Source organism: Mytilus trossulus, chromosome 11 (genome assembly GCF_036588685.1).
Source record: "Mytilus trossulus isolate FHL-02 chromosome 11, PNRI_Mtr1.1.1.hap1, whole genome shotgun sequence".
In the NCBI taxonomy this organism is placed as follows: domain Eukaryota; kingdom Metazoa; phylum Mollusca; class Bivalvia; order Mytilida; family Mytilidae; genus Mytilus; species Mytilus trossulus.
In genome coordinates this window covers 39,148,267-39,267,116 of record NC_086383.1, presented here as the reverse complement: position 1 = coordinate 39,267,116, position 118,850 = coordinate 39,148,267, and the positions used below count along the sequence as shown (strand labels likewise).

The 118,850-nt window shown below is 31.4% G+C and overlaps 3 protein-coding genes and 1 long non-coding RNA gene across 9 annotated transcripts; 1 reads left to right on the top strand and 3 right to left on the bottom strand.

Moving 5' to 3' along the window:
- Window positions 1-18,288: 18,288 nt before the first annotated feature.
- On the bottom strand, window positions 18,289-40,530 carry LOC134691083 (uncharacterized). Of its 4 annotated transcripts, none has more exons than XM_063551290.1 (14): window positions 40,342-40,530; window positions 32,932-33,166; window positions 30,923-31,045; window positions 30,434-30,553; window positions 29,667-29,789; window positions 28,876-28,998; window positions 27,992-28,200; window positions 27,614-27,659; window positions 24,169-24,308; window positions 22,959-23,084; window positions 22,405-22,519; window positions 20,825-20,959; window positions 19,628-19,753; window positions 18,289-19,268 (listed from the first exon to the last, which is right to left on the bottom strand). In XM_063551290.1, the coding sequence occupies exons 1-14, from the start codon at window positions 40,372-40,374 to the stop codon at window positions 19,111-19,113; spliced, it is 1,812 nt and encodes a 603-aa protein (XP_063407360.1). In that variant the 5' UTR covers window positions 40,375-40,530; the 3' UTR covers window positions 18,289-19,110. The 4 variants fall into 4 exon arrangements, with proteins under 4 accessions (XP_063407360.1, XP_063407362.1, XP_063407361.1 ...); XM_063551292.1 differs by lacking the exon at window positions 40,342-40,530 and adding an exon at window positions 35,059-35,130; XM_063551291.1 differs by lacking the exon at window positions 40,342-40,530 and adding an exon at window positions 34,842-34,958.
- A 10,639-nt stretch (window positions 40,531-51,169) lies between these two features.
- LOC134690356 (uncharacterized) lies at window positions 51,170-57,237 on the bottom strand. Its single transcript, XR_010101916.1, has 5 exons — window positions 57,152-57,237; window positions 55,753-55,928; window positions 52,945-53,065; window positions 51,951-51,973; window positions 51,170-51,300 (listed from the first exon to the last, which is right to left on the bottom strand). It is a non-coding gene; the product is annotated as an uncharacterized LOC134690356 (long non-coding RNA).
- A 1,427-nt stretch (window positions 57,238-58,664) lies between these two features.
- LOC134690038 (furin-1-like) lies at window positions 58,665-76,116 on the bottom strand. The gene is made up of 11 exons (XM_063550009.1): window positions 76,054-76,116; window positions 73,142-73,258; window positions 72,149-72,229; window positions 67,928-68,056; window positions 66,255-66,328; window positions 64,786-64,874; window positions 63,139-63,389; window positions 62,542-62,745; window positions 61,327-61,430; window positions 60,135-60,244; window positions 58,665-58,786 (listed from the first exon to the last, which is right to left on the bottom strand). The coding sequence occupies exons 1-11, from the start codon at window positions 76,114-76,116 to the stop codon at window positions 58,665-58,667; spliced, it is 1,344 nt and encodes a 447-aa protein (XP_063406079.1).
- A 7,679-nt stretch (window positions 76,117-83,795) lies between these two features.
- Window positions 83,796-95,197, top strand: LOC134691082 (cholecystokinin receptor type A-like). Of its 3 annotated transcripts, none has more exons than XM_063551286.1 (2): window positions 83,796-83,834; window positions 92,508-95,197. In XM_063551286.1, the coding sequence occupies exons 1-2, from the start codon at window positions 83,811-83,813 to the stop codon at window positions 93,762-93,764; spliced, it is 1,281 nt and encodes a 426-aa protein (XP_063407356.1). In that variant the 5' UTR covers window positions 83,796-83,810; the 3' UTR covers window positions 93,765-95,197. The 3 variants fall into 3 exon arrangements, with proteins under 3 accessions (XP_063407356.1, XP_063407357.1, XP_063407358.1); XM_063551287.1 differs by lacking the exon at window positions 83,796-83,834 and adding an exon at window positions 90,372-90,487; XM_063551288.1 differs by lacking the exon at window positions 83,796-83,834 and adding an exon at window positions 91,745-91,837.
- The last annotated feature ends 23,653 nt before the right edge of the window (window positions 95,198-118,850 follow it).

Sequence of the window (118,850 nt, the reverse complement as noted above, 5' to 3'; positions counted from 1 at the left end):
TACAAGGTCCAGCTAAGACAATGTAAAACAATTCAAACGAGAAAACTAACGGCCTTAATTATATAAAAAAAAAATGAACGAAACACAAATATGTAACACATAAACAAACGACAACCATTGAGTTACAGGCTCATGACTTGGGACAGGCACATACATAAATAATGTGGCGGGGTTAAACATATAAGGGGGATTCAACCCTTGGATAGTGGTATACTGTTGTGTGATATGTGCATTGATTCTACGTGATACTGTACAGGAACACAGTCCGGCAAAGTCCGAATGTTGATAGACAGTTTTCTAGTGTCTTACATTTGGCTTTCATAAAGCTTTAAATGCGTCCAAAATTACATATGTGAAAATTATAAAATTTTGCTTATGGTAAATACTTGCTATTAAATCGGTCAATGGTCATAAAACTATACTGCTAATAAGATTAACGGTACCAATTTTCTTGCACCAGATGCGCATTTCGACAATACATGTCTCTTCAGTGATGCTCGTTGCCAAAATATTTGAAACCCAAAGCTTATATAAAAGATGAAGAGCTATAATCCAAAAGGTCCAAAAAGTATAGCCAAATCCGTGAAAGGAATCAGAGCTTTGCACGAGGGAGATACATTCCTTAATTTATAATAATTTCTATCATTTTGTAACAGCAAATTTAAATAACACAAAAAATCCGTATTTTCATGCCAGTACCGAAGTACTGGCTACTGGGCTGGTGATACCCTCGGGGACTAATAGTCCACCAGCAGAGGCATCGACCCAGTGGTAGTAATAAGATTAACGGTACCAATTTTCTTGCACCAGATGCGCATTTCGACAATACATGTCTCTTCAGTGATGCTCGTTGCCAAAATATTTGAAACCCAAAGCTTATATAAAAGATGAAGAGCTATAATCCAAAAGGTCCAAAAAGTATAGCCAAATCCGTGAAAGGAATCAGAGCTTTGCACGAGGGAGATACATTCCTTAATTTATAATAATTTCTATCATTTTGTAACAGCAAATTTTAATAACACAAAAAATCCGTATTTTCATGCCAGTACCGAAGTACTGGCTACTGGGCTGGTGATACCCTCGGGGACTAATAGTCCACCAGTAGAGGCATCGACCCAGTGATAGTAATAAGATTAACGGTACCAATTTTCTTGCACCAGATGCGCATTTCGACAATACATGTCTCTTCAGTGATGCTAAGTTATTCACGCAGGTAACATTACTTATCCCATTATTGCCGAGATTTGACACACTTGCCATCAGATGTTCAAATTTGTTCAGTTGTTATCGGTTTGACTACCATATTTACTTGTTTTTGGTCCGTTTAGAAGTGATTTTCATGCCATGTCTACTGCATATTTTACTTTTTGGATTGTAGAAAGGATAGTACAAGATGGAACACGGCACCTTATGAAAACACAGAACGTAAAAAGACTCTTTTTGGTGATATGTGTTTTTTTTGGTTATTTTTCCTTGAATTAATGACAAAACATAAAAGCGAAAATCTTTAGGTGATTCAAAGTTGTTGTGAAACTGCATATTTAAGAGGTGGCGTGAATCAGATGTGGAAACTAAAAAAAAATACGATCTATTAGAGTTTATACAATATAAGACTCATTCATCTTGCAATAGTATTAACCATTTGACTTTTCTACACTTTACACAAGTATTACCCATTCAAAACTATAAGACAAATTGAAAGAGTTGGAAATGGTTCTTTTATATAAAAAAAAGGCCAACGTAAAACAATTATCTTATCTATTGCAGGGATACATAATATTTTGAAAACATCACTCTGATTCAAACAAAAAATTATCTACAACTGATATAATCAAGATGCTTGATTTCTTGATTAATAATATACTTTAGTTCAGTCACGGACCCGCGGTATCACGGGTGTGTTCTGGTATCTGTCAAATTGACGTAGGTCTGTTACCAATTCTTTTCAAATAAAAATGTAGCCTCCATTGTCAAACACCTAAGGCATATCAGTATTGTTGCAACGATATCCCAGTTTAAAAGAGAGACGAAAGATACCAGAGGAACAGTCAAACTCATAAATCGATAATAAACTGACAACGCCATGGCTGCAAATGAAAAAGACAAAAAGACAAACAATAGTACACATGACACAACATAGAAAGTTTATTTGCTATCTATGAATTTGATTGTCCTCTGGTATCTTTCGTCCCTCTTTTTTGAAATACTTGCTTTTGTTTCTTATTCTCCACATTATGTTTTATTTTTAGAACACTTAAGGGTTCTTCTTTTCTCATATAGTTAAATAGTCATCCTTGAAATGTCATCACTAGTTAAGGTAGATACATCGTATACCAGCATATACCGCCATCTTGGATTGTATAATCACAGTAAAAAAACGGTCTAGTTATTTGACGAAATCTGCGAATTTGGACATAGATTTGCAATTTAAAGGTTAGACTGTTTGATAATATAAAGAAAAGTTGGTAATTTATTTTATAATTCAAAATATTTAAACAAATATATTTGTTTTTGCTTTTAGAATCACTTTTTTAAATGAGTCATTAAAGGGAAGATAACTCTTTTAGTAAAAAAAATTATACTAGACTGATAGGGAATTTTTTTTCTTTTTACTTGTAGCAAGAAAACATGTTCGGTGACACCATTTTTTCTTTTTCTTTTCTTAAACTATACTACAAAACCTATCTTTTCACAATTTATTTAAAAATTCTATCTCATAGTTTTTTTTTTATGCACACAAATGTGTTTTTTCATTAACAATCTAACCAAATTTAGGCAATTTTCAACGACACATAGCTTGAAAAATAGCACGGTGACCCATACTTTTTATTACATTTCTGAAAAGAGCATACTAAAATCTTCATTTTGGCTAAGTATAAGAAAATTCTGTCTCAAAAAACATTTACTTATGATCTACCTTAAGAAGGCCAGGTAGCAATAAGTTCAGCGACAGAACTAACATTACAACATGGCCGTGTTCAAATGTTAGCAAAAGTGTGGTATTCGTGTTCACAACACAACAACTGCACTTTATTACGTTTCACATTAAAATAAATATTAACATGTTGTTAAAACCAGGTTTTGAGTAAATGAGATTGGTAGTTCATGTATCTTTGTATAGGTCACTTAATGTTAAACTAAATAATCATAATACAAAAAAAAACATTAAGATACGATTATGACATAAAATATAATCTAAGCATTAAGTTACAGTTCTAAAAATTGGTCACTTAATAAAAACCTGGTGAATAGTCTAACTCAAGTATTTTCAGCCTCAACTAAATTATCAAACACTTGATATTGTGCTCCCGAAATGAGTGGACACACACATTAACTTTGACACTGGTAATTCTTAGGTTGGTTGACTGATTGATTTTTGTTTGCTTTATATCCAAAAATAAAAAGGTCATGCATGGATGTGAAATTTGGGTTGCCACATTGCTTGTGCTTTTTCTATTTGTATGTTATTTTAATGCGTCAAATCTTTTGAGCAAATACATTTGCCTTCAAGTGTAAATAAGAAGTATCGAATAGCAGACCATCAACTAAATAGATCTCATTTCTTTACAGCGGAAGGTATGAATCACACTTTTTGTTACATGTTTAACATGATTGCAAAAAGATATAAATTCAAGTACTGCTATCGAGTATTCCAAACAGTGCAAACATATTGATCTTATAAAGAAGAAGATTCAAATAATAAGGAAATGGCGGGAAAACTAAAAAACTAAACAACTTGTTGAATTTAAGAATAATTATGTAAATACATTTAAATATTAAATAATTTACAATTATTTCACACGTTCCCCTTATCATTATGGAAAACACTTAAACTATAAATATTATTTGTTTATGTAATTTGTTTCAATTTTAATTTAAACATATATATATATATACATGTAAAACTCAATCAGGTTTACCCTAACAATATCGGCAACTTGTTGTTCTTTCCTCAGCCTGATCCTAGCCTGATCCTAGCCATTTTTTTTAGACACCGTAGTACGACCTCATATACTGTGTCTAGCTTAATAATTCGACTAACTAGACTTTAAAAATAAATCAAACCGCCCTTCTTTACCCGCCTGCCTTGGTTGATATACACCTCTAGGAATGTACTTACTCCATATTTCCCCCACGAATGATATCGACAATTAAAAGATTGTTTACGAGATTAGATCAGTGGAACACATCTGCATTACAACTTTCTTCCAGACGTCGAGTTTATTAACACTATCAAGATGTGGATATACGACCAGTTTAGCACGAAGAGGCATACCATGATTGATGATTGGGATAATAATCTACTAACTTTTTATTGTCAACGCATTTTTAAATGCAAGGTTACTTTTGCAGAAGAGGCGGATAAAAATTCAAGGAAGATTACGTAACTTACATTGCATTTACCAATTGCCAAGGCGTGAAATAAATTTCAAATCACCTTAATCTCTATAGGTTTGAAAACCAAAGACATCATATTCTTATTTTATACATGACGTGGTGTCATGTGATCTAGATAAGATTACGGGTATTTAAGCTTTCCATTGAATAAATTGTATGCATATGTATTACTGAGACAAATCCCAGGATGGCATCATACAATAATGGTAGGTTTTTAGTTTTTACTAGTAATTACTACAGGCATTACTCAAAGTATACCTTTGCTCTGAATAACATTAACGAGGTAAACAATGATGCTGTAAAAGGTGTTGTCTTATAACAAATACCTTTCTATTAATGGAATTTGAATATGCATTTATTTATGAGTAGTCATTGTTCTTGATATTTTTTTAATCGTCAAATGTTTGGTTGTAGTTCAATATTATAATTCAAATGCAAGTTTTAAAATTAATAATTGCTCAAACAATCAATGATAGAAAAAAAACATAAGTAATTAACATATTAAGTAATTAAAAAAGTCTTAGAAGACGAGGGTTTGCTTTATGATTATAATGTTTTCCTTTTTGGCCATCATTCATATGTTGTTGGTACTGTTTAATCGTGTTTATTTTTAAAGTTATCATCAAAGTTAATGATATTTAACCAAAGCAATGATTGTCCATCACATATTATTGTATTTCTTTAATCCACCTATCCGGATCGCAATTGAATCCTTGGTCGTGTTGATCGTTCAGGTACACACATTTCTTATGACTGTTCATTGTATTCAACTGGGACCTTGTATTACAAAGTTCGAATTTTTAGCACACATAGGAGTCATAAACGAACATTAAGAAATAAAATAGTTGCAACACATATTTTTTAGTGACGGATTATGTGTGTACAGAATTGTTTTTAATACAGAAATACAGAAATAGTTTGTAAAGTAGTCTTCCTACATGATGTGTATATCAACTTAAAGTAAAGTTAGTTTTCAATGTTTTCGTTCCAACGGGAGGATTGCCAAGCAACGAAAAGAGGACAATTATGATGATCATTATTGTAGGGCACTGCAAATATGTTCTAAATTATTGTGCAATGTCTCTATAAACACATGTGTAAATTCTGCACAAGTGCGTACAAATCAATTATTTTTCTGTAACTGTTCTTCAACGCAAAAAACAAACTTCCAGAAATCACCCTAATATTGTTTAATATTTTCTATATATCCTTTTTCCGCAACCTTGGATCCCATTTTACTTTCAAAAACTTAATGAAAATATTAATTTGGCTTTCAATGAATATTTTATGACAGCACAACACATGTACAAATAACTTAACGAATTGCACTTCCAAGCAACAGCTTCCTTCGGGTAGTAAGGATATCCATTGAAACTATATGTTGGCACGGATATTGAGTAGAGACTTCTACATGTACTAAGATAACATTAATTTAACATTAAATTTCTTGTTAAAATTCATATTATTTTTGTCAACTTCGTACAAATGCAACAGAATATTTAGGAAAAATTATGGTTCCAGATGTTATTCCCAAAGCATTTGTTGAACGGTTACCGCATGTGGTGTAAAAATGCCCATTGGAGTGAACAATACCTCTACTGATTTGTATGCTATGTTTAAAGTTAAAACAGTTGCTAAACTGAAATCGGGACAAATATTTAGATACTCTGTTATCTTATTTAATATTTCTTCATCATTGGTCAAATTCAAGAAACATATATATACATGCTGATATGAGCTAGACCTTGCTTTATGCTTGTCGTAATTTTATTTAATTAGTTCATGATAACCTAAAAAGACTCAAATTTGTACTATGATTTCGTTCGTTTAATCTAACTTTGGAACAGCAATAAAAGAAGTATAAAACTGCAGGTCTCTATATGTTCTACAATAATGAGCATTATAACTTTAGCGTTTGATTATCACTTTCGTATTATCGTTCACAACACAACAACTGCACTTTATTACGTTTCACATAAATGAATATTAGCATGTTGTTAAAACAAGGTTTTGAGTGAATGAGGTTAGTAGTCCATGAATCTTTGTATAGGTCACTTAATGTTAAACTAAATAATCATAATACAAAAAAACATTAAGATACGATTATGACATAAAATATAATCTAAGAATAAAGTTACAGTTCTAAAAATTGCTCACTTAATAAAAACCTGGTGAATAGTCTAACTCAAGTATTTTCATCCTCAACTAAATAATCAAACACTTGATATTGTGCTAATGAGTGGACACACACATTAACATTGACACTGGTAATTCTTAGGTTGGTTGACTGATTGATTGTTGTTTGCTTTATATCCAGAAGTAAATAGGTCATGCATGGATGTGAAATTTGGGTTGCCCCATTGCTTGTGCTATTTCTATTTGTATGTTATAAATGCGTCAAATCTATTGAGCAAATACATTTGCCTCCAAGTGTAAATAAGAAGTATCGAATATCAGACCGTCAACTAAATAGATCTCATTTCTTTACAGCGGAAGGTATGAATCACACGTTTTGTAACATGTTTAACATGATTGCAAAAAGATATAAATTAAAGTACTGCTATCGAGTATTCCAAACAGTGCAAACATATTGATCTTATAAAGTTGAAGATTCAAATAATTAGGAAATGGCGGGAAACTATAAAACTAAACAATTTGGTGAATATAAGAATAGTTATGTGAAGACATTTCAATATTAAATAATTTACAACTATTTCACACGTTCCCCTTATCATTATGGTTTCAAACAGTTTGTTCAGTGTACTGTATTAGCAATTGTTATGACACCAATGCCCTACGAAAGTGACACAATTTCCACTGTTTTAATCATTATCCCGGTCAACAGAAGATAACTTTATCCCATTATGATACGACAGAACATCGTCTACAAACAAGGGTACGTTTTGTTAAGGCTTGAACGAAAATATAAGATCTGTTTTACAGTTACATAATATGTGAGATATATACAGTATGATTCCGACAAAAAGAGTTGCAAAATGTGTTGTGCTATTGTCTGCTCTATTGTCGGGTTATTGTCGCTTTGACACATTCCCCATTTCCTTTCTCAATTTTATTTTAAGTATCTACTATGAAACAATATCGGCAATTAGCAATTCGTATTGGCAATATTCATTGAAGTGCCTCAATATTAATCGTCGATTTTTGTTTTCTTTTTGAAACCCTACCCGAAAGCAACCACGAACATTACAGAACGTAAAACAAATGGATCACTTAAAACCATCAGCATATGTTTGCATTGTCAAATGAACAACAGAAAGAGATAACACTTAAACTATAAATATTATTTGTTTATGTAAGTTGTTTCAATTTTAATATAAACATATATATTTACATGTAAAACTTAATCAGGTTTACCCTAACAGTATTGGTAATTTGGTTTTCTTTCCTCAGCCTGATCCTTACCAATTTTTCTGAGACATCGTAGTACGACCTCATATACTGTGTCTAGCTAAATAATTCGACTAACTAGGCTATAAAAATAAATCAAACCGCCTTTCTTTGCCCATCTGCCTTGGTTGATATACACCTCTAGGAATGTACTTACTCCAAATTTCCCCACGAATGATATCGACAATTGAAAGATTGTTTACGAGATCAGATCAGTGGAACTGATCTGCATTACAATTTTCTTCCAGACGTCGAGTTTATTAACACTATCAAGATGACAAAAGTGGATATACGACCAGTTTAACATGAAGAGGCATACAAAGATTGACGATTGGGATAACTATCTACTAACTTTTTATTGTCAACGCATTTTTAAATGCAAGGTTACTTTTGCTTAAGAGGCGGATAAAAATTCAAGGAAGATTACGTAACTTACGCACTAACCGATTGCCAAGGCGTGAAATAAATTTCGAATCGCCTTAATCTCTATACGTTTGAAAACCAAAGACATCATATTCTTATTTTATACATGAAGTGGTGTCATGTGATCTGGATAAGATAACGGGTATTTAAGCAGTCCATTGAATAAATTGTATGCATACGTATTACTGAGACAAATCCAAGGATGGCATCATACAATAATGGTAGGTTTTTTGTTTATACTAGTTACTACTGTAGGCATTAACTCAATTTATATTTATGCTATGAATACCATTAACGAGGTAAACAATGATGATGTAAAATGTGTTGTCATTATAACCAATTCCTTTCTATTTATGGAATTTGAGTGTGCATTTATGAGTAGTTATTGTTCTTGATTTATTTTTCAATCGATGATACTCCAAATGATTGGTTGTGATTCAATATTATAATTCAAATGCAAGTTTTAAAGCTATTAATTTCTTAAACAATTAATGATAGAAAGAGAAAAAAAATCTTAGCACTTCTTTTGCATGTCTTTTAATAATGTTTATACATTCTCATTTTCATTTTGATCTGAACCGTATTTAAAAGTCATATTAAGATGTACAGAGCTTTTGGACCATAAAAAACATTAAACCGTAAATAAATATGTTTTTTTTTTAAAAGTTGGTCAGAGAATAAGTACTGTACCACATTTCAGTTTCTACCCATAGGGAGGACAGTTTGCTTGGATATTATTTGCAAACTATTGGTCAATTTGATATAATTGTAGTGTTTGATTTTGAAATCAGAGGACCAAAAATATGTTCCGCCAACCTCTCCTTTAGTTTTCAAAAAGCAAATAATGTATTTTTCAACTCGGATATAGGTTAACAAGCACGAATACCCACATTAACAGAATCATCTATGTTCCTTCGTATTGCTTTTTTTTGTTCTGTGACTTGCCCGTATGCATATTAATTTTTACTTTTAAACACAAGTTTTCAGCATTTTGTGTTGCATAGTATACAACATCGTTCTGATTTCTGCAGGGTTAATTATTTGTATCTCCTACAATGCTAGGATATTCATATAATCATCTTGCCAACTGAAAAATAAAAATCTTCGCCTCCTTAACCATAGCATTACATCAACTATACTTTGTTACAGGATGTATAAAACATAAAAATGAAAGAAAAAAAATTGTTTGAAGTTGCTCTGTTACAATTTGTAAAAGAAATTATCAGTATTGATATAAAGATGCAAATATGTTACAAGAATCAAAATGAAAATATGAAAAATTTTGATAAATGTATCTCCGTCGTGCATTAAGATTGTTTGCAGATGATAGTATTATTTATAGGGAAATTAAAAAAACAGATGACGCATATAAATTACAGTCTGACTTGGAAGCGGCTGGCAGGTGGGACACGGACTGGCTCATGCATTTTCATCCTGATAAGTGCAACATTCTCAGTGTAACTCAAAAACGCAAACCTTTAGACTTCACTTATAAATTACACAATCACTCTCTACAAAAAGTTGACTCTACAAAATATTTAGGCCTAACTCTTCAATCAAATTTAAAATGGGACAAACATATAGATAACATGAAATCAAAAGCAAATCAGTCCCTTGGATTTATACGTAGAAACCTAAAAATAGCCTCTCCAAAAGTTAAAGCACATGCATATAAAGCTCTTTTCCGACCAAAATTAGAGTACTGCTCAACAATCTGGGATCCACATCAAAAACAGCAAATTACACAAATTGAAAAAGTTCAGGGAAGAGCAGCACGCTCCTCATGCAATCGCTTCCATAACACCAGCTCAGTTACTGAAATGATGACAGACCTAAATTGGTACCCACTCGAAACTAGGCGCTTACGTTACAGACTTGTTTTCTTCTACAAAATTAATCATGAAATTGCTGCAGTCCCTACACATAACCTTTTGATCCCACTAGACAATAGAACCAGACATAGCAATCCGCACTCATTTAGGCAAATACAAACATCAAAAGACAGTTATAAATATTCTTTTTATCCACGAACAATTATAGATTGGAACTATCTGCCACAACAAATAGTATCATGCAGTACAGTAGAGGGATTTAAGAGTATGATCACAGAATCTGCTCTCATCCCCATATTCTATCCCTAACTATTCTGTTATCAAATGTATATAGTTTTATCAAAATTTATTTTTTGAATGTACATACGTTATTTTGTTTTTTCTTGATTTTGTTATTTTTTATTTTTTCCTGCTAAAATGTAAATTATGAATTTTATAGTCGACGCCCGGCGAATAATCTTCAATAATTGAAGGATCGCTAGAAACATAAAGAAGAAGAAGAAGCTCTTATTCTTTGTTCGGGCGTGTTATAAGATCAGGAAGTAAAGTGTTGTTTTCACGTCAACGTTTCAGTTAAATCTGTATCGCCCTACCAGTTGCATGTATTCTAAGGTTATTCAGTTTTATATATGCATATTATATTTGTCCCTGATTGTTAATCAATTTATAAATCATTGTATTTTTGAATCTGATTGTGCCCAACATAAAATTACTACAAACGGGATCAAAGTGTATAATATTATTCTCGTGTGAATGAATATGTTTTATCATCTTTTCTGCAATCGTTTGTACACTTATTCATCATTTTTATTTTCTTTAAATTTTAGTAACATCAATATTTTGGATTGATTTAACATTTAATGCATTACCGAACCATTTGTTTAACGACAGGTGTGCGTCAATGGGGACAATTAATCGATTTCTGTAAGTTTGGGGTTGTTTCTTCCAACAATATTAACCTATTTTACCTTTGCTGAAAGAAAGTGCGACTCCATCAATAGCTTAATAAAATCAAAACACCAGTTGAAATATATATCTAACAGCAGTTTAATCAAGATAGGTATCTGCCACGGCCAGCATACACGATTTTGTTTTCGGTTCTACTAAGGAGGTTAATATTAAGTTCATAAATTGGCTTTGGTGAGAGTAGAGTATCAATATGTATACATGTTATTTGTATGAATGTTGTTAGAACGAACTAACTAGATCGTTATGTCAACTATCCAGATTATCAAGTCATATAAAGAACAAAGACTACGTCTTCTTAAAAGTAAACAAATAGATAAGGGAAATGGATTGGTAAGGAAAAGATGAGGTCACTTACTGAAAGAAATGATGCGCCTACTATAATGTTTTGTTAAACGAAATCAATTTGACCCCATACCTAGACTTTAAACCGTTTATGATACATCACGTATATACCCTTCGACATGTGTGATTCATGGATTTCATGTGTCTGTCTCACTATTGGAGCATCTTGCTTTTTGTTCGTCTTGTATTCTTTTTAATTTATACTAGAACACACCCGTGATATCGCGGGTCCGTGACTGAATTAAAATACATAACTATGCGTATGCCTTATTTAAGTAATGGTATTGTCATCTGATATAGTCATGCCAATTATAAGATGCACAGTTTTCTCTACTTTCAAAATCTTTCTGTTTGAACCCGTCGACCTGGAACCTATCAGTTATTGGTAATATTAATAATTTGGAAAACAAAAGGGCTTGGAATGGAGTATCTTTTACTCAACAGTATACAGCAAAATTCTTAATACACCGTTTGGTGGTGCGCCTGTCAGATGCGGAACGTACAGATAAGGTAATAGGTAACAGGTGAATATACTATTTGTATCGGTGTCGGATTCGATCCGGTACTTCTTAATTATTGGCAATATTAATTACGAGGAACACAAAGGAGCCTGGAGTGGTGTAATTTTTAATCAACACCATTTTGCTATATTAGTTATATGTAAAGTTGAATTCTTTGATTCATCGTTTTTACGTGATGACGGCTGACAAATTAGACCTCGTAATTTTAGTATTATAGATATGTAGTTCATTTACATATTTTGGATATTAGTATGACGTCCATTATCACTCAACTATTAAACATTTTTGTAAATGAGCCAGCTGAAACCCGCCTCTAGAATACCAATGGTGTCCTTCAACTTCTGCTCTTTCAGCGTGTCCCTATTTTCACTTATTATTTAAAGTCACAAGAACAACAATTAACTCTTGCCTAAGTTGGGCAAATGCGTGTTCTAGATGTTTTAATCACATCCCGATTTGGTCGAAATGAGAAAGTTCTAGTCGATGCCCCTGAATGATTGTGATTGTGCGTTAAACGTTAAAACGGAAATATGGCATGCATATTTAGAACGAGGAGAAAGTAGTTTATTCAAGCACAGTTCAGCTTTCTTTGACAGAAGGCTCAGTGCAGAAAAGTTCCATAATATTTGAAAATGAACACCAAGATATTTGTAATACAATGGGAATCAAATACATTCAAGTTGTATAATTCTTATTGTGAGTAGAGAGAAGATACTGTCTACTAAGTCTGTTTCCCGGCTGTTATTGAAATTCTTGACAATTGTATATTCCAAAGGCACACTGAATGTTTTACGGAGAGGACCAACCTACTGTCTACTAAACATAAATCATGGGCATAGGTCTCCTTTTGTTTAGGGGTTGAGACAGGAAAGATGATCATATATTGTCTCTCGATGCTTTTCTTATATCATTTCAGCCTGCTTAGCTTGCTTCAGAACATTATGGCGGTCACCTCACTCGATCTTTAGCGTTTTATATGGTGTTTGTGTACTTGTTTGTCTTTTGTGGTCCTTTTGATTTTGTCCAGACATTGTCAGTTTTCAAAACTATGAGTTTTAGATGACCACATGGTATCTGCTACCTTAATTCGTATTATCCTCGCCCAATGTAAAGATGATATATTACTTGCTTTCATTTGGTCGTACAAATAAGCTTTTTTTTTAATTGTATGAATTTTAATACTAAATTCAGCATTCAAGGAACTAAAAATAACTTGTACATGTAATAAAGTAGGAATGTATAGTATGAAACATGACACAATTTGCACATAAATAAAGTATAAAAGTAAAGCATAAAACATGACATTACTTGCACATGTATTACAGTAGAAATGTATAGCATTAAATATCACACAACTTGTTCTTGTATTACAGTAGGAATGTATAGCATGTATAGTGTCAAATGTAACACAACTTGCATATGTAATAAAGTATAAAAGTGTAGCATTAAAAAGACACAACTTGCACATTTAATTCAGTAGGATTGTATATGGTAAACATCATAACCTGCAAAGGTAATCACGTCATATAAAGGTAAAAGCATTCACCTTTACATAAATTGTGAACTTAATTGGGAATTATAAAGATTGTAATCAAGTAGAAATGTATAATAATGCCAATACTTGTACATGAACAGAAGAACACAACCAAATCTTACACATGTCATTATGATAATGTTGATATAAATGAGAGTATTTGGCTGAAATAATAGAGATATATTCGATATAACTCAGTACAACACATTAATAGATAATTGGGCATTACAATTTGATTTGAAATCTAGAAAAGCTTATAAAAATCCAGTTTATAATCAAATATTACTACCATACTACAACTGATTAAGTATGATTGGCATGACCATGTGACTGATATCAGTTCCATTTTGAAAAACGTAAATAGGGATTGTTACAAAAGTTATCATGGTTGAAGGGATGAGCCGAACACAAATTAAATTAATTATGGGTGGTTGCATTTTTCTTTGAATTTCTTTTTTTATATAAGTTTAACAAAAATATTAGTTTATGGCTGGTGTGGGTCTTAAAATTTAATTCATAATCAACAACAACAGCCATCCCTCTTTCAATACATTAAATTCAAAAAGTGCCCTTTGTGGTTCAGTGGGGGATCTAGAGAGGGGGGTTTTGTGGGTTTTGACCCCTTTTTCGACAAACAATGCTTTCGAACGGAAATAAATTGTTTTATGTTGGAACCATTCCCCCCACTTTCAAAAATGACTGGAATCATTCCTGGTGATAATTAATTGAACTTATATCAAGGCTTGTAAGCAGACTATGAATTTTCACTGAACTCATACATATTTTTGATATTGGCCCAGCTAATGCCCAGCCCTTGTAGATGATTTTCTTGCTACGCTTAAGACTCATTGGTGGACTTGGTGTGTTTTCTGCTCTTTGTTTATGGGTGATTTCTCTATGACAAATTCCCCATTTCGATTCTCAATTTTATATGACAAAAGCCAAGATGTCAAACGTAAATGACAATGCAATTTCAATTCAGGAAAATTGGTACCCCCAAATTAAATAAATCCACCATACCAGATATCAAATATTGATGTGTTGTATTAAACAGATAAAGTTTGCAGATAATTTTTTTGTCAACATTGTTAAATGTAAACTTTTTTGTATTTCAAATAATCACATGTTTAATGAAAAATTCAGAAAATTAATTTACAATTTTGCAAATGATTAATACATGTAACTAATAATTGACTTAGAAAGATCAGAAAACTAGACAAAGTTGGGCAAGAACACACATTGAACAAATAAATAAATTGTGGTAAATATGGTAAAGATGGCAAACAAATTCAGGTTAATAGCTGTCAGGATCGTAAGGATTAAGAACTGTAAATTAACAAAATTTGATAACAAATGGAAAATTCAATGATTTCCAAATTCATCAAATTAAAATAAATATAAAACATTTTAATGAAGACATAGTTATTCAACATGGTTAAAGGTTATTATGAATTGATAAGCTTAGACAAAATTTCAACTTACATATAACAATTCCTTGATAGTCGAATGTAAAAGGGTCAGAACCTGGTAGTCATTTTAACTATATAAAGGTTTCCATGTTTATGAATGGCTTTTATACATAATGTATACATATTTGTGCATTGAAATAAATACATATAAATGACTAGTACTTTAGCATTGTATATCTTTACAATGCTTAATTATGTATTGTAATATTGTTTTTAAATAATGCAAACAAAAATTAAATATTATTACATTATACGAGTATCTGAATTATTTGATTAAAACAATATTTCTTTGAACATCTATTGGCTATGGTATACATTGTCATATGATTTTTTAATTGAGCATCTACTGGCCATGGATAAAAATGTTATAATCATAAATTTGGAAACAGTGGTCTGGCTTACTTTATCCATATATTGATCTATGAGAAAATCCTTATGAATTCATAAATTTCATAGGAAATTAATAACCTATTTACATATGTATTTCACAGCTAGCACGACATCTTACTCAGAAGTTAACCACATGCAATCATTCATATCATGAGATCTGCACACTTTAACAATTGAAATTCTACCAATTGTAATATGAAATTGTACATATGTATAATTCCAAAATGTGACCTATAACAGTTGCAACTCTGTGTATATCTTTATATAGGAAGCAACCTCCACTTTAGGTAACCATACATCTTTCAACAATAAGAAATACCCATTACATATAGTAAGCCAAACAGAAAAACCCCTGCAGACAATTTGAAACGTTTCAATCAAAACCACCAACTGCATTTTCTATGCAAAGACAATTAAGAGAAAAAGCAAATATTGCAAAATACAACCACTGATTTACAGGCTTCTGATTGGATTATTTATTAGCTGTTGTTTTTATATTTTGTTTTTTTTATTAAATATTTTTTTAAAAGTCCGCCTTTTCTTGTACAGGATTTGATGACAAGAAAATGAAAAGAATGAGGGTTGAGAACTATAAATAAATTAGTTTCCCCTATTAAATTTGCAGGTGCTATTCTCTAATCAAGAGCTTCTTCAGTAGTTGTTTTTGACATTTCTTTAAAATTTTCCCTTTTTTGAAGAGTTGTTGATTCATAAAGAAATTAGAATATTTCATTTTGGGCAGGAATATCAAATCAAAGTGCTCACAAGCACTGGGGGAAAAGATTGTTTCAATTTATCTGTGGGAAGTAAAATTAAATAATACATTGGTTGTAGTGGATTTAACAGCAATTCAGTTATTATAGATAAAGGAAGATAACTCCAATTTATAAAGACTATCTTAACAATGACATGATTTATATTTTTACAACAGATATTAGATTATTGCACCTTGCAAAATTTTATGATCAATGCACTATATTTGTGTATCAAAACGGTAGTCATCAGCCTCGGAAGATTTAGATATCAAATCAGTCCCATAAGGTTTTGATTGCATTTCATGCAATCTTTACCTAAAAGCAAAACTACAGGAGCTCATTTAATTTGTAATCAGTTAATCATACATGTAATCAGTTAATCATACATGTAATCAGTTAATCATACATGTAATCAGTTAATCATACATGTAATCAGTTAATCATATATGTACTTTGTCAGGCATGTCTAAATCTGTACCTTCTTGAGATCAGTAGCACAACAAAAAATATAATAAATATTACAAAAATAATACATGAATGATATAAACTAAAGCTTATATAAGATAAGTAGAAAACAGGTAGGAAAATAAATTATTCAGATCATTTTTTATTAAGAAAGACAAAATATTATATAGTTATCTCTAAATCAAACTTTTGACTCATGATAAAAAAAAATACCTCATTAATATACACAAATTATTTAAATGTAAAATTTGAAAATAATTTTACAGCTTGTCATATAAAATTTCCGCCTCAAACGAGGGAACAAATTATTATGAATAACAGAAATAAAACATGCTTTCTGGGAAAATATTTTCTCTACATAAAATCTCATTTTTAAAATACTGTAAAAAGTAAAATATGAAGGAATGTTATGAAAATCAGAGAAGAAAAATTAACAGAAAAAATCAGAAAACATCTTGGGCTAAAACTTAACCAGAACTGTCAAATTAAGTTAGAAGTAATACTTATAGACTGAAAGAATGACTTATTTCATAGCATAAATATATATCATGAGCATGTATATATAAATGTTTTATTTTTGTTAGGTTTGAAATCGATTTTTTTATCTATTCTAAAAATGAATCCCCCATTATTATTCTCAAAGTGATTATATTCATATCTTAAATTTAATTTCTAAAACTTTTCTTAAGTACAAAAATTAATAATCAAAAGATTTTCTATTCAGTATAAAAAAGATGTAAAATAAATAAGAAAATTGATTAAAAAAATCATCATAAACATTCTAATTTTCAACACATTTACATGTAAGAAAATTGCCAAATTTTAAATTGCTCAAAGATTTACTATTCAGTATAAAAAAGAAGTAAAATAAGTAGGATACATAAAAAAAAGTTGACATATACATTTCAATTAGTAAGGCATTTTAAAAGTATAAAAGTTGCTAAATCAATGCTCAAAGATTCACCATTCCGTATAAAAAAGAAGTAAAATAAATATGATAAATAAAACCATCATATAAGATTGAAAAAGTTGTTAAAGCCTTTATGACATATTAAACAAAAAGGTGGTCCATAAAAAATCTATGAAAGATATTGTCATAATACTTCTACATTTCCCACAATGAACTTGCCAAATCCTTATGGCCATTAAACAGATAAAAAAATCATTGCCTTCACATCCCGCAACACGTATTGAGCCAATTATATCTACAAAATAACCATATTAAGGTGGCTCGTGGGTACAAAAAATTTATCAAAAAATTAAACCATATATTTTTCATTACAAATTTTATTTGTTACACTATTAGTTGTTACTTTATGATATGGTACAAAAAACAACCCCAAAAAAATATTTGGTTTGGCCCCAGATGACTTTGAAAATTGAAAAAGCTCCAAATTATCTCCCTTTGGTGCAAAAATGCCATTTTTTTGCCTTAAATTTGAAATATCTTATTTAACTCATCGGTGACCTATATTTTTTATTATTGTTTTCAAATAAGCTGTACATAAACTAAATAATTGTAAAATTTAAGCGATTTCTTATATTAGTTTTTTTTTTTATTTCGATAGTTCCTCTTTTTCTCATATTAGTTCAACAGAAAAAAAGCACATTAACAAAAATGTATGCTTCTTCCAGATGCAAATTTTAGCTTAATTGAACGGTGAACCCATTTTTTTATTTCATTTTTCTTTTAAGTATATGATAATGTTCATTTATGAAAAAATATAGGGAAATCCTATATTAGAAAAAAAAAATCATTTATACCCAGGAGCCCCCTTAAATGTTTAGGATACAAATTTTCATGATTTCATAAATAAAGGAAATTTTAAGGTATGTAGACTCTGGCCTAACCATGGAATCATATATCCACAAATAAACAATCTGTCTTCAGCCCACAAATATAAATAAATCCACTTTATATATGTGACCTATTGTGAATTCATTATTATTTGCAGGATACCAATTTTCATGGATTTGGTGAGTATGGTTCAACCAAGAATTCAAACAATGTATGAAATGCAATATTAGAAAGGGATTTATACAGAAATAAGTAAAACCAAAATATTTCTTAAAAATATTTGTTTTCCTCAATCCACGAAAATTGGCACCTAAGAAAATAAATCCCACAGTATACAACATACAAAGTGATATTTCATAGTGACTCTCCCACTATCACAATAATGCAAAGTGACAACTAGAAGCACTATGTGTGTACCCTCTTCCACATAACATTTCCTTTAAAATTTCACTTAACTTTACATTTTATGGAAAAATGACATCTCTTCTCAATGAAAATGTTTTTTTTTTTTTCCAGTTACAATTAATACCCTCATGGTTATTGATAAAAAGGAATCAAGTAATTAAAATAAAAATATATGGAAAATTTAATTTCCATGGCAAGTTGAATCATCAGCATAAAATGGCTGTGCATCTATAAATAGTGTCACTCATTATTAGTAAATATGATGGCAAGGCTGCATGATCTCCAAAAAATCATCTTGTACTTTCTACCATGAAGTACTAGCACTTTGTTAATAATTCTATTAACAGTTCATGATCATTGTTATTCAAATATCACATGATACTATATATGACTGTGGTTGGTCAATCATCACTGGAAGTTGGACTTCCTTCTCCTCTGAGCATGCTCAGAGCTGTTTCAGCAAGTTCATCAATGGTTGTTGGCTGGGATGAGATCTGATGAATTTTTGTTATAACTTGTTCTATATCATGTTCCCTGAAAGCTTGTAGAAAAAATGGATCTGAAATAAAATATTAAAAAATGTAACCAAATACAAGATGAAAATGCAATTAATCAAAAAAATTAATATATTCATAATTTTTTTTGTTATAACTTAGACTGTTAGTTTTCTAATTGTATACTTTAATATTCTTAATGTCTTGGCCTTTTATAGTTGACAATACAGTAAATTCTTTTTCTCAATCTTGAAGTCCATACAGCTGCCTATATTGCTCAAATCCACTGCACTTGAACTTTGTTGGATAGCTGTATCATTGGCAATCATAACACATCTCCTTATTTTTAAATCCTTCTAATCCTCAAATTTGGATGGGTATCCTGACAAGACTTTTAAAATTAGTAAAATATTACAAAACCAACCTTTAAGTAATTGCACCAACGTCCACAGGGCCACGTGTATAAAGTTTGGATCTGGTGATTTAAGGAACATGTCTATATACAATAGAATACCTTTCCTGTTTTCTATCTTGAGAGATTCTGGTAGGGCTGAAATATAAAAGCTCAGTCATATATATGAAAATTAGATCATTGTCACATACCTTAAGGAATTTGATAAAATAGTTTCCCCAATATTCTAACTTTTATTTTTGCCATTTTTCAACCAACTGTAAAAAGATTGTTCTTTTCACTAGAAAAATAACTATTATTGGTTAAGGCCAAAAAAAAATATATGTCTGTTTCCTGCTGCCAAGGCAAATAATTTTTTTTTTTAAATTTTTGCACTCTCAGTCAGATTTGCAGTCGGTTAAATGTCATGTTTGGTTAAGGTCCAGTACCCCAAAATGATTTTATTCTTTAAAGAAGCTTTCATTGAATAATCCTCCCCTTGCCGATATTTTTTAAACCTTAATTGTAGCACATTTGTGCAGAGAGCAGCCTTTTTATTGTTTAGGCATAGTAAAATACGGATCTGGATCGGACCAGAAACGACATAAGTTGATGCAAATATCATCTGTCCAAGGGCAATAACTCCAATATCTTATTCACATTCAGTTACTCTATCCATATGATTATCCATTGCAAAACTGTTTGCTGATCTCTAGATTTTGTGTGTTTGATGTTGTTTGAATTTAAATGTGCGTATTGTTATGCGTTTACTTTTCTGCATTGGCTAGAGGTATAGGGGGAGGGTTGACATCTCACAAACATGTTTAACCCCACCGCATTTTTGCAAGTCAGGAACCTATGGCCTTTGTTAGTCTTGTATTATTTTAATTTTTAGTTACTTTTGTACAGTTTGAAGTTTAGTATGGCGTTCATTATCACTGATACAGTTTATATTTGTTTAGGGGCCAGCTGAAGGACCCCTCCGGGTGCTGGAATTTCTCCTTACATTGAAGACCTGTTGGTGACCTTCTGCTGTTGTCTGTTCTATGGTTGGGTTGTTGTCTCTTTGGCACATTCCCTATTTCCATTTTCAATTTTCTTTGTTTGTCATCTTATTAATATATAACCCGCATATAGTGAGATATATAAACGCATTTAGTGGAATCCTATTGGTCAATTCATTGTTGCGATGTAATAACAATAATTAGAAAAAAAGTAAACCATACATACCGACAAGAGAGAGTTGACCAAGGATACCAACACTATTATATTGCACATCTGAATGACTTGATAAGGTTGCCATGGTAACAAGCTTTGTAAAACATTTTCCATTGTGTAGTTGTAATATTTTTAACTTCACATCATCTGAAATAGTAAAAGATTACTTGTATTCAATACAATCAGTGTGTCTAGAATATGTCTGTAAATTCAGAAACTTATGGATTCATCTTTTATTGCATTTGTTGAATGAAAGACACATTTGTTAGATAAATTATTAAGATTTTTAAAGTTCAGCCTAAAAATAATGTTAACAAAATTAGGAACTCAAATTTTGTTATGTTAAAAATATTTTGCAACAATAAAAACATCAACAAATTTCTAATAATTTTTACAGTGTTTGTATATTTTGAAGAAATACGAGAAAACAAACTAAACTTCTATATAAAGTAAATTCAAAAGTTAATGCATGTAGTTATTATTGTAAAATCTTGAGCACAAGTATAATTGTAAAATCTTATAAATGGGATTTAATAAATTCTATGCAGAAAACATGACTGCAAGTTTTTCTTGCATAACTGATACTATTGCATTTTTCTAATTAATTGACACATTGCATTCTTAATTAACAGTACTGTATTCTTAGTGTTGTCCCACATATAACGTACATAGAACATGGTTCAAACTGGATTATCTCCCATATACCAGAATAAATCTCTATTAAAAAGTAACTTTAAATTACAAATGTATTATATGTATGTTAGAAATGTTCTATTCTTTGGTAAGGTATACATGTGGTATGCAGTTTGTGTATTTTTCTTTTATAGTTTGTTGAATTTGTTGACTACTTTTGCATTTGGTTGATGCAAATAGGTTCTGTTGTTAAACATTCTTTGTAAAATTCCCATACTATCAAATCAGGAGACTGCAGAATTTACATTTGTTAGCACTGAAATTGATATAATCGGGGAGATAATCTTGCCTTCATTTATGAATATAGCTAATGTGACTGTTTATTTCTGCTAGCACTATCAGATTTTTTGTAAATCAGGGGAGATAATCTAGCATTCATCTGCTAGGATAGCTTGTGTAGTTGTTATAACTGCTAGCACGGTGAGTATTGGTATAGTTCATGGAAATAATCCTTCCCTTGTGAGGATAGCTAATACATTCTGCTAGCACTAAGTTTTGCATTAAATCAAGGGAGACAATCAAATCTTTGTGGGGATAACTAATGCAGCAGTAAGTTCTGCTGAAACTAAGTTTTGTTACAAATCAGGGAAGATAGTCTAATCTTTATCAGTGAGAAAAACTTACGCAGCAGTTATTTTTGTTAGCATGGAAAGTTTCGTTATAAATCGGGGGAGATAATCCCACTTTCATTATTTAGGAAAGGAAAAACAGCTGTTATTTAAAAATGGTGTTATATATCGGGGGAGATAATCCTACTAAAAGATTTGTTATAAATCAGGAAAGATTATCCTATCTTGATCATTTAAGATAGGAAATACAGCAGCTAATCTTAAGTGTTGTTATAAATCAGGGGAGATAATCCTAGAAGTTTTTTTATAAATAAGGGGAGATAATCTTACCTTCATCTGTGAGTATTGCTAATGCAGCTGTAATTTCTGCTAGCACTGTAAGTTTTGTGTCTATGTCCATCAGAACAAATGTCATGGCTTCTATACAATCATTGTCTATTATGATCTGTAAAATACATAAACAAGTCAAAACTTCAGCACTCACAAGTTGTAATTTATGTGTTGATTGAAACAACAAATAAATCTAAATTGTATATTCAGCTCTGAAATTCACTATAGATTGTATTTTGGCATCTAATTAAAATGGAAGTTTCTTGTCACAATTTTCTTAATAATTTTTTTTGAATTTACAGAATTTATATTCATGTTTACCAGTTTTCAATGATTGCATATCATATAACATATAGGGTTTATTTTTCATTTGAACCTATAGAATAATTTGTTCAAAATCCTGTATTTTGATGGGTTGATTTTTAAGTCTAAGTACTATACTGCAAAATTTTATAACCACATCAACCTGGTCAGAAGTTATCAGAAAATAAATTGAAATAAACGCAGATTGACAGTTTCGTATAAATAGAAAGTCTAATATGCATATTTATTACCCTGTGGTGATCCCCAACAGCTAGATTCCTGAGTGTCCCTGCAGCATGCCTCTGAGCTTCTGAGTTTGAACTATCACATAATATAGGACGTAAATCTGGGATTATCTTTTCTGAAATCAGTGGTATCTGAAAAAAATAATTATTTTACAAGGATTACATATATAAATTGATTGATATTTGATTCATTAAGGTCCAGTGGCAAATATTTCATGTATGTTCAGGACAGCATATAATTCGAAGTCTTACTCTATACATTTTAATTCCACCTCTTTCATTTAAAAAAAAAATGTGTCCCCAGTACATGAATGCCCCACTCACTTTCTATGTTCATTGGACCGTGATATTGGGACAAAAACTCTAATTTTGGCATTAAAATTAGAAAGATCATATCATAGGGAACATGTGTACTAAGTTTGATGTAGATTGGACTTCAACTTCATCAAAATCTACCTTGACCAAAAACTTTAACCTGAAGCGGGACAGACAGACGGACAAACAGACAGACGGACAGACAAACAGATGGAAGGACCAACAAACAAACGGATGCACAGACCAGAAAACATAATGCCCCTCTACTATCATAGGTGGGGCATAAAAATTAAGTATACAAGATATGCAAATTTTACAAAGCGAGGCAAAGCATTTAAAAAGACAATATAGTGTATAATTTAGGCAACCTTGTCTTCTTTGGAGTTATCAATATCAAATTTTTTTTTAACCTATTTTAAGTCTTTGTCATATTGTTTGAGGGGGGGGGGGTGGAAGGCAGTTTTTGTCAGCACCTGCCACCCAGACAATTGTAATTGAGAATTATAGTGCATTATAGTGTGAAAAGTTGCTCTGATACCCATCACCCAAGTATTACTAATACAATGTGCCTTCCAACCCCCCCCCCCCATATATTTTTTTCTGGAATAGCCCTGATCTTGTTTATCTTAATGCCTGAAAATATTAACATTTTCAGAAGTTTGTTAACCATTTGACACAGAAATGATATCCTATTTTTATGATGCATTTATCAAATAAATATATTATATTTTCTACAGTCTAATTGTATCGTAATTATGTATGTAAATCATATATATCTATGCCAATCAATGTTCTTTTTCCTTACACTTGTATTCACTATATGCCCCTTGTGGGACCTTAATTGGAAATAAATTATATCTTATCTGATCTTATCTATATTTCAATTGGTTCCCTGTTTTACCTCATTAGCTCTATGTATGGACAGGTTCCTGAGACAGGCCACAGCAGCACCAAGTGTGTCTTTATGTGAGGCTTTAGACTTGATTATATTGTGTAGGTGTGGTAAAGCTCCAAACTGTACTATAATTATCTGATTCTCATCTGAAAAACATTAAATTAACATAAATATATATGTGAAATTATTTAATATTACTTAGTTCATGCACTTATGTGGTAAATACATATTTTGCATAGTAAAACTCAAATTTGTGTCCTAAGTTTTTTGTGACATCAAATGCTAATAGTAATATAATAGTCATTCAACGTGTTCAATTCTCAGATGAAATTTGGCAATTAAAAATTTCAGGAAACACACAACTTTTCTGTTAGGCCAGGATTTTTTAATTTGTTGGTTTACGGATCCGCCGACCCAATTTTGCTGATTTCCAAAATAAAAATAAAATCGAAATTTCAGGCTTTTTTTTATTCTCGCCGACCCTATCAAATACATTATTCCTGAAAAATAATTAAAATATCCTTTTTTATGAAATGAAATGCATTAATCACTAACAGAAGTGATGACACTTTCTGTTGTGAAAAATTAAACTTTCAGTTTACGTTTCTAAAAATAGACAAATCAATTATTAATGACCTTGAAATGTCGTTTGCGCAAATAATTTTGCGGAACGAAACCTGTGTTTAAAAGCAATTACACTATAAGTTCGTTTCCCTTATTTGTCATCAGTCCGTAAGATGCATGTTCTCATATAAATAGACTTGTCCAAATGTGGACAGGTGGAAGTTCAAGACATCAAGTTAAAATACTGAATGTAAACAATTCATTTGATATTTTCTTGTTTTATAGATAATAATAAAATATCGTCCATTTGAATAAAAAAAGGGAATGCATGACAACATTAACCTGATATTCTCGTTTTTCCAGTGGACGAGTCTATTACGTTTTTGACACGTGTGTTGAAACTTATTTTTTGTACGACGTTTTTACTTTTTTTTTCTTTATCAGTTTTCGTGCTTATTATTGTTCACCAAGTTTTGATTAAACGCTAAGTCAAATAACTGACGTCAATCTGTTTTTCTTGTTTGTGAAATGACGATTTAATTTCGTCTTTGTCAGTGTACCCTCCACCCCCTTTTTTTATGGGAAATTATTAGACATTGTCATGCGATGTTTACAGCTGAGCATTAATATTACATCAAACTAAAATTTAAGAACGATGAAAAAATAGTATGACAAACATATTATTAGAAAGGTGAAATATATTTTTATTTTGCATATCAGTTTTCTGTCTTGAAAGATCTTAATTTTTTTTCTTTTTCTTTTTCCGACCGACCGACCCGACTTTTTCATGGAGAAAATCCGTAAACCAACAAATTCAAAAACCGTGGCCTTATGTAACTATGTGTCTTGTGTCAGATTAAAGATTTCAATGGTTAAAATTCATTTTTCTGTATTATTATATACCAGACAAATATAAAAACACAACAAACGTTACACAGAACCAAATGTTGGTTTTTTTCACAGCTCATGTGAATATTTCATTTCAATAAACATTTTATTGTCTTTTTCGAACAAGATCTATCAATCATATATACACAAACATATGTGGAACTATCATTAAAATGTTTATATCAACACAATGTATTCCACTTCATTAAACATTCAAGTGATAATCAATTGTAACACCTTTAAATTTGAACCTCTCTTTGAATCTATAATGATAAACAGCTGTTTCAGGTAATGTCACAGGTGAGTGAACAAATCCACTATGTTTTTATGTAAACTGTTTGTATAAGCAGCTGGTTACAAAACTCAAATGTTTATTTTACAAATATATGATTTTATTGGATTTCACATTCATTTAATTACTATTGTGAATTGATTATTATTAGAGGGATACCATTTTGGTGGATTTTGTATGTATAAGGAGGCTCCCGCAGAGCGAAAACGACCTGAAACCTCTGGGCTTTTTAGAAGCGACTTCCCACCTGAGGGCCTTCTAAAAACGACCTGTGACCTGTGAAATTTGGAAAAAACGACCTCAGACCGACTTCCGTCCTCTGTGTTGGCAAAAAGACCTGCGACCTGTACATTTCCCTTAAAAACAACCTCTCGACGAATTTAAAAGCAACTTGCGACCTGAGGGGGGTACCCTGTGGGAGTCTCTATAAGTGAGTTAGGTATTTTTATTCAATGAAGTACAAAATATCAAAAGTCTATGTATGCAAATTTTGCAACACAAGAAAACAAATATCCAAGAAATGCAATTTTCCAGCATCCATGAAAATTAGTACCGATGCCTAAAAACACATCCATAGTGAACTGCAATAGTAGAATATACATATCATATCAATAGATTTTTTGAAACATATAATTCTTTAATTTAATGGCTTATTTCTTTTCCATCAAAAGTGTATTCGATTGCAATTCTTTGTTAGAAAACAAGTGCACAATTTTCTAATGCATTTTATATAATTAGAAACATCTGGCATATACATGTATATTATTCACATCGTAAAACATAAATCCAAATTGTAATTTTTTGCATCAAAAACAAAAGTTCTTTCTGTAGAAAACAAAAGTTCCTTCTATTTTGCGTCTTAACCAAAGTCTTATGAAAATGTGTAAATAACTTATGTAAGCTAATTATAATGAGTCAACCATTTATATGAATGAAACTTGATCACATCTGTGCTTACAATCAATAGTTTCCTTCCTTCTGAACAAAACATTTCAAAGATTTTTATCATTGTTGTGATAACTTTTATTTCAAGTCTATAGATGAATCATTTATATAGATTTATGTCAATTTTATTTATTTATATAACTGGACGTAAACAAAGTATGTAGTTCAAGGTGTTTTTAAAATTAGAGTCCTTGAGAACACTTAAGTAATTCAGATTATATAAATGTACTCATTTGTAGGGCTGTTCAATATAGTTTTTATAAGAATTCTTTGACTGTTTTATAAATGGTTTATATCAGTTCGGGGCCTTTTATAGCTGACTATGTGGTATGGGTTTGCTCATTGTTGCAGGCCTTACAGTGACCTATAGTTGTTAATTTCTGTGTCATTTTGGTCTCTTGTGGAGAGTTGTCTCATTGGCAAACATACCCCATCTTTTTTTTCATATCAACTTTAAAATGAAAATACTTATATATTTACCATACATGTAAATAAATTCCCCCAAAATAAAGTTCACAGTGACCTATATAGTATTGTCCTATGTTATGGTATGAGTGCCAATGAGACAATCTCCATACAAGTTTCAACAGAAAACAAATAAGCTATATAGCAACAAAAGACAACCACTAAATAAAAAGCTGCTGATTTGGGACAGGCACATACAGAATGTGCCTGGGTTAATCATGCTAGCTACCTTCAATTTAACCTGATACAAACACTATTGCATTTCCATGTTCAGGAGGGGTAAAAATATATACTCACCATCAGACGCAATATTCCTGAGAGCAAAACATGCTTGACATTTAACCTGTAAAATATAATATTGCATATATATAAATCACCTTCGAAAAAAATGACCAATAACTTAAAGCCTTTTACTCATTCCTTCAAAAACAACATAGCAAATTCATTACTTTTATGGTGGATGAAACTTTAGCGCATAATTTTCATAGATTCAGTTGCCATTAGTGAACCAGAAATTTAAATATTCAATTAAATACAAATTTTCCTTAGGCATTGGTTAAAAAACCATGAAATCTGAAGTCAGAATGAATGGAAATCAGAACCAATGAAAATAGTTGAATCCTATTTAACTTTTTTCACAATAATCTTGAATTGACCATTCGTTATCAACCTTACCCGTTCCTTTTTAGTAGACATTAACTTGACCAGTTGTTTAATCACAGCATAATGTCCAATGGCGGTCATCATAGTCCGGTGTTTGTCATTGACAGCGAGGTTACTGAGAGATGCGGCTACATAATACTGTACATCAATATCACTGGAGTGTAGAATATCAATTAATACTGGTATAGCACCTTTGGTAACTAAGTCATTTCTGTAAGATTCTGTAAAAATAATAAAATGTGCTGTTAAATCAGAAATGTTTATTATTTTTTATCCTTGACGTCTTGCACAAATCTAACTTATAAATCTGATTGACAAAAAATTATAAAAATATATAAGTTTTTATTATTGTGAAGCATATTTCTCTTAAATAAATGGGGAATGTGTCCATGGGACACAGATGACATTCTTTTTGCATATATATAATGTAATAAAGGGACATAACTCAAGAACTGTAAAATATCCAGATTTTTTCCATTTCCAAAGTGGCATAACTCTAAAATTGTAAAAGTGATGCCACCAAAACTCAAACTTGATCCTTGATTGTGGTAACAAGTATTGTGTTTTAGTTGCATAACATTTCTTTGAAGCAACCAAAAGTAAGACAACTGAAATCAAATTCAGCATGGACATATGATCATAAATATGTAGACAGAAAAGTTTAAAACTCAATGTCCACTCCTCAACATCACAATAATTTCTGATTTTACAGTATTCCACTGATAAGAACTATAAGGGACAGGATCTCAAAAACTCAATTTTACCAAGTAATGTGTCTGTCTAAGGACAGGTCCTTTGTCAATGGTTGTCTATTACAATATATCTTAATATTTTATGCTTATTAAAAAAATGGTAGTTGATGGCAGATCATTTTTTGTTATTTATGACAAACATACGTAGGTGGGTGAGGTTAAGTATAGCTCCAGCGGCATTCCTTTGAACACGTATATCTGTAGACTTCATCAGATTTATCAATGGTCTTATTCCATGGTTATTCACAATCAACTGTTTGTTCGAATCTGCAATATATATATATATATATATATATATATTGTAATCATTTCAGCCATATAAAAAGTGCATTTTGACAATAACTATAATCTGATTTGTTTACTTTTCTATGTGAATTCTATTTGTATGACGTTTTTAAATATGTTTTGTTTTGTAATCATAAGCTGTTATTCATTATCCATATGCAAGTTTAGTATCTGTGCATTTTAGCTGGTATGTATGAATATTATTAGTACAGTGATAGAACTGAAAATCTCAAAAACATGAGGTACGATTTCATACTGTGGACTTATATTTGATGGATACCGACTTTTATGGATTTTGATAATATAGGAATACAGCAAATTAGATTTTGAATGTCTGACAAATTTTTTAAAGTTATGTATGCAGACTTTTGAACCATATGAATATGCTTATCTTAAGATGAGAAAAATTTTGTTACTAAAAAATAATACTTCTGTACATCTGAAGTCTATTTCTAGATTTACTTTCCTCATTTTGATCATAACACTTAAACCTAAACATTTGGAAACCAGGGATGTTTAAAAATTATTGAAATGAGCAGAGCTGCTTGACTTAATAGGACCTATAAATTTACCTCAGTATTCAATATAAATATTCACCTTAAAGGGAAATAACTCTGTATTAAATCTATCAGATACAAATTAGGTTTTACCTGAGGTAGCCAAAGATGTTATACAACCACATGTATTGCACTGAACCTCAACATTTCTAGAATGTAAAAGTTGGACAAGAGGGGGGATAACTCCACATGTAACTAACACATCTTTATTCTGACCTGAAATGAAAAATAATATAGTTTTATATACTGTCATTTATAAATTATTGAGAGGTTTTGAGTAATGTGAAAAATGTGAATGAGAAGGTATCAAAATAAAATCAACATATCTGCAGATTTTTCCCAAATGAAATTTCTCATTTTTATCTATTCTTTAAATATTGCAATAATATAAATAAATGCAGACAATAATTTCTGAATTTATAGTACTTAAACATGTTAGATGGAGAGTTGTCTCATTGGCACTCACACCACATCTGCCTTTATCTATAGATGTACTTTTAAAATGTTATTTATACAACAAACTGCATTGTTTGTTGATGTTTGTTCTCACTTTCAAAGACCGTGTCAAATGGCCAGTTTTAACAAAAGAAGATGCCAGAGTAATATCAAAATATAACAGGAAATTTGACAATCCTGGTCAATTAAGAAATTTGAAAACCACCAAGAGTTAGCAAAAAAAGGTTTTCAAGGGATTTCAAAATTTTAAAAAAATGCTGAGACAATTTTAACAAAAACTTTAAAAAATAATTTTTGTTACCAAAGTTACTGCCTAATGAGAAAAAAAAACAGTTTCAAGACTGGCATGCAATAAAACTGTTTTTACCATGTTTATATTCCAAATAATTCTAAAAAAAGTTTACCTGGTCCAACCATGCAAAAGTTACTGACAGCCAATGTTGCAGCTTTCTGTACTTGTATATCACGTGATCTAAGTAGCTCCACCAGGGGCCGTGCTATAGGTATTGTCAGAGGTGCTGACACTGAAAATATAAAAGATTGGCTCTTTATCAGCATGATCATCTATAGTCTTAATCATTAAATACATAATTTATAAAAAACAGTTTTTTTTAAATAATTTTTTCCATTATATATAATTATTGAAGAGCACGGTTAAACTATGTTAGAAAAGTGGGAGTCTCTGGTTATTTCCTTCTTGAGTTAAATTATTTTAAACCATTCTATGATGTTTCTAATCAACAAACTTTTTGACATAATTATATTTTTCCATTAATATTTTTTACATTATACATTTTCATAAACAATTTCATATAGCACAGTTTATTGATATTTATTCCTCAAATGGCTCAATAGACATTTTGGAATTGTGCATCTGTTAAACTTTTTCTTACTTCTTTCACTGACTTCTGTGAAACAAAGAGCAGCAGATTTCTGTAATTCTTCATTATCTGAGTATGTTAATATACACATGGCTCTGATGTGTTCCTCTGTTAATACTGGATCACCACTGGCTTCTGTAATATAATAAGAACATGATGATATGATATACACATGACTCTGATGTGTTCCTCTGTTAACACTGGATCACCACTGGCTTCTGTAATATAATGAGAACATGATGATAATATACACATAGCTCTGATGTGTTCCTCTGTTAACACTGGATCACCACTGGCTTCTGTAATATAATGAGAACATGATTATAATATACACATGGCTCTGGTGTGTTCCTCTGTTAACACTGGATCACCACTGGCTTCTGTAATATAATGAGAACATGATGTTAATATACACATGGCTCTGATGTGTTCCTCTGTTAATACTGGATCACCAATAGCTTCTGTAAATACATTGTAGAGGGGGGATAGGAGGGGTCCTGATCCCGAAATCCAGGACTTAAAAAAACGAAATCCTGAGGTCCCAAATTCAAATTAAGTAAATCCCGATGTCCTGAAATCCGAAAAAAAAGGATTCCTGGATCCAGTAAGGGTCAATCCCGAAATCCCGAGCTTAAAAACACCCGATTCCTTGGTTCCGATAAAGGTCCAATCCCCCCTCATTGTGGAATGAAAACATGTTACTTTGATGATTAGAAAGCTACATGTATTATGCATTCTTTTGTTAACACTTCATCACCTATAATCTGTAAAAATATTACAATTTTTTATATACATCTGACATGGCTCTGATATGCTCCTCTGTTAACACTGGATCACCAATGGATGTTGTATAACAATGATTACATGTTATATATATCTAATATCGCAATGATGTGTTCTTGTGTTCCCATTGGTTAACATTGGCTTCTGTAAATAATAAAAACATGATGGGTAATACTTCTAACATGGCCATGATGGCTCTGATATGTTCCTCTGTTTTAAATACTGGATCACCACTGGCTTCTGTAATATAATGAGAACATGTAACTTTAAAGAAAAACACAGATTACAATTTGTGTTATACATCCAACATTGCTCTGATGTGTTCCCCTGTTAATACTGGATACCACTGGCTTCTGTAATATAATGAGAACATGATTTTAATATACACATGGATCTGATGTGTTCCTCTGTTAACACTGGATACCACTGGCTTCTGTAATATAATGAGAACATGATGTTAATATACACATGGCTCTGATGTGTTCCTCTGTTAACACTGGATACCACTGGCTTCTGTAATATAATGAGAACATGATGTTAATATACACATGGATCTGATGTGTTCCTCTGTTTTAATACTGGAACACCACTGGCTTCTGTAATATAATGAGAATATTAAGTTACTTCATATATGTATTGTTTTTCTGGAGTGTTCTTGTTTATCATTTAATAATTATAATGAATCACAAACAACTTGTCATATAAGAGCCTATTAGAAAATACATCTAACAAGGCTCTTACGTAACTCAATATGATAAAGAAAGGATCTGTACAGCTTCCTTTTAAACTGTATCCTAAACCATGTACACCTTATATATCTTTTGGAAGATTAGAAAGAAAACATGTAAATGCAATATTATTATGAAGATCACTTTGTTTAACAACTTCACCCCAAGTTGGATTTAAATTGCTAGTGTACAAGGTAGAAGTCCCCTGGAAGACAAGTAACCATACTGGGTAACAACATTTTGTCTCCCAATTTTATAGTCTTTTCTTAGACCTCTTACAATCAAGGCAAGCATCCTTAACGTTAACCATTAAACCACTGAGGCATTTTCAATACCTATTAACATAAAAACATGAAAAATAACTGACCTAACTCCTTTATACTGCTAAATAATTATTACAGCGAATTTAAAGTCCTTAGTTTGACCACCTGCACTGAAGGAAAGCAAGATACAAATGTACCATGAAATCATCTGGGTATCCCATACCTATTAACACTTAGATGTACTGACCTAATTCCATATAATGTAGAAGATTCTGTACAGCTTTCTTCTCACTGTCTAATAAAATCATCTCATATCCGTTCCCATTGAATGACTTTGAGTCTGACGGTCTGTGATAACATCCACATGACAAACACCACAAACAGTACTCTAGGAACTTCTTTAGTAGGTCCACAATCTCCTCTAACACACAAGGTTTAGACCTCTCTATTTTAATGTCAAACTTTTCCATGGTTTTGGAAGTCTGCAATAAAAAAAAAAGACTCTTTAGGTGTTATAACTTTTGTTTTATATAAAATATCATCTGAAAAGACATGAAACACAATATTATCAATTATGCAATCATTTTTGGATTTGTTTATTATTAATCTAAATCAATGTGTAAAAAGTCTGGCTTTATATAATTTTGAAAGATCACTAAGTACAAGTTGAAAATGTGGTTTTCTCAGTGCATATTTTATTTTCTGTTTGTCTAATGTAGAAATATGGAGATGTAGTATTATTGCCAATGATACCCTATATAATCAACCACACCAGGGGTGGATCCAGCCATTTTAAAAAGGGGGGTTCCCAACCCAGGACAAAAGGCGGGTCCAACTATATGTCCCCATTGAAATGCATAGATGGTCCAAAAAAAGGGGGGGTTCCAACCCCTGGAACCCTCCCGCTGGATCCGCCACTGTACATATAGCCCACAAACGCGTTTTATGAATTTAATTATAAAATTCATAAACAATGTCAGCACAAAATAATTTTAACACAAAAAAAAAATCATCATCGAATGAAGTTAGTATAATGCTTACCAGAAATACTTTGATTGATATGTCCCCATCATTATAATATAAGATATGGTTTATAACATTTGTATAATGTGAATACTCTCAATTATGTCGTAAAAAGAAGACATCTCTTTGTTAAAACACATGCTTAACATGCTAGACTAAATATTAATAACAAAGGAAAGTCACCATGTGTTTATAAATATTCGTAAAAATATCAAATCTATGTATAAATTTTATTCATATTTATTTTAAGGTCATTAAACTACTTTCATGTAACTTCATAGTAAAATGAACTATTAAATATCAACAACAATCTATATAGATAAGAAAATCATTTAGATATACATCATGTATGTGATATAGGTTAGCCTATTTAAAATTTTAAATTAATTCTTAAGATCACTCAAAATAAATACATTATGATTAACAATATTTGTATTAAAAGAATTTAGCAAAATTGAGTGTAATAATATTTGTGTACAATGTTAATTTAACTTGATAAAGAATTTATAGTTAACACCGTTTAAAAGGGGGGATTAAGCTAAACAGCTTAATGTGATAACAACTTTTACAAAAATTAACATCTAGAACTGAGGCATCATATACATACATGTACAATCTTTTAAAAATTTACAAATTGAGAAACCATTTAACCATACAATAGGTTGTAGATCATTACATGTACAATGTATATAAAATAACAACAATACTTGTTTGAAGAGGGTTACACAATTAGGTATAAAACCTACTAATCTTCCTTGAGGGATGTATATTGTCACCTTAAATTTTCTTCATTAAGTATTCAGTATTGAAAAAAGAATGTATTTCCTTATGTCCTCTTAATCATGTAATTTATAAGGCTGTTGCATGAATTTCAATCTTCTTGCAATAACCTTTTTATCCAAAAGTTAAGTCTGGAAAACTGATTTAAAGAAATGTATGTCACTGATGAGGTCATTTGGTAATATACTATAAATTTTTTGCAAGTATTTTTTTTTTCCAGCATTGTAATTCACCATTGTTCACTGTCTTTTATTTACCTTTAAGAATAAAAATTGCACTTTTGTTAAACTTAATAATTATATGATACTGTCTATTACATGTATGTCATATATATTGTATTAATTGATAAATTACCTTAAAAAAGGATATTTATTCCCCAAAAAATCCAAGTGATTCTTTTCACAGTGATTACAAGTATTATATCATATCATATCTTCTTTTACACAACTAGACACTTTAAAGCCTTGGATTAAACTACATGTACATGTAAAACTCTTCAAGCCTTTTAACAATTAAAGATTAAATACATGTATAAAACAATGTCTTAAAGATATTCTAGGATTTTTTTTACCTCTTATCAAAATAGCCCAATAATATACAATGATAGCCAACAATGGATTACCATCCCTTATGTAACAAAAATAAACAGCTGTCCAGGTCAAAGTTCAAGCAACAGATTAGCAGGTAAACAAGTGTTTTTCTTGACCAGGTAACCTGTCAGGAAAATAACTATGTAACATTTATCAGGTAAAAATCAATCAATATCAGTGCAACATTAAATGAATGTAAGTTTTTTTTTATTTATTTTTTATTTCTATTAGAATTCTTTTGTTTTCTTTGTTTTAAAGTGAGGCCATGTCTTACAGCTTAAATTATTACTTTACAAATTCAATCACAATCTGAAATTTGTATTGCATTTATCATATTGCCATTGTTAAACAGTGGTAAAAAATGTTGAAATTCTAAGACACATAATGCTACAAAAAAGTAATGCCATTAAATGAGAATGTCTTAAAATTTCCAGTATGACCCGATACTTTTAAAATTACACTTTATATAATACAAAATCATTCATAATAAATTCACATTTTTTTGTTTACAATATCTTTGATTTTTTATGTAATCTTTTCAAATCTTTTACACATAGATTACAATTTTTTGACCAACAGTTTTTTTCCTGTCACCTTAATCTCTTATCTATCCAAAGAACAATTGATAAAAAAAAATATATATAAAAGGAGATTATGATTTAAACTGACCTGGCAATTAATGTATGTTAATTATCATGTTTATTATTATCAGGATTTTAGTTTTATCTAGGAAATCTGAGGAATGACCAAAAGAAAACATCTACTAAATTCTGTCATATTATAGACATATATATATACCATGAATACGTATAATATATGTCATTAATAATAATATTTATGTATATTCCAAATATGCACAAAATGAAACATCAATAGGACCAATCAATTTTAAATACATGTATGATAAGTAAATTTAATTATAATACATATAATAGCATAGCAATGTATCTAACTGTTAAATGCTCAGTATTATTTTTAGTGCATCAATATATTTTATCATGAACTAGCTTCATGTTATTATGTATATATGCTATATGCTATATGAATCATAAATCTATATATGATTAAGTACAACAAAACCCTATAAAACCATTTATCTATATTTTATATATAATATCAGTGGAAAATCAAAAATTGTAGATCCAATCAAATTACCCATCTTGACACTTGACACTGTTAAATAGGAGGTCATAAAAAGGTCATTACTTTTATCTAAATCGAACCTGTTTAAAACCAGTAAATTTTCTTGAGGCAGAGACATGCATATTGTATTAGTTCAATTTTTTAATGATTTTCAGGCACTATAACAGCCTATTGTTTCTCTTTTCAATTAAAAATGTTCAGAAAATCAAAGGTTACAACTCCCTAAGGCAAAGTTGACCTTAGATGCATTTAAGGCTATTTGAGGTCAATTTTGAGATAAACAAACTAAATAAAACTTGACCTTCATGACCTTGACTGACACTCAATGATCAATTTCATATCATCATTTATGAAATGATTACTCTCAACTGGAATGGTGTGAATTTCATAAATACACAATAGGTATTAGTGATATCACAATGCATTCAATTTAATAAGTAAACAATTGAATTGTCATCCCACTTTGTAATGTTATTATTATTTTTTATTTGTAAGGTTTTCAGAGAATTCCAGTGTCCGCAGTACATGTGTTGTATGAGGTCCAGTAATTTTGATTATTTCTATTATCTTTTTTATGTTTCGTGTATTTAGAAAGAGGGTGCTTTAAAGTTATGGCTGTGTACATTTAAAAGTAGAATCTAAAATGTTCTAATATAGTTTTCAAAGTGACATTATGTTTTTTACATTAAGCTGTTTGGATTTGATAATTTGGAAGCCATACTAGTTCTTTTAACATTCCTATCCTGGACAAGGGATACTTTTAACATATTTATGATAATCTTATAATTATAATGCTTATCTTCAAAATAAAATTTTATTGATTTAAAATCCCAATTCAAAAATCTTCATGACCACCTCTATAATATATCAATAGACCACTTTCGAGTTCATCCGTCACCGGAAAAAACTCGTCAATTATACGCGCCTTTATCACTGTCATTAGTGCGTTTAGGGGCGTCATCACTTCCGTTCTAATGTTGAGCGAGTGGTTGGAAAACTATAATTCTATATTGTACGAATTATTTGGCAAATTGAATTCTCAAAATTGACAACCAGCACTGCTGTCATTAGGGAATTGTCATTAAGTACCTACAGAACAACCATTATTTCTAGTTTATCCTACACAATGACGATCACTAAGACGCTTGATGAACGTATATAGTGCAGGGATACAGGCGACCCCCTTTATCTGGTAAATGACGTCATAAAGGTGTGTATAATTGAGTTTTTTCCTGTGACGGATGAACTCGAAAGTGGTCTATTTGTACAAATTTGTGAAATATGGCAGATATATTGTTTTCTTACTTTACATTTTCATATTTTATTTATGCAGACACTTAAATTGACTATTGTTGAAGACCAGCACATTCACCTCCGAAAGGATTTTGGATTTGCTCTTTTACTTATACTGCATGAATATCAAAAATATTCTTTTTTTGATGGATGAATAAAAATGAGAATGGAAATGGGGAATGTGTCAAAGAGACAACAACTCGACTAGAATTAAAGCAGACAACAGCAGAAGGTCACCAACAGGTCTTCAATGAAGCGAGAAATTCCTGCATGCATGTTTACCGTGGATTCAGGTATTTTCACTTTTATGAGTTGAGGAAAATCTTCTTTTCGTTGATATATATATCATGGTTTTTCTAGAGTCTGCCTACATGCATAAAAGTTTATATAAAATTTGTACTTTGTTGAATATTTTAATTTATCATGTTTATCATGTTCAAAGTCATAATAGTTGACCTGTTTCCTTGAGGGCAACAAACTCAAAAATTAAGTTTCTCACGATAATTAATGAATCCACTAGTGTACATTATAATCAATGTACAAGTATGAATTATCAATATTTGACTGACATATATTAAATTAATAACCGATAAATTAAAAATCTGTTTTCTCAATCTTGATTTTTTTGTAGAGATATGTCATATACATGTTATGTATGTATATCAAATAAAAAAAAGTAAGAACAGAAGTTAATATGAATATAATTACATGAATTAGCCCATATTTGATTTTCTGTACATTGACCTTTCTTTGTCAAATGTACGTTCATTTGTAACACTTTCATACCTTTTAAAATTTCTAATCAGAAAAAAAATCATAAATCTAGTGCAATGAACTATTTCATTAAATGTACTTACAAATATTGATTCTATCAGAGCCTTGTGTGAAAAACATCTTCAGTACAAATATTTCACAAATTTTAAGAAATTGAATTTAGGGTATTTATAAAAAAAGAAGATGTGGTATGATTTCCAATATACATGTTATACATGTATACATACATTTATATCTATGGGTTTTATCTATTTTGAATCAATTGTACAATGTGGAGTTGGTGAGACTTTTAACATGCTTAATTAGTTCTCGTGGTGGTCCTAGAGATTTGCCCACTATATTTTTGGTAGTTTGAAATAAAATGATAATGAGGACATGCATATTTTCTTTAAAGACCACCAGGCAAAAAAAGATTGCAAGAACTCTGGTCAAATGGCCATCAAGATAAATTTTGTAAACATCCCACCCCACCCTACCACATTTACCATGATAGAAGGTTATATTTTCTACATAGTCTAACTCATAGGCAGATCCAGGGATTTGGTTGATCTGGTTGATCCTTTAGGGAATCACTGTAGCATGACTGGACCCCACCTGAAAAGTTCTGGATTTGCCACTGTAAGTGTTATACAAATGTACCTTAACTTACATTTTGTACCACCAACTAAACAAATCAACATCTGATATTTTCTTTCTTATCATTACACTATATACCATGTATACCAAGTGGGAAAATAATAAATCCTTTTTTCACAATATTTTTAGAAAAATTTAGAATTTTTTTTAGTCACATTCCATCTACATGTATTGTAGTTGATTTTTTTAATATATTTAGCAACTAAATTATTTGTTTGTCCATCATTCAAAAATCTAATAAATTTACAGATCTCAATGCCTTATAATTTACTTGTCAAGTTCAAAAGACCTGAGCAAGTCTTTGCAAGAACAACCTTAAGCTGACCAAACCCTATCAACAATGATCAAACATACATGTACATGTTCCCATAAAACTGACAAAGCATTAACAATTATAGCTCATATGAAATAAGTGTTGGGTAAAGTATACAAAATCGTAAAATTTAAATTAAACTCTTTTTTTAAAAGAAAACAAAAAATAAAATTTTAATGAAAATCTATTCATCTTTTGAAAAGTGTTTTACATGTTTACTTTAATTGTATTTATACAGGTTGTAATGAAGTTAAGTTCAAATGTCTATAGCATATCAAGTTATCTACTGATATACATGATGACCGACAGGCTGAAAAAGATTTTAACAACTCTGTCATGAACCATTAACTGTTTAACATCACACATCATATAATTACAATTGATAATGTTGTCCCAAATTGATATACATGTACAGGTACAATAATGTATCTAAAAATCTACTATTACAAGTACATTTATTAGTTCAACTGTAAACAGATTCTGGAATGAGTACAACATGCACAATGTATGTCTCCTTTCCTGCATTTACATCTGTACATGTAGTTTACTAAACTTTTTTGTCAGTGTTACTTGTTTCATTTTCAAGACTGTCGATTGTGGCTCATGACTATATATATGGATAAGGTACATTTTTTGTACCTATATTATCATGTGTGTGGCCAAATCTGAAAATAACTCAGTCTCATAATATAAAATGGGAGCACCTGGATAAATTAAATTAAATATTCTAAGAAAAGTAAAGAAAAATAGTAATTTCACAATTATCTATAGTTAAGATGGATTTTTTTTTACCAATTTGTTTATAAAAATAATAAACTTCAAGCAGAAAATCATGTGAAATAAAAATTGAAACCACATCCCACAAAATATAGTCCTTAACAATCCCCCCCCTTTTTTCTCATCATTTAAAAAACCATTGCAGAAAAATAAGTCTCAGATGAGTCTGTTTAGTGTTATTTTAATGATAAAACTAATTTGCAACACTTGTTGCATAAAATTGTGACCCTAGTCTATAAGATGATAAGATGCTAAAAACTAAAAAAGACAAGTTGAAACCACACTGTGACTCATTCTGTAAATTATTCAACTTTGTATGCATGCTTACGTCGGGACTCTTCTTTCTAGGAGTTGAATCCATTGTGTCTTAATGTCCTATAATAGTGACCTCAACATCTGTATACTATTTTTTCACATCTACAATAAACACAGTAGGTTTTCTGCAACAGCTGATTTCTATTGTCTAACCACAACAATGAATGCTCATTCATGCTTGACAGTTTCCGGTGTCTAGATTTATCTGAATACCATACTTTCAATCGTTTTCGACAGCACAGTAACGAACTTTTTTTCACAACTTGAAATAAATAAGTTTGCGGCAAATTTTTCATTCATAACCAGGTAACTTTCATTGGTCATCCTAAGGTTCTAGTGTACAGTAAAAAATAAATTTTATTTATCATATGTTATTTATAGATAAATTATCACAATCTATCAAGTATCAAAATAATCAGTGATAATTTTCCTTATTTTAAATCTTTAGATGTTGTAATTTTTAGTGATCACAATTGTAAATCATTTTAGTGTCTGTAACTGTGAAATTTTCCTCACGTCTCAGTCCTATATCAGTATATATGTCTAATTTTAATCATTGTGTTTGTCAAATCATCCAGCGCGGCTTTAATCTTGAATAAATATAGTTATATACTAGTATATTATTATGTACTTCGCTAAAGCTTTTGACGAAGACCATCATGATAATAGCTCTACCTTCAATAAAAGACAGAACTAAAGAACAGTGCATGTACCAATACGTTAAGAAAAAAAACATGAAGCAGAAGACCGGAACATCCGTCATCCTGGAAAAACGCTTGATGTGGTGATAGCGGCATTTCTGTACTAATAATATTCATACCTAAAAATAATGTAGCACTGAGAAGACCATGAAGACTATGACAAACCGAAAAACTAAATCATTAGACTATGTTACCAGTATGTTACTATGTCGCAGTAAGGTGTGAGACCAATCGAGAGGCATGCCCTCCCACGCATAAACTTTAATTAGACGTCATTAAAAGCATATTATTAATGACGAATACATCCTTTACTTCACTGTTTTAAGTGGCTACAGTGGCTAACTTCTGGGCGTTTTATCTTACTACACTAAATTAAAAATAGAACCTATACATTTAGACACATAATTTCAATAGGAAATTATTCATTGAGTGTTCTATAATGGTACTTGAAATATTAGTTCTCAGAAGTCCACGAATACTATTAAAAATTAAGATAGGGAATTTATGTTACACCTATGCCTATTAAGAATTGAATGCTTCTTTTTGTAAATTCATTGGAGTGTAAAAGCGTTGACCGAAGTTCATTTTGTATGAAGCGCGAAATTAATTTGTTTGTTCCTGAATCTTAGATATTTATTTAAATTAAGTCACGGTATCCATATCGTTATGTGTTGACGTTTCTGAATACAAATTGTATTAGATGGATCCCTACCCCCGGACCCTATTTGTAGATCCCTGAGCTCATTAATTGGAGTAAGAAACCCACAAACCTGTTCATACTATAGCCTCGACCTGAACAACAAAATAAGGATTGAGTTTGAAACTTAAGAGCTTGTTAGCTTACCTTGCCAAAAAACCTTACAAATCTTACTTGAGTAAAAATGTTCATCAGGTCAAGATCTATCTGCCCTGAACTTTGCAGACCCATCAAACAACCCCTTGTTCGGTTGCTGTCCATGAATTGGTACATTTAAGGAAATTTTGCAGTTTATTTTTATGGTTATCTATAGATCTTGAATATACTATTAGATAGAAATATACTGTAAACAGCAAAATTGTGTAGCAAAGTGAGTTTTACAAATAAATACAAATACACAATCAAAATTGTCAATTGCACCCTTCGGGAGATATTACCCTTTGCAGTAATTTTTTCACAATTTAACTTAATTTTTGTTTTTTAACCTAAAATTGTAACAGTTAGTATAAAAGTCCCAGTTTGTACACAAATATTTTTCTCTGAAACTACTGGGCTTAGTTTATTATCTTGTCAACAGCAACAATGTTCAATAAAGCAGGCACTTTTTATACTATATTAGTATAGAAAGTTTATGAGTAAAGTAAGAACACACCACCATCACCAAAACAGAATTTTGTCATGAGTTCTTCTATTCTTGACTATAATGTGTGTCCGTTGTTCAATATGCATATATACCCAGATGAGCAACACAGGCTCTATACATGTATCTATTTAAGGAATGACTGCAATATTTTTTCTGTCTATGCAGAACATAAAAAACATTCTGTCTATTCGAAATAACATAAAAAATTTGGTGCACACTGAATAACGCGCGTAGCGGGTTATTTAACAGTGTGCACCAAATTTTTTATGTTATTTCGAATAGACAGAAAAAATATTACAGTCATTTCTTATAATTTAATTCTAAACGTAGAAAACCATGAAAAAAACGTTGATGACGTCACGGTCACATGACTAAATTATGTCTATGGGCTCATAACAAAATAACGTCAGCCAATCAGAAGACGCGTTACATCCAAAATTAAATTATATAGATATAGATCCTATGGTTTTAAACCCCAATACAATTTTCTAAGATCGACAGTCAAACAAACAAACAACGGTAAATGCATGTAATTTTATTCCAATATGCAGTTAATGTTGTTATTCTGTCGATATATGACTTTATTTGGGATAACAATAATTTCGAGCGGCATCATCCGATTACAGCTTCACCGTGATCAACCGATGACATTAAGTTTTCCAGGTGCGAAGTTGAATAAAAAAAACTTCTCTTTCACGTTTAAATATTTGCACTGTTTTATGTGTGTAGTCATTACATTTTCAAATGAAAATGAAATACATATATTTATCATATATTTAGTACAAAATACAGCTATTTTGTATATCTAATAAAGGTTCTTTTTTCCAGTCTGTATCACCTACCCTGTATCGCATACCCCGTATCGCATGGCTAAACCTGTATCGCATACCCCGTATCGCATGGTAAAACCCGTATCGCATACCTTTTTTTTTTTTTTTTTTTTTTAAACTTAAGTCAGTTTTTTAGGTTTTTTCTTGCTTTAGAATTTTTTTTCTATAAAAAAAAAAAAAAAAAATATAAAAAAAATTAAAAAAAAAAAAAAGATTTTTTTTTTCTCTAAAAATAGGTCATTTTTTTGAATTACGTCATTGTTTGGTATGTAACGTCACGAACATCAAGTTTTTACAACAATTTTTTTGGCACACTAAATGCAACTATAAAAAATACAAAACACTCAATAATACAATTATAATAAACAAAATATTTTCAAAACAACAGATTGTAAGGTAACCTAGGTGCTTCGTATAAATAATTGAGCAGTTATTTTAAAGCTTTGAAACAAGACAAAAGCAGAACTGAAGGTAACCCAGTGCTATGGATCAGAAAACAGTTCATATAATATAAAACTCTTCTGTTGAAATATATGATAAAGCGTATAATACATGGCAAAATCCGTATCACATGCCGTATCACCCTCGACCAATATCATCCCTCGGGCCTAAAGGCCCTCGGGCTGATATTGATGTCTCGGGATGATACGACATATGATACGGATTTTGCCATGTATTATTCTCTATATATTAATATGCACTCTCTAGCCTTTACGCAAAAAACTAGTATTGATAAATATAAAGTAAGACCATGTACTGTTTTACCTCATAATAATTTTAAACATTACAACAATATACGTCTTGTCACATGATTTATGCAACACGTGTTTGTGCATTGATACATGTAACTCGCACCTGTCGATTGTTAACCAAGTAGTGAGAATGTAACGTGTAACCAGGCGTTAATATCCCAAACGTCCGTTCCAGTCAAAACTTGGATCCAAGTTGTCCACAAACAATACGGTAATGCTAAAAACTACAACTATCTAAATTATGCACAATGAACCAAAATATATACACTGACTCTTTGTCGAAATAAAGTAACAACAGACAAATATATATAAAAATATAATTCAATAAACCAGCCTGTCCTCAAGATGGGACGATGTGTCACTTATAGACAGTATAGCTGGTACAGCTTGTCCTCCGAATGGGACAGTCTGTCAATACAAAACAGAGAGGTCTGATACAACTTGTCCTCCGAGTGGGATAACCTGTCACTACCAGACAGTACGGACTGGTACAGCCTGTCCTCCGAGTGGAACAGTCTGCTATGTCGATCCTGTCAACGTGTACGTCCACTCTGTACCCAGTACGAAGTGTCCTCTGAATATCAAGGCTCTTCTAGCACTTAATATATCCGACGTACTCTCAGTTAGTTGAAGGATGACAGCTCATCGACAGCCAACCGACAGCCCCGAGTGCCGTTTCTCACTCTCTTATATACCCCAGGTCGACTATACTATTTACTTGATAGGGGTGTTCTCTAAATGTTCCCGATACCGAACACAAGAGTACCTCTCAAACACCCCTATACCGATGGACCAAACCACTGACTCTCCCGCCAAACGTCTAAATCTGCGTAACTCTTTCTCTAGCGTAAACCATGCATTTCTACACTAAGATTCTACTCAACTGTAACCTTAACGACCAATAAACATTACAAAAATAACAAAAATACCGAACTCCGAAAAAAAAATCTAAACGGAAAATCAGAAATCAAATGGAGAATTCAAAAGCTCAAACACATCAAACGAATGGATACCAAATGAACCTCGATCCAAAAAAAAATGATATTTCAGGGTAGAAAATTAAATGATGATAATTTTTAAAGACTAAGTTAAACCGTTGAAGTGATCAGTAAATCTATTTGCAGCGGTATTACGATGTCCTATGCTGTCTACTTCCAGAGTAGTAGCATATGCGTATTATTCTTACATGAATAAACGAAAATATAGAATACCCGCAAGTGAGACAGCAGCTCCACGACACGAAACTGAAAGATCTAGAAATTTTCATAAGTGGGGGCCCACTGGTTGCTCTAAGAGGGGACCCGCTCCGGTGAAGCTTCAGTGATTCCCTATATAATCAACCAATTTTGTTTCTCAAAAGGGGGCATCGGGCCCCCTGCCCCCCTAAGTCCGCCTCTGAAGATATCTCGAGGTTAACATAGTACTCATATGATACCACATCTTCGGATTTATATTCAAGAACACAATAGGCGATATTCTACGTGTGCATGACTCGAGTATAGAAAAGTTAGAGTTACTAATGCATATATATATGTATGTAGATACCGCTCGCTAAAACAAAACAAAACATTGTATGACATAATTATATATTTTTCGTTCTTTTTTCATTAAATCACACTTATTGGAAATGAAAATATAATTGTTTGGCACGAAAGCCATTCATTTTTTTCACTCCACTCCACTGAATGAAAAAAAGAAATATGGGCCTATGGTTTCGGGAACCCTTTTAGTAGATGTGAAAAAGATAAAGGAGCTTTATTTAAACGGTACGTTATATATTTTAAATTTACCACAAGCATTGAATGTGCAGTTGATGCAATGTACAACCCACGAAAACATAGTCATCGTACACAGCTACTTTTGCAAAGGTACTATTTCTGTACTAAAACTTGTAGTACTGGAAATCTACTTATAATATTCAGTACTAATTTGTTACTCTAAAATTATTGTAATATTTAGGTACCTGTATTTTATAGTACTTTATTTGTACTTGAAATTTAGGTACTACATATTTTTGGTTACTACTATTACATTTTCAGCATTTTGAAAGTTTTTTCTATTTCAAATCTCTTAAAGTTATGATTTTCAAACATAGAATATTGTATTATTTCTGTACCAAAAAAATTAGTACAAATCAAGTACTGTAAAATACATGTACGTTAATATTACAATAGTTTTAAAGTAAAGAAATAGTAATAAATATTAAAAGTAAATTCCCAGTACTGCATTTTTTAAGTACAGAAATAGTACCTATGCAAAAGTAGCTGTGTAGCGTAAAATTTATATGAATAGAAATATACATAGACATATCTAATATACTTATAAGTCAATTTAGTGTAAGCTGCATATATTGATGTTCAGGTAAAAGTTATTGTTAAGTTACTTAATTGCCGTATTTATTTTGAAACAGGTTGTATATGAGAAATATATATATTAATTTCAAAAGTAAGACAGGTGTAAAGTTAAAAGATCTGCTTTCAAACAAAAGTATTACGTACAATGGAACTTTTTTCACATATATACCACACTTCGAATTCTCATTTCTAAATATACAAAGATAGCAATTATAGCTGACCTTATAATGAAATGTCTTTTTTTGAGATAGTTTTTAAATCGAACTATTGCAGCACATATTTTCAAGGTCGTCAAACAATTCGCAGATACAACTTTTTCTTGTTGTTATTTTTTTTTTTTATCTATCCTGATACATGAAACTGAGGATTCATTGAAATAAAAAGGAAACACTCCTTCCTCTCACCAAAATCCAAAGAATCACTGGAATATAGATGTATGGTCTCTTCTGGTCTTTGTTGGACCGGCGATAAAAACTCTTTCCACAATGAGTCTGTTATGCTAAGCGGGATGTATCAAATACGCAGCCACGTACAGAATTTGGTTCTATTTAACTCAAAAGTTTTAAAACAGAAGATTTTTGTAAAATACTGACATACGACGACCCAAGAATGCCACGTGACGAAACGAGATGTCTGACTCTTGGCTCTTTGGTTTATATTGTTCATTTGCCTGGTAGTATTTAAAGAAGTGATAGTAGCTAACTATATAAAGTAGCGAACTCATTTAGACCAGGCTTACCAAATTATATGCCGTCTTCTACCGGTATGTCTTTGTTCAAGGTGGTGATCATGTTTCATCAAGCACATTAACTTATTTTAGATTTATGAGTTTGACTGTCCCTTTGGTATCTTTCGTCCCTCTTTTATCAAGCAAATTAATTAGAGTCAATTCGAAAGACGTCACATCATTGGGTTAACATTGTCTTAGGTTAACCAACTGATGTGACGTCTTTCGAATTCATTTCTATTGTTCAAAAACTGTAAGACAACGATCCTTCATGTTTTAATTTAATACTGTACGATATTTTATCGTGAACAATTTGAGAAATTACGCAAATGTAAATATTCGCAAATTTGTTACATTTTTCTTCCTTTATAAATACGTCAAAATGATTTCACAATCGCGAAAATAAATCGCCGAAGATGGTTACGAAGGGATGAACTCGAAATAAAATATCCGCGAATAAGTTGGTTTACAGTAAGCGATCATTCTTGTGGTAGCTTGACTATTCTGGGTTTTATTGATTATTTTACGTTAACGACATTGGGTCTGCATACTCAAACGAAGAGGTTCGTTCATACCTCCACTTTGTACACACGTACCTGACCATTTTTTTCTGTTTATTTCTGCCGGTTTTTTTTGTTTTTGTTCCAATTGTTTGGGTGGTCTGAGGTATTGTCTTATATTGTTGTTGATTCATGTTATCCTTCATCTTTTATTTTAATTAATAATAATTAAAAAAAAAAATGCAGGAAAAACCTTATCAGATGCAGCTAGGAGACGCTTTTATACCAAACATGTCCAAAACAATCATTAAATGGAACTGTGATCATATTCAGAAATAGTTAAAAATGTTACTTTAAAAATGTAAAATAATCAGATTTTTGTTAATTTCAAATAGTTAACCACTGTTCAATGTGAAAACAATGTATGAAGCTAATAAATCACGAAAGTCATCTTTGACAAAGATTCACACACAATATAGTTTTAACAGGAATTGTGAAGATTTTGTCATTGAATTGAAATTATCGGAAGGACAAACAACAAAATTAACACATCTGAATATGAAAATAAACATAAAAGTTTTTCATTAAAAGTTTTTACTAGGTTCTGAGGAAACACATTCAACATGTTTACATATTGTTCTGTTACATGATAAAATACATAAATACAATGTATATACAAAGAGAAAAAAAAGAAAATATTGTGTGTAAAGTGTAAATAAATATATCTGAATAAAAAATAATAACAAACAAAACAAATTATTATATTGAAGATGAAAGTGAACTTTAAAAAATATATGTACATGTCAAACCAAAAGTGATTGAAACCTTATCTATTATTTCTTTCATACCTCTGCTTAAATATTCAATTTGCTTTATATACATGTATCTATAAATATATGGGTATCAGGCGCGAATCCAGGGGGGGGGGGTCCGTGGGGTTGGAACTCCTTTTTTCGGACGATCAATGCACAATGCATTTAAATGGGGACATGTAGTTGCTCCATTTTGTCCTGGATAAGGAACCCCCCTTTTTAATACAGTAACGACACATACACATACATACACATACAAAAGAAATCCATAGGCCATCATAAAACCGGCAGTGATTGCAAGACAAAATTGAACATGGCACATTATGTAATGTTTAAAAAAAAAATGATTTTGTTACGACTAGCAGTTAAAGGAAGGTTCTAGTATCGTCAAATAGAAAGTGTCTGTCTGGTAGTTTTGCAGAAACTTCCTGCAAGAGATACATACTTAGGGGAAAGTGCAACAAGGAATCTTTTCTGCTACCATAAATGAATTACTACAAAACTAATTGAGTTTAGTTACAAATTAATCGTTTAGTTTATATATATTATTAAAGCGCAAAGTGTATTTTGTTTTAATTTCATGCGGATATTTTATTGTCCATGAAACAACAAACGTCCTACCAGACGGACACAATTTACACATCCAAGTACCACAAACATATTCATAGGAAAGTTGTTGTGTATATACACATGGCGTTGAATTAAGATAGTTGATATATATATATGTATATCACAGGCACTTGTCTCAGAAAAAAATTCCTATATACCTTAATATAACACGTTTTATATTAAAAAATGGGACGAAAGATACAAGAGTCAAACTCATAAATATTAAATAAACTGACAACGCCATTGCTAAAAATGAAAAAGACAAACAGACAAACAATAATGCACATGACACAACATAGAAAACTAAAGAATAAACAACACGAACCCAACCAAAAACTAGAGATAATCTCAGGTGCTCTTGAAGGGTAAGCAAATCCTGCTCCACATGTGGCACCGTCGTGTTGCTTATGTGATAACAAATGTGGTAAATAGTATAATTCGGTAGGTCACGTTCATGAAAGGGAAGGGGATTGTAGTTACGACGTAAGGAACATATCCGATATCATTTGTGAAACGGCAATTCCATAACGGTCAACCAACTCGTGATGGCGTCCGTCAAATTTACGAATGGATGATTTCAACTTCACCATTTGGAACTCTTGGTTTAATAGCTTCCTTGTGGATTTTTTTCTGAGACAAGTGCTCGTGATGTATATATAAACGCCATATTTTTTTACCCCATTCGTATGGTCAAAAGTAAAAAAACAAAAATACCGAACTCCGAGGAAAATTCAAAAAGGAAAATCCAAAATCAAAAGGCAAAATCAAAAGTCCAAACACATCAAACGAATGGATAACAACTGTCATATTCCTGACATGGTACAGGCATTTTCTAATGTAGAAAATGGTGGATTGAACCTGGTTTTATAGCTAGCTAAACGAAGGGAAACAAAGGAAATGACATCTATATACAAATGACATAAATATCACATCTTCATACACAGAAAAAAGCGTTTGAAAAGTAATTTTTCAATAAATTTGAACTACATTCATGATATTTGTTAAAACTAAAAAGTCTACGTACTATTTCTATACCTAATATATAGAAATGTTCAATGATGGATAATTATTAGTAAATTGGTGTATGTTTTACAAATGATTAAAATGCAATTTAATAGTAAAAATTTATGCACTAGTCAGTTGATCCAATTTAACCTCTCTGTCCGCTTTCTTTTCTTTTTCGTTCTCACTTGGTTCTCTAAAAATGTATATTTTATATAATATTATTTGTAAATCAGCAACAATACTTTTGTAAAAGTCTACTTTGATAAAGAATTGATTCAGAAACTTGAGACATTTATTCATTATGAAAAAAGTGTAATCTTTAATATTTTTTTGCATGCATATTCTCTGCTGTTTGCATTATATAATTTGTACTGAGCGAGATTTATTGAAGAAAATTTAAAGCAAAATATTAAAACAAAAATCAAATACCCGTTAAAAAAGATAGATAACTATTACCAGTAGTTTTAAATTGTAATGAATTGCTCCTTCTTTTTTATTTTAAATTTCAAGAGTTATAGAAACGTTAATAATGTGTAAAGTTTTGGTATATGCATATGACCGTTGGCATTATTAGCTTGTACATGTTGTAGTAAAGTACATCACAATTGTCATAATTTATAACATATATTTTTTAAATTTTCATTTCATAAATTTTGAAATTTTTAAGAATATAAGGTTCCTGCTATACTCTCTCATGAAAAGATAATCCTATATGGCTCTAGCTATTTTGAAAGTCATTGTTTTCATAAAGTTGACCAATAGATATAGGAAGATGTGGTGTGAGTGCCAATGAGACAACTCTCCACCCAAATAACAATTTAAAAAGTAAACCATTATAGGTTAAAGTACGGCCTTCAACACGGAGCCTTGGCTCACACCGAACAACAAGCTATAAAGGGCCCCAAAATTACTAGTGTAAAACCATTCAATAGTTTATTAAGGTTTAAGATTATTGCTTAGTGTTCCTCATTTATTTAATTCCAGAAACGTGGTTTAGATGCAATAATTTCAAAAATATGCCATTTTAATAACTGAAGTAATCTGACTTAAATCACCATGCTCATGTATATACTATCATTAAGGTTTACTTTCTTCCGAAATCTGAAAAAAAAACAACTAAGGACGTTGCCTTCGATAACATCATTAAATCTCGAATTCCGCTGCATTTATCGATGTCAAGACAAACACAAGCAAATGAATGCGCTTCCTACCTTCTAACAATATATTTTCTGATACCTGTTTTTCTGTCTTCTAATAAAAATGCCTGCGAGGAATCCACCAACCAACGCACATATTCCACCGAAAACCCCTCCAACAATTGCACCACTATTGTCTGAAACTTCTGTTTAAGTAAATTAAATATTAGATTAAGATAAATAGGTTTTAGAAAGTAATTCTTTCATAAACATGTTTAAATAAATGAAGATGACAACGATACGCAACAAAAAAATGAAAGACCTCTATTTCGATTTCTAATTATAACAATTAAATAATAGGAGACTGTTGTAGGGAGAAATTTTGTAAAATATTTACGTCTGGAGAATTTCTGAAAAGGTATCAAAATTCATAGGTACTTGGAGACAAGACAATTTTTTTAAGAACTCTCCCTTTTTCCTTTCTGTTAAATTCAATTATTTTTGAGTCTATGTATGAACATACGGCGATCACTGCTACATGTATATTATAAAGAGAGTCACTATCAACGCGAAAATTATTGTCCTGTCCCCGAGTACTCTTATGAAAAGTATGTGCAAGTTTAAAACCGGAAGTCTTGCATGACTTAAAAAGTTTGTCTGATGACGAAAACAATATCCGGACACCTTTTTTCGTTTTTTCTCCCAAAATAACTCAAACAGAATAATCATATGAATAAATGACACATGCGACTATGCAATGGTACCTATACGACACAGCTGCATCATGATTTATTTATTGTAGAAGGAAGAGAAGCGACACACCAAATGAGGTCCTTTAGATTAATAGTATAGATACCTGATGCAGATTTCTGCTGGTTCCTGAAACACAAAAATATAGAATAATTACTTTCTTATTGAGAAAAACTCCATACGCCTGCAACGCTTGATAACAAGACTGTATTTATCATATGAGGATATATTACATGTAGTACACATTATGATCAATATTTGAAAATAAAAAAGAAAACAGTAATATCGACATAAAAAATGTAAAAAGTGAAAAGCAAATTAGGCCACTAGTTTTCTCATTTGAATTGTTTACAATGTCATTGCGGGGCCTTTTATAGCTGACTATGGGGCATGTACTTTGCTAATTCTTGAAGACCGTATGGTGACCTATAGCTGTTAATTTCTGCCATATTAGTCTCTTGTGTAGAGTTGTCTCATTGGCAAGCATACCACATCTTCTCTTTTTTTTTTTATAGTAACCATTGAAAAAAAAATTATTCAAACCCTGAAGACTATTTTATTTAGAACAAAATTACCGATTTTGATTACGTTTGTACTCTTCTGTTTTTTTATTTATCTTTTCACAGTTTTTGGTTTCTGGGTCCCAATTAACCGATAACTTATTATGTCTGTTTTGGTTGGTCATCCAATTTTGTAAATATATCGGAAATATACAGAACTGTTATACTGTAATAAAAGTCGGAGGTTTAGCTAGCTATACAACCTGATTTAATCCATGTTCGTTCTAGGAAAAATACAGGAAGACGACAGTTGATTTAAACTTATTCCGGCTGTTGATAGTGTTTGATTTCAGTTTCTATGAACCTTTCCTTTTGGAGTTTGTCTTGGAGTTCGGTATTTTTTATATACTTTTTTTTCCATCTATCACGGTGAAAATAACAAATTCAAACAATAAAAACTTGATTTCATCTTCTGACAATTATAAAAACTTTGCTGAACTTCCATTTTTGATAGGGTCAGTAAGAATTTCAGTATCTTAAAACAGATTTATTACCTTTCAAACACTAATGAGTCACATTTATCTATTGAAAAAAGCTTACTGTTTAAAGATACAAGATGGTTTTCCATTCGAAATCTCACATTCCTGGCTAGAATAACAAGGTACCAATGAAGTGCGAATAGAACACAACTCATTTATGTCTGTGACGTTTGATATTGCCACTGGAAAAGAATAAACAAATATACACTTAGTTTTGTTGAAAAGAAGTGGAAATATATTTTTTTAAACCATTGGTTTAACAGAAAGGGGGGAGGGGCTTTATGAGTTTTGCTTAACAGTAAACACACACATATATATATATATATATATATTTTTGTTTATTATGTTTGTAAATTATAGATTAAACTGTTAGTTTTCTCGTTTGAAATTTGTTTCATTTCCATTCGGGCCCATTTAAAGATGACTACGCGATATGGGTTTTGCGCATTACAATAACCTAAAGCTGTTAACCTTCTCATACAAATTGGTCTCTGGTGGAGTGTTGTCTCGTTGGCAATCAAATAACATCTCCTCATTTTATATGAGCAATATATTATGTACAATATAAAGAACATATAGTTAGCCTTCTATATACATTGATTTCTGGTGAAGTGTTGTTTAGTTAGCCATCAAAGAACATCTCCTCATATTTTTATGAGCATAAAATTGAAAAAGGAAATGGGGAATGTGTTAAAGCGACAACAACCCGACAATAGAGCAGACAATAGCCGAAGGTCAACAATGTGTCTTCTATGTAGCAAAAAATTCCCGCACCCGTAGGCGTCCTTCAGCTGACCCCTTAAAATATGTAAACTAGTACAGTGATAATAGACGTCATACTAAACTCCGAATTATACAAAAAACTAAAATTAAAAATCATACAAGACTAACAAAGGACGGCAAAATTGCGGCGGGGTTGAACATGTTTATGAGATCTCAAACCTTCCCCTATACCTCTAGCCAATGTAGAAAAGTAAACGCATAACAATACACACATTAGAATTCAGTTCAAGAAAAGTCCGAGGCCGATGTCAGAAGATGTAACAAAAGAAAAATAAGAAAATGACAATAATACATGAATAACAACAGACTACTAGCAGTTAACTGACATGCCAGGTCCAGAACTCAATTAAACTGACTGAAATATTATGTCTTCATCATATGAAAATCAGGCACAACCCCTTCTGTTAGGAGTTTAGTATCATACTATCATAAAATATATGAGAAGAACATAACCCGTGTCATGCCAACAACTATTTTTTAATAAATGTGTTTAGTCCCGATGCAAAGACCCTATACGTGAATATGTTATGTACACTATAAAGAACCTATAGCTGTTAACCTTCTATATAAATTGGTGTCTGTGACGAGTTGTCTCATTGGAAAATAATATCTTTCCATTTTATATGACAGATACATGTACAACAAAAATCAAATCTTTTTGTATGAGCTTTAAAAACAGGACAAAAAGCGACACTCACCAGGTTTTCTGATTTCTGTTTTTAGTGTTTTGTGAATGTTGGTTTCTCTGTTTCTATCATTTATTATAAGCCAATATGTTTTTGTCTATCAATAACGACTAGGGCAAACCACTGTGGCTCTTTCTTATTTTACCCTTTTGCTCCTTTTTAAGTACTTAGACATTATCTAATCACCAATTATCGTCAAATGAAGTATAGTATATACTTAGTTTCAATAATAGTCTTACATCTCCTTATTTTAATACTAGAAAGGAAGATGCGGAAAAACACTATCATTCTTAAGATATTTATATACATTTACGAAAACACGTCAATGAGGAAGCAACACGAAAAGCAGACAGAATTGAAACGAATCGACATGCTTACAACATGTATTACAATGAATATATACATGCACCTTTTCTACATTGGTTAGAGGTATCGGGGGAGGGTTGAGATCTCACAAACATGTTTAACCCGCCGCATTTTTGCGCCTGTCCCAGGTCAGGAGTCTCTGGCCTTTGTTAGTCTTGTATTATTTTAATTTTAGTTTCTTGTGTACAATTTGGAAATTAGTATGGCGTTCATTATCACTGAACTAGTATATATTTGTTTACGGGCCAACTAAAGAACGCCTCCGGGTGCGCGAATTTCTCGTTACATTGAAGACCTGTTGATGACCTTCTGCTGTTGTTTTTTCTATGGTCGGGTTGTTGTCTCTTTGATACATTCCCCATTTCAATTCTCAATTTTACCTTATGTGAAAATGTCCCAGCCTAGGGGAGATGTGTTGTATCTTACACTGGTGTATGATAGTTTCCAAGTGCGTTTTACTCGGTTCTTACATTACTAGAATTGCAAAACTTTTATTCAGTTCATTTTTGACGCAATACATTAGTAATTTTACTCGACTAGAATTGCAAACCTTTTATTCAATTCATTTTTCAACGCAATGCACTAGTAAGTTTCGGGACCCTTTATGACTTTGTGTGCGGTGTGACCAAAGGCTTCGTATTTGAGACAGTACCTTGACCTTTAATGGTTAACAATTATAAATTGGGTGGATAGTTGTCTCATTGGCACCCATACCACATCTTCCTATATCTATTTAGAATCTGGTGAAAAGTGCAAAGTTTTAATGATTCTGGTTTGAGTATTTTCAATTTGTGTCCTATTCTGTTTGATTTCAACAATAAGAATACAATTTCTACGTTATTTATACATTCTTCATTTTTTATCTAGTAAGATTTATCTGTAACCAGAACGACATCACATGTGAATTATTTTTTGCATACAAATAAATTCACATAAGTTTAAATTTCAACTGAAATTCAAAAGGTCCATTTATTACCTAATTATTACCTAATTTGTTACCTAATTAATAAAATATATTTCTAATATACTTGTACCTGTAGTTTGATGCAGTTTGTATTTCGAAATATTAACAGTTGATGCTTTTAAGGATTCAATTCGTCCAAATATGAGCGAACCGTTACCATTCACAAGGTCGTAGCAGGTTTTTACGAAAGAATTCACACTGTCGTTTGTTGTGTAAACCTTCTGATCAACAAGAATAGAACCATTCCTATCAACATTAAAATTCAATCTCACATAAATTCAACTAATTTATTCGTAAAACAGGAGAGAAAAATGTATAATAATAACTTACGAAAACGCATGAGGAAGTAACGTAAATAACAAACAGAACTGAAAAGAATTGACATTCCTACACCATGTACAACCTATACAACAATGGAGATGTACATGCACCTTATGTGAAAATGCATCAGGCTAGAGAAGATGTTTTTGTATCTCACACTGATGTATGTTAGTTTCAAAGTGCGTTTTACTCGGTTCTTACTTGATTAGAATAGTAAAACTTTTCTTCAATTCATTTTGCACGCAATATTTATTTTTACATGTATATAATTTATGCATGTTTTCCTACAGAGCTATTTTTCTAATTTTTATTACAAGTCATATTGATGCTCCTTGGATACCGGGATTCCAAATCTTCACAACAATTTCGAACACAATTTTGGGATATCAAGTTCTATTTGGGTTGCTGGTTGTATTTGTTTTATTTTATAACATGGATTACATAAACAGTGACAAAACTTTAAAAAAAAGATTATTGGAAGTAATGATTTTTTTAAATGTTTTTGTATATGTATATATAATAATTTAATCACTCAGAAATGTTGTCAAGTATAGATAGTCAGAAAATCACATAGAAATTTGTTTATCTTTACCCTTTCTCATATTTACCAAGATGAATTGACTCAATATTGTATAAGCAAGCTAAACCATTGAAGTCAATATTATTCAGCGATCTGATATACCATATTGTGTTTTTATCAGTATTTTCAGTATTGTTAGTATGTATTTCCTGTGCAGGAAATGTTCACAATTCTTTTTTTTATTTCTAGCCTTTCTGACATCAGGCAATCTACGAGAACAAATAATGGCTATATAATTATTTCAAGAAGGCTTCGCATCTTGACACAATAATTTACCGTATACAAATCTAAAATTGTACCTTTTTATTTTATTTTTTATATAAACGAGGGAACTGTATCAAATGATATAATTACACTTCATGACATCAATAATTTGTTGGGAAGGCCGATTGAATTGTTGTGAGTATTAGTTTTCACCTGTCACTTTTCGTGCGATAAGATTTTGTTTCGCAAGATGTCGATAAGATATTTTGTATATGATTTCGAACAACTAATACGTATGTGGAAAAAAATAAATAGCGCTTTGACCAATAATGTTTTTTTTGTTATAATTTGTGTCGTTACTTACTTTGTTGGTGTTAATCTATTAATTGCTAAACAATAAAAACCTTTTCCAAGCTCAGTTGACCAGTATCTTTCCAGCTGAAAATGGACGGAAAGCAAAACATCAAAACCAAAAAATGGCCTCATTCAAAATATCAATGACACACAAACTGATTGAATACTGTAGATTCATTATTATTCGTTGGGTACCAATTGTCGTGGATTTCGTTGGTACAGGTAAACCATGAAATTAAATGTTCAACAGGTGACATATTTTCTTTAGTTATTTCTGCAGACTTTATCAAAACCACGGAAATAAATATCCACAAGTATGTAAGTTTTGCTTAATCCACGAAAGCTGGTACGCACGGAAATAAATGAATCCACAACATTTGGAAAGGACGACATCACATGTATCTTTTTCGGAGATAACGACAGATATCATGGATATGTTCCAGATGTTAAAACCATTCAGTCCATTTCCCGCTAATGTGTCCTATCGAATTATACTTGTCACCAGGTTGGAATTACATGTATGAGCAACTCGATGTGTGTCACTAGATTGAGATCACCCCGGTTTATGGTGGGGATCATGTTGCTCATTATTTATTTTTTTGTGTTTTGGTTTTTGCACTTTTATTTGTCTTTTCATCGTTGTTTTTTCTTTGCCATTGCATAGTAAGTTGTTTTATCTCAGGAGTTTTAATTTACCTTTTGTAGTTTCGCCTATTATTTGTATTATACGACAATTAAATAACGTTTTTTTCAGTTCTGTTTAATATATATAACTAATAGTTTACAGTTACTTATCTTTAACTAATTTTGAAACGCACTGCAATATGAGTCAAGGTGCAACTTACAAATGTACCTATGTATACACCAATTTTTGTTTACTTATTATTATTAAGGGCATTTGATACAGTTACAGGGGAGATAATATGTTGCTAACTTAAATTGTTATTTTCACGACGTCATTGGGTAAAGATTCAGTTGTCGACTCATTTAAACTTAGTTAACTTGAAAACGAGTTCATGAACTCCTCTGTTTTAAATGTCATTTGGTTTGATTACGTAAGAAGATTATGTGTGCCAATCTTCATGACGTAAATAATGCATTTTTTAATTTTTTTTTAAATATGCAGCAAAAAATTACGTTTTTTTTATAACATTCGTGAATATTTGATGAATATGAGTTATTTGAAAAACAAATTGCACAAATTTAAAGGACTTTTATATTCAACAGAATTTACAAATAATTTAACAAAAATCAGATTGTGTTTATTTTTTAAAACAAAATAGTGATGTGTTTCTGTCGAAAGAGAAAATACATCCATAAATCCGATTTTTAGCAAATATATAACATTTGGACCTCATTTTACTCAAAAAGTAGCACAAGTAGGTATAGTTTTTATTACATAGTTGATTTAATCAGGCCAAAAAAAGTCGACAAGTAGATTTTCAGCAAAATTTCTATATTGGATCAAAACTGTATCGTATGCCCTTAAGTCTTTTTTTTACTAGAACAATTAAAGGAAATACTTACATATTTGGAAATTTTGTTATTGAATTACAAATAAGTTGCCGTGACACCGAAGTCCACTTTGAACCCAATGACACCATAGCCTCCGCGTCCATAAGTCCAAAACCTAGTATCTGGCTAACTATTCATAAAAATAAAGTGAATAAACCAAAGACAGTTGCACTTGTGTACTTGTTTTATGTTAAGGGAAACATATAAAAGAAAATGATTAAACAAAATTCGATAAAAATCATCTTGTGTAGAAACTATATGTATGACGGTAAACAGATCCAGTAAGTCAAAATGACCAATCGTTTTAATCTGCATTGTGTTTGATCGTTTGTATTGCAAATGATCGAAGAAAAAATGAAATTTTGACCGTAAGCATTCATTAGAATCGAAATTTTTCACTACATTTTTTTTTTGAAAAAAACACATCATAAACTTCGTGCGTCCGAAGCACTTAAATAGATTATGAAACCAAAACAACTTTATATAAATAAAAAGACAGGTTAAGAGGAATTTCTGAAATGCTCACTCTTTTTGGACACTTAATTGTAGTTCTGCTTTTAAAGCGTGGGTTATTGCCTTCATTATAACAAAGTAAGTTTTTAAAAATTAGAAATTGAACTATACTAAAATACTGTCATTTTGTCCTTAATCTTGTATTTTTCAGTTTTGTTAATGGACACAATTCCTTTGTGAAACGTTCTTTGATACTACCTTCAATGACTACGTTTAATACGTTTCATATAAAACTCTTTAACTAATCTTGTTAATGAGTTAATTTTTGTTCATATTATTGGAGTTTATATTACGGAATTGAAGTTTATAGATAAAAAGTAAATGACAGCCATAAATAAGTTTGCATGTGCAGAGTCGGATACATCTTTAATATTTCTTTATGTTTACTGTTGGTGCATTTTCTGTAATAGAGATGATTGAGGTCATTCCTTTCTTGGTATTTGTAAAATACATTCACTTCTGGCCTCACTTGTACCGATTTTGATCTCGACATAACGATCATACATTTATCAGTTTCTTGGGATTTGGGTTTTCGTTGGTTCGTTTTACAAAGATTAACTTCACAATACTTATCATGCAGACAACTCAATTACAGTGCAAGCAGAGGAAGATTTATGTTTATTGAGTTTGACTATGCGGTATGGGTTGTGCTCATGGTTTGAGGCCAAACGGTAACCAATAGTTACTAACTTCTATATCGTTGGGTCTCTAGTAAAGAGTTGTCTGATTGGCAATGAATACCACATCTTTTTATCTTTATATTTTTATGATTGCTAGAATTCTTTCGAGTAATGAATTAAATGGATAAAGGATCGAAGTCTTTCAACTTTGCTGAGTGCTCGGAGCACAAAAATCATGCTCGAAACATAAAATCCAACAATTTGATTGGTTGATTTTGGAGTATGTGTACAAAAAAGCTGACTCAAAAGTTTTATGAATTCACGGCCAGAAGTTTTCAAACTTACATTCTTGATCAGCCCCATTTGTTGACCACCCAGAAAAGGTATCAGTAAATGAATTCCTATTTGAAGTCAACACTATGAGATGTTGAATGTCTCTCCATGTCAAGTCAGAACTATAAGTATAAAAGTAAGAATAGTAAACAAAGCAACATAAAGATACTACCGAATAATCACAATCAGAGATGATTGAAATATGTTCAAATCCTTATGCCAAAAAAGGGAATATAGAATCTACTCTCAACAATAACAGGAGTAAGCAATTTGCCTAGCCAAGAGTTACGATCTACTCCCCTCCTTTCCACCTTTAGCAGATTAAGCCATCTATTGGTTGATTAAAGTCACGCTCATTCCGGCATTTGTCCGTAAACATTATTCTTGGCCAATGTTAGCTCATGAACTCTCTTCAGTTTGGAGGTAAAACACAGTAACGTCTAGAGTCTATAAACTTGGCGAAGCAGGAAACGAAAATATACTTTGACATTCTAACATTTGTGCAAGAAATATACACAGGAACTTCTTTAAGTTGGTTTAGAGATTTAATATCGTCGTATGTTTTGGAAAGGGGGATACAGACTTGTTGCACAATCAGAACGTAGCAATTGTTTACCTACATTTACACGTGATCATGTTATATGCGCTTTCTGCTTTGGTACAGCCAGTAACAACTGCTACCAATAAAAATCTTAAACATGTGTCTCCAAAATAATTCTATCTCAATCCGCCAAGGGATAAGAAAAGGGAAGGGATCTTTTCCCTTGATTTACGAAAATGCAAAGGAAGCAACATTTTAATAGAAGCTATATATTTGTAGATCTAGATCTTATTTTAAGACAAATAATTCACAAGTTAAAAAAAAATATATTACTGTAACAGTGAGTTGTAGATTTTTTGATTTCTTTTAGAAAGTTTTATATTTTCTATCTTGTTTGGTATATAAAGTAAGCAAAGACATACTTTACTTTTAATAATTTACATTTTTTACACTTCAATCATAAGAAATAAGGTAAGAACAGGACAGTTACAATTTTAATTTTCAATGAATGCTACAAATATACATAGCAATCCAATTGGGAGTTTTCCGATCTGAAAATAAGTGCTTCCCAATCATACGAAAAGTAAATATGTTTTCATTATTTTGACTAAGATGAAAAATCTAGTTTACGAGCTTTTATTCGATAATACTGTCAAAACGTACTTTGCCTCAAGAGTCATAGCAATAATACCAGATGCTATTGGTACTGAAAAAGAAGTTCCCACAATATCATCGCTTTTACAACCCAAATCAGTGTCTGTTGTCGTCTGAAATGATCAATCAATACACTATGAAAACTAAACAAAATATGATTTAATTGCAAGTGAGATAATTTCCCGCCAGACACCAAATGGTGTTGGTATAATCGACTTTATGTTACTGCAGTCAACCGATTAAAGTAAACTATAAGACGTCCCTTTTTTTCAAATATTAAAAAATTTAAACAAAATAATAAAAGAAAAAATTAAACGTTTAAGGAGCATACATAATTAAAATAGTCTATATAATTTTTATACATTACATATTTTCCTTCAATTCAACATTTATATCTTTTGCCGTAAACTTGCATTTTTGAATTAAAAAATTCTGACGGAAAATCCATACTGAGAAACAATAATGATATTACAACAAAAGGCAATTAAATTTGACATGTTACCATTTCCATTTCTAAGTAGCAACATTCCAGCAGCACCTGCATACGGGGTATATATCTCCCAATCGATACGATATTCACGTGTTTGCGTTTCCTATTATGATTTCCTTGATAGTGGGTTGCTGCTCACAATTAAGCTTTAAAACCAAGAGTTACAAATGGTGAAGTTGAAATTATCCCTTCGTAAATTTTACAGACGCCATCACGAGTTGTTTGACCGTTATGAAATTACCGTTTCACTAATTATATTAGATATGTTTCTTATGTCGTAACTATAATCCCCTTCCCTTTCATGAATATGATCTACCGAATTAGACTATTTACTGGATTTTTTATAACATAAGCAACACGACGGGTGCCACATATGGAGCAGGTTCTGCTTACCCTTCCGGAGTACCTGAGATCACCCCAAGTTTTTGGTGGGGTTCGTGTTGCTTATTCTTTAGTTTTCTATGTAGTGGCATGTGTTCTATTGCTTGTCTGTTTATCATCTTTCATTTTTAGCCAGGTGTTGTGAGTTTATTTTCGATTAATGAGTTTGACTGTCCTTCTGGTATCTTTCGTCCCACTTTTACAGTACCATCTACAAAAGTAACATTCTGTGTCACAGGAAGTTTATCTTCTTGACTTACATGATATCCCATTAATTAAAGTTGTGACATCGCTAAATACAAATTTAATTAAATAAAGATTTTGCAAGACTAGATAATCAACCAATGACTCACCAAATATATATCCTCATGACTGCCACCATATGTTGCTGCTAATGCAGCTGCACACACTTCAGCGTAATTGGCATTTGTACCAGTTTGTACACTGGTTATAGCTATTGTATATATACTATTTGCATAACCGTCAGCATTGCAATTATCATCAATTCCTCCGTTACCTGCTGAAATTACGTAAATGGCATCTTTTCCATTCCTTCCCTTGAAATTAAAAAACTACCATAAGTTTCAAAAGTTCTTTTCAAACCCATGTGGTTGTTTGTCCGTCGTTTGATGTGTTTGGACGTTTGAATTTGTAATTTTATAAAAATATTTCCGTTTTGATTTTTCCTTGGAGCATTTGTTATTTGACTTTTTGGTACAAAATAGTACAATGTATTTTTTTTGAATATTTAGATATATTGCCCTTACATTCACTTTGGTCTAACTTTAAGTGTTAATGGTTTCCTTAAATCTATGTTATCTAGTTCTTTTGATTATGTTGTTACTGGTCATTCGAAGTCTATCTGATGTTTTCCCAAATGGTGTCCAATATCCGGTTAATGTATGTGTATGATTGTGAGCCATATATATATGCTAAGAAGTCACACTTACATTAGTTACTCCATTGCGGAGCACGTCCACTGTAATTGCTTCCGGACCTTCAAATCCTTTCCCATCGATTGGTCCCCAGCTATTAGAGTATATTTCAACAATTGATTTATTGTGTTGGAGGGCAGACGCCTCATCTGAATCAACTATGTTTTCTATACTGCCTTCCTCATCTGCATTGGATGTACGAAAACCGTCTGAATCAAATGTGTCCTCCGAATCATCTGTAACATTTAAACTAAGTAACTGAACACCTGTAAAATAAATTATAAAAACTTTGCCAAAAATAAATAATATGTATACATTTTTCATTTAAATATATGAATGTAATCCAATTTTTACGTTCAAAGTAAAATTCATTTGAAAACGACATTAAATCTTACATATGTAAATTAAACGAATCAGAAATTGCAAGGAAACCTGGCTAACCATTGGCATACATGTAGTTTCATATACTAATGTGAATTGAACCCTTGCTCTGACGTTAGTTTATTTTTCTTACTGTAGATGATTTTAAAGAATCCACTGACCACGGTGTTTACTTAAGATAACTAGTATCATTTATAACTTTTAACTTACGATCATTTATCCTCACAAATAACGAGTTTCAAAAGAAGGGTTGGACACTCGCGCGTATTTTCGTAGTCTATCACCATGATAGTCCTCAGTGGATGCATGCTACCACTTTAAAACGAGCGATGACATAAATCCATATTTAGTCAATTTTTAACATCGTTTTAATGAATTGAGCTCCTATATTGTTGTGCCTATAACACACTAGTTGTAACCACTAAGCAATCAAGGAATTGTTTATATTAAAATGAACATATGTATGCTAATTACACTTGTCACTTTTAACGTACAAGGCCTTTTAATTTTGTTATTCATTATAGCAACAATAACTTATGGTTTTAGTTGTACAATATCATAATGGCACCAATCAAGTTGGCTTTCTTTGATTATAACAGGAACATACATATTGATGTATATACTGTTTTCAGATTATAAATGGTCAAAATATATATCACGTCATTTCTGAACAGCTACTAATTTGATTAAAGTGTGATCTGAATACAAATAAGGCATTCGATAAGAGGTATAAAAAATATGTTCTTGTACATCTTTAATGAATGTGTGAAGTAATAAGTAGCTTAAGGAAGCCAATTTTCAAAACTTCAATTTTGTCAAAATAAGCTAACACATGCTGATGCGTTATTTAGTAACTCTTCATAAACAGCCAACAGAAGGGATTTTAAGCATCGATTGCGCAAACAAAATGATATTGATTGTGGTGTCATTTCCCTGTATATATCTACAAATGAACTCCTTGTAGATACCGGGATCGAAATTATAAATTTGCGCCAGACGCGCGTTCGTTTGCAAAAAGTAAAATCACAAAAATACTGAACTCAGAGGAAAATCAATTTGGAAAGTCCATAATCACATGGCAAAATCAAAAAACAAAACGCATCAAAAACGAATGGACAAGAAAGACGCTGGAATAAAAAAAAATGTTAAAAAGGCCCAAAAAAAAATGCGAGGTTGAAGAGCTTCAAGACCAAAAGTTCCTAAAGGTTTTGCCAAATACAGCCCACGTAAAATATTCCTGAAGTAAAAGTGTAAAACTATTCATAATCAAATTTTACGAACCTATAATAGTAGAACTATAAGCTACTCCAGGTATACAAATATTGTTATCCTTTACAGCTGCAATCAATCCAGTGACCCGTGTACCATGCCTGAAATACAACATCATATATTAAACGCGATGTGCAACATATTAAAAACCTTATTATGAATCGTTAAGATATATACAATAAGATTAAGGAAAAGGTTTTCTTCTCCTTTTTTTTTTTTTTTTTTTTTCTGTTTTTTTTTTTTAAAGTAAAATGGAATATTCCTGGTTATCAGTGTATATGTAACAGTGAATTTGTATAATCAGGGAGATTATGTAGAATGCCCTGATATTTCAGGGAATATGTAGAATCACTAAAATCATTAGTAATTATATATGATCCCTGAAAATGACCAATGATTTTACATAATCACTGAACATTTAAATAATTATTCCATAAATTCCCTAATATGATTTCAGGGATTATCAATAATTACAGGATCCTTTTCTTTTCTTTTTGGTTATAATAGACAAGTTATCATTTTATTCTTTCATATTCCTTGCCAGATGACATAATTTTGATTTTAGACACAGAGGATAATTTAAAAGATATAACCAACACCTGGTTTCGAGATACAGTTTGAAAACTTTAAAATTACTGATATTAACATTCCCTTCATAGCCACAACTTTACATGTAATGTTTGTTTCTTAAACGCAAGAGTCATATGGATATTCATGTTCTATTTGTAAATCCACAGAGCATGTTTTACTGAACACTTTATTTCTCTTAGGCATGTCGTAAACTCTGATTCATTATTTGAAGGAAAAGGTTTTTTAAGATGTGGATATTGTTGTAAAAGCAGATGTGAACTATATTATTTTAACATATTGTGTTTAAAATTTTAATTTATTGTGCTTAAAATTTAAAAAAAGATTGGGTTATCTTTTTGATATATTGTGCTTAACATTTTACAGTTAATGTTTACAATGATGTTTTATTATAATTTTAAAGAATCAATGATTTGACTTTGATTCATTTTTTTTATAAATAAAACTTTATCTTTTTTTCAGTTATTACGTATACTTCCTGACGATTTTTCTAGTGATTATACATAATCCCTGAAGATTTTAGTGATTATATTGAATCCCAAAACTAGCCAGTGATTCTTCATAATCCCTTAAAAATTTCAGGGATTTTACATAATCACTGATTATACAAATTCACTGTAACATATAGAGCTGACATGTATCCAACTACTGATAAAAATGTTCAGTAATGGAACATACAAAGAAGGCTTAACATATAGAATCCTTAAACTAGCCAGTGATTCTACATAATCCCTGAAAATTTCAGGGATTCTACATAATCACTGATTATACAAATTCACTGTAACATATAGAACTAACATGTATCCAACTACTGATAAAAAAATGTTCAGTCATGGAACATACAAAGAAGGGTCAACAAAGTTTGTATCAATTCTAAATACTAGTCCATTTACCTGTCGGTCGGAAATTTAGGATTTGGATCGTTTGTGATTTTGCCATCCTTAATTTGCACACTGTTCGTTATATCCTGCAACATAAACAAATAATTGAATGTTAAAATCTATAAATCTTTACACATGCGGTTGATATTGTTATAAACAAAAGTATTTTTATGGAGATCTTAGTCGTGGAATTTACATTTTTATAAACAAACTAAATAAGCCAATGTATGCATATTCTCACTCATAACTAATTCAAACTTTTCGAATTGATGTTTTATTTTGTGTCTTTCTATGTTGTGATGTTACACTATAGTTTCAGTTAAGGGAGAAGGTTTGGTACTATTTAGGCGTTTAATCCAGCTGCAATTGTTTGCACCTGTCATAAGTCAGGAATCTGATGTTTAGTAGTTGTCGTTTGTTGATGTAGTTCATAAGTATTTCTCGTTTCTTTATAGCTTAGGCCGTTGATTTTCCCGTTTGAATGGTGTTACACTAGTATTTTTGGTGACCCTTTATAAAATTATGTTCGGTGTGAACCAAGGCTCCGTAGTATTTGAGACCGTACCTTGACCTATAATGGTTTACATTTAAAATTGTGACTTGGATGGAGAGTTGTCTAATTACCATATCTTCATATATCTAAATAAACTGTTCAAAATTAACCTGAATGAGCAAATAAAATAATCCAAACACCGGACAAATCCAAGGTTGAGCATGTTTTAGCTTTTTATGTACAACTTCATAGGGAATATATACAGGACCTTAAAACAGGCAATGATACTTGTTTTAAGGAAAAAATTCCTATACATCCAAATGCCTGTGTTGTGTTTTGTTCTCATACAGTTTCAATTCACTGCAAGTTAAGAGAATGAGTTTTTAAATCCAATTCCATTCAAAGAATTTTACTTTAAAGTTTTATTTATATATGATTTTGTAAGAAGGGTTATTTGGTGAATAATTAAGTTATACACTGTTCCTGGTTACAAACAATTTGAATTTAAGAATTTATACAACTTCAATAATTTGCAACAAAAACAACGTTAATTATAAAAGAAGGGTAATAAAAGTGAGAATGGAAGACTGAAATAATAGGTGGGATCGTAAAATCTTCACCAATGAACTCAGATAAGTAATGCATGCGTATTGTTTTTTTCTGGAATGTACTATGACGTTAAATAGTTTATATAGTCGCCGAACGCTATGGCAGATAGATTCATGCCAGTAAAGTTTCCCATATACTGAAATGCCAAAATATTTACTGCAGATAACTATTTAAAGACCTAAATCTTAAAATTTAAAAAAACACACCGTAACATATGTAATGCATGTTACAAAGGCAAAATCAGCAGGTTTAAAACAGTATCCAAAAGGATGCATTCCACATGATTTGAACACAAAAATGACGCCATTATTCAACATTCAAATTGCACACTATTGTCAGACAATTAATAATTTAATATAAAGTGTGTTTATACGTTTAATTTAACAATAAATGCATATTTGCAAATTGGAATAAAGAAGAATATTATAGTATCAGTCAGTAAATTTGAGTAGGCTATGATAAAAATATATAGACATTGAAGACAACCATAGTGCTAACTTAAGAAAAAAGTATTCATTAACAACACAATTTAATAGTCTTACAACTAATAAATGCTTACGACATGTACAAATCAAATACTCACGATGTTTGCAGCAATATCAGGATGGTCCGTCTGTAACCCATCGTCCACAACAGCTATTACAACCCCTTTACCGGAGTAGCCAAGATTCCAAGCCTCGATGACTTTCATTGATGGCGAAACTTCATCATTCTGTAATATAAGTGATGCTTTGAGTTTTATTAAACTAATTGATAAACCTTATCATATGTTTTGTATATAAAAGAATCAAGTTTGAAAAATTCTACTAGAACAGAGACACCGATCTTACTGTATTTAATTTCATTTTTTTTTTCAGCAGAAGGTCACCAACAGGTCTTCAATGTAGCGAGACATTCACGCACCCAGAGGCGTCCTTCAGCTGGCCCCTAAACAAATATATACTAGTTCAGTGATAATGAACGCCATACTAATTTCCAAATTGTATGCAAGAAACTAAAATTAAAATAATACAATACTAACAGGCGCAAACAGGATGAAGTTCCTTTTGGTCCTTCTGTCGCTGTGTTTATTTCAAAACTTGTTTGCTATGCCAGCGTTTTAGATTTCAATGAACGTTATTTATGTATGCTGGTAAATTTATAAGTCAGGAATTGATTTATCATACTTTAACTCAAACTACTACTACTTAAATCTTTAATAGATAGCATATTTGGTAAGTCATGTTAGTAGTTCGGTTGTACCTTAACGTTTTTTCTATTAGATAGGTACCAGATAGGTATCACATGTAATAGCCTTATAATTTGATACACCAAACGCGCGTTTCGTCTACATCCGACTCATGAGATCAAAATAGTTAGAAAGGCTAGCAAGTACAAAGTTGAAGGAAATGAGGACCCAACATTCCAAAGGTTTTGCCAAATACTGCTAAGACTGTAATAAATGATAAAAGATAAAAAAATCCTTAGTGTTTTGAATAGTTCATATTTTTGCAAACAGTTAATTTATAAAATGATCATATAATTGATATTCCTGTCAACACCAAGTGGAACAAAAACCACAATAATATTTTTATAGGAACAAATTCAGTTTCGATCAATTCACTTTTATTCATCTGTGAAATCAACTTATTTTTGACGTCACTAATATACTACCATTATAAAATCAAGGATTAAATCAATCCTGTAATTGGGTGCCTAATTATTCATTAACAGCCCAACATTTATCGCTATCGGATCCTGCACATATATACGAAACTGATATCGCCTTAAAACTCAGTCCACCGCCGGACTATTTTTGTGTTTTGATGTTGACGAGTGTTTAATGAACTTTTCTGATCTCTGAATGTGTATTGCAGTAACATTTTAATGACGTTTTGCTCCGTCTGTGAAAGTCCCCACAGTTTCTGCTCAAACTTACAGCTTATTATTGAACTATCTTTTCGTATCATATTATAGTAAGTGTTAGCAGTTTTGTATTTATCTATGACTTGAATATCTATAAAACTTTCAAAAGTCTATATCAATATCATTATTTGAGTTATTTCTTTTAATAGACAATTTCACTTGTGTGTAATATAAGCTTTGTTTAAACTACTATTTTTTGTGTTTTTTCTAAATTTACTCTAAGCCCCCATATGTTACAATATAAAAAGGAAACCGTGGCATGATTGCCGATGAAACAACTCTCCACAAGAAACTGAATGACACAGGAATTATCAACTATAGATCACCGAACAACCTTCAAAATGAGCAAAGCCTATACTGCATAGTCAGCTATAAAAGGCACTGACTATAAATTAACAAAAATAAAATTTGTAACACATCAAAAATTACCTTTTAAACTTATATAAGGGTGCATAAAGATCATGTGCTGTTTGATGACGCCAAATGTCAAATAATGTATATCAACATCTTTAGAAGTAACCTGATATATCCTCTTTTCTAAGTGTAGTAAATAAACCATTGTTACATACACAATTAAAAGTCAAGGATATTATACTAATAACCTTGACATTGTGAGTTTAAAGCGTTTTAAAGAAATTTGATATATTAGCTGATTGATAACAGAGAAAATATTTTGTTAGCAAGTTCAGTAGTACATAAAAAGATTTTGTTATTGAAAACGTAAAATTATATACATATTTTCATGTTACGATCAATGTTATCTGATTAATCTGATGAATAAGCTGATTATTGATGGTTACGAATTCAACACCGTAATTAAATCAATCTATTAATTTATCTTGCAATTGGATGCATTATCTTACAATAACAGCCCAACAGATATAGCTAACTCCTTTTTGTATATTATAAATATATTGCTTAAAAGCTCGATCCACAATCGGACTATTTTAGTGCATCGCTGTTGACAAGTGTTGTATAAACTTTCATGACCTATGAATGGTTATTGCAGTAACATTCCAATGCCGTAATACTCTGCCTGTAAATATATCAGTCGCCGATCCCTAACCCATATTTGCTCATAGACAAACATAAATAGAATAAATAGAAGGATGAACTGCATTGTCTACTACGCCTATATTGAAGTTCGGAATTCGAACATGTAATTATGAAACACACAAATTCAACCTTGCAACTATGTCAGTTAACAGGTAATACACGGACAGTTTAAAATTCCGAAGCGTTGAACAATGTTTTTTTTTTCTATTTTAGTTTACTGTTGAAAGATGTTGTTATATTAAATGAACATGTCTCTCTAGCAATGTTTATTTAACATTGACCTCAGTTTCATGTTTAATTTGCCAATTTTGATTTTCAATAGTTACGTCAGTTTCTCATAAACTTTAAGCTATAAGTTAACTATGTTTTGTGGATGGGATGAATGCATGGTATACATAAAGTCTGGGCAGAGTTCACCTGTTCATTGAGAAATGTTCGGTTTCAAAACTCCTAATTAAAGTCATAAGAAACGAGTGACCGGTGAAAAATTATGTTCTTGCAATTCTTGAACCAATGTATACAAACATCATAAGCTAAGTCTTCTGTGCACGAAGTTATCATTTTTTTCGTGTAAATTTCGTATAATCGTCAATTTTTTTTCAATCGGTCAGTGTTGTTGTGAAAATATGGCAGGTAATTAAAGTTCGTGTTTTGAAGCCGAAGTTTAACGTTGGTCACCTGTTTGTCAACAATCGACAAAAAATAAACAAAAACGCATTGAAAGAGAGCACGTGTTTAACATGTGAATTCAGATAATAGTTTATTTTAGGGACATTCATGCGTATTGTGATGACCGGATGTTTACGAGATGGGTCACACTGAGGTCACTTTGCATACGGAAAATATGTCGGGGTAATTGGTTGCTGGAAGCAAGCAATTAAAATAAAGTAAACTTCTTCTAAATATGAATAAATTAAAGAATTTTCTTCAGAAAATAGTAAATGTACGTAAGTTTTATAATGAAAATTATCCATTGAGTTATAAAAAACATATGCATTATTTTTTTCTGATTTGAGGTTTCTTATGGCTTTAAAGTTATCAACAATAGGTTATCATTTTAGGATGTTTTATTAGACAGTAGTGTTATGTGTTTATCTATGACTAGCCTCTAACCTGACGTGACATAATTTTAAGGAACCATTAATAATATCAATGTAATGAGATAATTGTTTATTTTACTTGATATTATCTAATTATCCGTCTGTGTTGGGTCATACATGGTGAACTGCAACAAAGACGATAGATGTTGATTTGGCGTTTCCTAATAACAGATAATAAAAATGTAGATAGATTTTGATGCATAAGTACTTGACATTCTGCAATCGTATATTTGGTTGCACAATTTGACGATAACTGAGTGAATCAACTGATATCATACAAAAATCGCATTACATCTAACACTTCCTATAACGACGAGAAGAAGCCGCTGAATGGCTAGGTACTTGAAATATATGCACTCAATTTTTACAATCCAGAACCTATTCAAATATCTTTCTGGTTCACAACGACATATGGATGGTCTGAATAAAGGCAATAGTAGTATACCGCTGTTCGAAATTCATAAATCGATTGAGAAAAATACAAAGCCGGGTTACAAACTAAAACTTAGAGAAACACATCAAGTATAGGAGGAGAACGGAGACACAACAGAAACAGAGCATTAAAATGTAGCACACACAGAAACGAACTATAATATAACAATAGACATTTTAATGACTTGGTACAGAATATTTAAAGGAAAAAAAATGGTGGGTTGAACCTGGTTTTGTGGCTAACCAAACCTTCCACTTTAATGGCAATGTTAGTCCTAACGATTCAGTTTGATACAAACAAGAATAGTTACCAAATACCACAGGTTAGGCCATTCTGGGTCGGCTGTTCTTGTCTTTCTCGCTTTGAATTTTTCTTGCTTTATCCATGATATCTATAAGATTTGAAATATAAAAAAAAAAAGATATGTATTTACTCCTGCTGCAAATGTTTGCACCTGTCCTAAGTCAGGAATCTGTTGTGCAGTAGCTGTCAGCTGTTTATAATTATGTAGTTCATACGTGTTTCACGTTACTCTTTTTTATATAGATAAGAACGTTGGGTGTACAGTCTGAATGGTTTTACACTAGTATTTTTTGGGGGCCATTTACAGCTTAGGTATGAGCCAAGGCTCCTTGTTGAATGCCCTACCTTGATATTGACTTTTAACTGGTTGAATGTTCATACATAAATCGTATAATGCATTTTAATACTAGTACATATGATAAAATTGTTCAATAAATGTAATTGATTTGAGGAAATATGAAAATATTTATCTTTATGTTGTGGTTGTATTTACTTCCATACATTTTGTGTTTGATAATGTAGAGGATTTATCTTCGTGTTTTGTACATCACGTTGTAGTATTGAATTGTCTTTGCAATACAGCAATACAGCTGACTATGTGGTATAAGCTTTGTTCATTGTTGAAGGTCGTACTGTGACCTATAGTTGTTAATTTCTGTGTTATTTAAGTCTCTTGTGGACAGTTGTCTCATTGGCAATCATACCACATCTTTTTATTTATATTGAATTTAAGTTTTAAGAATGTTATTTCTGAAATTCCCTTTTTTGGAGATGAATAGGCAGATTAATGTTATTTTCAGCAAAATGATTTGATCTTGCATTGATTAGTTTATTGAATCTTAAAGACGAAAGTTTTCGCATTTGATATCAACTATGTATATAAATACTGCCGGCAGACACAAAGGATTGAGGGCACACGTGTTTACCATTATTCTTGAAATGGGAAGTACAATGTTTTTTTTTTATATCTACTTATTTCATTCATCATCTAAATTCTCACCTCAGGTTTTTGTCTCAGAATTTCTACATCAGGATCTTCTACAAAAGAGCTTATCTTTAGCTTTGTGTCTGTTTGTCGTATTCTGGCTTTGATGTATCGGGTTTCACCTACATCTAACTGAAAAAAATATAAAATTCATAAACGGATTTTCATTTGAACAAATAATGTATCTTTGTCCTTTGAAGTATAAGATGGTTGACTAAGTAGTATGATATATTGAAATTCAAAATAAAACTACCTTGAATATCAAAAGGCAAGCGGATATCAAGTGTATATTGTATAAATTTCTTATTGTAATTCGATTAATTTTTCTTTAGTTTATTTGAAAGAAAATTTTACTATTTCTATTTCGCGTCCGCAATATTTTTTGATTTTTTTTTATATATCAGTTGTTACACATAATATTATCATGTGAACGTGACATCATCAATATTTTCATGATTTTTAAATACTTCAAAAATGGAAATTGGAAGTTAACTATAGGGAATAAAGAATTCAACAAATGAACATGATTGAAAAAGGTATTAATAGGCATTCGAAATGAGGAAACTTTAATAAAATCAAAAACAGAACAAAAAAGAAGGTGTCTTATTCATTAAATAGTGAATGGAACTTATATCGATTATTGTAGATATTTTCAGAAACTATTACTTCGCATGACATTTAGACTTAAGATGACGAAAAACAATCGGTCCTTTCAACAAAATAAAAAAAAAAAACAGACAGGTGTCTTGCGTTACTATGGATATTTTCCTGGGGCATGACTCTTTTATAAAAGGGAATTGTCCGACTTTTTTGTTTAAGTTTTATAAAGATCTGGCGAGAACTCTGCAAACGGAATTTGTGGCGACACACCTTGGAATTTCTGACAATTATCATAAGAACGCCAATAGATCGGACAGCTATATGTTTCTTGAAATATGCATACATATATGTGTTTCTTTTGTTGTCAGAATACTAAGGTCAGCTATTTTAGAATTCATAGTTATGATAAGAAGAGTCCAATTGTAACCATAACATAAAAGAAGAAATCCGTTTCCCTGGGAAAGCAGATCATCCCGACCAAACATTTATAAGCATAAGAGTATTTAAGTCAAGATTGCTATTATATAGTTTTGATTAATATTCAAATGAATTACCTACTTTATTTATAAAGAATTAAACAAAAAATCATCGTGTTAAAAACGTTCATTACATATAAATTTGGGTTTACACATATCCGTGTACTTTAAAAGACAATCTAGGTAGCTAGGTGAGTTAATAAGAAAATTTAAACAATTTTCTTGACTGTCTATATTTTGATTTAATCTAAAATATAATGCATGCAGATGTAAGTAGTCATCAAAAGTACCAGGATTATAATTTATACGCCAGACGCGCGTTTCGTCTACATAAGACTCATCAGTGACGCTCAGATCAAAATAGTTAAAAAGCCAAATAAATACAAAGTTGAAGAGCAATGAGGATCCAAAATTCCAAAAAGTTGTGCCAAATACGGCTAAGGTAATCTACTCCTGGGGTAAGAAAATCCTTAGTTTTTTCGAAAAATTCAAAGTTTTGTAAACAGAAAATTTATAAAAATGACCATCTAATTGATATTCATGTCAACACCGAAGTGCTGACTACTAAATGCATTTTAAATTATTATAATTCTTGAATGAAGACCCGATTATTATAAGTCGAAGAAAAAAGAATTTCCCCATATTCATGATGGTCAAACTCAGAAACGAAAAAAACTCAACAACACAGTTTAGTTCGTTACTAATCTTGGAATGTTTTCCCTAGTTATTATAAGGTTTGAAATATTGAGACCTCTGACAAATAAGACTAATTTAACAAACAACAATGTAAATCAATCAGTTGCCCGGGTTTCGTCTACAAAAGAGACATCAATGGCGCTCGAATATAAATAAAGTGTCAAAGGGAAAATTAAAAAAAAGATCGATAGTCTCTTAGATATAGACTTCAAAAAAGAAAAATATAAACTGGAATGTTTGCAGTCGTATTTGTATTCTCCGTCAGGAATCGAACTAATTGTCAGCAAACTACAAAACGGACTCATAGAAAATGCTTCTAGATACTAAGACAAACACTGCGTTGCCTTTTCGCTTTTCACATAATGCGTTCGTCATTTAAATTTGGCAGACAACAACAAAAATCCGTACTTTTTCATGCTTATTTTCATTGGACAATAAAGCCATTAATTACTCTGCTATGATGTGTGCTTGACAACGTCAAACTCTAATATCGTAATCGTTATAACCTGTTTATGTTGATTGTTATTTCACTTACAAGACACAATTCTAGAAGAGAAAGAAAATCTTCGCTATACATTTTTTGAACATCATTAATATAGTAATTAATTTATAAATTATAAAAATCTGCCGTCGTCTTCTAAAACTGTATTTGCGTTTGAGTTACATTTGCTAGAGTTTTCTAGTCTTGATTGCAATTAATGAAGATTTTAATATAAACGAATACACCAAGAACTATAAAGAAAACCGCATAGCTCATCTTGTGCACTTCAAGTTATGTGACATTTTCTCTTCTTTCAGATGATATGTATACACTTTTCGAAAATTGGTTAATTTGGTATAATAAAACTTCTTATGACTGGATGTGCGGGTAAAAGCAAGTTTGTTGTCCCTTTAATACCAACTATTGACCCCGGCTTAGCCTCGAGCATTAGTTGGTATCTCTGGGACAACACACTTGCTTTTACCCTCACATCCAGTCAATAGGTGTATAATATATTATAAGGACCTGAAAGCTACGGTTCAGAAGCTTGGTTGAAATTTAAGCAAATTTTACTTTTATTTTTAAATCGATTTATTTTTATAGTATGTGCAGTTAGTAGTTAAATTGCAAATTCTGTATTTCATTTTTTTCGGGTTACCAAACAAATTATGTACCACTTCTGTCTGAATTTCAGACATAGCTTTCAAAAACAGAATCCTGCTCTGTTTGATTGTCATATTAATTATTTAGTTAGTTGGTTAACTTATGAGTCAGGCTCAAGAAAGAAGCTGTTGAGACGGCATATCGCTGGCAGGGAGAGCAAGGAAACGTACTTACTTCAGGGAAGATAAGTATAATGTAAAAATTACTCTACTTCAATATTTTATAAACCGTAATAAAGAGATATAGGAAGATGTGGTGTGAGTGCCAATGAGACAACTCTCCATCCAAATAACAATTTAAAAAGTAAACCATTATAGGTTAAAGTATGGCCTTCAACACGGAGCCTTGGCTCACACCGAACAACAAGCTATAAAGGACCCCAAAATTACTAGTGTAAAACCATTCAAACGGGAAAACCAACGGTCTAAAAGAGGGACGAAAGATACCAAAGGGACAGTCAAACTCATAAATCTAAAACAAACTGACAACGCCATGGCTAAAAATGAAAAAGACAAACAGAAAAACAATAGTACACATGACACAACATAGAAAACTAAAGAATAAACAACACGAACCCCACCAAAAACTAGGGGTGATCTCAGGTGCTCCAGAAGGGTAAGCAGATCCTGCTCCACATGCGGCACCCGTCGTGTTGCTTATGTGATTACAAATCCGGTAAATAGTCTAATTCGGTTGGTCAAATTCTAATCTATATAAACAAAACGAGAAACGAGAAACACGTATATATATATAAAGGTTTGTTTAGTGTCTTACCTGTCCAAGGTATTCAAAATGTGGATTTTCATTTTCAAACCACGTCTCTGGATCATCTGTTCTTGATGTGGTGAAAACAATCCTATTAGATAAGTCACTGCTTACGATATAATGTAAAAAAGTAAGAAAGACTGCCAACGAAAACGCAATACAAAAACTCATCCTGCCAAATATTCCAATAAATATAGAATCTAATTGTAATTTAAAATGTGGGGACTGTGTCAAACGATTATTGGCGATTTAAACCTGTGCAATCATTGTTAACCAGATACCATACGCACGTCTGTGTTCATTCAAATTCTATTAATAAAGATACAAAGGGGTTGTGCTAACTACAATACAACTTTTAAAAAACATAGACATTTAACAAACAAAATGAATTGAGTGAAAATAATTAAACTGGTCACAGGCTGATCATATTGACAATTTAGAATAGTAAAAAATGTGTTACACACACCAACGAGAAATTAATATTTAGTTTTTTTATTTTGATAAATCAATAAATTGATTGAATGGAACTATTACAAACACATATATGCGTGCAAAAGGGGTATTGGTTATTTAACATGTAAAGTCCAATCATGTTGATGCATTTTTCTAAAAATGTCTCTCAAGTTTTTGAATCAAAATTGAACTTCCTATTTTTATCTTTCAAAACGGAGTACAAAATACATGTATTTTAACTTTTGGTCATTTTTTGTTCTTCACTTCATGACTTAAGATGTTCACGAAATTATATAATGAATGAGATAAATTATATTTTGCAACGCCCAATTTGTTAAGAGATGGATAAGAAACAAGCAATGTTGGTACAATGGCATTGATGTTAATTAATTTTTAGTATGCATTTCTTTCAATGTCACATATATTTTAAATGTTAATGCTAAAAATACAAGAAAACATTAAATAATCGACTCGATCTTGTCCAGCTAGAATAAGGGTGATTGCATTTGTTAGTGTTTGTAGAACATTCATTTTCATGTTCATCCATTGTTTTCCACAATTACTAGCCAATGCTACTAATTATCAAAATCCATCAGTACCCCATCCCATCTGACAAGAAAGTCAAACATTGGTTATCATAGACATTCACAGAGAATCCTTAAAAGCAGCCCAGTAGCCAGTACTTCGGTACTGGCATGCAAATACGGATTTTTTGTGTTATTAAAATGTGCTGTTACAAAATATTAGAAATTATTACAAATTAAGAAATGTATCTCCCTCATGCATAGCTCTGATTCCTTTTACGGATTTGGCTATACTTTTTGGACCTTTTGGATTAGAGCTCTTCATCTTTTATATAAGCTTTGGATTTCAAAGATTTTGGCAACGAGCATCACTGAAGAGACATGTATTGTCAAAATGCGCATCTGGTGCAAGAAAATTGGTACCGTTAATTTTATTAAAAAGAAATCGTTGACATAGTGTATGAACAATTTTTTGGAAACATTGGTTCTCCGTGCTCTACAACTTGTACTTGTTTTGGCTTTCGAACTTTTTTATCTGATTGCACTGATTAGTTTTATGTGTACGAAACGCACGTCTGGCGTATCAAATCTTAAACCTTATACCTTTTGTTAGATATTATTCATGTGTTTCTCTATCCTATATGTTCTTCTATTGGTTTTTTTGTAGTTCTGTCATGTAATGTTGTCATTTTGATGTTATATTTAACATTGCCATATTGGCACCAGCTTTGGCATGCCACAAAACCAGGTTTGACCCACCATTTTTTCTTAAAATATCCTGTACCAAGTCAGAAAAAATGGCCATTGTTATATTATAGTTCGTTTATCTGTGTGTCACATTTTAATGTTGTGTTTCTCTTGTGTCGTTGTTCTCCTCTTATATTTGATGCATTTCCCTCAGTCATAGTTTGTAACCCGGATTTGTTTATTTTCTCAATCAATTTATGAGTTTCTAGCAGCGGTATACTACTTGCTGTTGCCTTTCTGTATGCCAACAATTTTCGTCAACTATACTTTCTATAATATATCTCAAATTAAAAAGTATGACAAAAAAAGATACGTTCAAACAATTACAAAAATGGGAAGTTTGATCATAAAACTGACAAAGTCAAATGCTATCAATGTACCTAACAAGTGAAAAACAACTGCCATATTCCACACATTGTATAGGCAATTTTCAGACACAACTAGCTAAACCTCTTAATTGTATGACAGATGTTAAAAGTTCTGTTATATTGACAAACTTGGGTCAGCTTCTATCAAAACAGACACAATACGTTAACGTGACGATAATTGTCACACACCAGTTGCTGTGTGAACATACATCACAGACACACAACACAACTGACAAATATATTCAAACAAGTATGCATACAATTTAGTCTCATGGAAACGCCAACAAAAACGTTTGTCGTTGATAATACATACCGTTCACATAGTATACACTTTTGTTATAAAGTCAAAAGTCAGTAAATATTTTAAAAAAAACCCAAACAAGGGTAAACAAAAAGAAACAGCAGTGTAGCTACCCAATGTTTTTAAAATGCACCTCAGAACAAACCTGCAGTAGAAATTCTCAAGCTAAAAAAGTCAAAACTCAATATCGAAATGAATAAATATCAATTCACAACTAAATCAAAGTTACACGATTAAAAGAAATACAATAGAAATTATTGCTTATCAGATAATTGAATTTAATGAGGCTACTGGCTTATGTTCTTTTTGTTTGGATTATAATGTGTTTGTATTATAAATTATATCAAAAGTGTCTGTTTACACTGGCTTACATTTAGAAATTTTTTAGTGTGTCAAGCACGTTAAAACTTTCTCATGTAGCATTTGCTTAACTTCGAACAAATATTTTGTTATCCAAAAAGTTGTGGTTTTGCGGATGTTTGTGTAAACATAGGGTGTTTTCCGTCCAGTCCACTCTTGCAAGTAGGAGGGATATTTTGACCAATTATGTTATCACGGGGTCTCCGAAATGCTCTTTTCAATCCACTGGCCATTTGGTTGCCTGTCTTTCTGGAACTGGTTAAATATTGTATCTGCGACCTATCAAATATCCATAGATGCATGCTTTTGCACAGATACTTGTTGTTTTATTAGAACTAAATATTCTGCATTCTCTCTACACTTTGTATTGTTGGGTTTTCAGCGCCAGTGGATCGTTTATTTATAGTACATATCTAAATACGAGGACACTAAAGACATTTAAGATATTAAATAATACACAACTTCAGCAGATATAAAATAACACTGGTATATTTGTTAACTTTTTTTTATACATTGTGACTTGGATGGAGAGATGTCTCATTGACACTCATACCACATCTTCTTATTTACATTGACATTAGTGAAAACGAAAACAAATGATGACATTTTTATTACAAAATAAACAATTATATTATACATTGATATACTACAAACAATTCATAGTCTTTCAAAACATGACTTTTTTTTTTTTTTTTTAAATCTAAGCATAAATGTCCTGCATATTTTCCTTATGTGCTTTTATCTGAAATACATGTACATGCATTTATAAACAATGCTTGTAGTGAATACATAAAGAATAACCATACATTTTCTCGAAAAATATTTTGACAGAAAAGTGAGGCTGTGCTCAAATATATAAGTATGTAGGATTTATCCCTTCCTTAGATAAGTCTTGTCTTAGGAAGGGATAAATCCTTCCTTCTAAAGGATCACTCTGATTCAAACAAAAAAATCTCTGAAACTGAAATTATCAAGATGCTCGATTTCTTGATTGATAACATAGTTGTTACATTCGGAGGACGTGTTTCAACAGAATATCGGCATTCCAATGGAAACGAATTGTGCTCCTCTTCTTGCCGACTTGTTTCTTTATTATTATGAGCATGTCTTCATACAGGAACGTTTATCCTTTAACTCTACTTTCCGCTATATCAATAATGTTCTTTCACTAAATAATTTTAAAAATTTAGTGACTATGTTGAACGCATCTATCTCATTGAACTAGAGAAAAAGGATACAACAGACTTATAGATACAGTTACGTCAGCCTCATATCTTGACTTACATCTAGAAATTGAAAATGAGGATCGATTGAAAACAAAACTTTACGACAACAGAGATGATTTCAGCTTTCCAATTGTGAACTTCCATTTCTGAGTAGCAACATTCCAGCAGCACATGCATACGGTTATATATCTACCAATTGATACGATACTTCCGTGCTTGCATTTCCTATTATGATTTTCTTGATAGAGGGATGTTGCTTACAATGAAGCTATGAAGTTGAAATCATCACTTCGTAGATTTTACGGGTGCAACCACGAGTTGGTTGACCGTTATAGAATAACCGTTTCACAAATGATATCGGATATGTTCCTTACGTCGTTACTACAATTCCCTTCCCTTCATGAATTAGACCTCCCGAATTGGACCATTTACCGGATTTGTTATCACAAAAGCCACACGACGGGTGTCACATGTGGAGCAGGATCTGCTTACCCTTCCCGATCACCTGAGATCACCCCTAGTTTTTGGTACGGTTTTTGCTGTTCATTCTTTAGTTTTCTATGTGTGTCATGTGTACTATTGTTTGTCTGTTTGTCTTTTTTATTTTCCGTCATGGTTTTGTCAGTTTGTTTTCGATTTGTGAGTTTGTTTGGCCCTCCGGTATCTGTCGTCCCTCTTTTTCTACCTGTTTTGAGCAGAGTACAAATAAAATTTATGTTTCGAGACAATGTATGATTATTCTCATTATATTGAAAAACTTATAACTGTTCCAAATGAAACATTTAGGATAAATACATATTTTTATTTAACTTGGAGCGGACGACCTTAAGTCTTGTTAAGCAGTGCACAATCTGATATTCATGTTTATTATGTAGAAAATAGAGGATTAACCCTGGGTTTAAAAAGCCAAACCTCTAACTTGTATGACAGTAGCATTAAATTGTATTATATTGACAGCGTTGTGATATTTTCTCATTTCAAATTTTTCAATCATATATTTAGTAAAGTGATTTAGATCCATTTCATCAATGTTTATGAACACTACAAAGAAAACCAAGAAAATGATTTAATTTAACCCAAATAAGATAATCGGATGTTATATATATTTTTTTTTATATATAAACGCATAAAAATGGAAAAAAAAACACGTCTTCAAAACTGCTGCAGGTTGCAAATCAAACCACAGCAACTGCCAACGTTATTACTCTAAAATTAAAATAAAATGCAACATATTTTTTCGCGGCAAATATTACATGCAAATCTGAACTCCTTTTTTTTTTAAAGAAGACAATTTCGTCTCCAATCTTTAAAAACAACATACAATCAAGAACACATTGTCTTTATTAAAAAAAATAACCACCATTATAACAATAAATTGTTATGTTCTTATTTCACGATGTTCTGTAATTTTTCTTATACAACTCTACCACTCACTTCTGTTGTAAATTGACTTATATTGTTTATTCTATATAAATAAGACATGTCAATATGTCATACTAACAGGTATTGATCAGTTCAACTTATTCAACATAATTAACAATTAATTCTCTATAATAAAATCAACGGTACCAATTTTGTTGCACCAGATGCGCATTTCGACAATACATGTCTCTTCAGTGATGCTCGTGGCCAAAATATTTGAAATCCAAAGTATATATAAAAGATGAAGAGCTATAATCCAAAAGGTCCAAAAAGTATAGCCAAATTCGTGAAAGGAATCAGAGCTTTGCATGAGGGAGATACATTCCTTAATTTATAATAAATTTCTAATATTTTGTAACAGCAAATTTTAATAACACAAAAAATCCGTATTTTCATGCCAGTACCGAAGTACTGGCTACTGGGCTGGTGATACCCTCGGGGACTAATAGTCCACCAGCAGAGGCATCGACCCAGTGGTAGTAATAAAATCAACGGTACCAATTTTGTTGCACCAGATGCGCATTTCGACAATACATGTCTCTTCAGTGATGCTCGTGGCCAAAATATTTGAAATCCAAAGTATATATAAAAGTTATAATTGTCTTTTTCATCAAACATTAATGTCATAAACACCGTTGCTTAAACACTGCACCGATTCAAATCCATAAATTAAATTACAACTCAGTTTTTTTTTAATTAAATACATATTACATCCCATGTCTTATACTATATGAAACAAATGAATACTTTAGATTGACTGCAAGTCGATTAGTTAAACCCCGTTTTCTATCTATTTAATACCCGACTTATTTATTTTTTATGAAAAACAAGAGATTTAAATATAGAACAATTAATTCATACCAACCGCAAATAAATGTATATCCTTCGTGTCTCTAAAGAAGGTTTATGATGGTCAAATATCAATCATGGTTATAAATTAATAAATCATGACAATGTAATGTAACACGGAGTTATTCCACGTTGTACTGGTTCTATCATGGTGGACATTTATATAGGGGAAATTAAGGTATTAGTATTCGATAGCGCCGGTAGTTTCAGCTTTAACATAATATTTTTTGCTCTAACGTTATCTAATGTAAAATAAAATCAGTGATTTGATAATTTTGGTACATATAATCTTCATAGATAATTTTAAAAAAGGGGGTTAATGAACTTTGTAAGGTAGGTGACAAATCGGCTTACGTGACAGTCTTTAAACGCGGATGATATCAACAAAATTCTAGATACCAGATATAAAAAGCATTACGAATACCTACTTCACTTAGCAATATCGAATATGATATAGCAGGTTAGTATTTGGGCGTTCTCTTACATTCAATCAAAACAGAATCTATGTTTAGAAAAACGAATAACTCCTTCGAATATAATATAGCTGGTTAGTAATTGGGCGTTCCGTTATATTCAATTAAAATAGAATCTTTATTTAGAGAAAACGAATACCTCCTTTACTTGACGTGTTTGAATATGCTATAGATGGTTAGGAATTGGGTGTTACATTACATTCAATCTCTATTTAGACAGCATTTATTTCAATCGGAAATAAATCCTTTTATATCCTTAAACGATATTTGAAATGATGAAATGACCAGAAGTCCATTACTAAAGGTATGTTACACCTACGAATAAGTGTACATGTATCTCATCCTTTATCGTTTATTACATGTACAAATGTAATACCAGTATAAAAACAAAAATCTGGCTATCATTTTTTTTTCAATTGACTTATAGTTTTTACACATAGAATAAAGGTCCAGAAGTTATATAGAGACACTAAATGTTTAGTGTCTTTAAATATCAGCTGTACGTGTACGACCTTAAGAAACATGTGTAATGGAGCTGAAGAAGGGTTTGCAAAAAGTAATCTCGAATGGTCAACAAAAAAACGTCGCTCAAGTTGAATAATTATTCATTTTAACATTACAAATAATTTTAGCAGTAATAAAATAACTAAACATTGTCCAATTTCAAACAGAAGTGTGCAAGTTGTCCTATTCTTCCGAATCTTATACGAAACTTGAAATTCACTTAAAATGCATTCTGAAATTGACATGCTTTTAATGTTGAATTACAAATGTACACATTCAAGTTTTGAAATCGATGATTGTCTTCGTAAAAAATACTGCTGTATATGTTTGTCTGTCATCAGAAAATTGGTTTAATTCTTATTGCTCTAAGAAATGTTTGAAAACACACAGAAATTAAAAAAGGAGTCGTTAATTCGCATGAGGTTAAACAATACTTCATTGGAATGCGACTGCAATACACATTCTGAGGTTATGCAGGCTCATACAACACTCGTCAACAGCAATACACAAACCATGCAAATGTAGTTTGACAATGGACGGAGTTTTAAAGCTATTTCTAAATAGTATACAGATACAGTATATGTAAAGCTGTATCTTATATAGTAAAACAGTCAATTGCAGGATGAATAAATAAACTATACATTGAAAGGCTTCTTGATATAAAGGTGTCTCCTGGTTATGCAGTGCCCAATTTTACAGCACGCCGCCCCTTTTTATTGATGTTAAAAGATTAAGAAAAGAAAAAGGAATATTTGTCATTGGGAAAGCAATCCAACTACTTAAGAAGATATCTAGAGATCAACATGATATGTTCTTTAAAAATACACTATGCCATGCTCATAATGAACAGAGTCTAGTAAACTTGCTTCTTGTTCAATTCACAGCAGACTTCATGTTCATATATGTGTCTTTTCATAATATTTTTGTTTGGAAAAATTGATTTCCGTAATTTGACGAGAAAATAAATCATTTCCATTTTCCCTCTAACAAGATTCAATCAAAACTTACAAACAACAAATCCTTTGATAAAAACGATACGACCGGATTTTAAGGATTTCCCTGATAAAAGATTGCTATTAACAAGGATGTTCCAGAACAAAATTAATACTTCCTTACAGATTTGAGAAATTATCACATAGAAAAATAGGTCACTCTCCCCTTTTTGTCTTGAAACAAAACCACAGATTTTCTCGATAGAAAATTATTACTTATACAAAGGAAGTGTTGATATGATATAGTGTGTGATAAATAAATGTGTTCTGTATATTTTTTCTTGAAATATCAGCTCATCTGTAAGGGAACGACCATTTAACTTCCAGGAGGATGGTAATGTTGTTTTTTATCTAGAAAAAAATATTCTGATCTTCACTTTTCTTGAAACAAAATTTTCTGGTCAAGCAGGTGACAAAAAATTTAAAAGTTTTTCTGATTGGTCGCGACGAAAAACTAAATAAATTTCTGACTAAGAAAAAAAGCATGCCCTCCCCCTTGAAGTTAAATGGTTGCTTCCTAATAATTGAATACGAAGAATTTTCACCCGAAAAAAGTTCTAAGGGTACACATGCAATTCATTTGGCCCTTTGGATATGTTCTTGCTTATTATTACTTTTGTTTGAAATATAAGCTTTGTGACTCTTGTCGTATTCCTGCTGTATGCAGCCAAATACAGAGTTCTAGAGACAACTAAATCAAACTTAAAGATAAAAAAAAAGAAATGGAAAAAACAATATTTAAAGCATGCCTCCTAAACAGGAAACAGAGAAAAAAACGACGAATTCGCTTTGCAACTATTGTGATGGTAAACACTAAAAAAACGAAAACTATATCCCTAAAGAGGAATATTAATAGAAATCAAGACCCTCATCATAAACAAACTTTCAATATATGTACAAACAGCCAGCAAAGTTAGAACTTCCTAGCATTTAAACTTGAGGAGGTGTTATCTGTAATTACTATATATACATTATGTGACAAACGGACGGACGGACAGGGTTAAAACTATTTGCCTTAGTTTCAGTTGCAGGGGCATAAAAATACCATGTCTACATTAAAATAAAACATATTTTTCGATGTGGAAATATACAAGTCAGCAAAGAAAAACGATACAAGGCAATGTATCTTCAATAGATAATGAAATTGGATACACTGTACTGAGGTAAATAATTGTTGAATTGGTCTAATATATACAGAGTGTTATTTTCTAATCAAAACCATTGATTGAAGGCAAAAACGAGGAATATTTCAAAAATTGAATTTTCACCAAAAAATCGAAAATCGATATCAAAACTTTTAAAACTTTAAAAACTTAAAGATGGTCTGCTTAAAGTTTTGAATGCCGTTACAAATATTTTAATGATTAATTCTCATCTCCAAAAGTTAGTGCCGACTTTTGTCAAAAGTTTCCGCAAAATAAATATGGCCCCCGTGTTTAATAACTCGATATTTTTCAACTTTCCAATTTTTTCAGATTCTTTTTAGCATATGTACTTGCTTTGTTAATGAATGTGTTTCGTTGGATAGTTTAACAGTGTTCGCTATCTATCATATTTTATGATTAATTGGAGTTCAAACTTGTGTATCGTTTCTTTTGTTGACTACTATTAACTATCATTCATGTTTCAAATGATGTGCATGTACGCATTCTTCTTAATTTAAAAAAAAACAGGGAAAATTTAAATATTGAATATTTTAAATTATGCCAGCAGCAAAACACTGAACCCCGAACCAGTAATAATTTCAAGGGGTACGGGTTTACCAACAGGATGGGAAAATAAAACTAACATTTTATGAGCTATTTAGTGTTGCCACAATAAATTATTAAACTTGAAAATGCAATCATAGTAAACACGATGCTCAATATTTTCAAAGTTCAAAATGTCAGATATTTTTAAGTTTGGCTGCATAAGAAAATAGAGATTTCAAGTATCCACTTGAAAATTCTTCCTGTAAATGAAGGCAAAGCGAGAAAAACTTCCTTTTATCATTTAAGTATAAGTATGGGAAGATACATACATGTAAAAGATGGAGATGGATAACCAACTTCTATATTATATAGCTTTGTAGTTTTAATTGCTTGAAAATAGCGACAATGCTTTAAAATAAATTTGTTTGCAGTATAACCGACTGTATATGTTAACCGATGAACATATGTTGGTAATGTGTGTTTTTGAATTGCTGTTTCATTGGGGCACATCCCACATTTTATTTCACGAATGTATAACATCATTACATAGTCATACCTATCATCCTATATATGCTTGGAAACTCAAATTCAACTCTGAGGAGTGCAGATAGGTACAAGGATTATAATTTAGTACCCCCAAACGCGCGTTTCGTCTTCATCAGACTCATCAGTGTCGCTCATATCAAAATATTCATAAAGCAAAACAAATACAAGTTGAAGAGCATAAAAAATCCAAAATTCCAAAATGTTGGGTCAATTACGGCTAAGATAATCTATGCCTGGGACTAGAAAATCCTTTTTGTTTTCGAAAAATTCAAAGTTTTTTAAAAAGAAAATTTATATAAAAAAAAAAGATAAAATAATTGATATCCATGTCAACACCGAAGTGCTGACTACTCGGCTGGTGATACTTTTGGTGACGAAACGTTCACCAGCAGTTATCTTAGATGCTCATAAAAAACAACAAGATTGGTATTGGCAGGAAATGGCCACAGCATTTATTAACAGATATGATATATGTACTGTTATATGAAATGCAATTTGTGATATAATATATGTACTATTATATGAAATGCAATTTGTGATACATGTAGATATATGAACTAAAATTAACTGATAAAAATGCATATGTGTCTTTGAAAATGTTATATGATGATCGCCGAATATGTTTGAGGTGGCAGACCATATATGAAAAGGGGAAGTTCAAGATAAGCTATTAACCCTGGAAATCAGAGGCTAATGCTATCATACGATTACAATAAGTCTGTAAACTGCAAATATGTTATCTAAGCGCAGCGAAATCTGCCATAAATCAAGCGACTAACCTTGGATATCAGAAGTTATCGCTACCAACGCAAAGTTTAATAAAAATCAGAAAAAAAAAACACAAACTAATAAATTTCTTTCCAAGTTATCCATTCAATTTCTATATGCATGCACGTCCACTCCTCGTCCAGGATTAATCTTTTTTCTTGAAAGACCGTCTCGTCATTAGAACTTTTGTACATCTTTCCACAAAGAGTGATGATTTAATTGATGTAGTCTAGACAATACAATTCTGAAATAAACAAACAAAACCAAACAGCAGTATCTTCCGTAGGAATTGCATTCTACTAATAAATTTAAGGGAGGGTGGGCGGGTTTTAGAAGATAAATCTATGGCTAAAAAATGCGTCTGCTTTTCCTAAATGTCGACGTCAAAAAGGAGGATTATGGGTAAATCAATCACTTGCAAAGATCGATAATCCAACTAGAAACCAAATACTATTACTTGACGAAGTATTATAACGACGGACAGTGGTATGAGCACTACCGATAACTGATTTAAATTTTAGATTTTAAATCCTATTACATCGACCAAGTGGTGAAAATACTTATCAAAGGTGCCAGGTTTATAATTGAGTACACCAAACGCGCATTTCGTCTACATAAGACTTATCATGCTATTAATACTAAGGTCTTGATTTCCTGATAAATAATGTTGCAAAACATACCTTCCCCGATGTCAGCCTCTAGATTTTTAGACATATACTCGTTATATCGTCTTTATAAGAAATAATTCCTTCAGGTCATGCTCTATGCTCATGTTAACATGGATAGAGATTATATTTTGATATTTTACACTGAGCGTTAGCGAGGTGTGAAATATGGTGAAATATAATGCCTACTCATGTTCAAATGACTATAGATGATGAAATGAGGGAATTATTTCGATTATAATACGACAAATACAGTTTATATAGGTTGAAGCGTACGAAAAAACAACATTAAAATTGTTTATCTGTTCTAATTTTCTTTCTTCATTACATTTTCATGTTATTTAATTTCAAGTTTAAAAACGAAAAGCAGAGTAAATAAATGTTGTTTGATCAACAATATATGATAAAATTTGTGTAAGCTGCTAAAATGTATATATTCCCCATTTCCATTCTCAATTTTATGTATATTTTATCAAAATAATAACGAAAATAACGAGAATACAAGCAAAATAGTTGTGCACACATGTCAAACAAATTTGTGATCATTAAAACACATCTTTGTTTAAAAACCGTAAAAAGGATGTCATTTTAGAATGAGCCTTTGCGAAAGTCATTTTCAGAAGGATGTTTCTTCCACTATACGCAATAGAGAAAAATAATAAACCGTGAATTAAATACTTATCAGGTTTTCTTTAAACTGCTTCCGTAAAGTATTTGCAACTAGCCATAATTTGAACCGTTTTGGCGAGTTAGCCCATCGAACGAGGTTTAGAAGTTTTACACTGTGTCGAGTGTCTGATATGTTATGATATCCATATGTAGAAAACAAACTAATTTGTTTTCGCTCTGTAACAATCTTTTCCCTTAATCAAATTTAAGGTTGAAGCAAGCAATTTCATAACATATTCTTAGACATTATTACCTCGCTGGGAAAAGACTGATTACGTCTCAAAGTCATGATTAGAGAGCGACTAAGCGATTGAGCAACTGAGCAGGGTTCATGGTTATAAAGGCGGAGGGAAGAACGCTAAATTCCATACTTCCATATTGTCTTATGAATGGGATTTTTAATGCTTGTACATAAGCATGTATTGTTGTTTGGTGAGAGCCAAGGTTCAGTGTTGAAGACGTACAGTCTTCTATAACGGTTTACTTTTACAAATTGTGACTTGGATGTGGAGTTATCTCATTGGTACTCATACCACATCTTTATCTTCTTAAATCTATATTCACCAGGGAGAAGTATATTCACCTCTCAATAAAACGTCTTGTGCTTTAAAGTTTATAAACATGAACACCCTATCGCATTACAAAAATCGTTTATTCTATTTCATGATTGTTTGAGTTCTTTTATCTAATATATTTATAGGATATCTGATGACTTTATTGATATATCTTAAAATCTAAATGAGATATCTAATAAAAAAAATACTATTTTTTATAAATCAAATCTAACGAACCATACACAATAAATTGTCGCAAGGTATTAACTAAAAAGCTATATTTAAAAAGATACTAACTATCAGATAAACTATATTAGATATCAGATATGATATATAGTTTAATAGACATCTTTCCGAGTGTACAGGATATCTTATTCAACTTCAAAGTAAAAAGATAAATATTATTATATATCTTATATACTCTATACTATCAATTCTTGAAGAGATCGTATCGTCGACTAAATGTAAATCGGTTTGCCCTGTTACGGAAGTGTCTTGAGTGGTTATAGATAGTTAGGTTTCAGTTAATTTTGATGAGTTTTTTTTTAGGACTTTGCTCTGTGCTGAGGTAGGTTTTATTTTAAGAATACATCTAATCTTAAAATTAAAATTCGATATTTTTGATTTTGTATTTTTACTTAAAAGTTTTGTAAGTCAGTAGTTTTGTTTTGAGTTATTTTGGGGATTTTTCATTAAAAGAAAGAGTGGAAATAGTTGGTTCATTATCTACTATTTAACAAAGAAAACTTATTTTTTTAATAAAAAAAAACCCAAACACATAAAAAAATTGTAATCGTTTAGCTACATCGGAATTTTATATTGTATTTCTAATTTGTTAATGTTTTGTTATTTTGTGTTTTTAACTGACGTTGTGTTAAACTGATTCAGAAGTTGATTTTAACATGTTTAACTGAAGTTGTTTTTAACTGAAGTTGGTTTGTGCAATGGCGCAAACACTCATAACCTCATACCAGCTGATGTTTGCCCTCGATATAAAAGGGTAGATTTTCAATACATACATTTATACTAGTCAACAAAAGAAATGATACACGCCTTTTTTTCGAATTCAAGATTTCATTATATACGACCAATATTAAAGATGATCATACTGAATAACAATTGAACTATAATCCGTTTACAAAAAAAAATTTTTTGCTTCCATGACGTCATTGGGCAAATTTATGTTTTTGGACGAAATTTCCAAAAAACAATAATTTTAAAAACAGAAGTTACAACTCATGATGCCAACCTCCATTGAAAGTTAGAGATAACTATATATCTTATTTTAATTGACATCTAAATAAATGCATCAATTTAGATAAAGAAAAGAAGATGTGGTATGATTGCCAAGAGGTCAACTGTCCAGAGGAGACCAAAATGACACAGACAGTTACAACTATAAATCCTCTTACGGCCTTCAACAATGAGCAACACAACTACCGCATAGTCAGCTATAAAGGGTCCCGATATGACAATGTAAAATAATTCAAACGAGAAAACTAACGGAGTTAGAGTTGATCATTGCAAATAAAACAATATATCCCCCTCTCAAACACTTGTGTGTGGGCGTACATCAGCTCCATGAAAGATGACATAAAAGGAATACACTTAACTTCGTCAAGTGTTTGTTAAGAAGATATCTGAATAGAGGCAAGTGTAATTACCTATACCCCCGTATATTTTTTGTTTCATGAAAACATATTATAAAATGATGACTTTTATTTTCATTTTTTTTTCTACATTTCTAGGTTGATAAATTTTGCATTTTTCAGTATAATCGAAATGCAAATTCTTATTGAATATAGCTATTTCTTGTAACACGTTTTGTGCTAATTTCAGGTCGGAAAAAAACACAAGAAACACAAACATAGGCCGATAAAGTAATTTTGTAGGTTAACAAAAGTTTACAAAATACACGGTAGAATTTCTTTTATCGCGCAACATTCACTCATTTTGAAACTAAATTCAGAAAACACTGATATTGGTCTAAGTAGTAATCTTAAAATTTATTTCATGAACAGGCATATAATATTTGCTACTGAACGTTAAGCAGCCAACAATCGACCAATCTTGCAATTTATACGATTATACAACAGAGATCCAACTTCTTAGAAAATAAATGCTTCCTCAATGCATAATTGGGAATTGCTGAAAAATAAACTCAATATTATTGTCTAAAAAGTAAAAAAAATATTGGGTTAGTGAATTCACAATTGTTAAATTTACAAATCTGGTGAGGCAATTCAGAATACTTACATTAAATTAAGAACAGCATAAAAACGGTAAATTAATATTTATAATCTATGATAACAAATATACTGATAGTAATGTACAAGCAAATATGCCACTTCACGATAAGTTCGGCCATATTGAATAGGGGCCATGTTAGTTTTGAAAGAGGTGGAAATCGTATGATAGTACGGGAAATCCTATAAATGTTTCCAAGCATTGCTCTGTTTTAATGAAGATTCAACGTATTTATCAGACACATTTTACTTCCATTATGAAAATCTGCCCCTATTCAATATGACCAAAACAACTCTTGGTCAAATATATTTAGTTGATGTAACATGGCTCGTTATTTTCAGATGAATTATACCAGTATGGCTAACAACAGTACAGAATTTCCTATGTGTAGTACTAAAATCACAACAGGAATTTATCTAGACAAGACAAATGACCAAGTGTTCAAAAGCATATTTCTACCCAGTTTCATTTTCACGCTTTTTATGTTTTTAATTGGCGGACCTGGAAATGCGTTAGTATTTTACATTTATTTTTCAAAATGGCGTAAAACTACCGCCCGTATATTCATCCTTGCTTTAGCTGGATTTGACTTGATGAATTGCTTTTTTACAATGCCAATGGAATTAACTGTATTGCATAACATCATAACATTCGACTATAGTCCAGTTTGCAAAGTTTTCCGTTATATCACCTTTATGATGAACCATGGATCGTCTGTAGTTTTGGCGGCAATTGCTATCGATCGATATATTCGAATATGTTATCCTTTGAGACCACAACTGCGTCCACACCATGCTAAGAAAGTTGTTATTCTTGCGCTTGTATTATCAGTTGCATTTGCCTGGCCGGCTCTGCTCATATATGGGTCACAGACTGTACCCATTCCTATCCCAGGAAAACCACACGTATGCATCATTGGGAAAACTTGCCTTTACGAAGATGAGTACATACATACGATGTACCCCCTGATTTTCTCCTTATCTCTTCTAGTAGGCAATGTGATAATCGATTTGGCAATGATTATTCTGTATTCGATGATCGGATATCAGGTTATAAAAAGGGGGACATCTTCAAATCCGACGCCATTGAAATATAGAAAGGGAAGTACCTCTACTTTGTCAACAGATGACAACTGTTTAGGAGACAAACGGACAGAAGACCAAGAGAGGCTGGATAATTTACAGAGCGAGAACCACAACGAAAAACATGCTTATTCTGCGCCAGAAAAAAATACACATAAGTTGACAAAACAATCTACAGCTTCAGTGAGACGTGACATGTTCAGACAGAGGTCATTGTCGATATCTAGCATCGAAGCTCGAAAGTCACAAATGTACAAAACGACCTTGATGCTGTTTATGGTCACAATTGTATTCATGGGATCGTTTGTTCCTTATTGCGTCATAGTTATTATTAGAGCTCTAGACAAGTCGTATTACGCAAGATTGAGCACTGCTGGAAAGGCGGTTTATAACTTGTTCCTGAGAAACTACATGCTAAGTAGTTCGCTCAATCCTATAATTTATTGTTTCTTGAGCATCCAATTCAGACAACAATGCAAAGACCTTTTCAACAGAATCAAGAAGAAGCTGCTCTGAGAATATAATTGTCAGAATATCTCAAGAAAATAATGTGGATTAGCTACATATAAGCACTTTGTATTTGACACATTTGTGTGCAATTGTAATATATTGTAAACTGTTTTTTTTTAAAATTGCCTACCGCCATTTATACCCGCCTTTTCTAGGTTTATGTGCGTGTATCTTTTATTTGTAAAAGGCAACTGCCAAGGTTGTCAATGTAACTTGTATAAATGCGAAGTCGAAGTTGAAATCATCCCTTCGTAAATTTTACGGACGCCATCACGAGTTGGTTGACTGTTATGGAATAACCCTTTCACAAATGATATCGGATATGTTCCTTACGTCGTAACTACAATCCCCTTCCCTTTCATGAATTTGACCTACCGAATTAGACTATTTACCGGATTTGAAATCACATAAGCAACACGACGGGTGCCGCATGTGGAGCAGGATCTGCTTACCCTTCCGGAGCACCTGAGATCACCCCTAGTTTTAGGTGGGGTTCGTGTTGTTTATTGTTTAGTTTTCTATGTTGTGTCATGTGTACTATTGTTTTTCTGTTTGTCTTTTTCATTTTTAGCCATGGCGTTGTCAGTTTGTTTTAGATTTACGAGTTTGACTGTCCCTTTGGTATCTTTCGTCCCTCTTTTGCCAATGTAACTTGTATAAATGCGGTGAATACGATATAACTTGAATTAATATTTATCAAGTCGATCAACTTTCAATAGAGTTGAAGAGAGGCACCTTTACTATGATATATCTATAAACAGTCAATGTTTCAACATTTTAATAAATTAAATTGAGCTATATTATTGAGTGTGATCAAGACGAAACACATGTCTAGTGTATCATATATTCAGTCTGGTATGGTTGATTAACTGAAAACAAAACGAAATGCAAATAGCGAACAGACCTAACACGAACACGTATACAAACGTGTCAGCCATTTATGTTCCAACATTGCGCGAAATCACAGAGATTGAACAGAATTGCATCAAACGCAAACGGAACAAATACGTACACGTGAAACAGACGTGTGAGCAATGTATGTTCCAATATGGCGCGACATCACTGAGATTGAGCTGAACTAAATACAAAGCGCGAACGGACCGAATACGAACACGCAAAAAGATGTGGCAGTCGTTCTTGATCTTATATGATATCGAATCACTGAGATTGAACTAAATACAAAAAGCGAACAGATCGAACAGAAGACATAGAATCACTGATTCAGGAAACATAAGTGCCAAAACCGAATGTATCGAATAGGAATACGTAAACAGACGATGTCTGCAAGTTGTTCCTATTCCAATATGTTCGCTATGATTGAGCATGCAAAAAGCGAACGGTTCGAACGTGGATACAAGCAAATAAGCTGTCATCAGTTCTTGGTCTTGTATCATATATTTACTGAATGCTAACAATTCTTTAATAAAAGTTAACCAATAGACTGCTTCTTAGTAAATTTATAAACGAATTGTCCGTATCTTATGTTTTTTTTTCTTTTTTGTTTTTTTTTTTTAATCTAAAGGGGTTTTGTTTGTGAAAATTGTTATCATTTTTTTGGAAAGGTGTAGAAACTGTCAATCACTCTGTTATTCATTGTATGTATTTTTTATTTTCCCTTTTTTAGGAGAAAGGGACTGACAGGAATGTTGAAAAACATATTGAAAATAATAAAAACAAGACACTGACTTACTTCAAGCCTATATCAGACAATACACACAATCTTATTGATTTTGCAGCCACATACACACACATTTAGTCGACTTATGCTTGTATCTTGAACATAAAAGTGGTGTACCAATTTAAAACTTAAAAATAATTTCACGTAGCTTTAAGTATCTTTCCTATCTTATTATCGTACAGGCTTCCTGTTTTCGATTGATTCGAAGATGTACAATAATGATAGGACATCCGCCCTTTATTTGTTTTCTTGTTACTCAGGTTTAATAAGTATAATTTCGTGAAATGACAATTGTGTCGACAGAAGTGGTACAATTGACTGTCAGGGTTAACGTTATATCTTAATTAATAAAAGTGAGATTAACGGAAATGTGGAATGTGTCAGAACACAGACCAAGGTCACCAATAGGTCGCCATAACAATAAGGCGATCTGACACCGGAAGGTAAGCGTCAGATTGCCCCTTAACAGAATTTTATTTTTTAAATATTGGATGAATAGTAGAAAAAAATGTTTTTTAGATATAATATAAAACTAGCTTCCGCAGGCCTCTAAACAGAAAATGTGCGCTAGAGAAGTTCAAATGGACGCCACACTATAAACTCCGAAACATATAAATGAACTAATTAAAAAAAAAAACATACAAGACAAACAAAGGCCAGAGATTTTGGAAAAACGTAAAAAGTCTGCCAGGTTACACATGATTTGTGATATCTCAACCCTTGTCATAAACCTCAAAGATTGAATCATTTTTCGTGGTTCGTGGTTAAAGGCCTTTCAGCACTATTGGCAGTTTTTATTGTTGATACAGTTAACTCTCGTTGTCTCGAACTCCCTTGACTCGAAATTTCGGATGAGTCGAAGTTTTCACGTGGTCCCGAACTTTGTTCCATATAAATGTATGTAATTTTCGACTCCTGATGAGTCGAAATTGGATGTGTCGAAATTTCGGTTGAGTCGAACTAAATTCACGATCCCAAGGTTAACAAAAGCATTCAAAATTCATTATTTATCTCGAACTAATACACATAATGTCAAAACATGACCTTCGGCATTTAAATGGATTGAAGAGTTAATCTGACAATACACGTGTAATTAAGTTTCCGGTCACTGACCACTGTATTCATTTATGACATGCTATTTCCACGAGTGTTTACCTAAGATTATCTTTTATAGAATTTTTATAAATAATTAGTGATACATTGTTAATGTTCATGAAAAAGTATTTAAAATGTTTACAAAACAATTAATTGTGATTTACACTAATGAGCTTGGGTGTGTATAAAGTAAGGATTAGAACATACTCACCCCTTCTCGTCCAATGAAAAGTCAGTTTTTTGCCCTCTAATTTTCATAGTACATGGTTTTCCATGCACTATGAAATGCTATACATGAATGACTTTTCATTGTCAGTTAATTATGAAAGTGAACTCTTAAAAGCTGCACTAACGAAGTGTACAATCCCCTAAGGCATTTTCCTTGGGAAAATAGCCTACTGATTAAAGATGAAAGATCAAGATTAAAATAAAAACATTTTGAATTTTGCAAAACTTCATGCATTTTCTCATGGTACACATAATAGGATACACAAACAAAATTGGTAAGGATAAATAAAACGATATTTATTTAATTTGTATACCTTACATTTGAGGGAATTATTTTTCTTTCCTTCAAAAAACACAATGCCAGACTGCTGATATATAAAGCAAAGGGTTGTTTTCGGAGAAACGCAATACATTTATATTTATCAATAAAAAGTAAGCATTTAATGTTGAATGGTCTGAATTCAAATTTACATACAGAGAGTTTTATATATATAAAAAAAATCAAATTCCAAAAAGGGGATTTATATAGTATTGTGTTGCTTTTTAAAATAAAAAAAAATGTAAAGATATATGAGTATTAAAATTTTACCTGAAGCAGAAATAAAACAATTTATCCTTCACAAATTATGTCCGTGCTATTTCATTTCATTCATTGAAATGATCATTAATTACCTATGTTTTATATTTAGTTCATTATAAAAGTGAACTCGTATTTAGGTTTGAATATTACAATGGGAAAGGATAGTTTTGTAAGGTCACTCAAAAGTGTGAATATGTTCTAAATTGGTCAGACAATACTTGGTCATGTTTTATGAAGATTTAAGCCCTCGTCTTCGCCTTGGGCTTAAATCTTCATAAAACATGACCAAGTATTGTCTAACCTATAATTATGACTTCCGTTGATGATCACCTAAAAACTACTCAATCGGTGTCTTTATCTTGTTGTATTTTCTTTTATTAAAAGAAAGAATACAAAATGAAGAGGAATCTAAATTTTCTAAAGTCTTTTGTATCCGAGAATAAACAATTTTGTCAACTTTAAACGACCTGAAAAACGAAACTATCGATTGGAAATTACTCTCTCGGATAAAAGCCATAGGAAACAATTGTAACTGAAACAATTGAATAAGTAAAACAATGTTATTATAATAACGAAAGACCATGACACAAATACATCGATTTGATACTAGAATATCGATCCCCTTCCCGGATTTATTTTAGCTTTACCATGCTAAGCAAGAGTTGTGTTCCTTGTTCAGTCAAACTTCCGGTTTTCGTTTGAGTCGAACTATGTGTATCTCGAAATATTTCTCCGGTCCGGCTGACTTCGAGATAACGAGAGTCAACTGTATATACTAGCGAAAACCTAACGACTATCAACATGAAACAAATACTGTGAGTGTCATAAGATCGGAGTCGAATGGCAGGAGGCCAGTGATACTGTAGATGAACTACTCATACCACTATCGAAGCCCTTAAACACGATGAAATCATTATTCATTTACATTTTTTTCTATGTCGAGTGTTCTTGGTACATTTGATATCTACTTACGTATTCTTGTACTGTACTTCTGTCACGTGATGTTGTCATTTTAACCGTATTTTTAGCATAGCCATATATTAAAACGGAATTTAATATATTTTTATTTATCGGAAAAAATCTATGTATAATCATTGTTGTCTTGTCTGATAATGTTGTCATTTAATGTTATATTTAACAGTGCCTTAAAAGCGGGAGGTTTGGCATGCCACAAAACCAGGTTCAATCCATCCTTTTTTTTTAAAGTCCTGTATCAAGTCAGGAAAATGGCCATTGTTATATTATAGTTCGTTTCTGTGTGTGTTACTTTTTAATGGTGTGTTTCTGTTGTGTCGTTGTTCTCATCTTATATTTGATGCGTTTCTCTCAGTTTTAGTTTGTAACCCGGATTTGTTTTTTTTCTCTATTGATTTATTAGTTTCGAACAGCGGTTGACAACTGTTGCCTTTATATACCTCAAAAATATTCGAAATCACAAACTAGTCAAAACATTTACTTAATTTTATCATCAGAAAAAGGACATCCTTCGTAAACATAAACCAACATGCAGACATCTTATATGTTGAGATACTTCAAATCCAATCTTTAATGGTAATATTCATTATAAAGTGCAAAAGTTTCGGTATTCAGCCAAAAAGCTAACATATATTCAAAAGGGATATTGCTACGATACTGTTATCAGGTCATTAAAAATTGCACATTTTGTTCTTGATATTGATATACTCACACGAATAAAGTCTTTGCATCGGAACTAGAAACAGGAAAAACAGATCTGATAAAACATGTTTACCAGGCCGCATTTTTGTGCCCACCCCAAGTCAAAAGCATCCGGCCTTTGTAGTCTTGCATGATTTAAAAAAAAATTCTAGTACATTTATAAGTTTTGGAGTTTAGTATGACGTCCGTTTTAATTTAACTGGTAATCATATGACTTTTTGTCAATATAATGGCATTTTATTCGACTGTCATACAAGTGAGAGGTTTACAAGGTTTGATTACCAATTTTCTCCAGAAGACAAATGCCTGTACCAAATCCGGAATATGATAGTTGTTATTCATTCGATTGATGTGTTTGAGCTTTTGATTTTGTCTTTTGCTTAGGAACTTTCTGTTTAGATTTTTTACGTTTTCGAAATATGAACAAAGTTGGCCTAAAGTGGATATCGTAATTGATTTTAGATCAGTTTTAACATATTGCACTTTAATTATTCAAGTTATTATACATCCTTGGTTTGAGAATGTTTTGGTTTGAGAATGTTTTGGTTTGCTGTTGATTGAAGTTTAACGTAGAAAATTACTCCATAGAACACAATGTCTGTAACATTCTATTAAATTTCCATGTTCAGTGTCTCACGAAAGCTCTTTCAAAAGTGTCACAACATTTGGCGTCTCTTCTATACAGGTCAGGTAACCTCATAATGTACATATGTACTAAGTTTCAAGTTCGTGTCACCTCAAACTGACTTTAACAAAACATCAATCTGATAAAACAAGGAAGTAGGGACGTACTTATAGAAGGATGGACGTACTTGCAAACGGATGGCCAGATCGGGAAGGGACAACCATAGAAATGTTTTTCTTGTTTGCACTGATGTGGTTTTTCTTTCCTTTTTATAACATGTTGTCTAATAGAAGATTTGCATTTATCAGTCGGTATATGATACCAACGTCGATGAATAATATAAGAAATATAGAAATTCTGCCCATAAAATTGCAAAAACAAACATGCAAGTTAAAGACAGTAAGTTTGTTTACGCATGTTTAATAGATGGTCCACCAATAGACAACAATAAAAAATCCCGTGTAACAGCTTATTCAGTCATCAAATATAATACATTTCTAAATGTTAATAACGTTCTATTGACAGAAAGTTCTAAAAAAGAGTACAACTCAGAGTTATATAACAGGACTGTTTAAATGTAAATTCAAATTTTAAAAAAAATACCGAAAGGAAAATCCAAAACGGAAATTCCCTTATCAAATGACAAAATCAAACAGCTGTCGTTCCGTACTTGTTATGAGTATTTGCTGATGTAGAAACAATGTTAATTAACATTCATTCATAAACCAGTATAACATACAAACAATAATTTTTATATTTTCCACATAAGTATATCCTGAGCAATGACCTAGCTCTCATGATAAGAATATTTTTGTTATCTGAATTCAACATGTGATCATCTTTCGATACCATGGATACCTTTAGTTGCAAAAACTCGCATACGTAATGACCTAGATATAATATTATAACAAGTATCAACAGATCAACCAAAAATAAACAAATTTACTATTATCCAAAGTTATACATGAAAAAGTACTGAAATTTAATGATTGATTGTTGGAGTTTAATGCCCCATTCAGAGCTAATGCGTGAATCTTTGCGATACAGTTGTATGTTGATGGAATAAGAGCACAATATACATTCGCAGGAAAATGACAATCATTGCCAATCAAGATTAGAGTCAAACTCACCTGCCAGGGTTCTAGCTCTCAACGCTGTTGACATACTAGTGTTATGATGAAATCATGATCTTTCAATCAGTTTAATTGAAGTCTGAAGCTGGCATGTCTGTCAGTTAACTGCTAGTAGTCTGTTGATATTTATGCATACTTGTCATTTTGTATATTTTCTTTGGTTTCATCTTCTGACATCAGACTCGGACTTCTCTTGAATTGAATTTTAAATGTACGTATTGTTATGCGTTTACATTCTACATTGGCTAGAGGTATAGGGGGAAAGTTGAGATCTCATAAACATGTTATACCCCGCCGCATTTTTGCGCCTGATCTAAGTCAGGAGCCTCTGGTCTTTGTTAGTCTTGCATTATTCTAATTTTAGTTTCTTGTGTACAATATGGAAATTAGTATGGCGTTCATTATCACTGAACTAGTATATTTGTTTATGGGCCAGCTGAAGGACGCCTCCGGGTGAGGGAATTTCTCGTTACATTGAAAACCTGTTGGTGCATGATGTTCTGCTGTTGTTTTTTCTATGGTCGGGTTGTTGTCTCTTTGATAAATTCCCCATTTCTATTCTCAATTTGACAGTATATAAACTAATAAAACCACACATAAACGGAAACAAAACATATTTTTGAACTTTTCATATCATTGCACATACAAGTTTGAGAAACAATAATTACTGTATAAAATATGCTCTAAAAATCCAACTTTCTAAGCTAGATATCATAAAAAATGTCGACGGCAACTGTCATCGTATCATCATCGTACCTTACAGAGAAACATTGAATGAGAAAATAGTATCTAAAGAATATCACAGTCTTTTCAAAATGGATTTTTTATCATGGGAACAACATATAATCTGAAGGACTAAGGCTGATAAATCATTCGTGTTTCTTTAACAAAAAGTTTGTAAGATCGCATTTGGTATGCATAGCATGAACTTATAATAAGACCTTACTTGTGGCAGGTGTGGATAGTAAAAAGAATACAACACATATACATTGGAAATTTCATTTAAAACTGTATTGGTATTCTAAGATATGTTATTTTCTGGGATGAGGTCTTTTTGTAGTCTTCCAAAGTCACAAAGACATAACCCTGCAAAGTAAAAGATGCTTTTAATCGGAAAAATGTACGTACAAATGAATATCTATGACCTTAAAGAGAAATAGAACGAATTTGAATGTTGGTAACATTAGTTACTTTTCAATGGTAATGGCGTATTGCTTGCTGCAGTTGAATTTCATCTTCATTATTTTAGTTAATTATTACTCTTCTTTTAAATTCACATCCGTGATTCTACAAAGAATTGTATAAGCTTATCCTTGGAATGAACTTCATGTTAACATAAAACACAGGTCAACATTATATAAGACTGTAAAGTGCAGATCTTACTGCTTGGTGAGATGAACAAAGCTTTTTAATTTAAACAGTTTTAAAGTCCTTTGACTTAAGTCATTGACTTAAGCCATCAAAGTGATGTTATCAAAATAAATAAAGGACATATCTACTTGTGTTAACATGGTCGAGGATATACCCAATTGAACACTAATATAGTTCGATTTATATCAGTTTCAGTTTTTATGGGAAAACATTAATCGTTTATTTGTCTAATAGCTGAAAAAGAAACAAACATCACTACTTAAACAGAAATTGAAGTAGATGAAACATCCACCTTTTTTGCAAATTAACTGCGAAAAAAAATATATTGATTGCAAAATTCTAAATTTTAAAGATTAACTATATGGTGTTAAGATTTTATTTCAACATTTGATTTTTTGTTCTCATTTTTAAGTGTTGTCTGTAATTTTTCATTACGAAATTTACCAAATTTCGATGATTATTAAATACTTGCTTCATTTTCAATGTGTTCATGCTTTATTTGAAACTAACAGCAGAGTACGGAAATATCTGGAAAATAATTGTGCAATCTTATTTACTAGTACATCGTTTTTTTAGCTTTAACTATTAATTGATTATTAAAGCTTAAAACAACTCAACGCTTATTATTTATGCAAATATAAGGAAAGCTATGGGATGTGGTGAATATATTGCTTCTTTTCTATCTCGCCTTCTTTTCTCTCTGAAATGATAACAAATACCGTATTAAAAGAGGGACGAAAGATACCAGAGGGACAGTCAAACTCATAAATCGAAAATAAACTGACAACGCCTGGCTTAAAATGACTGAAGACAAATGGACAAACAATAGAACACATGACACAACATAGAAAACTAAAAAATAAGCAACACAAACCCCACCAACAAATAGTTCATCATACTTAACTTATCATATCATCCTTGAATAACAGTGTTACATTTCTATTATGAGACTTTGATCTCAACAAATAATTTCCTTGTCTACTTCCGTGAACAATTAAAGATATAATATGAAGTGTTATACTCTACTTTCATCCAACATTTACTTGACATTCTAAAACAGCAAAAGTATTTTCTAATTAGTTTCTCTATAAATTGTATTAAAACAATGTAGAGATACTTAGCTATTATGCATTATAGAATTGTCACTTTACGCGTATCAATTTATAAAAAAATAAAAACAAAACGTTGTAGATTGTATGCATTTAAAGCGCTATAATGGATATACCTTCATCAGTAACTCTCAAAGATAAATAATTGTTAGAGTCAATGATGGCTGAAAATAGCTTCCAACTGAGCTACCTATTAGTCATATTAATCTTTGTCCAACTATAAACACCTTGGTACGAAAACAGAAATTAGCAGATGGAATATGATTACATATGAGACAGCGACTTATTCATCAGAAGGTAGATGCGTTAATATAGGGAAATATATCGTCTGAAACAAAAAAGCACAATTTTACTAAAAATTATGTAACAGTAGGACCCAGTATGATAACATGTGAAATTATCCAAAAAGGAAAAACAATGATTTTATTTTTGCTCCCCTAAAAACAACTAAAACACAAAAAATAAAAAAACATTAAAAACTTAGATAGCATATTTACAAATCCTAGGAAAATTTAAAAGGAAATCATTTCTGAAATGGCAACATAAAAAGCTCATATAAAGACAACAGTAGTGTACCGCTGTTCGTAGAGGAAACCGACGAAACAAAAGAAATCTTTACGTGCAACAAAAACCCGAACGACAATTTAACACACACAGAAACGAAACATAAGATAGCAACTGTCGTTTGCCTGACTTGGCACAGAATACATTAAACGAATCGAAAACGAATCGAAAACAACTGTGTTTTCCTGACTCAGTACAGGTATTTCCTCATGTATAAATGTTGGATCAAACCTGTTTTTATAATATGTATAACATTTCTTGATCCGACAGCTGCTAAATACTAGTAAATCAACTTTCTAAAATAACGCAATTGTAGTCTATGAAATAAGATGTGTTAAATACTATAGTATGATATGATTCAGGTTAAAAAAAAAATAAAAATAGAGTAAATAACAGCAACTTCTAATAAGATGTTACATACACAAAATCTGCTTCAATTGTTATGTTCTAGATGGAGGTTAGTGAACAACTTTATTGGTTTCTAAAAATAAAATAGCAGTTTCTTAAAACAAAATATATTGACACTACAATAAGCATTAATCACATTTTTCTAGACTTATAGAAGGTACTTGAGACTTCGAACTTGATATATGTAATAACGACGGTGATTGTTTATTGAATATTGTTTATTGTATTTACTTCTAGATGTCTGTGTTCTTTTGTTGTTGATTGCTGCGTCCGTTGCACTGCCTAATATTTTTTTTCAACTTTAAGTATCGTTTGATGGTCAAAACCGTTATACATCATGTATGATTTAATTGATAAAATGTTGAAATATACAGTAAACTATCGAACAGACTATACATATATATCTGATTGGCAGAAGAGGAAATAACAGCAATTAATTATTGATAACATGGCATAGTGCAATACTTATGGATGTTTTATATCGTATCAGTAACCTCACATGTCCCACTTGATTATTCATCGACCATTCTAAGAATATTACTCTTATGAAGTTTTTTTTTGGCACGATATGGATGTCATCACATCTGCACACTTCAATAAACAATTGGTTCGGGATATCTCCTCATCCCCTTATCAAAAGTTAATGAGATTTTCTCAGAATTTTAACCGCATTAAGTTATTTTTAACTTCTTATTGTATATACATGTACCTTACCATTGCGTAATAATGGAGTGAACATTTTACTTTAAAAGGTTTGCTTGCATAAATATTCTCCAAGCTTTCAAAGGAAGATGCATTAATTCCTACAATTAAAATCTTATCAAGTTGAAAAATTGTATCTTTAATGTTATTTCTACCTCAAGGTCGACAACTATGCTGTTTGAATGGTAATATTTGAGGCCATTACAATCCCAGGAGCCACTTTTACACGGCCGTCACTCAGCTTACCGCAAGATTGGTCGGTTAATCTATATTGAGTATGCGGCTTTATGGGCAGTTGGTCTATTAATCGGGTCGGATGTACGTCTGTTAAGAGTAAAACGCACAATTAAATGTTAAACTCTAAAATGTCATATATTTCGGATCTGTTAAATATACTTTTTTTTGCATATGATAAGAACCAAATAAAAAAAGTGTCTGTTAAAATGGTATCTATCATAGAACATTTTCCACCTGTAAAATTATTTCATTTTATTTGGTGTTTATGTTTATATGTTTATGAGTGTGTTACGTTTCGGTGTTATGTCGTTGTTCTCCTCTTATATTTAATGCGTTTCCCTCAGTTTTAGTTTGATACCCCGAATTTGATTTTTGTCCATGGATTTATGAGTTTTGAACAGCGGTATACTACTGTTGCCTTTATTTATACCCATAGCATATTTTTAGAGAAATGGGTAAAATAAAAATTAAAATATATCATTTAAAAGACACAGCCATAACGCATTTTATTTCCTGACTTCCTCAAATCATTGTGTCGTCTTCCAAACACTCTTATCGGGGCCTTTTATAGCTGACAATGCGGTATGGGTTTTTCTCATTGTTGAAGGCCGTACGGTGACCTATAGTTGTTAATGCTTGTGTCATTTTGGTCTTTTGTGGATAGTTGTCTCATTGGCAATCATACCACATCTTCTTTTTTTTATACCTAATATAGAAGTATCAATTGAAAGAGTCGATGGTAATAGAGGACTCTTCGATTTAAAATCAGATGTTTTATTTCGTACGGTTTTCTTTGTATTGTATTCCTGTCATGTTATGTTGTCATTTTAGTGTTATATATTTAACACTACCATAAAAGCGCAAGCCGCCAAACCAGGTTCAACCCACCATTTTTTCTTCAAATGTACTGTAACAAGTCAGGAAAATGACAGTTGTTATCTTATTGTTCGTTTATGTGTGTGTTTTATTGTCGTTTTAGTTTTTTGTTGCGCTGCACTGTTTTTGTTGTTTCGTTGTTTTCCTCTTATAGTTGATGTGAATACCCCAGTTTAAGTTTGTAACCCGGATTTGTTTTTTCTCAATCGATTTATAATTTTTGAACAGTGGTTTACTATTGTTGCCTGTATTTAGCACTTTAATCTTGTTGTGATTCATATGATCATCATTAGAAAGAAATATTTGGATTAAAGGCACCTCTTCATATTATCATGGGAACAAAAAATTTCTAATATTTCATTTGGTATGCATATAATAACTTATGACAATATGACCTTTAAGAAAAAATCGGAATAATTTAAATATTGGAAACACTAATTTCTGTCTTATGGTAAAGACTTATTGTTTTCTGCTTTTTTTTAGTAAATTATTACTCTACTTTTGAATTCAAATCCATGATTCTATAAAAGAATGATACAACCTATCCTTGAAAGGAACTTCATGATATAGTATGACACAGGGCCAGGGATGGGGTAATCGTAATCGTAATCGATTGTAATTGATTAAATTTTTTTCGAGTACATGTAGTCGACAGTAATCTGTAATCGAAGAAATTTTCGATTACATGTAATCGTAATTTAAGCAATTACATCAAAAATTTTGATGTAGTCATCGATTACTTTTCGATTACTTTATAGTAAAATATTTCGATGAAAAATAACTTATTTCAGAGAAAAAAATGTATGTTATCACTTTGTAGTGCAGATAAAATATTATGCATCAACAATACTTGAGAGTTAAGCAACTGCCTTATTTCTATCTATTGTCTCAAGCTGCATTATGAGTAACCAGATCCCATACCTAAATTTACTTTATAGCTAGCTTTTGAAACAAATGGAGGTAAGTGCTTGTCAATATTTCAAGAGCTTTAATATTTGAATAAGAAAATAGATTTGAAATAATAATATAGATCTTAAATAAGAAATGTGTCTGTCTTTTGTTAAGTTCTGTACTACATTTTTTAAAAGAAGAAAGCTTATTTGTATTAAATTTCCTGAAAACATCATTTTCAATTATTTCAATTCAATCAATCAATCATTATTTGAAAATAAAGCTTAGAATAGATAAACAGTTGATTTCTTAAATATTATGATATACATGTATATAAATTTAATTGAAAAAGAACACAAAATCCTTTTAACAATGAACCAATGGGAATGCAAAGCAATTCTTTTTAGAAATAGATACATGTATCCCTTTGACACTATACATGTATTTTGTATATAATTTGATTGAAGAAGTTAACAAATCTTAACAACATTCTTGCCTTTACTAATGGGATGATCAAAGTCTTCAAATCAATAACAAACATACTGTTTTTATTTCAATTATCTTATGTCTAATTAAGAAGGAAATTTTCAATATTTAGCCCCAGGTTATAAATTGTACTCCAGTGGCAGTTAAATAATCTGTAATGGTGTGTTCTCATTTGTGTCATGTGTACTATTGTTTGTTAGGAATTCTGAAAATACACTTTATTCTTTGTATATGTATGTTCAAAGTATACAGAAAAACGCAAACCGGAAGTCTAATCTGACTTAAAATTTCGTTCAATGACGGGAATATATCCGGATGCCTTTTATCTCGTTTTTCTCCAAAATATAGTTGATTATTAATCGATTACAATTGTCAGTAATCGTGCCCATCCCTGTATAGGACAACAGTAAATAGAACTGTTGAGTCCAGATATTTCTGCTTCCTTAATAAGAAGTTAGAACACTATTAAATCAAAATCGTTTCACATTATTTAGCTTAAGTTACGACAATGATTTTATCAATATATAGCACGGACATAGCTACTTATGTTAAGATGTTCAAGGACAAATTCATGTGAAAATAATAAAATTCGATTGATATCTGTTTCAGTTTGTATGGGAAAACATTTTAATTTTATTTAACTAGTATCGAAACCCGACAAAAAAGAAGCACCCATCCCCTTGCAAAATTACTGCAACGATCTGGTAATACATTGGTTGCGTAATTTTAAATAATAAAGAGAAACTATGTTGTAAAGTTTCAAATTTGTTTTCTTCTTTTTTTTACGTGTTTCGTGTAATTTTTTTATTTAGAAATTCACCAAATGACAATGAAATTATCAAATGCTTACTTTATCATCTAATTTGAATTCGTTTTAATTGAGAATGATTTAATTCTGAATGTAACGCGTCTACTGATCGGCTGACAATGTTTTGTCTATTAGCTCATAAGCATTATATGATCGTGACGTCATCAACTTTTTAAATGATTTATTCCGGTTTAAAATGCAATTTATAATTAAATTATAAGGAATAACTAATATTTTGTTCCGTCTATTAAAATAACTCGCTACGCGGGTTATTCATTGTGCGCAACATTTTTGATGTTATTTATTCATAAAAAAATATTACAGTCTTTCCTTAACTTAAAGTGGATTAAACAATATCTACTTAATATGCAATCTTTATTACAAAGTTATAGCTGAAAATCCTATGCTTAGATTAGTCTTTTGATAATTTTAAGATTTGCATAATCTATACTATTAAATGAGAAGACCTCATTTTTGGTGTCGCTTCTCTTCTTTCCACAATTATTTGATTAACACGCCTCTGTGTCCTATAGGTACAGTGCATAGTGCCATTTGTCATCCATTCATATGATTATTCAGATTGAGTTATTTTTGGAGAAAAACGAGAAAAAAGGTGTCATACCACCAATTACTCCCTCAAATTTAGAACGTATGTGACAGAAGGCCTACTCGGACAACAAATAGTGCATTTGATGTCCTTTTGGTGAAAGAGAAATATATTAAGACCGTTTTGAGCTAAAATTTACTTGTTTATGAGTTTGCATTCAAAATTGAGGATTAATGCACTCCATAGTATACTAATTTAAGATTTCCAGAAGAACAGGGGTTATTTTTAGTGGTACCTCTATTCGGAACACCTTTTCTTTTTTATATGATTTTAAACACCTATTGAAAATTGGCATGTAGAAAGCTGATACATGTAGGATTCAGGACATACCTGGTTTCTTTGAAGTTAAACTTAAGGTAAAATATTTAGAAAGCTGTGAAAATTGTAAAATTTGGTTGAACAGATAGGGACTTTTAATTGGTGGTATGACACCTTTAAGCAAAATGCGGTGAAACATCAAAATCAGAAAGCAATTGTTTTTTTTTTGTCTTAACTGTTAATTTGAGATAATAGCAGCCACATTTCAATCTTTTTGGGAGCTAAATGTCACATATTGCAATTTTAGAGCCTAAAACTTGCGTTTGTGCTATTTTTAGCTTTTCCCCATCCTGACAATATGCTCTTATATAAAAAATGTCCTAAATAATGTTATAAATGCATAGAAAGTTATTCTGTGGTGTTAATCATTGAAACATGGGTTGTTTACTACCCCCAAACAAATTTTGTCATGCAGATTTAATGAAATTATTTGATTTTTACCCCTTATATCATTGCGTCGTACTATGTACTTAGCAGGTAGCATAGCCTAACGTAAACACTGCAGAAACTCACAAAAGTCCCATTTATTATTCCAAATGTAATTTTCATATCTTAAATTTCATTAACTGATGTAAATAAGCAGAGTTAAATGACCATGACTGCACTTTTGATCAATTTGTAGTACTTTACTGACACCAGATGAAAAAAGGGGGGTCAATATTCCTTGACCCTTCAATATCTTGGAATTTTTACTAAATTCATTGCAAAAATTGTGGAAAGTCTTTAAAGAAGTAGAACAAACAAGGAAAAATCAGCAAAAACTGATCTTGGTATTGAAAGCTTATGTTCCTGTAGCCCAAAATGAAATGTTCAAGTATTTTCTATCTAAGTCATACATTACAGTCAGTTTGAATTGAGCTGTGAAATTTTTAATATAAGTTGTATAATGCTCAGAAAAGCTGTTTTTAACTACAAATTGACTAAGGATTAAGAATAAAGCAAAATAAAAGATTTCTAATCAACTTTTTTGTCTCTTTATGTGTCATACCACCAATTACTCCCTCAAATTTAGAACGTATGTGAAAGTAGGCCTACTCGGACAAAAAATAGTGCATTTGATGTCCTTTTTTACTTAAACTAACCGACAAATTGGCAGAAATGAAACTTTTGGTGAAAGAGAAATATATTAAGACCATTTTGAGCTAATAATTACTTGTTTATGAGTTTGCATTCAAAATTGAGGATTAATGCACTCCATAGTATACTAATTTAGGATTTCCAGAAAAACAGGGGTTATTTTTATTGGTACCTCTATTCGGAACACCTTTTCTTTTTTATATGATTTTAAACACCTATTGAAAATTGGCATGAAGAAAGCTGATACATGTAGGATTCAGGACTTACCTGGTTTCTTTGAAGTTAAACTTAAGGTAAAATATTTAGAAAGCTGTGAAAATTGTAAAATTCGGTTGAACAGATAGGGACTTTTAATTGGTGGTATGACACCAAAAGGCATCCGGATATTGTCCCGTCATTGGACGAAATTTTAAGTCAGATTAGACTTCCGGTTTGCGTTTTATGTATACTTTGAACATACATATACAAAGAATAAAGTGTATTTTCAGAATTCTATCTGGTATCATTTTCAAGTTTACTATCAACGGCAGTCACATAGTTTATTAAATAGAGAGGGTCTGTATAATATATCAATGACCACTATGGATCGATAAGTAAACTTAAAATTAAAAGTAAATACACTATATTTATATAGTAATGAATGTTCATAATATACAGATAAGCGCTAAAGTATTAATGTGAACTTTTGATACCTTTTCCGAAATTCCCCAGTCATTAAATCTTTTACAAAATTCATTGATTACAAAAAAAAGAAGATGTGGTATAATTGCCATGTTGAGACAACTCTCCACAAGAGACCAATATGACACAGATATTAACAATTTTACTAGGTAACCGTACAACCTTCAACAACGAGGAAAGCCCATACCGCATTCTCAGCTTTAAAAGGCCCCGAACTGACAATGTAAAACAATTCAAACCAGAAAACTAGCGGCCCTATTTATGTTCAAAAAAATGAACAAAAAACAAATATGTAACACATAAACAAACAACAACCACTGAATTACAGGCTCCTTACTTGAATGTGCATAAATGTATGTTAATATTGAAATTACTAGAAAACCAACAAAATGGGAATATTGGAAATAAAGGAAGAGGGATAAAAAAGGAAGACATTTTCCTGTTCCCAATAACCTATGACTTTAAATATGATACTTTTGCTGAAATTCTTCAGTCATTCAATATTTTACAAAATTTTTCAAACAACACTTTGCATACTTTAAACTGCGCTCTGAATGCCCGCGATTTCGCGGGTGTGTTCTAGTGTTATTTTAAATTCCAACAACAACGAAAATGATACTAATGTAACAACTCATTTGCTTGACTCGAATAAGTATTTTATATTTATCAGAGGGTGTCTAACAGCCCAGCCTACCTAAACTAGTGTAAATAGGGAGGAAGCTATGAGATGTAGTAAATGTATTGCCTTCCTCTTTTTACCTTCTCTCTTTATCTTTGAAACAATTTTATACCTTTTTTAAATAGTTCAGTATACCGTATCATCTTTGAAGAACAAACTACTCAATTTAATAACATCTCTGCTATGAGACCTTTATGTCAATGAATAATTTCCTTGTTTGCATTCTTTTGAAATTAAGATAGCATCAATGTTTCATACACTACTTACTTTAAACATTAACATGACATTTTGAAGCAGGAAAAGAATATTATATTTCACGTGTGTATTAAAAGTCACCAATCTAAAGCTGAGAATACTTTAGGAAAATATATTAAAGAAAACAAAAGTACACAAAATACTTAATAAAAGACTTCTGTTGTTTACCAGCAATAAAAAAGGAAGGTTGACAACTGAAATTCTTGTAAAAGGTACAAAATCTCGACAACACGCTTATAATGAACTATTGTGAACAAGGTTATCATTAAAAGCTAGATGTACTGCGAGAAAAGCTTCTAAAATCACAAAAAGCTTTACCGTATCGCAATTGTGAAGTCTATGATTCTATGGTTAAGATCCAGGGAAAATAAAAATAACTTCAATTAAGACAAATTTCTTTACCACTGTCATATCAAAAACATAATCTCGTTGCAATTTCATGGACTTCATTGATAAAAAAAGACAAACAGTCAAATATTAGTGCAGAAATCAAAACATAGAAAACTTAAGACCAGGCAACACGAACCCCACAATACCTGGGGTTGATCTCGGATGCTCCTGGGGAGTGATCAGATCCTGCTCCACATGTGACACCCGTCGTGTTGCTTATGCTATTACAAATCCGGTAAAAAGTCTAATTCGGTAGGTGACAATCGTGAAAAGGGAAGGGTATTGTTATTACGACATAAGGAACATATCCAATATCATCTGTGAAACGGTTATTCCATCACGGTCAACCAACTTGTGATGGGCTCCGTAATATTTAGGAAGGGATTTTCTAATTTATAGTTGGTTGATGACTTCATTGGGTTTGTTTAATATTTTCTTTTAATTGACTTTAGCATCTAGATTCGGAATTTTCATGAGGTCTTATAGTAATAAAAGGAAGCAGTAAACTGTTAGGTAAATGTTGAAATATAGATTATACTCAAGGTCTAAATGATCAATAGAAGAAGGAAGAACAGAAATTCATTACTGTTACCGTACAATACATAAGGATGTCAGAAGAGACATGGTTTTGTTGTACTAATGTGTCCGCTACTGTTCTTGTCAAAACCTTTTCAACTTTTGATCCTCAGTGTTGTACAACTTTGTACCTTTTTCACGTTCGATCTTTTATATCTAGGCGTTATGTATTCAGGTTTAGTTTTCTGTAATTAGTTAATACTTTAGTTTCTGTGTGTATATCTCTTACATATTCATTTGATAAAATTTACTGTTTGCAATAGCATGAATTGTTCTATATAATAAGAATGTTCTTATCCCGGGCATAAAAACAATGCCGTATTTAGCGAAACCTTTTCAAATCATGTTTTTCTGTGTCTAATATGTTCTCCTATTTATTTGTATTTAAGTCCTGTAATATTATGTTGTCATTTCAATGTTATATTTAACTTTGCCATTAAAGTGCGAGGTTTGGCATGCCTTAAAACCAGGTTCAACCCACCACTTTTATTCCCCTTTAAAAGTGTCCTGTACCAAGTCAGAAAGATGGTCATTGTTATAATATTGTTCGTTTCTCTTTGTGTTGCATTTTAACGTTGAGTCGTTTGTGTTTTCTCTTAATTTTGAGATATTGAGATAAGACGTGGCACGGTACTTGTCTATCCCAAATTCATGTATTTGGTTTTCATGTTACATTTGTTATTCTCGTGGTGTTTTGTCTGATGATTGGTCTGTTTCTGTGTGTGTTTCGGTGTTGTGTCGTTGTTCTCCTCTTATATTTAATGCGTTTCGCTCGGTTTTGGTTTGTTACCCCGATTTTGTTTTTTGTCCATGGATTTATGAGTTTTGAACAGCGGTATACTACTGTTGCCTTTACTTGAACCACTTGAATATTTTTAAACCTCTTTCTAAGATTATACTATCTTTGACATGACATGATATGGACGTTTTCATATCAACATACTTCAGTAGAAAATTGCATCCTCTTATTCTTTCTTTCTCCTAATTGGAACTAATTGAGTTTTTCTCAGAATATTAATAACATAATTTTGTTTTAACGTCTTATTTTATAGACCATGATGATTATTGTAACAGCCTTGCTTAAATGAATATTGAAATAATTCTATAATGTTCATCAATAATCCTAAATGACCATCTCCTGCAGTTAACAATTGTATCGTTTATGTCAACATTTCTTTTAATTGAACATTAACAATTTAGGTAATCACAAGCCTTGAAGCCAGTGTTTGGCTACTGGCATGGGCGCTTTTCGTTTTCAATTTTCGTCGGAGTTCGTTTTTTTTTTGTAATTTTACTTTTTTATGCAAAAATGATACATGGTAGTTGTTGTCTTTTTTTTAATATAAAATTATCAATATGTATACTTTACTTTTGGTCCTCAATGCTAGTCATATTCATTTTTTTTTATTCGAGCGTTACAGATGAGTCTTTTGTGGAACAAAACGTGCATCTTGCGCATATAGAAATTTTAATCCTGGTATTTATGAGAAGTTTAAATAGAAATCTGCTTGCATGACGTTTCCACAAATACGTGTTATATGAGATCTTTCGATGAATTGTATTATTTTTACGTACTTTTCTTTTGGTTTCAATGCTACATCTTTACCGTCAGATACCAATAAAATCATAAAATCCTTTTTATACACTATCGAACAGACGATATCATGTATCAGATTGGTAGAATAGGAAAGTACGGCGATTTAATGGTGCTACCATTCAATACTTAAGAATGTTCTAAAATACTGGTTTCCGTCCCGATGATGTGTCCGCTACTTCTCTTGAAGCACTTGGATAACTTGAAAAACTCTCAGAATTTTACTCTTATGATGTTTGCTTTCACACGATATGGATGTTGTAACACCTGCACACTTCAGTGCACCATTGTTTCCGCTTCTTCACCTAATCCCTTATCAGCTCTTATTTAAGTTTTTTTTTCAGAATATTAATCGCATAATATCGACGTTCTTAGACTTTGTAGTATTGGGACAAACATTCAATTATAGCAGCTTTGCTTGCATGAATATTAGAATCATTTTATAAATGTCATCAAGATTTTCATAATAATTTTGTAGTTACTACCATTAGATCAATACCTTTGTTGGTTAAATGTTTATTACTTACGGCGTCATAAGACCAGAAACCAGTGTTTCGGTACTGGCATGCAAAACGGACATATTATGATATAAATGTCCTGTTATAAAATTTAGTTAATGATTTAAAATTACGATAGCTACATTTATATTGCACAGCTCAAATGTTTTGTCCGCGTTCGGCTTCTTTTAGATATGGTTTTATCTCAATCAACTCCAGAAAGTATTTATTATGCTTTGTTTTTTTAAGTATTTTGGCTTCTGCCATTAATTGTTTGAATGCAGATCCGAAACAGTAAAACAAGTACTGTTATAATTTCCTCTCCTAGTGGACTGTTAATGTTCGAGGAAAGCAACAGTACATTAGAAAGTATGCTGAAACAGAATGTATTATTTTTTAATTGAAAGTTAAGTTGCTGTTTCAAACTTTTTGTTAATTTTTAATCTTGATTTTAAGTTATTATGGTACGAACTTGAGAATCGGTTCAGAACGATATTAGAGACGGCTATAAAAGAAGGGCAAAAATGCAAAAACGATATGCAAAATCATTTTTCGATCACAAACAGGCATGACAGAAAACTCGATAGAATCAACAGACAAACTCATAACATAAACACTATGTACGTGCAATACGATACCAAATTAAATATGAGGTTGATCTCATGCTGTTCCTGTAGCGGCATGTATACCTGTATCACATAAAAATAATGTAAATGAGATTAAAAATTCAAATGACCTCAAATTTATTCAATTTTCGTTATTGTACAATGTTGTATTGATTCTATAAAAAAATACAACAATGCCATTGGAATAAATCTAGTTTGATCGATATCTGTTCTAGTATCTATTTAAAAGTTATTTACAAGTATTACAACTAAATAAGAAAACATCCGTACCGAAACCGAAAATTGTTATTTTAAGAATGTCGTTCTTCCTTGCGAAACTGCGACGTACTTGCAAAACTCAACTTGCAGAAACGATAAAAATTAAATCACAAAAATACTGAACTCGGTTGATAATTTAGTGTGGAAAGTTACTAATCCGATGGCAAAATCAAAAGCTCAAGCACATCACACGAATTGATAACTGTTGTTATATTCTTGACGTGAAACAGTCATTTTCCTATGTAGAAAATTATTGATTAAACTATTAAACTTAATTTTGAGATCAACAGTTTTTTCGCTAATATCTTTCTTCTAATTTATACCTAATGTTGCACTTAACTAATGCACCAAAATGACAATGGTTATCAGATGAAGAAGGTTTTGCAGTATTAGGCACTCTACACCTTTACACACATAAGTACTTAAGGGTGCTCGTTGCTCTCCTTTTTGAATTCTTGCAACATATTTAGAGTCCTGTGCTTTTAATCATGTATTGCAATTAAAAGTTTTTGAAGACTAACTCCACTTTTTTTACATAATTCGACCAGATGTTGTTTTAAATGCCATCTTTGGAATTTTTATTAGCTCCTTATGATTTTTTCATACATTTTGACGGATGGAAGATGACAATGTCAAATGCATGAACAATCTACAGAGCTTCATTTCCCGCCAAATTTTCAAAATATATCTCGAAAACAACCCCATGGACTCTTCATTTTTTTCTGCCTAAATCATTTTAGTAGTTCCTTTATCTATATATTATGAATGAATAACAGTAATTTCCAAAGTTTGTTAGTTTGAAACAGAGTAGCGAACATCATTAAACAGGAATAAGGAGTTTGGGTGAAATTGCCAATTGCAACGAGACGTCAAATGATCCATCGGGACGAGGATGCAATTAAGTAAGGGTCACTGATTGATTTGACAAAACCAACTCTACAAGCTCTACACAGCCATACAGATATTTTTACTGTGGAAGTACTTTTTTCTGATGGTTTCAATTTTCAAATTTTCAACAAGAGTAACGTGATTCTTTAAATCGTAGATTTATTTTTTCTGAAGAGTTTTCGATTAAGAATTTTAGGCAATTAAAGTTTTTGTTTTCATCATTGTCAATTGTTCATGGGTTGGTAACTTTCTGTTAGAAAACATGTTGCAAATTCTTATTTTTATATTAAAATATTTTTATTATTTATTTATTTAATTTTTTTATTTATTTATTATTAAAGCTTTGTTTACGACTTGCTATGTTTTAATTATCATTTATTCCCGTTGAATTAACATAAAAACTTCAATAAAATGGATGTTATATAAACTTATATCTACATGCATCACGTCTTTAAGCGTAATTGATGTTAATGAGCATTTCATTAAGCTTTACTTGTATTCATCATTGCCAATTGCTCAGTGGTGTTTACAGTGGCGGATCCAGAGGGGGGTTCCGGGGGTGCGCAACCCCCCTTTATTTTTGCCGATCAATGCATTTGTATCGGGACATATGTTTTGCACCCCCCCCCCTTTCGAAAATTCAAGCATCCGCCCTTGGGTTACTTGTCTAATCGTGCTGATTGAGAATCTAACCTCACCCTCCAATTCTTTAGTTATAAAAGATAATAACTACTTTTTTTCATTAAAATGCTAGTTGTCTTCCTTTTGTCGATCTAAGCTTATCAATAGTATTATTGTATGTGTTGTGGATAAATTTACATCCTTATATTTGTTGCAAAAGACCTTTCGTTGATCTTAAGTTTTAACTTATTTTCAATTGGTTTATGGTTGATATCTGTCTCATAGACCTATCACCAAGTTATATTAGGATAAATTTATAAAATCAGAAATACTGGACGTTACTATCGGGTAACTTTAAAGTAATCAATACTAGCAATATTGACAATATTTTAGAAAATTGAAAACAGTACACAACAAATGAAAAACTAGGAGATACCTGCATCAATTATAAAGTTTTGGAAATAAAATGTGTTGAAGGATAATTCATGGTTTACGAGAAAGATACTTATATTAGGATTTTGCATTTTCCAAAATTGTAACCAATGTCATGCCAAATATTATTAATTTGATGATTTGTGTTAACATCTTATAATTTCAATAAAAAATATTATAACAATTTATTATTTGATTGATTAATATTTTGTAGACTGCTTACAGCTGAACAGTTTATTGAGCAAAAACATATTGATACTGCAATATCCTCTTTCAGATTTTGTTTCTAGACATAGGGGTACGAGTAACATACCACTTGACCAAGAAAGTGTTTTTTATGAAGGTCGTTTATTTTATTGACCGTACCTAATGTAGATCGAACATCCTTGCTCAACGCAAAAACAACTGCGACGTTTCTACAAGGCTACAGTTGCGTGACTATTAAATATGCTATGTAGGTTTTTTTTTATCAAGTTACAGTTTTGTATTTTCTCACTTCCATGTTTCATACTATTTTACATTAAACAAATTCCCCGAAATATCAATTATTATCACATACTTGATTCATTATATTAATTCCTGGTTTGTTTTATAGGAAACTATACTTGGAGTATGGTATTATCATTCTGATTATACAGACATTGATTATGATTTATGTTAATTCTATACCTCTCTAATGATTACAAAAAAAAAGATTTTTATAGTACAATTTAATTTTCATTATCTGTAAAGAAGAACAATATAAAAATCCTGTTTAAGCTCATGTATTTCAAATATGCATAACTTAAGTTTATTACTTAGATAAAATATATGTCTATGTAGTATCTACATTTGTAGCTCTGCACACCAAATAACTCATTTAAACTTAATATAGACATAAGCACATATGGTACAAATTTTTAATATATAAATCAACGAATAATCCAAGGAAAATTTCATTGTTATATTATTGTTCGTTTCTGTGTGTGTTGCATTTTAACGTTGAGTCATTTATGTTTTCTCTTATTTTTGAGATATTGAGATAAGACGTGGCACGGTACTTGTCTATCCCAAATTCATGTATTTGGTTTTGATGTTATATTTGTTATTCTCGTGGTGTTTTGTCTGATGCTTGGTCCGTTTCTG

What these genes read in the sequence shown, in the direction of transcription:
- LOC134691083 (XM_063551290.1), bottom strand. Translation starts at nt 40,374, where the DNA reads ATGGATTCAACTCCTAGAAAGAAGAGTCCCGAC. An exon ending in TCTACATTATATGGAATTAG is followed by an intron (nt 31,046 to 32,931) that starts GTCAGTACATCT and finishes ATTATATTACAG; the next exon opens with AAGCCAGTGGTGATCCAGTA. An exon ending in ACTTAACCTCACCCACCTAC is followed by an intron (nt 28,201 to 28,875) that starts GTATGTTTGTCA and finishes TTATTTTTACAG; the next exon opens with AATCTTACAGAAATGACTTA.
- LOC134690038 (XM_063550009.1), bottom strand. Translation starts at nt 76,116, where the DNA reads ATGACAATCAAACAGAGCAGGATTCTGTTTTTGAAAGCTATGTCTGAA. An exon ending in CTGATATTGCTGCAAACATC is followed by an intron (nt 66,329 to 67,927) that starts GTGAGTATTTGA and finishes TTTATGTTGCAG; the next exon opens with GATATAACGAACAGTGTGCA. An exon ending in GTCATGAGGATATATATTTG is followed by an intron (nt 61,431 to 62,541) that starts GTGAGTCATTGG and finishes TGATCATTTCAG; the next exon opens with ACGACAACAGACACTGATTT.
- LOC134691082 (XM_063551286.1), top strand. Translation starts at nt 83,811, where the DNA reads ATGACCAGAAGTCCATTACTAAAG. An exon ending in CCAGAAGTCCATTACTAAAG is followed by an intron (nt 83,835 to 92,507) that starts GTATGTTACACC and finishes CGTTATTTTCAG; the next exon opens with ATGAATTATACCAGTATGGC.